General features: G+C 43.1%; 1 protein-coding gene and 1 long non-coding RNA gene across 2 annotated transcripts; one reads left to right on the top strand and one right to left on the bottom strand.

The window, feature by feature from the left end:
* Positions 1-16,235: 16,235 nt before the first annotated feature.
* Positions 16,236-18,249, bottom strand: LOC122458441. Its single transcript, XR_006278490.1, has 2 exons — positions 18,141-18,249; positions 16,236-16,941 (listed from the first exon to the last, which is right to left on the bottom strand). It is a non-coding gene; the product is annotated as an uncharacterized LOC122458441 (long non-coding RNA).
* A 74,603-nt stretch (positions 18,250-92,852) lies between these two features.
* ZBTB10 (zinc finger and BTB domain containing 10) lies at positions 92,853-129,452 on the top strand. The gene is made up of 5 exons (XM_038391346.2): positions 92,853-94,211; positions 106,747-107,644; positions 120,581-120,718; positions 123,896-124,071; positions 126,764-129,452. The coding sequence occupies exons 1-5, from the start codon at positions 93,225-93,227 to the stop codon at positions 127,067-127,069; spliced, it is 2,505 nt and encodes an 834-aa protein (XP_038247274.1). The 5' UTR covers positions 92,853-93,224; the 3' UTR covers positions 127,070-129,452.
* The last annotated feature ends 14,727 nt before the right edge of the window (positions 129,453-144,179 follow it).

Genomic DNA, 144,179 nt, shown 5'->3' with positions numbered 1-144,179 from the left:
AACTTTGGGTGCCTTACAATGCCTTGCTGAAGTAGCTTCTACCTGCGCTGCTCACAAACAGCCTTCCAATATGCAAACCACACCCTGAGTAGCTGTGTGTAACTGTTCCCTGCCAGCCACACTTGGGTTACACTCTGTAAGGGACTGGGGCATCGGTAGTTTGGCCTAGCAGTCACAGCTGGGCTGGGGTATTCACCTCAGGATCAGTGAGCAGGGGTCAGAAATACCTGTGGAAGCAGCTGCTCCAGGAAGGCAATCTGATGTTGGACAGATGTTTAGACACGAGGCATGCAGCAGAAGCCTCAAGAAAGCAGATGAAGTGCCACACACTATCCTGTCCTGAATCAGGGAGTCTGTCAAGGTCCTAAAATTGCATGTGGCAGCCATTGTGTGTAAGGCTGTAACATAGGGGTCTATCCCCTCTCCTGTGGTTTGGTCTCTAGTGACAAACTGGTGTTACCCCACAGTTTTGTTCTGCTTTGGGGAGCAATAGTTCCCCAGGACCTCTAGGGTTGTTGTAAGGCTTGTGGCAATGTCGAGCTTCAGAAGGGTGCAGATCTCTCTGCCTTCTTCCCCGGTAAAGTAAAATAACAGTTTTACTTTCCTTCTGTTGTTGTCCTCCTGCATGGCCAGGTCTGTGTATAGCTCTCAAACCTTCCACCTGGTCCTTTGCCGAGGTAAGTTTGTGTCTGTAAAATCCAGGGTGGTGCGGTGGGGGAGGGCCATCAAACCGAGTTCCGGGGCTCACTCAGCTAGCCGCTGCACTGCAGAGAACTCACAGCTCAGACGCTACCACCGTGCTTCATTTGCAAAGAGTGAAGCTGAGTGCAGGTTAAAGTGAACAAGTGGAATTTTATTAAACCCTGTGCACTGCTCTGTCCATGTGTCTGAGTTGCTTCCATCCCAGCTCCACAAATTTCCTGTTCCACTGACATCCCATCAATAACAGTCTCGTCAGGGAACATGGGCCTTCTACCTCCAGTTCCACTGACCAAGATAGACACATTTGGGCCAGTCACATGCTGGCCCTAGAGGATTTACCACTAAGTCCCTTAGTGTTTGACTGACACCTACAGGATAGGTAGAATACAGAGCATAAAAACACCTCTGTGATCTGATTAGTGGGCTAAATTCATTCCTGTTATAAACATAATATAATTAGAGGTGTTACACTTGGGATGAATTTCTGAGTTGGTTACTTTATCTTTCCAAAGTGCAAGGGCTATATCGGGGTATTTTTTGTAATGGGGGAAACTCTGAAGTCAGTGTGTTAAGGGGTCAGATAAAATAAAAACAAAAATTGGAAAACAGGTTGGAAGCCATAAGGGCATAGTGACTTGATGTCCCATTTGGTCCCCAGGGTCAACTGGGTTCCCGTGGCGTAGTCTGGGTGTTTGGCCTTGGCAGTTTGGAGTCCCATCAGCTTCTCAGCAGGAGCCTGCAGCACATGGCTGTTCTCCTCCTCAGCCAGCCCAGACTGAGCTAAGCTGTTTCCTTTTATATGCTCGCTTCACTAGGAGCATGCCCAGCAAGGGTGAGGGTTCGTGGCCTGTCGAACACAAAGCAGTTTGTTAACCCCTGTATTGCTAGTGTATTGTTGATGCATCCCATTACACAGTGAAACAAAGGCTGAATTATGTCACGAATTGAATCGAAGACTAAAATGTTCCGTTTCTTTGGATACTTATTAGTATGTAGGCAGGATTTGTCAAAATAGCTATTGTAAAGACAATTATTGGCATTGGGACCTCTGAACCCAAGATTGCTTATAAATAAATTGATTATCTAGAATGTATAGCAGTTGCGGCCATATTTTTTTAAAAGTTTAAATTTTGTCTAGGTTTTAAAAAAAAAAATTTTTTTTTTTTTAAATCATAGTACCGAATCCTGAGACCTTAACTTCACCTGGAAGTTTTGCAGAATAAAAATGTCAGGATTTCATCCACAAATAGTAAATTTTAGGCAATGTTATTTAGAAAATGTTGGGCCAGAAGTCCCTGAAGAACTCCAATACTGTACTTTTATAGAGCCTGATCCTGAAAGCATTACTCACGCTAGCAGCTCCAAGGCACCTTGCAGTCCCAAATGGAAGAGGGCTCTCAAGTGGAACCTGTGGCCTGATAACCAATAGCAAGCACTGTTGAATGCCACATGCCAGCATTGTACAAACAAGACCACTCTCACCTGTTCAGTAACTTACCTTTATTTTCTTGTGTGTCCCCAGTTGTCTACTGAATGTCACATTCAGATGAACTGCATCTCCAGCAAATCCACTGCCAACTTAGGCAAAGCATATTTCTATGCAAGGCATTCTCCAGAAGCTGCAGAGGTAGAAAGCCACCCTCCTGGCTACTCTCCAAGGCATCAAAAGCAAGTTGAGTCTTAAATCTTCACTCAGGTCAGTGACACACAAGACAAATATGCACTGGGATTATCTGAGTGCCTCATCCCATATCTGAAATATTAGACGTCTTGCAATTCAGCTGACATCATGAGAACCTGGGGGCAGAGTAATCACTGGTTGACAGAACTGCAGCACAGTGTGCTACAGATATCTCAGCTGTTGCTTCACAGTGGTGCTCGTTGACACCATAGCTGGACTTGCATGTCCATAAGCAGCTTGCCCTCTTGAGACAGTTCCAGCACTAACATGCTGATTATAGCTGGTGTGGTCACTCCCCATGTCTCTGCTGTGGTTCTCAGCTGTATCTGGATTTCTGGCCACTGAAGTGCCGGTTGTGAGATTTAATTTAGACACAGTATGAGTCTGGTACAATAGGAACCAGGTTTCCAGTGAGCTTTTACTCCAGTCATAGTCTTTTCCAAGTCTAATCACATGAATGGTAATTTAAATTTAACCAAGAATGTTTAATAAATATTTAAGTGCAACATGTCTCTTGTTGTTTTAAAAGGGTAAGAACCAGCTCTGCTCTCAGTCTGGATTTATGCAGGAGCAAAATCGGTCCCATAAATATTTAAAGAAACAAGATGCATACAGACACTTTTGTTTCCATTGCCATGTATTTTGCCATATTTGCTATATGAAAGTGCCATTATGGATTCAGCTATATTTTCCCCTAGAGGCCATAGCCACAGTAATATTATGTTTGATGTAAATAGGTTGTGATGACTGAACTTTTTACTCCAGGAAGCACATTGCTGGGAACATGTTGCTCACTCCTCCAGTCCTGTAAAGGGATGACTCATACCTGACGACTGTCACTGATCTCATCTGCCTTATCTCAAACCCCACAATTTATGTGCAGTTCTATTTTGAGTAAGATGTGCATGAATGTGGCTTCAGTCTCTCTCTGTGCAGCTTTATTGTTACAGAGGAATTTTTCCCCTTCTCTGATATTTTTAGTGAACTGATGCTTATTCCTTGTCTCACTGCTGTCAGGTCCATTTTCATGAACATAACAAACGGGTAAGTGCATCTTTGAGCAGTTGAATTTGGTATTTTCAGATCTACTCTTGGAACACTTCCAAGACACAAATGGCCAAATGTAGCTCTGGTGTAACTTCACTGACTTAGAGTCTGAGCTCTTGGGGGGGGGGGGGGGGGGGGGAGAGGTATGTTTTTTTTGTTCTAAGTTTGTACAGCACCTACTAGAATGAGGTCCTGATCCATCACTGGAGCTACTAGGCCCAACCAGAATACAAATAATAACAGAGTTTTTCTGTATCAGACAAATCCCATCTCTTTAACATTGCAGTGTTCTAAAGTGAAACAATATTGTGTTTGGGGTGAGGTTATTGTTCATCGCTTATAAACTTATTTTTATGATGGAGGGAAATACTTTGGATGCAAACTTGTGACCCAGTAGGGTTGCCAACCCTCCCAGATTGACCAAAAGTCTCCCAGAATTGGCCTCAATTTCCTGGTGATTATTAAAAGGAAATCTGGGAGATTTTAATGGGCCAAAGTCTGGTCAGTGGTACAGCAGGGCTAAGGTAAGCTGCCTACCTCCCACACCCCAACCCTCTGCCCCAGCTCTGAGCCCCCTTGCACACCCAAACTCCCTCCCGGAGCCAGCACCACACACTCCCTCCTGCACCCCAAACCCCTGTCCCATGCTCAGCCTGGAGCCCCCTCCCATACTCCAAACCCCCTCTGATACCCCAACCTCCTGCCCCAGCCTGGTGAAAGTGAGAAAGGGTGGGGGAGAGCGAGTAACAAAGGGAGGGGGGATGGAGTGAGTGGAGAGTAGGACCTCGGAGAAGGGGCGTGGCCTCAGGGGAAGAGGAGGGGCAAGGGCATTTGGGTTTGTGCAATTAGACAGTTGGCAACCGTATGACCCGGCCAGCCTTGAACTTCTGGTGCCTTTTCTCTGGTAGGATATTCAGACGGGTTTGAGGCTTAACACGGTATTGTCAACAGGGACTTGGGGATTCATAACTGAGTTTGAGATTTATTTTTTTACAATGTTTATAAAATGCCTAGCCTTAAACCTTCATAAGGATTCTAATTCAGACTATGATCTGATAACCACTGTAGAGCCCTGCAACCCAACTCCCTCTTGGGGTCAAATCACCTCTGATTCATAGATTCATAGATACTAAGGTCAGAAGGAACCATTCTGATCATCTAGTCCGACCTCCTGCACAGCGCAGGCCACAGAATTTCACCCACCCACTCCTATGAAAAACCTCACCTATGTCTGAGCTATTGAAGTCCTTAAATCATGGTTTAAAGACTTCAAGGAGCAGAGAAGCCTCCCTCAAGTCAACCATGCCCCATGCTACAGAGGAAGGCGAAAAACCTCCAGGGCCTCTCCAATCTGCCCTGGAGGAAAATTCCTTCCCGACCCCAAATATGGCAATCAGCTAATCCCTGAGCATATGGGCAAGATTCACCAGCCAAATACTACAGAAAATTCTTTCCTGGGTAACTCGGATCCCATCCATCTAATATCCCATCTCAGGGGATTAGTCCTATTTACCCTGAATATTTAAAGATCAATTACTTACCAAAATCCCATTATCCCATCATACCATCTCCTCCATAAATTTATCAAGTAGAATCTTAAAACCAGATAGATCTTTTGCCCCCACTGCTTCCCTTGGAAGGCTATTCCAAAACTTCACTCCTCTGATGGTTAGAAACCTTCGTCTGATTTCAAGTCTAAACTTCCTGGTGGCCAGTTTATACCCATTTGTTCTTGTCCAATTGGTGCTGAGCTTAAATAATTCCTCTCCCTTTCCTGTATTTATTCCTCTGATATATTTATAGAGAGCAATCATATCTCCCCTCAACCTTCTTTTAGTTAGGATAAACAAGCCAAGCTCCTTAAGTCTCCTTTCATAAGACAAGTTTTCCATTCCTCGGATCATCCTAGTAGCCCTTCTGTGTACCTGCTCCAGTTTGAATTCATCCTTTTTAAACATGGGACACCAGAACTGCACACAGTATTCTAGGTGAGGTCTCACCAGTGCCTTGTATAACGCTACTAAAACCTCCTTATCCCTACTGGAAATGCCTCTCCTGATGCATCCCAAAACCGCATTAGCTTTTTTCACGGCCATATCACATTGGCAGCTCATAGTCATCCTATGATCAACCAATACTCCAAGGTCCTTCTCCTCTTCCGTTACTTCTAATTGATGCGTCCACAACTTATAACTAAAATTCTTGTTATTAATCCCTAAATGCATAACCTTACACTTCTCACTATTAAATTTCATCCTATTACTATTACTCCAGTTTACAAGGTCATCCAGATCCTCTTGTATAATATCCCGATCCTTCTCTGAATTGGCAATACCTCCCAGCTTTGTATCATCGGCAAACTTTATTAGCGCACTCCCACTTTTTGTGCCAAGGTCAGTAATAAAAAGATTAAATAAGATTGGTCCCAAAACCGATCCCTGAGGAACTGCACTGGTAACCTCCCTCCAACCTGACAGTTCGCCTTTCAGTAGGACCCGTTGCAGTCTCCCCTTTAACCAATTCCTTATCCACCTTTTGATGTTCATATTGATCCCCATCTTCTCCAATATAACTAATAATTCCCCATGTGCCACGGTATCAAATGCCTTACTGAAATCTAGGTAAATTAGATCCACTGCATTTCCTTTATCTAAAAAAACTGTTACTTTTTCAAAAAAGGAGATTAGGTTGGTTTGGCACGATCTACCTTTTGTAAAACCATGTTGTATTTTGTCCCATTTACCATTGACTTCAATGTCCTTAACTAATTTCTCCTTCAAAATTTTTTCCAGGACCTTGCATACTACAGATGTCAAACTAACTGGCCTGTTGTTACCCGGATTACTTTTTTTTTCCTTTCTTAAAAATAGGAACTATATTAGCAATTCTCCAATCATTCGGTACTACTCCTGAGTTTACGGATTCATTAAAAATTCTTGCTAATGGGCTTGCAATTTCAGGTGCCAATTCCTTTAATATTCTTGGATGAAGATTATCTGGGCCCCCCGATTTAGTCCCATTAAGCTGTTTCAGTTTCTCTTCTACCTCAGATATGGTAATATCTACCTCCATATCCTCATTCCCATTTGTCATGCTACCATTATCCCTAAGATCCTCTTTAGCCTTATTAAAGACTGAGGCAAAGTATTTGTTTAGATATTGGGCCATGCCTGGATTATCTTTAACCTCCACTCCATCCTCAGTGTTTAGCGGCCCCACTTCTTCTTTTTTAGTTTTCTTCTTATTTATATAGCTATAGAACCTTTTACTATTGGTTTTAATTCCCTTTGCAAGGTCCAATTCTACTCGACTTTTAGCCTGTCTCACTTTATCCCTACGTGTTCTGACCTCAATTAGGTAGCTTTCCTTGCTGATCCTTCCCATCTTCCACTCCCTGTATGCTTTCTGCTTCTTCTTAATCACCTCTCTAAGATGCTTGCTCATCCAGCTTGGTCTACAACTCCTTCCTATGAATTTTTTCCCCTTTCTTGGGATACAGGCTTCCGATAGCTTCTGCAGCTTTGATTTAAAGTAATCCCAGGCCTCCTCTACCTTTAGATCCCTAAATTCTTCAGTCCAATCCACTTCTCTAACTAATTTCCTTACTTTTTGAAAGTCAGCCCTTTTGAAATCAAAAACCCTAGTTGCAGATTTATTTTTGTTAATCCTTCCATTTAGTTTGAACTGAATTAGCTCATGATCACTTGAGCCAAGATTGTCCCCTACAACCATTTCTTCTATGAGGTCCTCGCTACTCACCGAAATTAAATCTAAAATGGCATCCCCTCTAGTTGGTTCAGCAACTACTTGATGAAGGAATCCATCAGCTATCGCATCTAGGAAAATCTGAGCCCTATTATTACTAGCACTGGTCCTCCAGTCTATATCTGGCAAGTTAGTCTCCCATGATTACGCAGTTTCCATTAGTATTTACTTTATTAAAAACATTAAAAAGGGCTCTATCCATATCCAAATTAGATCCCGGAGGTCTATAGCACACTCCAAGCACTATCATAGGAGAGGCTTTACTAGTTTTCTTCCCCAATGTAATTTTTGCCCAGACGGACTCTGTCTTATCCATTGCATCGCTTCTTATTTCTTTACATTCTACCTCATCATTGATATACAATGCTACTCCACCACCTTTACCTTTGTTTCTGTCTTTCCTAAACAGCACATACCCTTCAATACCTGTAGTCCAGTCATGACTACTATTCCACCATGTTCTGTTATCCCTATAATATCTGGTTTCACTTCCTGCACCAGTAGCTCTAGTTCCTCCATTTTGTTACTTAGGCTCCTCACATTGGTGTACAAACATCTTAATTTTTGCTGTTTGGCCTCGCTCACATTTTGTACCCTATTAGGCACAGTCATTCTACAGCCAGTATAACCTATTAGACTAGTATCCACACCGCCCTCGCTCCTTATATACATTCTCCTACCCATGGCTGTATCCTTTCTTACTTCGTCTTCTTCCCTCTCAATGCTAAAATCTGGCGTGGAGATTACCTGGACATCTCCCAACCATCTCCCCCTAATTCCTAGTTTAAAACTCTCTTTATCAGTTGTGCCAGCCTTGATCTTAGAAGTCTATTTCCTTCCCTACTCAGATGAAGTCCATCCCAAGAGAACTGTCCTCTGTCTGTGAATGCCTCCCAGTGGCCATACATCCCAAAGCCCTCCTTATAGCACCACTGCCTAAGCCATCTGTTGACAGTCATAATCTTGTCACACCTTTGTTGCCCTTCTCTAGGAACAGGAAGGATCCCACTAAAGATCACCTGAGCCTCAATTTCCTTAAGCATCTTCCCCAGCCTAGCATAGTCTCCCTTAATACTTTCCAGCGAGAATCTAGCCGTATCATTTGTTCCCACATGAAGGATAATTAGGGGATTCTTTCCCGCTCCCTTTAGGATCCTTTTCAACCTCAGGTCTACATCCCGTATCTTAGCACCCGGAAGACAGCACACCCTTCTATTCTCTGGATCAGCTCTAGTTACAGGCCTGTCTATTCTTCTCAATAAAGAGTCCCCGATCACATAGACCTGCCTTTTCCTGGTGACAGTGCTATTCTCCAGTCTCTCCCCTGTTCCCTCTGGCTGCAAGTTCTTTCCATTCCTATTTTCCCTTATAATCCTCTTCATCCCATCCTGTATCTTCCTGGGGTTCATATTTGGTGTAGTCTCCCTTGACTCTTCCGCTTTTCCTATAGGACTAGCCTCTCTTCTCTTCTTCCTTACCCTTCCACCTTCAACAAGTACCTGCTGAGCCCCTTCTTCATTTTCCATTACCTTCTCCTGTCTATGAGATTGGCCTGGATGCAGCTATGTGCCCCACTCCTGCCATCCACTGCCACTTTGCTGCAGTATGTGTGCTGCAGAGTTAATGTGCAGAGAAGTTGCAGTACCTCTCACTCTGCAGCGCACACAGCATCACAGGGCATGGCAGGAGCAGGGCATGCAGCCACCACCATGCCAATCCCACAGGCAGGAGGCACTGGCTCAAATTCAGGGGAAGTCAGGTTGGAAAACTACTTGACCCTCCTGAGCTCGGGTCAGGTATTCTTGGGTCCAGTTCAGGGTTAAAAATTAGGCCAAAGCAAACCTCTAAGCTATTGTGTTAAATCTTCATAGTTAAATGCCACCCTGTGCAATACTTCAGTGGAAATCAATGAACATGTTCATGGTGGTAGCGAGTACATAATTATTGTGGCTCAGGAAGGGGTGTCACATCACCACTCTGGTACTGAGCATTTGTATTAGTTACCGGTTGTTTTCATTTGTGTCTCATCTGTCTCAGCACTTACAGACTGTTTGAATATTTAAAATATTTGTTCTAAAGACATCACGTTGCTGCATGTACATAAAGTTTCTAGGGAATGTTCAAGGCATCACAGCCTGCTATGATCCATGGCTGATTATTTTCCAAGGAGAGGAGTTGAAAGAAGATAGGAAAAGGGATGTATTAGGTTTGCTTGACATTGTTTTTAAATTTAAAGCATTATCTCTAAATTAAAACTCAAAGCCCTATGCCTCCAAGACCAAACTGAGGATGATTGCTAGAGTAGGATGAATGTCAAACAAACATATCTTAATAGCATCTGGTTTTCTTCTGCATTTTTATTGATCCAATCCCTGGCACCACAGAAGATACTCATGACTTTTGTCAATTAACAGACCAGATGGCATATTTTAGCACACGTATTTAAATCCTAGTCCAAGTACTTTGTCATGTATAAGGATGTTTTGCTCAATGTGACTATGTTAGATGGGAAATGGTAAGCCTAACAACTAAGGTTTGAGTAATAAAGGCCCAATTTTTCTTAAATTAAGGGTTTTTTAAAAATAAAAAGCACACTAACCTCTTTAAATATGAGAATTATAAAAAAATCGGATAAAAAGGAGCAATAAGTAATAGTGAATACACTTAACATAACTCTTGTACTCAGTACATACAATTAAAGAAAATAAATGGTCAATATAGCCACAATTTTGGGTCATAAGCAATATATATGTTGCTTCACTGAAGTTTTATTTTCTAGCTAGTGTAACTGAAAGTAACCTTTGAATTAAAAGAGGCAATTAAAAATTGATCAGCAATTTAGACTGGGAATAAACTAAATGGAAAACTCTATGGTCTAACTCCAAACTTCATCTAACATGTGAAAACAAGTATTTCAACACTGTACAAAGAACTTGCAACGTCACAAAAACAGCTTTATATTACAGAAAGTCAATCATATCTACCAGCACAACCTCGTAGCAGGCAAGATGGCTGAAACAATCATTAAGAAGAGAATCATGGAACACCTAGATAAACGATATGATAGAGACAAAGCAACACACTTCTAGAGGAGAATTTACAAACAACCTCCCCGCCCAAGCTATGAAATTTGAGAACGTCAACAAAACAGCGGATGCAGGAAAACCAATGCTTTGATTTTTATTTGGGCTTTCAAAAAAACCTTTTAAGAAGTCCCTCAAAAGACCATGAAGGAAGTTATGTTATCATGGAGTAAGCAGTAAAGTTCTATAACAGATTAGAACAGGAGTGGGCAAACTATGGCCCGGGGATGCATCTGGACCTTCAGACATTGTAATCCGGCCCTGGAGCTGCTGCCGGGGAGCAGGGTCCAGGGCTTGCCCCGCTCCGGCACTCCAGCCGGGGAATGGGATCGGGGACTTGCCCTGCTCTGTGTGGCTCCTGGAAGCAGTGGCATGTCCCACTTCTGACACCTACATGAAGGGGCAGCCAGAGGGCTCCGCAAGCTACCCCTGCCCCAAGCACCACCTCCGCAGCTTCCATTGGCCGGGAACTGCGGCCAATAGGAGCTGCAGGGGTAGCGCCTGCAGATGGGGTAATGTGCAGAGCTGCCTGGCCATGCCTCTGCATAGGAGCCAGACGGGGGACATGTCACTGCTTCAAGTAAGTGCCACCTGGAGCCTGCGCCCCAGCCCTGATCCCCCTCTGAATCCCTCGGTCCCAGCCCAGAGCACCCTCCTGCACCCCCAACCCCTCATCCCCAGCCCCACCCCAGAGCCCACACCGCCAAATAGAGCCCACACCCCTCTGCACCCCAACCTGAAGCTCCCTCCCATACCCTGAACTCCTCATTTCTAGCTCCACCCCAGAGCCCGCTCCCCCAGCCAGAGCCCTCCCACACCCTGAACCCCAATTTCATGAGCATTCATGGCCTGCCATATAATTTCCATACCCAGATGTGACCGTCAGACCAAAAAGTTTGCCCACCCCTGGATTAGAAACTAACAGACAGAAAGTAGTAGGAGTAAATGATCAGTTTGCAGCATGTCAAAAAGGTTAACAGTGAGGTGCTATGAGGTTCCTATGTTTAATATACTTATTAGTGATCTGTTAAATGTGGGGAGAACGATGAGATGGGAAAATTTTTCAAATGCCAAATTCGGTAGATTAGTCAACAGTAAAAAGAAAAGGAGTACTTGTGGCACCTTAGAGACTAACAAATTTATTTGAGCATAAGCTTTCGTGAGCTACAGCTCATCTCATCCGATGAAGTGAGCTGTAGCTCACGAAAACTTATGCTCAAATAAATTGGTTAGTCTCTAAGGTGCCACAAGTACTCCTTTTCTTTTTGCGAATACAGACTAACACGGCTGCTACTCTGAAACCTGTCAACAGTAAAAGACTATCTCAGAATGGCCTAACAAAGATAAGAGGATGGGATCATGGTGGTAGATTTAACGGAATAATTTGAGCTATTCCTTTAAAAAAAAAGTAAGTGAAATTGAAATTGATTTAACGTTTTTGAAACATGTTATATAAGCAGTCTTGGAAACTGAACAACTCTCTCCATAGCACAGATGCATTGTATTTGCACTGTAAATTCTTCAGGGTAGGACAGTCTTTTTGTTCTGTTTATTCAGCACCTACCACAATAAGACCCTGATCCATGACAGGACCCTCCCCCCCCCCCCCCCCCCACTACTGCAACAACACGCAATAACAACAAGGAGTCCTTGTGGCACCTTAGAGACTAACAAATTTAAGCTTATGCCCAAATAAATTTGTTAGTCTCTAAGGTGCCACAAGGACTCCTTCTTGTTTTTGCTGATACAGATAATGCGGCTACCACTCTGAAACCTGTCACTACTGCAATAGACTATGTACTATTTACCTAAATTACCTTACCACTGCCTCAGTTTTGATCTGGAGGGGCCATTTCTAGCAGTGATATTAGTTCAGTCTCAACACCCGTTGATCCTTGGCTTCTCTTCTGAAAAAGTGAGCATATTTAACTTTTCTTTCATCCACGTTGTCTGTTCCCCTCCCACACACTTTATTAAATGGGTCTGAGAAAATATTTCTAAGGTAATAAGTTCATCTGAAGAATTTAGCCTCCTTTCTTCTGGTGCAGAATAACCATGAGTACAACATGGCTGAAATCAGTTCTTATTAAAAACACAAACAGGTAGTTGTGGAGAATGTTTTGCACTATTCACCCCACTTAACAGTGAGTCGCCTGTTTCAGTACAATGCAGCTTAGAGCATATGGGGCAAGATCAAACAGATTATTGCAGTCAAAAGTACTTATGATTTGCATTTATTGCTTAAGACTGCTGGAGTATTTATCCAAGCAGCCAGAAGTGATATGGTGTCCTGTTTACCTGACGCTAGTCAGGAAAACCTGCTCTACAGGCTTCTACCTGAAATCTTCCCTAGAAATTTAAATTGCTGATTCAATCCATCAGGTTTCAGCCAAAAACAAGAGCTTACTCCCCTGTCACCAGCTCACTTATCTATGACTACAACTGCCTGGTCACCAGACAGGGAGCACAATCGGCCTAACTTCTATCCAGAAAGACATATTTTGAAAGCAAGGAGTAAACAGCAGTGTGTACCTTAAAATCCAATATGCATATGAAAATCAGGTATGCTGTTTACATGTAGAAGGTTAGACAGCATATGGGAGACTTATGCACATTTAAATACGCCTCGCTTTGAAAACTGGTTAGCATTTCAAACACTTGTATGAAATACACAGCTACAGTGTTACCAACTCATGATTTTAATCACAAGTGTTATTGTACTTGAAGTTTTAGCTTAAAGCTAAGCTAAGCAATTAGATGAAAAACCTCAGCTTTCAATAAAAATAATAAAAAATCCTCACCCTCCTGGTGCTAGAGAAGAGTTTGAAAATGTGGCCCAAATGCAGCCCAAGTCTCAAAAACACAGAGCAAATGAATCCCAAACCCAGTATCCTCTCCTTGTATTTTCTAAGCCAAATTAATGATTGGGGGGTGGAGGTGACTCATTATTTTTGAGCATTTGGGGTTGCCAATACTGTAACTAACAAGACTTTCAAATCAAACAAATACAACTGCCAAGTCTGTCATACTGTGAAACTTATGCAAGGGATCATCTTTGTATACACACCTGTTTTGAGACTATCCCAAACATATCCAATAAATTCTGTTCTTCTGTTATTACTGGAAGGCCATCTCAATTAAACAGTTCCTTACAAGTCCCCTGAGTGGTCATTTAAGACCCATTTCATAGTAATTCTGTATCAAGTATAGGTTGCATCAGATTACTTATATGTAAGGCTATGTTTTAGTCTCAGATATTTTTAGTAAAAGTGGTGGACAGATCACAGGCTGTAAACAAAAATTCACTGCCTGTGACCTGTCCATGACTTGTACTATATACCCCTAACTAAAACTTGGGCCGGGGGGGGAGGGCTGCGAGTGCTGGTGGGAGGAGGCATGGCCTAGGACCCCCGCTGGTGCTGGGGAGGAGGCAGGTGGTTGCGCACAGCCCAGGACCCCTGATGGAGCTGGGGGGGTTGGCGGGGCTGGCAGGCTCCCTACTGGGTTCCCTACTTGCAACTCCCCAGAAGTGGCTGGCATGTCCCTGCAGCTCCTAGGGGGAGGGAAGGCCAGTGGGGCTCCAAGCGCAGCCCCCGCCATGAGTGCCAGTTCCGCAGTTTCCATTGGCCAGGAGCCACAGTCAATAGGAGCTACAGGGATGGTGCCTGCAGGCAGGGGCAGCACGCAGAGCCCCCTGGCCCCTCTGCCTAGGAGCTGCAGGGACATGCTGGCTGCTTCCAGGAAGGCCCCCTGAGGTAAGCACCGCCCCACACCCTAACCCCCTGCCCTAGCTTTGAGCCTCCTCCCACACCCAAACTGCTGCTCCTGGCCTGGGGGCTGTCTGAGCTGCTTGGGCAGCCCCAGAGCCAGCCACGTGGGCCATTGCAGCAGTCACGGGGAGGTCACAGAAAGTCACAGAATCTGTGTCTTCCGTGACCTCCATGACAGAAACGCAGCCTTACTTATATGTATCTTACATAATGAAGGTGGAGCAAAATTCAGATTAATTCGATTGTTTGTGCACCAAATATGACAATTTGCAAAGCAATGAAACCCTTACTCAGCTCCAAACAAAACTACAAAGTCAGAGTCAAAAGACCTCAAGCACTAATTAGCAGAAAAGCAACTCCAAAAGCACACACCAGCCACTCATACTTTATCCTATATAAGGCTTCTCCTAAAGATTTGTTTGCTTTCTGCAGAACACATGCTCTGCCACAGGTCTCCTCCCATTTTCCTTATATTCACAATGAAGTCTAATGAGTCATACCTGCCTCAAAAAAGAAAAGGAGGACTTGTGGCACCTTAGAGACTAACAAATTTATTTGAGCATAAGCTTTCGTGAGCTACAGCTCACTTCATCTGTAAGTCAGCAGTAGTTAGAACCTTGCAGGAAGCTGCACCTTAACACCTGCTAACTGAAAGAGGGAAGAATCTTGCCACTCTAGCCCAGATCCTCAAAAGGTATTTCAGCTCCTAACTTCCATTATTTCAAATACCTCTAAATACTTTGAGGATCTAGGCCATTTTTACACCATGGATAAAAGATAATTACAGCAGATACATTGAACTGGTGCAACCTTACCCTTCCATCTCTTAAATGAGCATAGCTCAAGATAGTGCCCATATTGAAGAAATACAAGTTGTGGCATGTACTATCAGCTTGAGGACTCCTCCTTCTAAACCACAGTCAAAAAAGAATCAGATCCTATTGTACTATGGGCTGGAAGAGGATACAGTCCTGCCTTAAACAGTTTACACCATAAGGCCTTGTCTTCACGAGAAAGGGTTTGCTGCCAAAACCCTTCAGTGTAGATACATCCCCCACAATATAACTGCTTCTACACCAGGGCTTTTGCCAGTGAGTGTATATACATCAATAAAAATCACACCCCTAAACACAATTTCTAAACTGTCAAAAGTTTCTAGTGTAGATGAGATATAAACAAACAAGCATCGTACCACTTTGTATGAGTCAGAGACTGCACCGTGCAAACCCTGCTTTGTGCTACATCACTGTATTTACACCAGTGCAAATTTCCTTAATGTAGTCTAGCCCTTCGTGAATGGTATAAATCTAGGAGTAAATCCATTGCAGGCAATGCAGGTACTCCAAATTGAGTGTCTGCATAGGCTGCAATGGAGTTACCTTATTCATGCTGACATAAATGTAAAGTCAGAATATGGCCTTACATTAATAGAACAAACAGATTATACTTTATTAAACCTACTCTGGTAGTGTACTAGAAGTTCACTGTTTTGATTGGACAAAACTTAAGCCTTAATGAACTGGTAAGAACCTGCTCACTCAGATGGAAAGGAAAGCCAGCAGTTGTGTTTCTCTCCATTTGCCCTGGAGGCAAAAATCAAAGCTTCAACCAACTTTTTTCATTTAGATGACAAGAAGGCTGAACAAATGAAGCTGGAAGCAGCTACAGACTCCCACACTGACTTGTCTCAGCCACAAAGGGGAAAATATAGGAAGTGAATCAAGTCTTTGAACTTTCTGATTATGGCGAGTCCTGAATTTAAAAACCAATGACATTCAAACACAGAAGAATTTCTCTCTTTAGGTTGCTTATAATTAATTGAAAAAAAGAAAAAATAAGCAATACAGGAGCACTATCAACCATATGAGGCCCAGACTTTTACTTTCTTTAAGCAAATGGGAAGATGACAATTCCCTAAGTCTGCTTTTTTCACTTGATTTTGTTGTAGGCAGATATACCGAATTTTTTGGAAAGGCCTACCCTGTTCACACATAGAATTAAGTTTGACAGCCACATCTTAGTCTCCTGTAGATAAATTCCCAGTGCGATTGTAACCTCTGAGTGGGAAAGAGTTTACTTTACTGCCCCTCTCCTGGTTCTCTAACACACCTTCTATAGTAAAACACATGGAGACCCAGAATTCAGTCATTGAGGATATTCAGCAAGGATTGCACAGGATCAATCTGCCCATAAGCAAGTCCAAAAGGAATGAACTTAATTTGAAATATCAACTTTACAAAAGATAAACAAACTAATAGCTTAATTTCAGCTATAAAAGGCTACTTCACAATACACATAAATTGTCTTCACGTATACACAAACAAAAGAAACAAATTGAATCTAAACAAGTCAGTCCCCATAGAAACACAATGAAAAGCAACTCAGAGTTCCAAAAGCTTAGCTTGAGTTCACCTGAGTCTCACTTAGGCCATGTCTATACTTATGGCTAGATAGGTCTGCTGGGATTGATGCAGCGGTGTCGATTTAGCCAGTCTGGTGAAGACTCATTAAGTCAATGGCAGAGCACACTCCCCTTGACTTCTGAACTCCAGCTCCCCGAGAAGCATAAGATAGCGTCTCCCATCAACACAGCATGGTGTAGACACCACTGTAAGTCGACCTAAGTTACGTCAGCTTCTGTTATGTAACTGATGTAGCATAACATAGGTCAACTTACAGCTGTAGTGTAAACCAGAGTCTTTGTTCATCCACTCTATGCAGTCTGCTGAGTCAGAAGCACTACAGTAACATCTTCCCTCCTCTTGCCTGCAAAAGTCTCCAACCAGAATCCAGGCAGACTTTCTTCTCCTCAGCTGACCAGCTCAGTGAGTGATTCCCTAGTTGTGCAAACTACTTAACCAACCAATCATATTAGTTATATAAGTGAAAACCCCTGTTATAAGAAAAATACAAAACTGAGAATAGCACAATATAAATGACGCTTTCTCCACCATCACATTTAAACAAGAAAAGAGTTGGTGAACCAGACTGGTTAAGGCAATTTGGCTAAAATCAAATAACGTTCAAGATATACAATCAAAATGAAAAAACATTTTCCCTCCCAATTTCCCTTTTCTATTACTAACACTCACAGGTACCAACTTTACTATGTGCCAGGGGGTACTCGACCCCAGGTTCTGCCCCAGGCCCTGCCCCCACTCCACCCCCTCCCCCAAAGCCCTACCCCTGCCCCTGCCTCTTACTGCCCCCGCTCCAGCTCTTACTGCCCAGTTCCATCCCATCTCCCAAGCGCGCTGCATCTTCGCTCCTCTACCCTGCCCCCCAGAGCCTCCTGAACACTGCGAAACAACAGTTCGCAGCAAGGGGGAGGCACAGGAAGGGAGGGGGAGGCACAGATCTGCGGGGCCAGCCAGCGGGCCGGAGGCGCTGGGGGATGTGGGGGCAGCAGTGCAAGTATGGCGGCACGGTACAGTATGCCATGCCAGCAAGATATTTATAGCTGATACAGCATACCAGAAAGACACTGGAAGAGCTGGCCACCCCACGCCAGCAGCTCCTCTGGCGTGGCTGTAGCGCCTCCAGCCCTTTCAGGGAGCTGCGTCTCCTCCATCTGTACAGCAGCAGCCTCGCTGGAGGACAGGGCTGGGGGGGGAGGACGGGCACCGCTGGGGACGGTACGGCCACCAGAGGAGCTGCCGGTGTTCTTCTCCTTTCCTTGCTGCGGTTCCGAAGGCTCCGGGGCAGCAGGAGGAGGACAGAGCCCCCACCCCACACACCCCTGGTAACATAGGATGGATCATGGGGAGGAGACGGGGAGACTGTGAGGGCCGCATGCCCCCCTCTTAGCCGGTGCCTCCCCTCCCCCCATACCAGTAAGAAATGGATTTTACTTGCATCACTGGGTGGAAGGGCACTCATGGGGGGCTGCCAGCACCCACCATTTTTTCCCCTGTGGGTGCTTCAGTCCCGGAACACCAACGGAGTCGGCACCTATGCTAACACTGCCAGGGCTTCCCTGTTGGAAAGGTAACAGTATCACTACCCTGCTGCAAAATGCATCAGAGTTAGGAGAAAGCAACTTGCTTTCTGTTCCTGTAAATAACTATCTCCCAACTTATGCATCTCACTTACCCTTTTGTAAAGCAAGCACTTTCTTTCTTTTCCCCTCAGGCCTCCTTCCTCAGCAGTCAACCAATTCACTTGTGTAACCCTGCTCTATTGGCCAAACCGGACAGTCTCTACGTAAAAGAATAAATGGACACAAATCAGACATCAAGAATTATAACATTCAAAAACCAGTCGGAGAACACTTCAATCTCTCTGATCACTCAATTACAGACCTAAAAGTCACAATATTACAACAAAAAAACTTCAAAAACAGACTCCAATGAGAGACTGCTGAATTGGAATTAATTTGCAAACTGGACACCATTAAATTAGGCTTGAATAAAGACTGGGAGTGGATGTGTCATTACACAAAGTAAAACTATTTCCCCATGTTTATTCCCCCACCCCCCACTGTTACTCTCACCTTCTTGTCAACTGCTGGAAATGGTCCACCTTGATCATCACTACAAAAGGTTGGTTTTTTTTCTCTCCTGCTGGTAATAGCTCACCTTACCTGATCACTCTCCTTACAGTGTTTATGGTAACACCCATTGTTTTGTGTTCTTTGTGTATCTAAAATCTCCCTACTGTATTCTCCACTGCATGCATCTGATGAAGTGAGCTGTAGCTCACGAAAGCTTATGCTCAAATAAATTTGGTAGTCTCTAAGGTGCCACAAGTCCTCCTTTTCTTTTTGCAGATACAGACTGACATAGCTGCTACTCTGAAACTTGCTTTAATGAGCTCCCTAGTTCGCTGCTGCACTGCTTACTTTAGTTTGAATTATCACAAGCTGTTTTTATTATATATCTATGTAATATTCCTACTACCACACCCACCCCTCATTCACACAAATATTGAAAGGCATTTCTCAGTTAGACAAACAAGAGTTCTAGGCCAAGTCATTTTTCAGATTTTATGAGCCAGAAAAAAAAAAACTTTGAAAATTTTACCTGAAATTAACTTTTAAATTTTTTCTAAACACCATCAATTAATATTGTTTTCTGATTTTTAATCAAACTACCCAGAAAAAATTCTTCCTTTGGATCAGATGCAACATGCAAAGTTTCAGAAGATTGGTTTCTTTGGGGGGGAAGAGTTAAAAAAGAAAATCAGGTTTATAATGGGAAATAGGTAGTTAAGTAGTATTTCTCCCACTTTACCATGGGGAAACTGAGGCAGGGTATCTCCAGTGAACTGCCTAAGGGGGGCCAGAGGGAGTCAGTGTCAAATGGGACTAGAACTCACCAGTGCTTGACTGCCGTATCTACTAGATCAGACCTCCCTCCCAAGAGAAAGGAGGAGGAAAACAGACAATACAGTTGAGCAAGATTATTTGAAAGATCAAGCAACATATTAAGGAAAGGACCACATTATATCAATTACAGCATGTATACACAGATTCCTGTATGGCAGGCACACAAGCAGACATTCTCTTTATTAGTAGTATCTTGCTGCTCTGTCTCTCCATTGAAAACAAAATATGTCAATGGAATTTTTCGTCCTAATTAGGTTTCATAATAGTGTAAAGAACTGCCTGATGAGTATATGCACCACTACCCTCTACTGGATAGAATCAGAATGGCTGAGCTGTGTATTGGAGGCCATACATTGCTAACAGGTAGCCAAAAGTTCTTCAATTTAGGGGGTATGAGTATGAATTCTATTCCTGCTGCCACCAGGGCTTTCTTTGTACAGCACAGTGAAAACTGAAAAGCCTTAGGAGTCCTCAGATTTATTAACAAAAGCAATATTTAATGTTTCACCCCTGAATTATGAAAGAGTGACTGAATACAAGAGTTAAGGCCCTCATCCTTGCCTTAGGCTTTAACATTTGCAAGTAGTCATTATCTAACTGATCATGCCTTTTAAACAGATTTTATTGCTTTATAAATTGTTAGCTATAAAACACATTAAACATTGTTTAAAATAGATAGATAGATATATAGATACTAAGGTCAGAAGGGACCATTCTGATCATCTAGTCCGACCTCCTGCACAGTGCAGGCCACAGAATCTCACCCACCCACTCCTATGAAAAACCTCACCTAAGCTTTATAAATTGTTAGCTATAAAACACATTAAACATTGTTTAAAATAGATAGATAGATATATAGATACTAAGGTCAGAAGGGACCATTCTGATCATCTAGTCCAACCTCCTGCACAGCGCAGGCCACAGAATCTCACCCACCCACTCCTATGAAAAACCTCACCTAAGTCTGAGCTATTGAAGTCCTCAAATCATGGTTTAAAGACTTCAAGGAGCAGAGAAGCCTCCCTCAAGTCAACCATGCCCCATGCTACAGAGGAAGGCGAAAAACCTCCAGGGCCTCTCCAATCTGCCCTGGAGGAAAAAAAAATACAAAGCATACTGTTAATATTAATGATGCTGAAGTTTTATCAATTTAAAAGTATACAAAAATACAATTCTTTCAGACTTACCATAGCGTGATTAAAGCAGGCAGTCAGAACTAACACTAAATACACTCATTTGTTCTACATCCCATATTTTAAACTGATGAATTGTAGGTCATTGGCACTAAGGAGAGCCCATACCTCTGTTTGATTAAAGGGATTATCAGCTAAAATTAAATAAGTGGGAATGAAAAAAAAATCTCATCAGCCAATTCTTGAGAGGAAAATGGGAGCTTAGTAGGAAAATGGTAAATTACTATATATATGACATGATATGTAATGTATTCAACAGATGCTAAAGATTGACTCTTCACATGAATATTAGTTTTCTGCTGGAGTCCTGATATGATAAGACTGCAAAATCAGGATAGGTTCCTGATTTATCTTCATTCCCTCAATGAAGATAAAAGATCAAAACAAACAGGTTCATATCTGAGATATCTGTTAATCCTCTGCATAAATAACAGTTGGCTGCTTCACTTATAAAGGGCTTAGTGGGCCTTGATCATTTATAAACTTAATGCTACAGTTTATTCAAATATTCCATGAGAGCAACTGAAAAAAATCAGAAGCATATTTGTGTGTTGGTGTTACATAGTAAATTAAGAAATGAAAACAAAACTCAAAATATGTCATCCTGGAAGCCCGTTTCAGAGAGCTCAAGGTACCAACATCCTAATTCTAGCACATTGTAATTTCTGCTTCTTCTCAGATGGCGGAAGCCAGTTCCAGGAAGGTGACTGGTACAGGGTCAGAGAGAGGTAGGGAGTATTTATTAATCCCTCCTCACCCCAGCCTGAACATTGTTGAGAATTTCATTCTCCTGTCCTGTTCCAAGCAGGTATTTTTTCATACTTTATGTTGGAGCCTGGTGGAGTAGGTCCAGAGAGCCCTGAAGGGATGCCAAGCAGGAAGTAGTGAAATTGTCTGGCAGAGCCAAAAGCCCCACCCTTAGGGAGTCAAGATCTAGGACAAGGAGAGAATCCAGCTTGATGAAAGGTAAACAGGGCTGTTTCAAAAGTGCTGCCAAATCTGCAGTTTAGGAGACCTCACCAAGGTTAGCTGGATGTTTACCAGTCATGCTCTGGGTGCTGAGTATATGCTACTTTATGGCTGGCTGAAAACTCTGAGGAGGGGTTAATTAATAACCTGAACCCTCTGGGGAAAGGCATCTCCCCTTTACTGCTCTGGCTGGGGAGTGATGTAAATTATCCCGTCCTGTTTAAACAAGAGACTTTCATCCACTGTTCCCCTAGTTTCCTCCACAAACACGTGCATCCATTCTAGACACATTACTTATTCTCTCCCCCGCATAAGACTCAGACAACGGTTTGCATGTTGTAGGTGTTTGGAGCATGGGGAGAAAGGTCATTTGCTGAATTAATTGTGGCCTTGCAAATGCAGGCAGACTACAGCTGGTGGTAAGATTAATCTGAACTGGCCCTGTTTATAAATGTGAGTCATTATCATTCTCTGGCTGGGAGGGAGCTGACTTTTGTAAATTTGTATCTGAAAATTAGTGGAGAGAAGGGGAGCATGTGGGCAGTAGTGTAGGAGGAGCACTGAAAAGGACCCCCTGGATGTGCAAAGATTTTAGTTTTGAAAGCAGGTATCTTATGATTGCATGACAGCCTATAACTCCGGGGGAAATGAATAAATGACATACAGTCCAGTCTCCCAATATGCTACATTAATGGACAGTAGAGAAATTGCCTTGCCCCACAATAGTTCTCCCACTCCCTCAAAATTAGTTGTGATCTGCTAGTCACTTGTGGTGTACTGAATATGAGGTACAAAATATAGCTATTCTAAAATTACCACTACAGCACTGTGACTGTAAAGTAAAACAGTGCAGTATTCAGAGAAAAAGGAAGGGCTTATATGGTTGCTGGGGAAAATCTCGTAAGTCTGGTGGGAGGTGTGTGATGAGCATATGATGCCCATGAAAGGGATCAATCATCTCTCAGCAATTGCTAGCTAAATGTCCTGTATTCTCAGGGTACGCTCAGCTAATGAGAAGGAAACGTGTCATCAGAACCAATCTTATGTTTCACTGGTTGAGTATGTTATCAGTATCCTATTGGGGTTGGAATGCCCTGGGAAGCAAAGATGAGACCTGGCTTTAGTCACAGAGTTTGAATTAATCTTTCTCAGTAAAGCAGTTGTTGTTCCTCTGGAATCTGAAATGTTATTACCCTAAGCACAGCAGTGTACAATGCTCTGAGACATGTTTTTAAATGTCTCTATGTGGAGTGAAATGACTTTTTTTAAAAATAGGTATTATGAAACTAATTTGGGTGGGGTTTGGAAGCATTTCAAATCAAAAGCATTTCCAGTAATACTCATTTAGCACTTTTCAGCTATTGGTCTCAAGGCAGGTCACAATAATGGTATCTTTATCCCCATTTTACAGATAAGGCAACTGAGACAGGAAGAATTTAAGTGACTTGTCCAAAAGTAAATCAGTGCCAAATCTGGGAACAGAACCACAGTTTTCTGCCTCCTGGTCCCATACCCATTATCAGGTGGGTCACACAGTCTCTAAAGAATTACCTACCTCTGTCTGACAATAATTCAGCCCCCAGTGATAGAGTTCTCTAATTTTAAAAAACCACACACACTATCCACTGTTTACCAGAAGGGTCCTGTCACTATCTAAAGCTATGGAATTAAAACTAAATGCATTGCAAGTTTCCCCATTCAGCACCCTTGTAATCAGGGAATTTTGGAAATAGTGTATAAATTAATAGTGCTGGTTTTGTTTAGTTTCCAGGAAATTGCAGCACAAATGGACTTACATTACAGTACTTCTCCTTGAATGTTCTTCAGAAATGCTCTAGCTCTTTACAGAACATATGACTTCATAAAGTCCCAGGAGTGCTTTCGCAACACCATGAACGCATGGAGCAGTGGCCAAATCATAAATTATGATTCCATCTCAGCATATATGCTTGGATAATTTTCTAGTTTTTCTTCTGCTTATCCCCAGAATTCATAATAAGAGAAAATATGTTGCTGTAGTATAAAAAGCTGCATTGCAGTAAAAGCACTGAAGAAAAGATTTAACACTGCCTTGTAGCTATTACAATATGGCTTTTTAATTTTAAAGATTCTTTTTTGGCTCAGCTGCTTACAGGCTCAGACAGTGATCTTAATGTAATATATGTAGAATGTGGAATGGGGCCCAGATTCACCAACCTGTTCTGCTCCCTTTGCTCCACTCCAGAGTTACGAAGGGATCAAAGAGCCATGTATTTTCCATATTGGGGGGTTCCCCTGACATAGAGTCCCCAGCAGGCATCAAGCTAGCATAGCAGCCCCCCCACGTTATACTCTCTGTCCCATTTCAGGGTGCAATCCAGACCAGTGAGGGGCTCTGTCACCTCTGCCTTGCAACCTGGGTGCCTCACAATGCTTTGCTGCTGTAGCTCCCAACGTGGGCTCCTCACAGACAGCCTCACAGCATGCAGGTCACACCCTGAGTGCCTTTGTATAGCCACAACACTGGTCCAGCAATTCTGACCACAGCAGCCTGTCAGTAACACACCAGCCACACTCTGGCTTCCAGCAGTTTTGGTTACTACCTGCAGGGTGATCCCATCACACTCCCAGTTCTGGATTTTCCCCCAAAAAGTGTTTTCTGTACCATCCAGCCCTCTCCTGGACAGTTCAGATATTGAGGTCCGTTGCCCCTGTATACAACAGCTTGCTACTTTTACTGATGTTACCAAAGAGTTCAGTTTAAACACAACACTGGATTTGTTTTGATTAAAAAATAAAACAAGTTTATTTAACTACAAAGAGTTAGGTTTTAAGTGACTACAGGTATAAAGTAATAAAGTCAGAAATGGTTACAAGAGAAATAAAGATAAAATGCTATCTAGTAGTTAACATTTAACAAGCTAGACTTGGTTCAAGATAAAATCCTGACCACAGGTTCCCAGCAATATGGCTGACCAAATTTTCATGTCAGCATCCCTCCCAAAGTCAAAAGGCTGGTTCCTCTCTCTTCTTAGGTGAGAGAGAGAAGCTGGGGTGTGTTTGCCCCTCACTTTCACAGTCTAGTCACGGTTTGAAATGCATTTTCCTGAGGGTTACCCCTAGGAAAATTTCTTCCCACTCTGAGGACAGAGACATGGAGTCTCGTGGTGAAAGGGGTTCCATGTTGCTTCTTGGTAAATGCAGATTTCTGACTCCCTTCATTCCCAAAGAATGTCTACCTGACCTGTGATTGCCAGACAATTTTGATGACACTTAGCTAGAGGCATCAGACTCTCCTTTGTCTTTGAGAAACAGGTTTACCCCCTCTTGTTGTCCCAAGGATCCTGTTTACTACTTATATGTAAATTAAGGAAAACACACATTGTTTTGTTTAGGACAGACCTGTTTACCAATTTCTGCCTAGTCAGGGCTATGTGGGTTTGAACATGTGCTAACATCATCATACATGGAGTATTCATAACTTTACACAGAATGTTGCTACATACATTTCACCATGATATTATTGACCAGTGAGTTATTAGTTTTCAGATGATACCTCACAAGGTATATTTTGTAGGAATATTGTTATAATAGTATGAAGGGAGTGAATACAGGGTGCATTCAGTCACACCTTCTCCTAGTCCTAAGTGCAAGAGGTGTTTTAGAGGAAGAGAAGGTTGGTGAGGGAGTGTAGCCAGAGCATGTTGCTCCCCTGGTTAATGGATGGCCTCTTGGGAGCCCTAGCCAACTGGCATAGTTTAGAGCTGCTCCAAGGCTGCTCTAATCTACACTGGGGGCAGGGCCACAAAGAGTGACCCTATCATTTGGTTTCAGAGTAGCAGCTGTGTTAGTCGGTATTTGCAAAAAAGAAAAGGAGTATTTGTGGCACCTTAGAGACTAACAAATTTATTTGAACATAAGCTTTCGTGAGCTACAGCTCACTTCATTGGAATGCATCCGATGAAGTGAGCTGTAGCTCACGAAAGCTTATGCTCAAATAAATTTGTTAGTCTCTAAGGTGCCACAAGTACTTCTTTCCTATCATTTGGGAGTTGTTGCCAGTTCTGGCCTCTTCCCTCCTGTTCCCCCTTTCATCTATACCCAGCTGTAAATTTAGCTCTAGAACTCTAAAAATAAAGCATGTGGCCTATTTTAAATTAAGACTCTTATTACAGGAATAGTGAAACTATAGGTTGGATGGCAAGGCAATGCCAAGCTGAGTACCTTCAATATATTGGTGATGATACAACTTCAAATGTCTTTCATTTCCTCTATTGGCTTACTGTATACATCAACTAGGAGGGGTGACAACAAAGAACCACTGATGACTCTATAGGCCTCTCAGCAGATGAACAATTGTTCCACAGGATATTCCTGGACCTCTTTGAAAGGCAGGAAAGAACCACAAAAACTTACTCTCCATTGCTGCAAGATCAAACAGGTGAGTCACTATAGCAAATAAAACCAGCATGGCATACATTTGTAGGCTATTACTGCATTCCTTGAAGGTGTTCAGCCAGCCGTGAAATGAACCAGTAGCCTCATGCACACCCTGGCATGGCTTATTGCTATTAAACTAAGGCTTGCTACCTTTAACTTTCTTCAAAAAACAAAATGGGGATAGAGATATTTAAGGCCTCCTTCCACTCTGAAAAAGAGTCCCTAGCAGAAGGCTAAAAGAAAATGGTTAGAAACACATTTCTGCTATTATTCTAATGTATTCATTTCCCCCCTCTTTTTTAAACACCTTTCGCGATTCCTTTCTACCCTCCGCAGCCCTCAGAAGCTCAGCTGCTATTTCAGCAAGTTTGTGGCCAAAACCCCAATTTCAGTGTTTTCTGTTTTCAATTCCCTTTCTTTTAAAAATACTAAAGAGAGAATATCAATCATTTTAGTTTTTACAATATAGTTAAAAGTACCTGGAGGTCCTCCAAATGGTACAGAAAGGGCAAGTTGGCTCTCTGTGGTTAAACTATCACTTTCTCTCCTCCTAATCATTCACCCCTACCATTTACTTTCCTTCCCAACCAATCAACATAATTTGTACAAAGCTTATTTGTATATTATTTGATTATTTGTTTTTCAGTAATGAACTCCTTTAACAGCGCATATGAGATATGAAAAAGGACTAACAGACCAATCAGAATTTGGATTTGGAAAACTGGCATATAATAGTATAAACTATTTCTAATGGTCTAAACTGCTGCTAATATATTTAACAGAATTAGTATGGACTCTTTATTTTGTCCATTGCTAGAAATCATTCCTATCTATGCAGTCTCAATTCCACGTACAGCTCTGTAACACTCTGGCACCCCAATATTCACCACTGTCATGTAATTAGGATATGTTTTGCACAAAGTAGGCCTTGTGAGGTATCATTCTAAAAGTCTTGATCGGCTAGACATTGATATCTTGTTGGATTGTATGTGCTGTCATCGTATGTGAAATTATGAAGTTTGGCTATGTGTGTGTTACTGAAACATACTCACAAGCAGCCTTTCAGATACAACAGTAAAAAGGCCAAATTATGTTAATGACTTGTTGAGGAAATGCACCCAAGCACAGGGATTACCCCAGGAACTGTGTACAATAGAAACTTCTCAGAGATAGCTCTACACAGTAGGAACTGTTTGACCCAGGTCACAGCAAAAGAGCTTTCCAGCAAATGGGAAGAAGATATAAAAGGGTGGAAATGACATAATGTGGGACCTCGCTCTCCCAACAACGCACCTGGAAACACCTGAGGAACAGAGACTGAACTGTGGGAAGTGATGGTCCCAGGCTAGAGGGATTTCTAGTCTGTGTATGAAAACCTGGGAAACGTAAACGTAAACTTAAGCTTGTGCCTTAAGTATCTGCCAGCCTCTTTATCACTCAGGGTGGGAATTTGCTCATTCATATCCTACCTTTCTAGTGTGTTAAATGTGTTTTCAGTTTTTATTTACTAGGTAATCTGCTTTGATCTGTTTGCTATCACTTAAAATCTATCCTTTTGTAGATAATAAACTTATTTTATGTTTTAGTCTAAACCAGTGAGCTTTGACTGGAGTGCATGGGGAAAAACTCTGCTTGGTTACCACAGGTGTGCATTGATCTCTTCACATTGAGGGAGAGGTGGACTGGGTATTAAACCTGTATACTGGCCAGATTTGACCAAGGCAGGATGGTACTGCTCTGGGGTCCCAGGCTGGAAAGCTGGTGGTTAGAGAGCCTGCATGTAACTGTATGAATGCTGGTGAAAGTGCAGGCGCAGCTTGTCACATCAATACAGTGTGAGAGGGAGCCCAGGCTGGTGGGTCAGGGACTCAGTGGTACCTCAGTTCCAAGTGGTACCCCAGGGGGAACCCATCACAAGCTCTAAACCCAGGCTGAATGGGATCAAAGAAATATGTGGAATTGAAGTGTTGCTAAAGCATCTTTTGAATTGAAAGGGTGTTGTTTCTTGGTACATGATTGTACCCTTGAGAGGCTCCTATAGCAATAGGAAGTTAGATGCATGTATGTTCTGCGTTAGCAAATACACAATACTTACAGCTGCTATTTTCATTTCCCACTAGATAGAATCATATAGTGAATTTGAGTACTCTGCTTCATTCACTGGAGAGATAGACTCAGTAAGTGACTGGTGATGAATCTTTAAGCCACTTGCTGCCTCTTACTGGATAACTCCACATCCTGTTTCAACAAAGGGAAAACACATGAAACTTGCTTGCAGTAAAACTTGTAGTTAGACGTCCCCGTAAACCTTCTGTACATGTAAGAAAAACAACAAGGACAAAATGCATGTTAAAGTGTTTCACTCACTGGAATCAAGAACTTTCTTAATATGTTACTGTGAGGGGGTGTACTCCCGTGGCACTGGAAGGAAGGGGTTAACTCTTCCTTGGTGGCTGAGGAATCCATACCCCCATGGCCCTACTGGGCATGAGCCAGGTGCAGTGGCTGTATAAAGGCAGCCCAGTTCAGTTGGGGCTGACTACTGGAGGGGAACAACATAGCATTCAGGCTCTCACCAGGGAGCAGCTATCAACCCACCCCGCAGAAGCCCAAAGTGCTGAGGCCCTAGCTGACGCCCAGGCATCCGCTGATACCTAGAATGGGTTGTAGACTCCGGGAACAGCCCCAGCCGAGCAACACAAAGATGCCGCAACTACTGCCACCAGAACCATGGTAGGAAGTAGCCCAGGGGGGACTAGCCATAGTCCCAGATATAGGCAGCGTGTTGCGGTTGGATCCCTGCTGACTTCAGTGGTGGAGCCCTCTGCCATTACTAGGGCCTGGGCTGGGACCCAGTGGAGTAGGGAGGGACCGGGTCCCCCTACCATAGGGTGCTACCCTCCCCCAGGGGCAGCCCACTACCCTGTGAATCAGGGATGCCTCATTGACTCCGGCCACCAGACTGGGGTGGGTGTCCTGCTCAGTTTTATGATTATGAATCCTGCTTGTGGCATTTTCCCTAATTAATGGCAGGTGACTTCCCTCCTTTCATTAAAAGTTTCTTTTCTACACTCAGACTGTGTGCTTGTGAGAGGGGAAGTATTGCCTTTCAGAGACACCCAAGGGTGGTGTGTAATTTTCCCAGGAAACTAAAATTTCATACAGACAATGACTTGTCTGTACTGCTGTATATACTATACACTGAAATGTAAGTACAATATTTATATTCCAATTGATTTATTTTGTAAAGATATGGTAAAAATGAGAAAGTAAGCAATTTTTCAGTAATATTGTGGTGTGACACCTGTATTTTTATGTCTTATTTTGTAAGCAAGTAGGTTTTAAGTGAGGTGTAACTTGGGGATATGGAAGACAAATCAGATTTCTGAAAGGGTTACAGTGTCTGGAAAGGTGAGTCAGTTCCTGAACACTGGGAGTAGCCATAATCATTTTTAACACACTTGCTAGCAGGTTTACACTCATAGTTTGGACTAGGCCTAACAATATGACAAGCTGTGTGATTTGGTGTCTCCGAAGACAGTCACACCAGTGCACAATGGGTTAATATGTCCTGAGTTATGCTGACCTTGGTCATGTCTTATGACTAAGGGAGACTAAAAAAATCCCTCCTAAATGCTCTTCCTTTCACTTTGAAGTTTGTGTTTGTTCCTTGCTGCTTTTTTAGGTAAGTCTTCGAAATAAAACTAATGGCAGCAGCTCAGCTGACCTTTAATTTATATGTAAATGTTTATGTAACTTTAATTTATATGTATAACACAGGCCATAGAACATCCTCAAAATAATTCCTAGAGCAGAGCTTTTAGGAAAACATCCAATCTTGATTTAAAAATAGTCAGTGATGTAGAATCCACCACAACCTTTGGTAAATTGTTCCAGTAGTTAGTTACCTTCAATGCCAAAGACTAGATGGAAGAATGACTTGCAATAGGAACCAACAGCAGAGTCCAAAATGAACAATATGCCCAGACCTACTCTTGGTCTGTGATACTGATCAGTTAGGTGATCTGAGAATTAATGGTCAACTGTTTAACAGACTGCAGCAAGTTCTGCCAATAAATGCCAAGTTAGCTTGAATATACAATAATAATGCTCTGTAGAATGTCTATTCAGTTCAAATATTAGAATCAACACAGCAGAGAGGGAACACGTAAAAAAACCAGGTTAGCCAATAGGGGAAAAATCTAACAAACATTTAACTGACTGTTAAGAGTTTGTGTACATAATGCATTTGTTTGCACCAGAAGAGTGTAAATTCTAGCGTGCGTGCATTAGCGTGTTACATACTAACTGGTCCATATGGATCTTGTTGGCACACACTAAAAGTTTCTTAGTGAGAGTTAATGTAGTACTGGACTATATTAGTGCCCACTAGGGAACTTTTAGTGCATGCCAGAAGGATCCACTCAGACTAATTAGTGCACAACATGATAGTGTACACTAGAATTTGCACCCCTTTGGTATGGACTAATGCACTGGGTAGACAAGCCCTTTGGCTAGAAATTCTAATATTAGACCCAGAGCTAAAGATAAGCCCAAACATCTCCATTTGGATCCAGATAGGGTTCTGAATTTTCACTAAGTTCCAATACAAGCTTTGTGTTCAGCTTGCTATAATGTGGCAAATGTTGAATCATAGCTTCCCCAAAGTCAGGGGCAGTCAGACCTGAAGTATTAGTTCAGGCCCCATCTTTACCTGTGACAGAATTTAAAAAAGCATTTTCACATCAAAGGAAATTGCATTACAGCAAGAATTAATATTATGTTTTGTTAACCTTTTCAATGAAAGCTGTTTGTTTTTAATTTTCCACTTATGAGAACATCAAGCCATAGCAGCCCTTAAGCAGTTTCTTACCTTATTAATTTCATATAAATTGGTTTGGCTGGCAATAAGTAAAACACAAAAGTTATCATTTCTCAATGTCTTCTCTGTGCTCAATACTTTTCTCTTTTAACCACTCCCCCACATTGGTTTGTGAATATTCTTTTTCTCCCACACATACACAAGAGATGCATTAAACTGTTCGTTTGACCACAAAATTTACTGAAAAGGGCCCTTTAATGCCTGTCCATCTCACAGGGTTGTTAAAAAGCTAATTTAATGAATGTTTGTAAAGCAATTTTTATCATTCTTAGATGAAAGTTCCAAGGGCTAAGTATTATTATTCCTCTTTCAGGGGCTAATTTTTTTAAAAAGAAATAAACATTCAGTGTGTTGATCAGGGCTTCAAGTCTAACTTTGCTGTCCCTGCTCCAGCTTTTTTTTTTTTTCTTTTACACTTCTTGAAATTAAAATTACTGAAAAGTTCTGTTTTAAGGACTCTATTCTTTTTCCGAAGCCTTCTCCTATTTCTGTTTCACAGATATAGACATAAGTCTTGCCCAAGGCTAACCTCATCCCTGACTCTCTTACAGAAAAACAAATCCCTTTAGAGTTAGGCTAATAATTCTTAGTGAATATTTTACTTGATTTTTTTGTCATTTTTTCTGCTTGTGAATTGTCTGGAGAACATCTTACAATTATGCCAATTTGCTATCTGAAATAAATCATCACACACTATCTGCAAACAATTCTTGGTCTTTAGTTCATTCATGAGAAGTTTGTTGACAGTATTCAGAATCTGAATTGTGATGGTGTAATTGGCCAAAAAAGTCACATGGCGTGTCACTGTTCTCCAACTGGATGAGTGTAACTCTCAGAATCATGTCTCCAGTGCAAGTATTTTCAAGTACAAATTCAGAATTCACTTCCTTCAAATATTCTTCCAAGAATTCAATCTGTTCTCAAAGCCAGTCAGAATGTGGTTATTCAATAGTAAGCCACTGTCCTCTACTGCGTCAGCATCCACCAGAGAAAATGATTACAGCTACATGAGTTAACAGCAATAAAGTCATTGTATGATAAAGGAACATTGCTTCAGGATCAGTGCTCCTACTCTGAAAATAAATGTGAACAACGGCCACTGAGCTAATGCAGTTTTCGAACTGACTCCTGTCATGGGGGCTGGCCCTCTGAGGAGTCAGGCACCCAGTCTCCTTGTGACAGGCTCTACTAAGAAGAATGAGCCTGGTGGATGTTTAATTGGATAAGTAGCTGAGCAGTAGTTAATTAGTCAAAGAAACATCTGGACCTTCTAGGGTATGTCTGCACTGCAGCTGGGAGCAGGCTTCCCAACACAGACAGATTCATGTCAGTGGATTTGAACCAGAGTGCTTAAAAGACTAATATGAATGTTACAGCTCGGGCTCTCAAGAGTAGGGTGGGCTATTTTTAGAGCACTAGTTTGAGCCCCACTAGTGCAAGTCTGTCTACCTGGGCTGGGAGGCTCGCTCTCAGCTGCAGTGTAGACACACCCATAAAGAATTATGAAGGCTCAGGCAGGAGCCCAGCACAGAGAGAGGAAATTCCAAGAGAGAGCTCCTCAGGGGAGCTGGGTAGGAAGTTATTCCCAGTGGTGCTTCCATGGATGGCAGCAGAGGCTCCCAGGAAGACAAAGACAAAGGAAAGAGACTACGAAGCTCTCCAGGCAGGGAGGGTTCTAAACTGTAACTGTTCAGCCACTAGACAGCACTGTGTATAAAATACCATATTTAAACTAACCTCAGTCAGACCTCAGAACATTAACCTCAGAAGGGACTTACAATACCCTCCCAGAACTGAAGGCACCTGTCATGGATCTGACTAGCCTGGGAGGTGCTCTGAACTGCATAGGCCAGTTCATCACAGAAATAACTTACACTCTAAATGCAAAGCTTTTCTTTATATGTGATCAAAGAATCATAACCAGCAACCTTCTTAGCTGCAGCATGGCAGCTGTGATGGGCCTCGTGAGAAAGGTGGAAGAACTCAGTGGAATATTTGGTGATATTGGCCTTTTGAAAGGAGATCCAGGACAAATAACCTTCAGAGACAATGCTGAACCATATAGTCTACATACCCCTTTCAGGACTCCTAGCCCATTATTTCATAAAGAGGAAACAGAGTAAAAGAGAATGACCAGTTTGGCATAGTCAAGAAAATCTCTGAACCAACAGTATGGTGTGCCCCAGTTGTACTGGTTATAAAGAAAAATGAGGAAAAAAATATTATGGGGCTCAGGCTTTGGGCTTCAGCCCAGGGATGGTGGGGCAGCAGGCTCTGGCTGCAGGGCTTCAGGCTCTGGCTGCCTCCCTCAGCCCCCCATCCAGAACTTAATTTGTCCCCAGGCTTGGAAGGGCTAAGTAAGGTTAAAATCACTTTTCACAACAGACTTACTAGTTAGTAATAAATAAATTGCAATGATTTGGACATGTATGTGCATATTTATTTGTTTTTCCTAAAGCTAATTAAGTATTTTAGGGAAAAGTGTGAGAGCGGCCCCCAGAAGAGATGGTGACCACACTCTGAGGCCACCAAAACATTTGTCCTGAGAATCCCTGGTACAACACATGTTGACTATGGGGGCAAAAGTAAGATATTGCCATCAAAAAGGTAAAAGAAGTGATCTCAACTACTCCAGTTCTCAGGTACTATGATGTGAACAAACCCACAATGATTAGTGTGGATGCAAGCAGCTATGGCCTAAGTGGTGTATTGCTGCAACAACATGGCTCTGAGTAGAAGCCAGTTACATTTTGCTCTCTTACACTCACAGAAGCATAAAAATGATGTACACAGTTGGAAAAGGAGTGCCTGGCAAGTGTACTGGCATGTGAGAACTTTTACAGGTATCTGTGTGGACTGGATTTGTTTACGCTGATAACAGACCATAAACTGCTTGTAACTTTCATCTGCATAAAAGATGTGTTTCAAACACCACTGAGATTCCAGCATCTATCAATAAAGTAAATTCGATTTAACCCAATTGCTAAATATATTGCTGGGAAAAATCAGATAGTAGCAGACACTCTGTCATGGAGCCCAGCAGCACACTCAGCTATCCATCTGTGAGCTGGAAGATGACATACAAAAAGGAACTTCAACAGACATGAAACTTTGAGCAGTTTTAAGTATATTAGGGCTGGCTGGCCCAAGTATCTAACGGACACTAAGGAAGTGACAAGAGACTACTTTGTCTATGCGGACAATCGAGCGAGTCAAATGGACTCATGATTAAAGGCAATTGCATCATAATTTCAAATGAAATGAAAGGAGAAATCCTAAACTTCATCCATGAAAGACATCAAGGATTAACTAAGTGCCACAAATCAGCGAAACACTCAATGTGGTAGTCCAGGCATCAAGAACATAAACATTAAAGTACCTGCATGTGAACATTGCAGAACTAAGGACCAACACAACACAAAGAACTTTTAATAACACTACCTCTACCAGACAGACCTTGGAAGAGACTAGACAGAGAACTACTGGTTCTAGAACCTGATAACCCTGTTTATGTTGAACTGAAAAGAGAAAAAGTATGGACAACTCCAGCTGTCGTAAAGAAAAAGAATTAATTGCCCAGATCATATGCAATTGAGACTGACAGTGGAGAGTTCAACAGAAACTGTTGACAGTTTTGATCATATTGCTGGCAGCTCATGATCTACTATTCCAACTTTGGAAAAGACTCTATCTCCAAAGTGGCCAGACATGAAAAGAGTAGCCAAATGTCGACATCTACAGTTTGCACCTCAGGAAACAATCATCAGAGCTAATTCTACAAATGGCAGATGCAGAACAAGAAGACGACTCAAATATTCCAAACCAGCTATAGGTGGTTGCAACTAATAGACAGCCAGATGACCACGTTCTTATGTGTTCAGATCATGTAATTAGAAAACCAGTATGATTCAGAGTCACTTAAACTGATACATATTGAACTTCAAAGATAGCATGATAATGTAAATTTTGTAAGTGGTAGGAATATAGAACTTAAGGGGAGGGATGGAACAGACTGCTAAACAGTATTATACTGTTCAGCCACTAGGTGGTGATGTGTGTAACTTACCTTATATAAGCAAACCTCAGTCACACCTGGCAGAACATTAAAGGACATTACAGAGAATACGTCTGATATGTACCTCTCTGAGAAGTAAGCTCTGTGGTAAGTCCATATCTGGTACAGAAGCCTGCCCTCCTAATAACAGCCCTACAATCTACCATGTACCAGGTGTACATGATAGAGGGCTTGAGAGATACCCTGAGTCAGCAGCGAGACTCCAGAGGTCCAGACTCTGAAGAAGCCTGGGGACTCACAGCAGAAGAAGGCTTGTTTACATACCATTTTGGTGCTTGATTAACAAACTAGATTCCTGAAGAGATACTGTTCACTCTATACAGATGTCACTGAACTTATTGAAAGCCCACTAGGGGAAATTGAAGCAGACATACTTGCAGTTCCACACTGGGCCAAAAGGGAGTGTTGCAAGGATGAGTGCTTGCCATTACAGGTTGCCAGCAGTAATAGGCCACTATCATGTGACATTGATATCTCTTAATTATAGGCAACCTGACCTCACGAGGTCAGTGAGCTTGGCTAACAAACAGGTTTATTTTCTTAAGTGAACTTTGTGTGAGAAGGGTTTTCCTAAATTTGCACAGCAATGATCTACACATACTGTATTGTGTACTTATATTTTGTCTGAGATTCTTCCTGCAGATTCATTTGGATTCAGTATTCTTCTGTTCCTGCCCACTACTACCATGCAGTGCTTTTGCATGTTAAAAATGTGGAGGTGCTGCTGACACATTTAATCCCACGGCTGATCGCATACCAGTGCTGGGCAAAGAGTGTTAAATGTAGAGCTGCTCAAAAAATTGTCAATGGAACAGTTTTTCATTGAAAAATGTATTGTCTTTGAAATCCAAGTGAAACATTTTGATGCTATTGTAATGATAAGGGTTGTCTTTGAGGACCTGAGTCCAATGCTCCGTAAATATTTAAAATCCCTTTTAATTTAGGGTTGTTTTTACTTGTCACCAGTTGATTAGAGAAAACCAGTTTGGTGTATTACAATTTTTATTCACAAGCACTAAACACTATACAGTTATATAATTTCATATACTTTTTAAAGTATTAAACAATAGAATAATTAATATGGATATTACAATATAAATTGACTTACTCAAATCAAGAGTTAACAATAATACAACTTAGCACTGGATAACTACAAAAAGCACAATTTAAGAACAACAAATGGTCAAGTTATTACATGAGCCACAACCAGAAAGTTAAACAACACCAGTGATTAAATGACTTATTTAATCTTCTTACCCCTATGCAGTTTATATTTTCCCTTGTGGAAAGCCATAGGTTAAGTCTTAAATCTTTATGTATCCCAGATGACTCTTAGAGATCTATGATAAGATTTGCTTTGAACCTAGGTTCATCGATACCCAAAAGTAATTTTCATTATAGTTTTACATGTACGTGCTATTATTATCATCAATAAACACCTCCTCCCCCCCCCTCGCCAAAGTGGAAAAAAAGACTAGGGCAGGTCTTTCCTGATAGGTTTCCCTGCACAGGTATTCAAATGTCCTGTTAAGGAGACAAAAAGAATTACGTCACTTAGAAAAAGTGCCCACTCTTTAGTTTGCTTATAGACCTTCAAACTCAGTCAGGAACTACAGTTTGGGGAACCAGGCACATGAGTCAGCTTGGCTGGTGTTCAATGTCTTTGTCTCCACTTTCCTGCCAAGAGGAAGTGTGCATATCATTCATCAAGTTGTCGTCATGTGACCTTGAGAAAAGTACAATTCTTCCTTGTTTACCTGGCCTTTTATGGATGAAATTCAAGGTGTTATCATTTCGCAGGACCTCCCTTGTGATCTTCTGATGGAATCAGGGGATCAGTTTTCTCACCCCAACTGCATTGTCCAGTCCCAATTAGTAGATGTCATTCTGACTTTTGGTGATCTCCTTTATGGTACTGTTTCTTAGTTCACGAGTCACCACAGGAGGTGATGACTATTAAGATGATCTCAACTCTTTGTGTTTAGGTGAATAGCTGAGACTCTGCAATATAGGGCCTCTTGTCTTCCTGATCATAACTTGCAATCCATTGTCCCTTGACTTACAGAAGTACAAAACCACAAACTTAGTTCCTTACTGATTCTCACATCTCTTGCTTGCACTTCTTCAAGATAAACAAGATCCCATAAATAAAATAATATATTTTGGAATTGTCCCCCATCTGGGATACTGGGTGAAAGGTTACTTCACTCCAAGAAATATAAGCAATGAATACATGACTATATGTCCTATACTGTCAAAACAAAACATTTCAATAGTTCCAAATAGAATTTTGGGGAATTTTTGTTTCATAAAATTTTGTCCAGATTACACTTACACACAGACACACACAGAAATTGAAAATGTCAGCATTTCTTGCAGAACAGAAATTCTGGTTCATGACCAGCTCTAGTTAAATACTTTTGGATTTTTCAACACCAAAGGCGCTATCTGTAAATGGAAGATATTTATGATAATTAATAACACTATGTTCAGGGTTTCTGTCCCTTTGATATTTTTACTGAGGCTGGAAGGACAGGTAAAGCAATGCCAAATAGTTAAAAATCACACAGCTGCAAAATGTACAGTTTTTGCCAGCCCTGAGGGCTTTGAGTCCATTGTAAAACCAGTTCTACCTGGCATGGCTTCTCAGGCTCTTAGGTCATTCTAAGACCATGTCTGCACTGGACTTTTATCATTATAAGTACCACCTACACATAGACACTATGCAGATTATTGTAGCAGTGAGGAAGCATGAATTTACACATTCCACTAGCATCACCAACCTAATGGCTGTTCCTTTATCTTGCAGACAGCGGGTACTCAAACGTGCAGGGCCTGTATCCTTAAAATAATGATGGGGTGGAGGTGTTTTGGCTGGGGAACCTCATCCTACAGTGGGTGAAAGATATGGGTTCAGTTTGCACATCTTGCAGAGGTTGTGGAATGAACTAACCAGAGCCTGAGATCACAAAGTCAATGTTTCTTTAAAATTGTTTATACCTCTTGTCAAGGCTAAATCCTAACTTTGTCACTCCGAATGCAGAAGTGGAGCCCGCAAGGATTTTAAAAATTAATACTGGCCACGCCAGGCTTGTAATAAACTCCCAATGTCACAGCTTTTCTCTGACCTTGGCTTGGTAAACACTTCCACCACCCAAATGCAAAAAAACCCAAAACCCTTTGAACCCAGGAAGGAGCACTTGGGAATTCTTCCCTCTGGGGTACCCTCAAGCCCACTCACTCACTCACTCTCTCTCTCACACACACGGAAGAGCTGAGAAAGAAAAGGAAATTAGCTGTGGCTACCAGCTAATCAAACAACATGCACAAACCTCTTAGGACACCAAAAATCCAATCCTGTTCTTAAAAAAGGTAAATTTTATTAAAAACAAAAAGAAAGAAAATACTTAGATACTCTGGAACTTAGGCTTTTGTTAGATTTTAAAAGAGCAATTCCAAAAATCAAGCACTCAAAATAGTTTTCTTGGGAGTTCAGTTTAAAGGTTACAAGCAAACAGAAGCATCTGGGGTTAGCACAGAGGAGACGACAAGCCAATAAGAAATAAAAGAAATAACCCTAATCGGATCTAGCTAAACATTCTGATCTACTTACACATTTGGAGTTCAGATAAGTAGTTCTAGGCATGATCTGATGATTTATGATCATATCTGGGTTAAGTTGCTTATAGCATGGCTGCTCTGTCCCTCCAGCCCAGAGAAAAACAGACAAATGGAAAGTTTCTTTCCCAATTTTAAAAAGTTCTACCTTCCCATTGGTTCTTTTGGTAGGGGCCTTTTTTTTCTTTACCTGGGAGACTTTTTAACCCTTTACAGGTGAAGCAAATAAAGAACAGCTACCAAGAGGGATTTTACAGCTAACTGGCTGGCTGGGTGTCCATCAAAGGGAGCTATCTCCCCCCACACGGTACACTTTATTTATCACACCTCTCATGGAGGCAAAGAAAAGCTTGGAAAGGTGATGTGAGTATAACTCAGGCCTGACAAGTGTTGGCATCTAGCCTGACACTCACATCTGGCAGCCCTCTCACCTCCCTCCATCTCAGCATGGATATCTCCTATCTTGCTGAGCTGTGGACAGGAGCCAGGCCACACATCTGCCTCCCTCCTCCTGTCTGGCTGCTCCTCCTGTCCCCTAGAAGAGACAGACCAGACAGAAGCAAAAGAAGTGGTGGCAGCAGCAGGGGGGTGGTAAAGCTGCCCAGTACTAGCACCTGGATCCCACTGTCAGACCCTCTAACTGCCAGCCAAACCCCCAGAGAGATTCCAGGCCTCTGCCTCCTAGAGAGACCCCAGCCAGCTCCCAGATCACACCCTCAGCCCACCCAGAGAGTCCTCTTCCCCTGAATCAGATTCCATACCGACCCTTAGCCTCTAAAGAGATCCTCAGGAAGATCCCAGATCCTGCTCTCTAGAGAGACCCATATCATCAGTACCCCCAGTTATCAGGTCTCAGACAAACCTCAGTTCTCCTCCCAGAGAATACCCACCTACCCAGCACTCCCAGATATTGCAGCATCCACCACACTCTGACAGCACCCTGCAGTCCCATCCCAGTATCCTACATACTTTACACACCCTAGCACTCACATATATAACCCAGCTGTCCCTGATAGCACCAAACTACCCCCTAGCTGGTAACCCCAGACATCCTCCAGCACCCACCAGCCCAAGCACCCCCAGCACCTATCCAGTACTCACAGTCACCCAGCAGAACACTTCCTCACCTACCCCAATCCAAGTAGCTACCCACACACTCCCTCCTAACCCCAGCCTCATAGCTGCCAAGTTTTATACAGCTTCATATCCTATCCCTGCCACTGCTTTGAGGAAGGGTAGATTAACCATAAAATGAAGCTTATGGTCATATGCAAATTATTTGAAACTATACAAATTAGTTCATTTAATAATGTACATAAAATGTCACACATGGAGTTATGCAAAACTTACCAGCTATGGTAACAAATGTCATTCTGAGTTTGCAGAGAGCCTGAAACAATAGCTCCAAGAGAACTCCCTCATTCATTCAAGTCTGAAACCTGCTGCCTCCTCAAGGAGGGATAGGGCCATGGTGTAGGAGTGGGGCCATAGTATAGGAGTGGAGCCATGGAGGGTGTGCCGTGGGTCACCTGAATTGCCTTAATTCAGCCTGCTGAACTTGGTTTTCCACAAATTTTCTCTATAAGCTACCGCTCCTCAAGGCTGTCTTCACAACCACTTTCCAGACATTTTGGGTAAGTAAGAAAGCAACAAGGGGTGGAGGAAGGACCGTAAAGTGTACCTTGCAGATCAACGAGTTTTTTAAAGAAAGATGTTATGGGGAGCAGAACTGACTGAGCTTGGAAGTCATCGACAGGGAAATGAGGAACTTTACTTAGGACTTCAGCAGGGGAAACCATCAGACACACAAATATTAATTATGATTGACTGGACCTCTTTCAGCCATCCAGTCCAGTGCTTGTGAGGACTTGTTTATTCTGGCCTTGTTCTCATGGACTGAATTATTTTGTGTGTGGTTTGGAGTGTTGGATGCTAGCTCAGCAATTTTCTAGTGGCAACTAGCGATGAATAATTCTTGCACAATTTTTTGAATAAACAGCCAGAAACATAAGTCACGGCTGAGTAGACTTCATTGCCTTCCAATCCTGCTGCAGGAGACAATTCCTCCCATGGATTCTGAAAAGCTGACTACTGAAGGCTGATGCGGTGGGAGAGGGGGCTTGCCTGCAAGAGTGAGTTTACCCTTTTTCATACAGAATGGTTAATCTACAGTGTCCAGTCTGCTTTTGCCCCATCTGTTGTTGGGGAGGAGGAGTTTAGGACAAGCTTCCATCCCCAAGAATTAGCCTGCAAGGTTCACATGTCCATTGCCATAACTAGTTAGTTGTTCTTTTATTAATAAAGTTGCAACCAATTTAAGCAAATTTTCCTCAATCTGTGTGTGTCTTTTTTCACTATGCCCATGGCAGTTTGGACTGGCTCTCCAACCCTCAGACATATGTGTCTGAAAGGGATTTGCAGCACTGATGTCGTGGCTTTCCAGCCTCTTGATTAGTGGTTGCCTTATGAATGGCTGTCTCTCAACTGACCGGCCAATCTACATAACCATAAGGGCCAGGGGACAATGGGTGGGAACAAAGCTCTGCCTATTGGAAGTTATAGGCCGTGGTTTAGCCCCAGTTCTGCCCCCACAACATCTTTCTTTAAAAAACATTAAAAGTATTAGTTTTTCTAATGATCAAGCCAAATACGGCATGTTTTTACACACATCCTCCATATCCGCTTAACTGCAGCTAAATCACTCCTATATATCTATGCTACAGACTATTGAAACCTCTTTACCATGGTGGTGTCATGGGACCAAAAGGAAGAATACCTAAATTTAGAGATGAGTACCATACTCAGAATGTCCTCGTCAGACAACTCTTTCAACAATCTGAGACAGAGAGACAGGGCATGAAGGATAAAGTATTACTCAATTCTAATGCAAAAACTTTTTCATTTACTAAAGGTTCATCTTTAAATCATTTCATCATGTCTAATGTTCATACTTTATTCTTAGGATGTTTTTGCTTGGAAAAATAAAATGCTTTAAAACTGATTATTATTAATGATCTGTATTTCAGCAGAACCTAGAGGCCCCAATGAGACAGGAGCCTCATTGTACTAGGCACTGTACAAACACACAGTAGAGACAGTCCTTCCTCTAATGAGCTTACAGGCTTACAGGCTATGTCTACATTGAGCGGGGAGTTACCAGTTCATGTAGACATACTCCCTAGCTATGTGAGAGCTAGTGTGCTACAAATAGCCAAGTTGCCAGGGCAGGGACTTTTGCACATACTCAGGAGCTCCAGATGGGTATAAGCTTTTGTGAGCTACAGCTCACTTCATCGGATGCATTCGGTGGAAAATACAGTATTTTCCACCGAATGCATCCGATGAAGTGAGCTGTAGCTCACGAAAGCTTATGCTCAAATAAATTTGTTAGTCTCTAAGGTGCCACAAGTACTCCTTTTCTTTTTTGTGAATACAGACTAACACGGCTGCTACTCTGAAACCAGATGGGTATGTACTTGAGCCACCGCCCATGCTACCCTGGCTTAGGATGACAGACAGCAAGTGTGAAAAATCAAGAAAGGGTTTGGGGGGCAATAGAAGCCTATGTAAGAAAAAGACTCAAAAATCGGGACTGTCCCTATAAAATCGGGACATCTGGTCACTCTACCCTGGCTACACTGCAATTTTCAGCAGGCTAACTCGACCAGAACAAGAATATCTACACAAGCTGGAAATCACCTGCCTGCTCAAATGTAGATGTACCCAGTCTTAAGAGAAAAGACAGACAGGGATCTGAGGCAGAGAGAGAGATACAGTGATTTGTCCAAAGTCACAGAGGAAATCTGTGGTAGAAGGGGAAACTGAACTCAGATTTTCTGAATCCCAGTCCAATGTCTTCTTCCCTTAGCAATGCTACCCTGCCATAACAACTTTTCAGTGGAATTACTCCGAATGTGCACTGATATAAGTGAGAACACAATTAGGCCATTCCTGCAAAAATGTGAACCCATGTATGTTAACAATATAATAAAAATATGAGACTACAATCAGTGAATAGATCCTCCCCAAATTCTAAAGGTTTACAGCTGGAGTTGATTCTCCTTAAGATCAAACACTGATTATTTTGATAGGCTTTTTCTCAGTAATCTAATTTAACATTATACAATTGATTTCCGACAGTTGTGCTGGATTTACATCCAAGAGGAAGTGAAAGGTTGAGGCAAATTTGTTCAGAATAGAGACCCCAAGAGGTTTTACAGGAGGCTATTTGCTGCAAGGCTAGAATTTTTTTGTTGTAAATAAATAGGGTGTTCTGAATGTTCCTATCTGACTGTGTAGGGGCAGCAATCGGACCCCTTGCAACTTCAGGCCTTAAGTAATTAAACCCAACAAAATGTAGGACTTTACACATTAATCCTATGAATGCTTCTCATGCAAAAGTGGGTAAGAGTGCAGCAAAAACTGAACAATCGTAAACACAAGGAATGAAGCTAGTTGTGATGCTGTATGGAATCTGGGGAATACTTGAGGATATTATGAATATTAATATTATAAAATTGCAGCAAGTTGTGCCAAATATGCCATGTAAGATATCTGCAAAAATGTTATAATTTACGAAATATGATAATCTCATTTATGAGTTATAGATGTGTATGTATGTCTGTATTACAAAACTTGTGCTATGCTTCTGGGTGACACCCCAAGATAATTTGGCATCAGCACTGCTTAGCCTGCTTGATGGCCCATTAAGGACCATCAGCTATAAACTGACCCACTGAGAGAAGACAGATACACCTTATGACTCAGCAAAGCATGCAGGATCATGCCTATGGACAGAAAAGGCGTCCAAGCCGTGTGCTGAGCAGCTTGTGTTTGAAACAAAGCAAGCACAGGCCACATGGCAAAAGACTATAAAACACAGCTGCATCTTCTCCATTTCGTCTTCATTCCTGCTTCTTACCTCTGGAGGAACTTTTCTACAAACGAAGCTCTGAACAAAGAACTGAATGACCCATCCAACTTGTGGAAGTGTTCCAGAGCGACTTTCAAGCCAGCAAACTCACCAATTAGAGTGACCAGATAGCAACTGTGAAAAAACGGGATGGGGGTGGGGGTAATAGACACATATATAAGAAAAAGTCCCAAAAAAGGGACTGTCCCTTTAAAAATGGGACATCTTGTCACCCGATCACCAATGCTGCTAGGAACCTGATATATGGACTTTGAAGTCGTATGTAAATACATACATTTAACATCTCTCTTCTTGTTCTCTTTTTTTATTTACAATACATCTTTAGTTTTAGACAGGATTGGCAGGCAGCCTGGTATTTTGGGTAAGATCCAAACCTATACTGACCTGGTGATGTGACTGACCCTTTGGGGTCAGAAGAACATTTTGTATATATGGTGTCAGGAGGAGGGAAGCACGGAAATGAAATCAGAAAGATAGGGGTGAAACCCAGCTGAAGAACGACAAGGAGAAATAGATATTCAGCCTGCAAAGCTGAGACTGCACAGTGTGAAAACTGATCATCACACTGTAAATCTTGTATAGATTCTCTCTCTTTTGTACAGAAAAAATATTTAATTAAAAAATGACCTAGAGGGCTTCTTAAATGATGAAGTGTCTGTCTAATAAAACGTAGACACAGCTCAACTTTTATTCAGCTCTGGGCAGGAAGTTATTTGGCTAATCTACATATAAATCTTTAAACATGATACTCTGTAACTTAATGTATTTTTAAATTTCTGCTGTTAACAGCTATTTTCTTTGCTGAATGGGTGAGTATGGAACAGAGCTGTGTGTGCAAATATTGAAGCCCAGAACAGGGATAAAGTCATAGATTTAGTTCTGCAGAATTTCAGTTGTATCCTTGAATTCTATCATACCCTTTTCTTCTTCTTTTGACCAATAGAACAGGCCTATTTTCTTGTCATACTTATTTGTGTCCAAGTCTCATAGCATGCCATGGGGAAAGGTGGATGTTTTTGATCAGTGGGTTTTGATAAAAAAAAATTGATTAGGCCTCCATTTCTACAATATCTAATCTCATCTGAGCATTTGCATAGCACTTGTGAACATAGTGTCTGAGGTTTAGATCCCCAAAGGTATTTTAGATGCCTAACTTCCATTGAAATAAATGGGAGTAAGGCAGCTAAATACTTTTGTAGAGCATTGTCTGAGAGTCTGGTGTCTATGGTTTTTCATTTGTAACATTTTCAGACTTTTGTCAGAGATGGTGCATTCACTGTGGCTTTGTTTATGTTTAATAAACTATATTTCTATCTTTAGAACTTTCTACATTATAGAAACTTGTTCACTTGATGCAGTGAATTTTTACACCATGTTTATGTTCTTTTGTCTTTTGGGAACTTGGCTTTACCCTTTTGGAGCTCAGTGCTTTGGACCTGACTCCGGCAAAGCATGGAAATGGGTGCTTAACCTTAATGTTATGCATGAGTTTTAGTGCTTGGTATATCAGGGCAGAGTGCTCTGCACCTTGCAGGATCAAGTCGAAGGGAAAGAGGTGTTAAGAAAGAATATGCCATTTTGACTTTGTCCCTGGTTTCTAGTCAAACTGCCTTTTAATTACATGCCCTTTCCATGGCAAATCCTGTAGGAGGGGTTTTGTGGAAACAAGCAGCCTTTTCAGTCATTCTAAATGAGGAGCTGAAGTTTGCCAGACCTGTGCCCATCCCCTCCCCTACCATGGAATGAGTTGGATGTTGCCCTCTTCCCATTCCCTGAAATCTGCTGTTGACTAGAGACCTCTGTGCGTAGACCCAGCCCCCTTGTCACTCTAGCTGCGCAGCGTCATTGGTGTTGTGCTTCCAGAGCTTCCCGGCCTTCTGCTACTCCTGTGAATGCCATGATCTGCACTGGCTGCCTAGTAGTTACTGGGTGGAATTCAAAGAGTTGGTTCTAACCCATTTTACACATACACAGAAATGAAAAGCCATTATTTAGGTTGCAAAGTCAAGCACTCAAAAGTTAGAAAATGTCAGATTTATGGTAGCTCATGTAACCTTATTTCTGCCCACTTGTGTGCTGAATGAGGCAGGGATCCTGTGGAAAAATAGCATGTGATCACCTAATTAAAGATGGTCCCATAATGCATATGCTCAAGGAAGCTAAATTAAGGTGGAATAGGCAGCTGTGAGTGTGGTATTTCCTATCTTTTGAGGGCTTGACTGCAATATAAACAACACCATTTGAATGTAGATTTTTTTATAGGTAATTTCCTAGGTTGGTGTTTTTTTGTTTTTTGTTTTTTGTTTTTTTTTTAAAGAAAAAGGTAAAAATAAATGTTATGTGCCACTTTGACTTTCCTCTCCATTCTGAATTGTCTGCAGGGTCTGAGGGCTGAACCTTGAGCATGGCAGCACAGACTGCATTTACTTGAGCAACAGGACTAACAATGCTAGCTGGTAAAACCAAAGAAAGCGGGGGTTTCCCCAGAGCAGAAAATGGGTTGCCTCATCCAGGTGCTGGGTTGGAGAAGGGCTGGAGGGGAAACCCTGCCAACACCGGTGCTCTCTCCCCCTTGCCCTGGAGTGAGGGAGCTTATGCCAATGCAGTGAGCTGTAGGCCACGAAAGCTTATGCTCAAATCAATGTGTTAGTCTCTAAGGTGCCACAAGTCCTCTTCGTTCTTTTTGCGGATACAGACTAACACGGCTGCCACTCTGAAACTTGTGCCCCATGTGTTACTCCGGAGAAAGGGGAGGAACTTCACTGGTGCCATGTGCTGCGTCCAGGGGTAGCTGGGGAAACTTTTTTTCCTCTCCCTGTTTGGGAGAAGGGGGAACTCCAGCCCCACACGTTGCTCCCAAGGGGTGGAGTCAGGAGTAGTGCGCCATGTTGTGGATCTAGGGGTTCATGGTGGGGAGGAGGGGGAGGAGAGCCTGACCTGCCTCTACCCTCTGCTGCTCTGGCAGCTCCCTGGTATTCCCTGTGTAATATGTGCTGTCAAAATATGTCTGAGCAGCCCACGTGAGAGAAGGGAAATGGCAACTTGTAATAATTTATATCTCAGCCAAATCTACATGGAATTTCATGAGACAGAGAAAAGACACTTCTGTAGCCTGATGGGATTTTCCCTTTTGCAAACAAGGGAGATAAGAGAGCTTCCCAGAGTAAAGGTAAAAAGACTCCTTTATAAAGGAAAGGCTTAGGCAACCTAAATATAAGGGTCACGACCAGCACTCTCTATGGAGTTTGGGACCCAATTACCCAAGGGCTTGTCTATAAGGGGAGATTTACTAGTATAACTATACCAATATAAACATATTGCTGTAGTTCCCTGTGTAGACAAGCGCTGACAGACCACCTCTCCCTGTGAAATATTATCACAATTATGACCAATGGAGGTGTTCACGCTACAGTCCCCTCAGCTTAAGTGGGAAGGGGAAGCTGGCAGGAACATCTCCACAATGAAAAAGAGACTAGATAGGTGAGATAATATCTTTTATTAGACCAACTTCTTGTGGAAGGGAGAAGCTTTCAAGCTTCACAGAGCTCTTCAGGTCTAGACAAAGCTAACTAGCATGTCCAAGCTGACAAGATGAGATAGATTGTTAAGCATAAGTTCACACATGTATGTTGTGTCTCTCATACAACAAGCTCTGCAGAAAGTCAAAAAATGTGTATACAATGAGATTTAGTCTGTTGCAGTAGCTAGTTTTTAAATTCATTTAAAAGAAAAATATTGGCATTTTGTGCCACAATTGAAAACTTTTGCATGTTGGGTGTGTGTGTGTGTGTGTGTGTGTGTGTGTGTGTGTGTGTAACAACTGCTGCCTCTGTAGCATCCAGAATAATTTTTGAACACTTTAGGACAGCAATATAACACTGCCTTTTGTCATATGTTCCCTCTATCCAAAACTGAGACAACCATGGGTGAGAAGGACGAGTTTATCTAGTCCAGCAGCATTTGGAGAAGAATTTCAGCAAATCAACTTTCATGTAAAACTGCGTCTTTCTGAAAGTGCTTCTCTATCTGTAGTATCTGAACACCCCAACATATTTAATGTATTTAGCCTCACAACTGCCCTGTGAGGTAGGGAAATACTATTATCCCCGTTTTACAGACAGGAGAATGAGGCGCAGAAAGGCTAAGTGACTTGCCCAAGGTCACATAGGAAGTCAGTGGATGAGCAGAGAATTGAATTCAGGTCTTTTAAATCCTAGGCTAGTGCCCTACCCACTGGAACCAACCTGCCTCAGTCAGCTTGTTTATTCTCCAAAATTCAATCTCACCATGGTACAGCAGCAGGCTTTGTCCTTGTGGGGAGTTTGAGGAAGAGGTTACTGGAAGGCTGACACCCTTCTTGGATAAAGGCAGTGGTGAGCTGGAGCCTGTTCGCACCAGTTCGCTAGAACCGGTTGTTAAATGTAGAAGCCCTTTTAGAACGGTTGTCCCTCGTGGACATTTAAATTTAACAACCGACCAAAAGTGGCACCTTAGGCGCCAGCTCCGTGGACATTCCGGGGCTAGAGCACCCACGGGGAAAATTTGATGGGTGCAGAGCACCCACCGGCAGCTCCCCGCACCCAGCCCCAGCTCACCTCCGCTCCGCCTCCTCCCCTGAATGCACCGCCCCGCTCTCCACCCCTTTGCCCCCTGCTGGCTTTCCGCGAATCAGCTGTTTGCGCGGGAAACCAGGGGGCTGAGAAGCAGGCGGCGGCTTCGCGCTCAGGCCCAGGGAGGCAGAGGCAGAGCGGAGGTGAGCTGGGGCGGGGGAGTGCGAGGAGCGCTGCCGGTGCTGTAGCAGATAACCTGGGGCGCAGGGGGTGGGGTTCAGGGGAACCGCTCCTCGCCCCAGCTCACCTCCACCACCCTCGGCCTGAGTGCGAAGCCGCCGCCTGCTTCTCAGCCCTCCCCGGCTTCCCGCGCGGACAGCTGATTCACGGGAATCTGGGGAGAGGGGTGGAGAAGCAGAGCAGGGTGGCGCGTTCAGAGGAGGAGGCGGAGCAGAGGTGAGGTGAGCTGGGGCCACGCACAGAGTGGGAGCTGCTGGTGGGTGCTCTGCACCCAACAAATTTTCCCCGTGGGTGCTCCAGCTTTTGATGTGATCAGTGGGGGGAGCGGCCGCTCCCCTGCCCCTAGGAGCCAGAGAGACCTGCCAGATGCTTCCTGGGAGTTGTCCCAGGTAAGCACCACTGGGACTCCCCACCTGGCCCCCCGGCAGGTCCCTCTGGCTCTTAGGGGCAGGGTGGGCACCCACCATGGTGACCCACGAGACCCTCCTGCCCAGTTCTGGGGGCAGTCAGGGGACATGGGTGGATGGGGCAGCAGCCTGGGGGGAGGGTGTCAAGGAATGCGGGGGGTTGGATGGGGCAGGAGTCCCCAGGGGGAAGGGGTGGGCCATGACCCCCTCGTGGCGTGAGGATTGTTAAGATTTTGGCAGCTCATCACTGGATAAAAAGTGAGGATGTAATGCATTGTATGTGATGCAGAGTTTGGATTCTAGTGGGGAGGTATATCTCTCTGGCTGCAGGAGCAATGCGTAAGTAAAATTCTATGGCTTTGTTTTTCATTTCCTTGCTCTTTAAGTTTTGTGTTTGATATCACATGGGTGAGCAGCAGCCTTATCCAATATACAGCATAGCATTTTTGGGTGTTTAAAGAGAGCATCGGACGGGAAATCAGGAGAGGGGAGGCAGGATTCTATTCTGAGCTCTGTCATTGATTTGTTGTATTACCTCCGTCAAGTCATTTACTTGCTCTGTTCCCCAGTTTCTTTATCTGTAAGATGGTGTAGCAGGTCGAGCACTCACTGCCACACCACCTCCGGCTGGTCATCTGGGAATTAGCTCAATTCCAGCACTTAGAACACCTTTGCTGGCCAGTGTCCTTCCCAGACCCCAGTGCCCCTTTCACTTAGGGTCCTGCCCACAGCAATACCCCCACACTCTGGGTTTCCTCTCCCAGGGGAACCCCAAACCCTCTATACCCACCTTGCCTCAGTGGCTACTGCCAGTCTTTATCTAAACCCCTTTCTCTGAGGCAAACTGCAGTCTGTAGTGACCACTCTTCACTGGCAAGGGGGTTAGATCTGCTAACTTTCTTTGCCCAGCTGTCTCCCTGCAGCCCCAGTTTTTAACAAGGCCTCAGCTTGGGGAGCTGCCAAGCCTTCTTCAGGTACTCTGTACTTCCAGGCAGCTAAGCCCTTCCCACTCTAAGGCTGGAGTGAAACTGACCCAGCTACTCCCTTAGCCCTTATATCAGGGCCAGCTGTGGGCTGATTGGGTGTGGCCACAGCTGAGTCTGTGTCCCCAATCAGCCTCCTTTTTCCCCCAGGAGCAGAGTAACTTCCCTGCTACACATAGGAATAATCATTCTTATCTTCCTTTGTAAAACATTTAGAGTTACTGATGACAAATTCAAAGTGTGTATGTATAATAGCTTATTCCCTGAAACTAGATGCAGATTTATTAAACTGTTTAAAAGGGAGTTGTTCATTCCAAGATCTATAAACCCCAAAAGTGTCATGGGCACAAATGCAGAATCAGGCCATTGCGGCATTGCCTGATTGTGTTCCTGAGATGGGCAATGTTCCAGACACATTATAGTGGAAGCTGAACATTTTCTTTTAATCCCTAACACCACTGTAATCCACTGTGACCAAAGTGTCTCTATTTCAACTATCTTCACTCCTTCAGGAATCCCCCTCAGACCTGACATTTCTTAATCTGATCTTGTTTTCCAGGTCACCGGTTTGTTTTTTCAGCTCTTTATATCCTTGGCTAGAATAACAGTGAAGTCATCAATCATTACCTTCAGGTCTTCATTTTCTCTTCTCAGTCCCTTGCAGTCTGACAACATAAAGCTTTCAAGTTCTTATCCAGAGTAGGCTGAATTGTATCAAACCTCTTGTCCATACAGTATCTGCTCCTCAGAACCTTTATTGAATAGCATGGAATTTGTCAAAAGGGTTGTTGGTGATTGTGGTAGACTATTCACACCCTCTGTAGGGGTCTTTCCCATCCACATAGCCCTTCTGTGTTGATTCAAAATGCAGTTTTGCTGCACATTTATCCCTTCCACAACTGGGAGAGAGTATGACCTTTAGAGTCTGATCCTGTGCCCAGTGAAGTCAATTATCAGGCTCTCAGTCTCTAAACTTCCAGAGAACCACAGTGTGCTGTCGCTAAGCTACTTCGCTTCAGGAAATAGAAGCATATTAGTGAAAAATGGTTGAGTCTCATGTATAGTATATTTCATGCCAACCCACTGAAGACCATGAGCACAGCATTTAGATCCAGATTAGCTTAGTAACTGTACTAAAAATATATTACAAATATAGAAGAAATATTTGTATTGGAATTTTACCCCATTGTAAAAAGCCATTTTCATCCTCTGACACCTTCATTGGCTTCCAAGCAATCTTGGAGTCCAATTAATGTCCCTGTTTTGGAGGATGGTGTTGGAATTATTAATAATATGTTGAAATAATTAGTATTAATATGGGAAATCCCCAACACCAATTTAACCATAATTCCTTTCTTGAATCAAGAGGCTAAATGGTACTTCATGCAGTTGCTCTAAACATATTTAATAGCCTAAAAATAAGCAGTCACTGCACCCATTACAGTAACAAAGTATTCATAAATATGTGACCAGCATACTTACAAAGGCCAAATCTAAGGATGACCATCTCATTCTGGCGTACTCCACTCCAGCATGATCAGGCAGGGACTGACAAGAACTCTTCAAATGTATAACCCCTGATATCCTTTAAACAAACAAGTGCTGTCATTACTGACTTCAGCTAAAACCAATTTGAGACAGTTTACTCTTATTTCCAGGCCTCTTCTTTCTTCCCAAGGCCTTTTCTCCCTTCCTTCTTGCTGACCAACGGTTTTTGCAGCTGAGTTTTCATAAGCCCTAAATTTTGAGATAACATTGGTGTGTGGGTTGGGAAGGGCCTTGCTGGCTCGTTTTAAGATAGATTTCTTTTGTCCTATTTAAACCATCTGCAGTCACCCCTATTGGTCAGAGGCCTTCTTCTTAGAAACTTCCCCTTATCTCATTAGTTATTCTTTGTACCAGACATCATCCCTACTTTATTTCTTCTGGCCTTAAAACTTATTATTTTCAAGGCCTTCCTTCTACTTGCTAGTCAGGGCCTTTCTTTACAACACAAATATATTTCCCTAACCAAACTTAAGATAGCTCTAATTCTTTAATTTCATATTTATCCTATAGAAAGGGTGAAATGTGTAGGTTTTTAAACAAGCTTTATCTGTTTTGAATGCTCTGGATCAGCTTCTGTTCCCTGCTCTTATATGGCTTTTGGGAGGTGTAGACAGCCGATAAAAGGTCTCCAGCGGCCTTGGGGAGAGTATAAAAAAGTAACCATGGCTCTGCACTTCTCCCTTTGCAGGCCTCCATAGAGAGGTCGTGCTGGGGATGGGAAAAAGCGGATCATTGGCAAGTAGGAAGTCCATACTGAATGGGGATTCTGAGCCAAAGTGCAGCCTAGAGACAGCTATGTGGATACTGCCATAAATTGATCACCATTTTATTTGGCCCTTTCCTCCCTAAGCTCTGCCTTCTGTGTTACATCTCTCAGGACGTTAATTTGCAGAACCCTGAACTCCATCGTAACTCAAGGGCCAGACCTTGTTCCTATATGTAGGCCTGGGCTCCCATTGAAGTAAACAGAAGCCCTAACACCTCCTTACCCTCTCCGGGCTACTTAGTTACAGGAAGTAAATTAACTGCTAGCCTCTTCTAGTTTTACATATTAAATAGAAATTGTGACTAGATCTGCACAAGAAAATATCAATTAACACTGATTATTATTATTCTACTGCTCATTCTGATGTAGATCTATAAGGAATGTCAGATAGCATTGGCCATCAGATAGCATTGACTTTCCTGCAGCATTTTTTCAGAGGTTGGTGGGGCTGGCATTCTTCACTGGAGATCTCACAGGGTAGTGCTGTGGTGCTGGGCAATTGCCCATCTTTCTGTAAGACTCTCAAGCTGAGTCCTTGCTCTGTAAAGTCCATTTTGTCTCACACATCCACACATCATTCAATATATATGTAAAGCCACTAGAAGAGAACAGTGTTCCAGGTTCCACTGTCATCACATAAAGGTGCTGATAATGCTAACCTCTACATTATCTTTTCATCAAATGCAGAATCTAGAGTTTCACTTCTTTCCTGGTGCTTGGCTTAGACAGGTACCTGCATGGGGTTGAACTGCAATACCAATCCCAACAAAACAGAAGTGATATTTGTCTGAATGGGAAACTATGTAGAGAAATGGATGGGTTAGTTTCTGTGCCAGTGACAGAGGGTGAGGGCACTTACCTCTGCCAGAACAGTTGTAGGCCTGGTGTCATATTAAATCCATCCTTGCCCCTGAATTCTTGGGTAGCAGTAATAAGATATATTGCCTTTAATAATTTACCAATGACTAGAAGATTGTGACCATTCTCATTTCATACAGACATTGTAAGGGTCATCCACGCTATGGTCACCTACATACTGACAAGTGTAATGCACTGTGCTTAGGGGTGCTATGCTTGAAGATTGTCCAGAAGTTTCAGCTGGTGTGGGCTGCAGCTGCCTACTTCATGAACATGAGGCAGGATGCTGTGACCACCGAACGTGCGCTTGAATCTCTGTGCTGGCCCTTTGTTTGCTTCCAAGATGGGGCGAGAACAACTCAACATGATGGGGGTGTCAGCAACAAGGATGTGGTTGGCCAGTCAGGTGGTTAGAGCTGGAGTTGATCAGGCCGAAAGGCATCGAGCCAGAGTTGATGATAGTTGGGGTCCAGAGCCAAGAGTCCTGCCAAGGATCAATGCCTAAGGTTGAGTCAGAGTCAATAGTCAGGAACCAGAGGTAACGATGAGGTTGGAGTCAATAGCCAGGGAGCAGGGCAGGGCCAGTCTCAGCAGCAGCTCAGGGATCTGCCTTGTTGCATAGGCAACTTCCTAGTATTCTCTCCAGGCTTAACTAATAGGTCTGGGCCAATCAGAGGTCATGGGAGGGACTGCTGGTCATCTCTACCATGGGTGACACTTCCCAAAGTGATTGATCTCCCAAAGATATTTGATGCCTAGGCCATGGCTCTGCCAAGGCTGCCTGGTGGCAGTGTGGAAGCACCATGTGCCTCTAAATCTGGGTTCAAGTCCCACAAATTCTCACAGGGCAGGAGTGTGATGTGAGATACCATCTCTCAAATTACAATTCACTAAAGCAGCTAAGATGCTATTGCCATTAATGAACTTACTGCAGGAATGACTTTGGCCTACTATCTGTGGTAGGTAGCATCCTTCTCAGCCTTCCCTGAAATCGTAAGGTCTTTAGTGTTAAACCTGGAAATAGTGGGTCTGATTCTCCTCCCATCTAAACAGATGTAAATCGGGAGTAACTCCATTGAAGTCAACAGAGTACCCTGGTGTAAAACTGGTGTAAGAAGAATATCAATTGTAAGGGGCTTTTAAGATGATTTTTGCATAGAACCTTTCCAATCTTTGCTTATTGAAATGTCAGAAAAATCTATATTTCTGCCCTTATTATTTACAGCAACATTAGGAGACGTATCCTGTACCCAAAAAAAATTTGTTTGTTTTTGGCTATTTGTGATTAAAAATGTTCTCTCTTCTATTTATCCTCATTCATTCAGTAAGGAAAACCCTGTGAGCTTCCATAACCTTAGTTTTGCCCTTGTAAAAAGAGATTTAGTCTAAACAGGTATTATTTTCCTCTGACATATTGCTTTACCTATGCCAACAGACATCCTCTCCTTAGCTCTGATTGTACAGCCAGGGTCCCCCATTCTATTCACAGAAGGGGAAGTTGGCTAGGGCAGGTGTTTCTTTTGCTCTTGTGATCAAGTTATAAATCCCTTTCTGGCTCAAGTTATGCTAGAGCCTCTAGATTAGTTGATTTATGCTAAAAGCCTCAAATTAGTTTGATCAGTCTGTGTTAACTGGTTCCTATCAAGCCAGTCCCCCTCAGACTAGTGAAATGATATGGTATGTTCTGATAATCAACTATTCCAGTGAAATACTGCTGTAATGTAACCTTCAACCAACAAGAAGGAGATCAAGAGAACAGGTCCTTTCCATTGCTTTTGGTGACATGGCTGTTCTGAGTGATTATTAATCTTTAGGTTTCAGAGTAGCAGTTGTGTCAGTCTGTATCCACAAAAAGAACAGGAGTACTTGTGGCACCACAGAGACTAACACATTTATTTGAGCATAAGCTTTCGTGAGCTACAGCTCACTTCATCGGATGCAACTCATGAAAGCTTATGCTCAAATAAATGTGTTAGTCTCTGAGGTGCCACAAGTACTCCTGTTCTCTTATTAATCTTTAAATTAGACTGGGAGCATTAACTACATTTTAAAAAATAGAAATGAAGAAAAAGGTGCAACCGCCTCCCCATTTTCCCCACCCCATTGTTGCACACTTGTTTACCTGCTCATCTTACCACCACATTGTTGTTTTGCTGTTCCACTGGACGTAGCAATTTGTAATCTCCCATTCTACAGTGATTTCACCTGCTTTTGAGTGCTTTTGTTTTTGCAGAGAATGTAGACTGTAAAGTCTATGAGACAGGGAACATGCTATCTTAATTGTCTTTACAATGCCATGTATTCCTATGGGGCTTTGTAAATAATAATGCAGAGCTAAAATTTCTCAGGTAACAGACTCCGGGATTCCTAGTTGCTGTGTATCTCCAGGCTTCAATGAAGCTATGCCAATTTACCAATTGACTTCAACGGAGCTATGTCAGATTACATCAGCTGAGGGTCCAGGCCTGAATATTTTTGCTCTCTTTCTATACTGCCATTAGTTATTGGTTTCTCTTCATCCTGCTCCTCTCCTTCGTCATGATCCCTGCTTGGTAATGGAGAACAGAGATTTCAGGCCAGATTTGAAAGATAGTGCAGATGGTATATTTTATACCACTGAGCAACAGCTAATCTCCTAGTTCTGGAACAGACATGCACCCCAGTGTAGGGCAAGTAATGTTTCTGCTACACCATCTTCTGGGGCCTTGCTGTGTGGGAGAGAGACCATTTTAACTTCCATCAGAACTCCATATGCGCAGTAGCATAGCTAGGGAGGGAGCCAGGGGAGCAGCCTCTCCCGCACTGAGCACAAGTGGCGCCTATTAAATTTTTTGGCGCCTTTTTAAATTTTTACTCACCCAGCAGCGCTCCAGGTCTTTGCCGGCGGGTCCGGCACTTCGCCAGTGGGGGGCCTTCACTCGCTCTGGGTCCTCGGCAGCATTTCTGCGGCGGGGGCCTTCAGTGCTGCCGAGGACCTGGAGCGCTGCCCGGTGAGTACAACCAGGTGGCACCTTTATGTCCGCTCCCCCTGTTTGCTCCACCTAGCTACGCCACTGCATATGTGTAGGCCCGGTGCTACCAGGGAAAGGAAGGGGGAAGAATGATCTTCAAGTGGCCTTAAATTATTGTCAGAAAGGTCAAAATATGTACAATATGTATAGTCTTAATCCTTTATAGATCACATCAAAGTACTGACAATAACCACATTTTTTTTTTCTCTTAAAATCCAAGATTCTCCAGGATCAAACTAGCCACTGGACTCCTCAAAGGCTGTTTGTTTTTTAAATAGTGACATCCAGAGTCACCAAAATATCCATCTCCCACCCCAGTAACGGGACCCTTGAACTTGCTCTGCTTCTGAGCTTTGCCGCCAGGAGCTGATGAGAGGAAACAATTTATCAGCAAACTTCCCATTTACTCTAGCCCTTATAACACTCCCCTGAGTGACATAAGTTTCTCTGCATAAGTGGTAGTGTGCACAGCGCTATGTCAGCGGGAGAGCTTCTCCCGGCGACATAATTAAACCACCCCTAACAAGTGGTGGTAGCGATGTCAATGGGAGAGCTCTCTCCCGTCAGCATAGCGCAGCTATACAAGAGTCTCTAAGGTGCCACAAGTACTCCTTTTCTTTATACAAGAGATCGTACAGCAGCGCAGCTGCATCGGTACAGCTGTGCCACTGTAAGGTCTCTAGTGTAGACATTGCCTAAGCCACCAAGAAGGAGAGGTTAGAAAGATAAGACTGGAAGCATGAGAAAACAGAACGCTGTCTCACACAAAGACAAAAGAAGCCTGGGACAGCATGAAAGCAGCAGAAATGTTTAGAATACGGATAAATGAGAGAGAAGTAGGTTTAACAGAGAACAGTACACAGACAGAATAGCAATTTCAGTGGAATGTTTTGGGTAAAAGTTAGACTGAAGGGAATTTCGAGGGAATGATGTGAAAGGAAGATTGAGCATTGCAAATGAACAGCAAGCTCCAGAATTGGAGAGAAAAGGAAATAAGATTAGGCAACAGTTGTTCATATGCAGGGAGTCAATGGGTGGGTTTTTTTTGAGAATATGAGAGACCACAGCTTGACTAAATAAATGAGGAAGATAAAAGACAGCAGCAAAGAAATGAATGTATGTGTAATGAAAATAATTTTAGAAGGTGCAAGAGTATGAAAGGAGGAAGAGAATTAAGCATGTTTGTTATTGTGTGGTGAAGGAAAATGGCCAAAGGCCTGAGGGACAAATTCATCCCTCTAAACGAAATGAGCCTGACAGAGACCAGGAGTCAGAGTAGCAGCCGTGTTAGTCTGTATTCGCAAAAAGAAAAGAAATACTTGTGGCACCTTAGAGACTAACACATTTATTTGAGCATAAGCTTTCGTGAGCTACAGCTCACTTCATCAGATGCATTTGGTGGAAAATACAAAGGGGAGATTGATATACATACACAGAGAACATGAAACAATGGGTTTTATCATACACACTGTAAGGAGAAAAGGAGTACTTGTGGCACCTTAGAGACTAACAAATTTATTAGAGCATAAGCTTTCGTGAGCTACAGCTCAATGCATCCGATGAAGTGAGCTGTAGCTCACGAAAGCTTATGCTCTAATAAATTTGTTAGTCTCTAAGGTGCCACAAGTACTCCTTTTCTTCATGGGGAAATAGTTTTACTTTGTGTAATGACTCATCCATTCCCAGTCTTTACTCAAGCCTAAGTTAATGGCCCGAGGGGTTGTTGTGGCTGGAAATAGCTGGGGCACAAGAATCCAGATACAGTAGCAGTCTGTATTCGCAAAAAGAAAAGGAGTACTTGTGGCACCTTAGAGACTAACAAATTTATTAGAGCATAAGCTTTCGTGAGCTACAGCTCAATGCATCCGATGAAGTGAGCTGTAGCTCACGAAAGCTTATGCTCTAATAAATTTGTTAGTCTCTAAGGTGCCACAAATACTCCTTTTCTTCATGGGGAAATAGTTTTACTTTGTGTAATGACTCATCCATTCCCAGTCTTTACTCAAGCCTAAGTTAATGGCCCGAGGGGTTGCTGTGGCTGGAAATAGCTGGGGCACAAGAATCCCTTCCTGGTTTGTCCTTGTGCCAAGATCTCCTGCCAGGAAGAGAATGTGGCATAGAGGTGGTTATGCCAACTGCACCTGCTGGGACTTTCCTCCTGTCAGGGACATTTTTGTCAGGAGAATTCTTTGGGGAGCTGCAACTGTTTTATGGCTACTTTACTCAGAACGCTGCAGCCCTGATGAATCAGGGACTGAGAGAACAGAGTGAAAGCAAAGAACGAAGCAGCTGGAAGAGGCCATGGGAAGACAGGAGGTGAGAAAGTGAGGGATGAATAACATCTAAAGAATCCTGCACAGAAGGAGGGTGGAGATGAAGGGAAGAGTGGAAAGGAGTGACCTAGGAATAGATAAAATTTGCAAAGATTAGACGTGAATGAAGTTGGTATTACTATGCTGCTTAGCAGAAAACAAGATATAAGATAAAACATGTGAAAATGAATTTGAAGAGTTAGAAATTAGAGAGGAGTTTGGACTTTTTCCAGCACCATTCAGTAGGAAAAGGTGTAAGTGATATGAAAAGCAGAAACCAGACAGTGCTGAGGCGTGTTAAGGAAGGCAGAATGTGAAACAAGAGAGTGAAGACAAAGTGAATTAAAGAGGGAAAAGAAAGTAGAATCAGCACTCAGATGAGTGGAAGAGGACTATATTATAGATACATATTATTTACAGTAAATGTGGTGATATGACAGTAAGGCTGGTGATGTTATTTCATGTGGGATTCAAACCCTGGGTATGATAGCACCAAAAAGACCTAACTAGAATATGGTTTCAGACAATCAGTGCACAAAGCTGGCAGAATAATCAGGCACATTGGGCTCTCCTTAAGATCACAAACCTAACATAGATCTGTGACATTATTGACATAATCTGGGACCGTATAGATCATTGTTGCAACCAAGGTTCTGTAGTGGCACCATATCTTATATAAAGGGGGTCAAATGAGGTGTCCAATACAAGGTTATGGTTTGATGGTTATGATTATGCTGTCTATATGTGTGTATCATTTTTGTAGTTAAAGTTATGAATATTGGCTCTATACTGTCTGTATTTCAAACTTATGCTATGCTTCTGGGTGACACCCCAGACAAATTGGTGTCAGCTCTGCCTAGCCTGCTTGATAGCCCATTAAGGATTATCAGCTATACAATTGACCCATTGAGAGAAGGCAGACACGCCTTGTGACTCAGCAAGGTATACAGGGACATGCCTATGGACAGAACTCTGAGGTTTTTCCATGCAATGTGATGGACAGCTTGTCTTTGAAACAAAGAAAGGAAGACCACATGGCAAGACAATATAAAAAGCTGCTGCAGCTCCTCAATCTTGTCTTCAGTCCTGCTTCATACCTCTGGAGGAACTTTGCTACACTGAAGCTTTGAAGCACGGACTGAAAGACCCATCCCAGCTGTTGATTTGATTTGAACCTGCAGTTTATTCTATCACTGTTACAAGCCTGAACCAAGAGCTTTGCCATTACTGTATGTAATTGATTCCATTTAACCAATTCTAGCTCTCATCTATACCTTTTCCTTTTATGAATAAATCTTTGGATTTTAGATTCTAAAGGATTGGCAACAGCGTGATTTGTGGGTAAGATCTGATTTGTATATTGACCTGGGTCTGGGGCTTGGTCCTTTGGGATCGAGAGAACCTTTTTTCTTTTACTGGGGTATGGGTTTTCATAACCATCTGTCACATAACGAGTGGCACTGGTGGTGATACTGGGAAACTGGAGTGTCTAAGGGAATTGCTTGTGTGACTTGTGGTTAGCCAGTGGGGTAAAACATCTTCTCTGGCTGGCTGGTTTGGTTTGCCTTGGTGTGCACAGAAGCCCCAGCCTTGGGCTGTAACTGCCCTGCTTTAAGCAGTTTGTCCTGAATTGGCACTCTCAGTTGGGTCCCACCAGAACCAGCATCGTTACAGGATCATGAGATGGTTTCTCAAGGTCATGGCCAGAATTGACTAAAATAAAAAAAATATTTAGCCTGCTTCTTGGAAGGCGGTTGTGAGAGCCCACAAAGAGGAGGGTAGGGAAAGAGAAGATCACTTTTTCTCAAGCCTGTTCTCCAGCTCCTGATTCCCCATCTACACAGCAGTGTCTCGTTTTTCTCTCAGCTCTGAGGAAGGCACCACTCAGCGTATGTCTTCTCTGCAGTGTTTGCCCAGGTCTGGGTACCCAGTTAACCAATCCTGCTTGTGAGGGTGTGTCTACATTGCACTCTTGTTTTGGTGGGGTGTAGCATATGTACACGTGCAGTTCCTGAGCACGGTTAGAAATAGCAATGTAGACAGAGAGACCTGGCTTTGGCAAATACAGTATAGACGTCCCTGAAGGATGTGGATATGTACATAAGCACATACCCTACACAGCTCTCTACTTGCCATGCCTTCCCATCTACATTGCCTTTTTCAACAATATAGTGTCCTGCTGCCTCCCCACTGCTGGAACCCTTCTCTGCCACAGTGAAAGACACTGGCTACTCTCTGCTGCTGCCGTCCTTCCCCTACCACAGCCTTTCACTGACATGTGTCGCTATATATCACACTGTGGACAGTGTGCATTTCACTGTGATGTGTAGCTATGCGTACATTACACACCGCCACCACTGGTGTATAGTATAAATGTAGCCTGTGAGTGTCCTATTGCTGAGTCATACTTAAGTCATACCGGTGTAGCCGCATCCACATTGGAACTACAGTAGCCTGCATTAGGCACAAGGATTTCCTGAGAGCATAGCCCATGGTTCTTAGCACTTCACCAAGATAAGCTGCTCCTAGGAATTTTTTGTGGTGTGTTGTGGGAGAACTTGTCTGTCCTTCCCAAGACCCTGTGCAGAAGTGTATTTACCCACCAACACAAATAAATGAAAGCCCTTCTGACTCTGTACCCTCCTCCCTTCTGTCTGTCCAGCCCGTGCCAAGGCATGGATCCAGCACCGGATGATGACCTCTTCCTGCTAATGCAGCAGGATGCAGACAGAGCAGTAGTTCACAACCTATTTACCATCGTGGGCCACATATGCAGCTGTCTTTGTGTTATGTGGGTCGCATGCACACAATATACATACTACCTGTATGGCCCTAACGATGTCACATGGGCCGCAGCTGTGTGCTGACTGGGCCGCAAGAGACAGAGGATATGGTGCATGGTGGAGGGCATTACAGCATTAGCTTGTTGCCCTAAGAAGGCAGTGCTGGGTCTTGGTGAGGAGATCATTGTTACTGCTGTTTTCAGGGTATGTAGGGAGCACAACACACCAGGTCTGAACTCAATAACTGCTTCTTTATTAATTTGCAAAATGGCCCCCAGGGACCTAGTAAAACTCTCCATCCCTGAATACGTGTTTAGGAACTGTCCTGAATAAACTTTCCCAAACTCCCAGGATACAACAACTCTCTCCCTCAAAGTTCAACAAAAGTTCCTTGATAGGAAAATCAACTGCTCAGTATAGTAACTGGAACTCTAACTAGAGGTGCAGGGTAGATTACCTGATCTCATGAAGTCAAAAGGGAAAAAAGGAGATTATATTGCTGCAGTTTAACCATGGGCGGTGAATGTTGCTAATGTCTCTAAATAATACCTGGCTTTGAGAGAACGGAGTTCCCCAACTGTGTTGGGGCCATCAATGGCACATATGCCCATTGTCTATACGCCACAAGGAGCATATGAACGTCATCCAGAAAGGATACTATTTGATCATTATGCAGGCCTTGGCTGACTATAAAGGCAGGTTCATGAACACCAACATGGAATGCACTTGCAGGGTGCATGATGCCAGGGTGCTCACAAGTTCTGGCATCTATCTGTTTGGACAAGATGGAACTTTATTCCCTGCCAGTTATATGAGTGTACATGAGGTGTTCATGCCAACTGTTATTTTAGGGGACACAGCCTAACCTCTACAGCCCTGGCTCAGGAAGCAACAGACTGATTTCAAAGAACCTTTCTCCAAAGAAAGTAGGAGAAGGTTTAATTAAATACTGAACAGTTGCAGAATATGCATTTGGCCAGCTAAAGGCCAAACACTTTTGACGGCCAGTGCCTGGAACGTCATTCACAGATTTGCACAATTTACTGTGAATGATGTTTCATTTTGGTGCCAGGAGTGGGTGGTGTTGGGAAGACACCAACATTTATTTTTTCCCCAATCAAGACCAGATCTACACTAGAAACAGTGTGCTAGTATAGCTATATTAGCAAACTCTCCCAGTGAAAGCACGCACAGTTTGTACTGGCAAGAATTCTTTTCCTGATATAGCTTATACGAGTTCCCCAAATTATTCTTCCACTATGTAGATGGGGAAATTGAGGCAGAGCATCAGTGACTGACCTAAGGCCACACATTAAATCACTAACACAGTCATATTGGAATAGGACACCCTGATATTCAACCTTGTTTTTATTCCTCCAGATTGTGCCTTGGCTTCAATTTAATTCAAAAGATTATATATGTATCTGCATTCCGGTGGTTGCACTGACTAGCTATGGGCCCTCTGCAATAACAAGGGCACTGGGTCTGAAGTCACCGTTGTGGGGGGAAATCAAGCAAACCATGTTTGTAAAGCAGTGTATAATTCTGAGGTGTTATACGGTGTAGAAACCAATTCAGCTAATTTAAAAAATTCTTCTGAGTAGAATTGATTTGCAGTGGATATTTGAAGGAACATATAGCAATCAATCCTATACAGTTTTTGCAACATAAAGCAGAATTTCCACTGCAAAAGAAGCATATTTGCAGTTGAACATCATTTGCAGATGAATTATGCCAAATATCATTTTGATTAAACTTTCAGGAAAACTCACAAGTTGTAACTTAGCTTTTATACAGCACTTTTTGTCTTCAAGTACTGTACAAACATGAACTAATGAATTCATTCACTAATGTTTAAATGAATTTGTGAATTGTGAACTATAAACAGTGAACACTGGAAGTGATATTTTAGACAGGATTATTTGGTGAGAAAGAATAAATTGCATCTAAAAGTGACACACTTCCGCAGAATCAAAATTCTCAACAAGAGAAGACATCCATTATTTCATACCTGAGAAGCATATCTCATTTCTAGAGATGTCACTCATTTTAGTCCTAAAGTTATCTATCTACATTCCACACAAAATAGATGTCCCCTTATTTTTATCATTCAAAGTTAGTGACAACAAAAATATAGATTCATGAACTGAAGATTAAGACTAAGGCTACGATTTTGTTACAAAGGTCATGGAATCTGTGACTTCCAAAGACCGCCAAGACCTCCGCAGCAACAGGGAGTGGTGAGGTACCAGCACTGCCTGAGCTGCCAAACTCCGAGCCGTCATGTACAGCAGGGGTACCCCGTAGCTCCCAACTGCCACAGTCAGAGGGGGACCCCCGCAGCTCCCCAGCCCCTGCGACAGCAGGGAGATCCCCGCAGCTCCCCGTCAGACACAGCAGGGCAGGGGGATCTCTGCAGCTCCCTGGCCGCCGTGGCAGAGCAGGGGTACCCCGGTAGCTCCCCGACCATTGCAGCAGGCAGGGGGACCCCCACAGCACTCGGCCAGCAGCAGGGGGACCCCCAAAGCTCCCCCCCCACCAGGGCAGGGGGACCCTAGAGCTCTGAGCCCCCATGAGTTGTGCGGGCCCCAGAGCTCCTAACCACTCCACATTTGCCCAGCCCCTGCCCATTTTATCATGGATATTTTTAGTAAAAGTCAGGAACAGGTCACAGGCTTTCATGAATTTTTCTTTATTGACCATTACCTGTCCATGACTTTTACTAAAAATATCCATGACAAAATCTTAGCCTTAAGAATAGTTTACTCTAAAGGAGGGAATTTCATAGCATTTTAAGTATCCTGCATCAATATTTTTTTGTGTCCTTCATTCAGGGTCTTTGTCACACTTTATATTCCACATTTGGGACTTGGCAAATTGAGAGTTATACACTGCTTATGAAATATGAGACTGCCCATGACAAATTCTGGGCATATTTACTCTTAATAAACTATTACTTAAAATATTGTGAAAAAGCAGAACTCAAACATATTCCCAACTGTGTTATAATCACTCACACTAGACAAGTTTCCAAAAGGGCATGGAAAGATGAATTGGTTAGTTTGCACATATATGGCAGCTTTCGTCAAAAGGATCTCAAATCACTTTACAATTAAAGCTGAGCAAAATTTGGAATTTCTATCCCTCAAGAAATTCTGACTGTTCAATATTTGTTTTCATCTTAAACTGGGATGAAAAGTTGAAATTTTGAAATTTTTCACAGAATGAAAATTCTAAAAATATGTATTTGGAATTGTTGAAATGTTTTGTATCAGCAGTTTTAATCAAAATTAAATATTTTGACATTCCCAGAACTGAAATATTTCATTTCAGTTTGTCCAACCAAAAGGCTTAATTTTGCATCATTTCAACATTAAACTGCATTTTCCCATTATGGAGAGTGGTCTTATAGGAGTTGTAGTCTGGCCAGAGAGGCTGGCCCAGAGGGGAGAATGGGAGCATCAAGTGCTCAAACTAGATCACCCATAATGCACCTGAGTCATGTGACTCCCATGATGCACTATGTAGTTCAATCAAAGGGAAATCACTATATTGCTTTATGGAAGATGTAGTCCTCCAGGGAACTCAGCCCATTGGGAAAAAATGGGAACCAGAACTGCAAATCCCATAAGTAAAAGCAATTTTAATATTTTGTTGAATTGATTTTAAACAGAACATTTCAGGTCAGAAATTTTAAAAAATTTGGCAAAAATCTACATTTTCCTGAAGAAATTCAATTCTGCAGAACTGCATTTTCCACTGGAAGATTGTGATGGAAAATTCCCAACCAGCTTTATTTACACTCATTAAGGGATAGACTATACTCTTGTTTTACTTGACCAAGCCCAGGAGTAAGAAGGAGTATGTTCAAGCTTGGTGGGTGAGGTAATATATTTTATTGGATTAATTTCTGTGGGTTAGAGAGACAAGCTTTTGAGCTACACAGAGCTCTTCTTCAGGTCTAGGACAGGTACACAGAGTGTCACAGTTAAATACAAGGTCAAACAGATAGTTTAGCATAAGTATCCGATGCATAATGCATCCGATGAAGTGAGCTGTAGCTCACGAAAGCTTATGCTCTAATAAATTTGTTAGTCTCTAAGGTGCCACAAGTACTCCTTTTCTTTTAGTATAAGTAGTTAACACATATTGTAAGGGGCCATTCAAAGTAAAGTGACCTGTTAACACCTCTGCAGTCCTAGGACAAAAAGAGGGATTAGTGGGTTACAGATTGTTGTAATAAACCATAAATCCAGTGTCTACATGATATCTAGTGTCTAGAAAAGTTATGAATTTCAGCTCCGATCAGTGGCACCAACTTACTAATAAGCCAGAAGGTGCTCAACGCCGGGCTCTGCCCCAAGCCCCGCCCCCACTCCCCCACTCCCCCCAAGGCTTCACCCCTGCCTCTTTCTATCCCCTCCCCTGAGTGTGCCCTGTTCCCGTTCCTTCCCCTCCCTCCTAGCGCCTCCTGCACACCATGGAACAGCTGATTGCAGCTGGTAGGAGGCACTGGGAGGGAGGGGGAGGTGCTGATTGGAGGCACTGCCAGCATGCGGGAGGGACCGGGGGGGTGAGCTGGCTGCCAGTGGGTGCTCAGCACCCACCATTTTTTCCCCATGAGTCAGCACCTATGGGTCCTATAACTTTGCTAGTTAGTTGTGACACTCTGAGTACCTGTCCCATACCTGAGGAAGAGCTCTGTGTAGCTTGAAAGCTTGTCTCTCACCAATAGAAGTTGGTCCAATAAAAGATATTATCTCATCCTCCTTGTCTCCTAATATCCTGGGACCGACACAGCTACAATAATACTGCATATGTTTAGGCTTGGCAGAATTAGATTTTTATTTTTTTAATAACTGTAATGGATAATATCAATATTCACTTTTAAGCATTTTTTTAGAATTGTATCTATTTAAATTTTCACAGTTGCATGAAATTATGGGTTTTAAGCAATATTTTTTATTTTTATCTATTTAAATTTTCACAGTCCTTGGAAATTATGGTCCAGGGGTCAGACATTACTTATTTAATGACAGTAGATGTTGAGATTCAAAATGTTAAAGCTTTATAACCATTAAAATACAAATTGTCAACATCACATGTCAAAATATATAAAATAAATATCCTTAATGCAAACTCTAATAAGTTCTCAAGTAGCATTTTTCTTACTTTGCCTATTTGTAAATTTTGATTATTATCAATGGAAATACTTTTTCATTTGTTTGTGAATGTATAGTAAAATCGATTTTTATTGAAACCCACCAATAAAAATCTAATCTTCACAAGCCTAAATATATTCAGTTCAATTAGATCTACCCAGATATTGGGTCTGGGTCAAGATCTAGGTATGACGTGGAGTACAGTCCTTGCTCTCCCCACTATGAGCAAGTGGGAGCAGAGAGGGATGGGTACAGCCTTGACTCCAAGCCCATCCTGCCCACTCACTGACCAAAACAGCTACAGTAACTCCTCACTTAACGTCCTCCCGCTTAACATTGTTTTGATGTTACATCCCTGCTCCATTAGGGAACAGGCTTGTTTAAAGTTCTTCAATGCTCTCTTATAACGTCGTTTGGCTGCCTGCTCTGTCAACTACTTGTAGGATTCTCTGGAAGAGCAGCGACTTTACAAGGGAGCATTGCACAACTTCCTCTTCTCCGCCTCCTCCCCCTCCTTCCCAGAGCTTCCCCTGGTGCCAAACAGCTGTTTGGGTGGGAGGGGGAGAAGCGGAGAAGTGCTACATCACTGCTCCTCCCCCTCCTCCCGGGAAATCCTAAGCGCCGCCAAACAGCTGTTAGGACTTTCAGAGAGGGAGGGGGAGGAGTGGGTCCACTGCGCGCTCGGGAAAGGAGGCGATGGGGCAGGGGGGAGCTTTGCTGCCGGTGGGTGCAGAGCACCTGTTAATTTTTCATGGTCAACCAGGACTGAACTCTGCCAGCATTCAGGAGGCTGGAGGGGAGGAGTGAAGAACTTCACAAACATCATTGCTGAGTATAGTATTAAATTGTTTGTTTAAAACTGTTTAAAACTTATACCTGTATTAAATTGCTAGTTTAAAATTGTTTAAAACTTATACTGTTTATGTATATGATGCCTTTTGTCTGGCACCTAACGCCCCCATTTACATTAAATCTTATGGGAAAATTGGATTAGTTTAACATTGTTTCGCTTAAAGACTCATTTTTCAGGAACATAACTATGTTAAGTGAGGAATCTCTGTAGTCAGGCAAAAGGGAGGAAATAAACTATGTCCTGCAGCAACATATCTTCCCTGGGAGCAAGAAGGGACCCAGAGAGAAACTGTATCTCAGGGGAATGTCCCTGAGACAGAGCAGTCCCTCCTGGGGCTACGCTTGAGATGATGCAGCTTTCACACCACCCAGTGTTTAGGGCTGTGCCTAAAAAAACAACCTACCTCTAATTAAATATTCCTCATAAAACTCTTCTGGGGTGGGCACCGTAAGTAGTCCCATTTTATAGCCAGGTAAACTGAATTACAGGAAGATTTAATAACTTGCTTAGGATCACACAGTAAGTCAGTGACAGCAAAAATAACACAGGAATCCTGAATAAATAATGATAATGTACCATTTAACAAAAAACAAGAGTGAAGCTGACTATACACGGTTTCGTTCAGTCTGAAATATACTATTTGCAAAAGTGGTTTCCTCATAGGAAGGCAATTTACACTGTTTGTATGGAAATCTCACTTTGCTATAACTATCTTTGAAGCAAGGTTGGTGTAATGAATTACGTTTTGTTTAACTGCCACCTGGGGAAGACGAAGAGGATGGAATAAAGACCGATGACCAGCAAGATAGCTTTTTGCTGGTGTCATAAATATTATAGATTCCATTTCACATTTAGTTTTCATATTGTGCTCAGAGGTTGCATAATTCACTAATTAATGATCATATCTCTTTATCTCTTTATCTAGGTACTCCTGTTATGATCTTGATCGTCACAGATGCATGCCTTACAAAATCCAGATAAGAACAAACCAAATGTGCTATGAATCCCAGGCATAGTAGAGTGAACTATAGATAGAATTTCCATTGTGACCTCTGATTTCATTACTAATGTGAGTACTGTAGTCTACTGAAGTCAATAACCCAAATTCTCCTGACCAGGCAAGTGTACTATGTTGCTGTCACCAGCCCAGTCCTATGCCTAAAACAAAGAAGCGTGGAGGCTGCTCTATTTTATACCAATTACCAATACCCTCAGCTGCAGCTCTAGCAGCTGGTGATCAGCTCAGTACTGGGGTGTCCTGATCATACCCCTATTTTCCCTGGCTACTTTCCTATGACTGGGGGACCAGGTGAGGTGTGACACAGGAATTACTACAGTGGTCTTATGCATAGGGGAAGTTCCACTGGACAGTTACAAATAAGAAAAGGAGGATTTGTGGCACCTTAGAGACTAACAAATTTATTTGAGCATAAGCTTTCGTGAGCTACAGCTCACTTCATCGGATGCATTTGGTGGAAAATACAGTGGGGAGATTGATATACACACACAGAGAACATGAAACAATGGATTTTATTATACACACTGTAAGGAGAGTGATCACTTAAGATGAGACATCCCCAGCAGCAGGGGGGGAAAGGAGGAAAACCTTTCATGGTGACAAGCAAGGTAGGCTATTTCCAGCAGTTAACAAGAACGTCTGAGGAACAGTGGAGGGTGGGGTGGGGGGAGAAATAACATGGGGAAATAGTTTTACTTTATGTAATGACCCATCCACTCCCAGTCTCTATTCAAGCCTAAGTTAATTGTATCTAGTTTGCAAATTAATTCCAATTCAGCAGTCTCTCGTTGGAGTCTGTTTTTGAAGTTTTTTTGTTGAAGGATAGCCACTCTCAGGTCTGTAATCGTGTGACCGGAGAGATTGAAGTGTTCTCCAACTGGTTTTTGAATGTTTTAATTCTTGACGTCTGATTTATGTCCATTTATTCTTTTACATAGAGACTGTCCAGTTTGACCAATGTACATGGCAGAGGGGCATTGCTGGCATATGATAGTATATATCACATTGGTAGATGTGCAGGTGAACGAGCCTCTGATAGTGTGGCTGATGTGATTAGGCCCTATGATCGTGTCTCCTGAATAGATATGTGGACAGAGTTGGCAACGGGCTTTGTTGCAAGGATAGGTTCCTGAGTTAGTGGTTCTGGTGTGTGGTGTGTAGTTGCTGGTGAGTATTTGCTTCAGGTTGGGGGGCTGTCTGTAAGCAAGGACTGGCCTGTCTCCCAAGATCTGTGAGAGTGATGGGTCGTCCTTCAGGATAGGTTGTAGATCCTTGATGATGCGTTGGAGAGGTTTTAGTTGGGGGCTGAAGGTGATGGCTAGTGGCGTTCTGTTATTTTCTTTGTTGGGCCTGTCCTGTAGTAGGTGACTTCTGGGTACTCTTCTGGCTCTGTCAATCTGTTTCTTCACTTCAGCAGGTGGGTATTGTAGTTGTAAGAATGCATGATAGAGATCTTATAGGTGTTTGTCTCTGTCTGAGGGGTTGAAGCAAATGCGGTTATATTGTAGAGCTTGGCTGTAGACAATGGATCGTGTGGTGTGATCTGGATGACAGCTAGAGGCATGTAGGTAGGAATAGCGGTCAGTAGGTTTCCGATATAGGGTGGTGTTTATTGACTATCGCTTATTAGCACCGTAGTGTCCAGGAAGTGGATCTCTTGTGTGGACTGGTCCATGATTTCAACAATTTCCATCCCACCATCAACTTCAGCCTGGATTTAACTATTTAAGCCTTGTTCTGTGGAATTAAGCACTTATTTTAACTCTCTCCCTCTGTGTTTCAGTATATTTTGATTTGGCAGAGTGAAAACGTATTTTTTGAACAATATTCTGCCTTCTATGGGACAATCTTCAAGCCTGATCCTGAAAAGTACTGAGTGCTGTTCTTTCTCATAGAAGTCAATAGGTACTAAGGGCCCTTGACAGATTGGAGGATCAGACCTTTATTTACCACTCTGCATGCCAACATTTCATCTGAGAGAGGAATATAAACAAATCAACTTTTCCATTATATACTATTCTATTCCATTCACAAAAAGAAAAGGAGTACCCGTGGCACCTTAAAGACTAACAAATTTATTAGAGCATAAGCTTTCGTGAGCTACAGCTCACTTCATCGGATGCATCTAATAAATAAATTTCTCTAATAAATTTGTTAGTCTCTAAGGTGCCACGGGTACTTCTTTTCTTTTTGCGAATACAGACTAACACGGCTGCTACTCTGAAACCTATTCCATTCAGGTTCTTATACCGTGCTCATCACTTTAGTATCTGGGCACCTTCCAGTTATGCATTAAATAATGTAAGTAATATCTGTCGTGTTGTTTGTTCTCTCATCTTCTCCCCAGGTGGTGAAGTGCAGAGGAAAGTTTTGTTTTGGTAGGCTTTATATATATATATATATATAAAATAGGCTTTATATATATGGTAGGCTTTATATATATAATACACATGTTGTTGTGCATTTATGTTAGAGAAAGCTAAATCAGAGAAATATGCCTTGCACTTGGAGCTGAAGATGTGAGGTTTGTGATGGTCCTTAGTTCCCAGGGTTGTTCGTTCCATAGTCTCGGACTGCCGTGATGAAGGTTCTATCTCCCACACATTTCTCCTCTACCCTTATTTACTCCTGAGGGGATTCTGCGTGACTGCGTGCCCGGAGAAAATGCCCCGCACCCCTGCAGAATTCCTGGGCTTCCCTGCAAAAAAAAGCAGGGAAGCAAATGGCAGCTGTGTGGGGGAGGGGGAAGGGGCAACATTGGGCACAGTTTTGGGGTGGGGATTTCCCTCCTCCAAACATAGGCAAGGCATGGGGGGCACATGGGGTTACATGCCACTGTCCCCCCTCATTCTACAAGTGCAGACCTGCCCAGCCGAAGGAGGCTGTGTCTCAGCTCCACTGACTCTACATCTGAATGCCGTCTTCTGGGTCCTCGTGCCTAGTTCCCTTCTGTGTGCTAGGAGCCTTCCTGTTTTCTATTCTGTGAAACAGTGAGTGCCCATGGTGGGGCTGGGTAAGGGGGAATGAGGGAAGGGAAGTGAGGTGGTGGGGGAAGAGGCAGTGGTGAAGGAGGGGGTGGCATAGGGCAGGAGAAGGGGAATGTGGGAATGAGAGGAGGGGGATGGAGATGAAAAGGGGATAGGGGAATCACAGTGGGAAGTGGGAGCCCAGCATGCAGCATCCCCTCGGCAGCAGCTGGGGCTCCCCAGTTAAGCAGATCCATTGAACCCTCACCCTGACAAGTCCTACCCCCCTACACCTGGACCCCCCACCCCACTGATCCCCAACCAGCTGCACCTGGACCCCCACCCCATCAAGTCCCAACCCCCTGGCACCTGGAACTCCCCATTGAGCCCCTCACACCCAGATCCCACGCTGAGCCCACTATCCCCACATCCAGACCCCCTCTGTTGAGCCCCAACCACCTTCACCTGGATCCCCTGCAGAGTCCCATTGCCCCTGCATCTGGAACCCACCAAACAGCCCCTGTACATCCAGATCTCCCACTGAGCCACCCACACTTTGAGGTACAGAGTGTCACATGGAGGTACAGCTTCCCATCACTACTTGTTGGGTGCATCCCTCCAGGAAGCATTTTAGTGCATCACCTTCAGGTGAGATAGTAGTATTTCATGGCTGACAATGTTGAATGCTGCAGAGAGATCCAGAAGGATGAGAATGGATATTTCTCCCCATCCATTGACAGGAGGAGCTAATCAATCAATGCTATTAAAATGGTTTCAGTTCCATATCCTGGCCCAAAGCTAGAATGTGCAGAGTCTAGAATATTAGCTTTTCAGCCAGCCCACTTTTTTATAATTTTTTTCTTGGCATAGTTTTCCATTTTGTAGGAAATGGTACTTGTAAATTCAAAGGAAAGTAACGGAAAGAGCCCCAACATATGAGAACAGCTGAATAATCTACCATAACAGTCATGTTAAATTGCTTAATAGATCCTTCAGATGACAAAAATAGTTTCACTTTGATTGAAAATGGGAAATAACTTGTTAAAAACATCAGCAACTAATAAACATTATATTAATAAGAAATTATTTTCATAAGCTTTTTAAAAAAAAATTCTGCTGAGTATTTGTAGGTCTATAAACTTTTCTCCTAACTTCAAGTTTCTGGAGGCATATATTTGTCCACACTATTATATCAACATTCCCAAACCATTAATGTATATAGCTTTTTTCCTCAGGGTTCTATATATTTGTAATAAGGCTGAAAAGTGATAGAATGGAATTCAAGAACTTCCTTTACTGATAAATATATTGACTAAGACTGCATATACATTTCACATTACAAAGCCCATTTTTCAAACTTGGGTGCCTAACTAAGCACCAAAATTTGTATTGAGGCTCCAATTCAGAAAAGCACTTAAACACATAGTTAACTTAAAGCACCTGCTTTTAAATCTCATTCACTTCAAGTTAAAGTTAAATACATGCTTAAGTGCTTTGCTGAACAGAGACATATGCTTAAAGTTAAGCATGTGTTAAGTGCTTTGCTGAATCAGTTTTAGATACCTAAATCCTTGTTTAAGTGTCTAAATCAACACATAGGGTAGATTTACACTAGAAAAAAAACCATGGCGGTAAGGTCTTAGAGCTTGGGTCAACTGACTCGGGCTTGCAATGGGGCTAAAAATAGCAATGTAGACATTCCCACTCAGACTGGAGCTCGGGCTCTGAGACCCTCTTCTCTCGCTGGGTTTCAGAGCCTGAGCTCCAGCCCAAGTCAGAATGTCTATATTTTTAGCTTTGTAGCATGAGCCCGAGTCAGTTGACCTGGGCTCCACAATTCACTGCCATGGGATTTTTATTTTTGGAGTGCAGATGTACCCTGAGATGCCTAAAACTTGTAGTTAGATGGCTCACTACAGATTTAATTGCCTTTACACTTGGCACCTAATTTTGAAAAAATTCAGCTTCCACAGATTAACTAAAGAGGTTGCTGTGGCACGAGATGTCATTCTATAAAATAAAAGAATATATAAGAGGGGTTTTTGTTGATGTTTTTCTGTATTCTATTTTAGAGCTATCAATATTGTCTGTAAATGAGTTTGTTAAATTATTTATTTCAATTTATGTTGGGTCTCTACCATAATTTCTAGGCACACTCACAAAAAAGTCAAGTATCTACACGGATTTGATGTCAACAGTACTTAAAAGTATTGTCCCTGCTCATATAAACAAAGGAAAAGAACCCTCCCCATGTAACCCAGCTCCTCAGGGAAAGCCTGAATAAATAGATAAGATTTGAAATATGCCATGTGGGTCAACAAGTTTGGGCTCTGTTGGGCTGAGCTGGGAAACAAATTTTACTCAAGGGCCTTCCTCTGACAGGACCAGCCTAAGCATTTTTGGCCAGGTCTGTGAAACAAAATTTTTGCTGGCTCTTCCCAAAATATAACTGATTCATGTCTTTCATTATCACACCACTATAGGAGGCTTTGGAAAGGATTAGTCTCATTATTTTTTGGGATACACCCCAAACTCAAGTAACTCGTTTTACAGAAAAATTGTGCCTCTGTGTATGTTGGATGGGGCACCTATAGGTTCCACCAGGATCCTGTTACCAATGTGGTGTTATCAGATTTGCCCATTACTTTGGGGTACGCTCATTTATTAGGGTTACTCTTCTGTGGGGGGTGGGTTCTGTAATTCTTTCAATGTACTGCTTGTGTCACTTGTGTTCTCACATGGAGCTCTTCTTCTCCCTTCTGCAAGTCATAGAATCATAGAATCATAGAATATCAGGGTTGGAAGGGACCCCAGAAGGTCATCTAGTCCAACCCCCTGCTCAAAGCAGGACCAAGTCCCAGTTAAATCATCCCAGCCAGGGCTTTGTCAAGCCTGACCTTAAAAACCTCTAAGGAAGGAGATTCTACCACCTCCCTAGGTAACGCATTCCAGTGTTTCACCACCCTCTTAGTGAAAAAGTTTTTCCTAATATCCAATCTAAACCTCCCCCATTGCAACTTGAGACCATTACTCCTCGTTCTGTCATCTGCTACCATTGAGAACAGTCTAGAGCCATCCTCTTTGAAACCCCCTTTCAGGTAGTTGAAAGCAGCTATCAAATCCCCCCTCATTCTTCTCTTCTGCAGACTAAACAATCCCAGCTCCCTCAGCCTCTCCTCATAAGTCATGTGCTCTAGACCCCTAATCATTTTCGTTGCCCTTCGTTGTACTCTTTCCAAATTATCCACATCCTTCCTGTAGTGTGGGGCCCAAAACTGGACACAGTACTCCAGATGAGGCCTCACCAGTGTCGAATAGAGGGGAACGATCACGTCCCTCGATCTGCTCGCTATGCCCCTACTTATACATCCCAAAATGCCATTGGCCTTCTTGGCAACAAGGGCACACTGCTGACTCATATCCAGCTTCTCGTCCACTGTCACCCCTAGGTCCTTTTCCGCAGAACTGCTGCCGAGCCATTCGGTCCCTAGTCTGTAGCGGTGCATTGGATTCTTCCATCCTAAGTGCAGGACCCTGCACTTATCCTTATTGAACCTCATTAGATTTCTTTTGGCCCAATCCTCCAATTTGTCTAGGTCCTTCTGTATCCTATCCCTCCCCTCCAGCGTATCTACCACTCCTCCCAGTTTAGTATCATCCGCAAATTTGCTGAGAGTGCAATCCACACCATCCTCCAGATCATTTATGAAGATATTGAACAAAACGGGCCCCAGGACCGACCCCTGGGGCACTCCACTTGACACCGGCTGCCAACTAGACATGGAGCCATTGATCACTACCCGTTGAGCCCGACAATCTAGCCAGCTTTCTACCCACCTTATAGTGCATTCATCCAGCCCATACTTCCTTAACTTGCTGACAAGAATGCTGTGGGAGACCGTGTCAAAAGCTTTGCTAAAGTCAAGAAACAATACATCCACTGCTTTCCCTTCATCCACAGAACCAGTAATCTCATCATAAAAGGCGATTAGATTAGTCAGGCATGACCTTCCCTTGGTGAATCCATGCTGACTGTTCCTGATCACTTTCCTCTCCTCTAAGTGCTTCAGGATTGATTCTTTGAGGACCTGCTCCATGATTTTTCCAGGGACTGAGGTGAGGCTGACCGGCCTGTAGTTCCCAGGATCCTCCTTCTTCCCTTTTTTAAAGATGGGCACTACATTAGCCTTTTTCCAGTCATCCGGGACTTCCCCCGTTCGCCACGAGTTTTCAAAGATAATGGCCAAGGGCTCTGCAATCACAGCCGCCAATTCCTTCAGCACTCTCGGATGCAATTCGTCCGGCCCCATGGACTTGTGCACGTCCAGCTTTTCTAAATAGTCCCTCACCACCTCTATCTCTACAGAGGGCTGGCCATCTCTTCCCCATTTTGTGTTGCCCAGCACAGCAGTCTGGGAGCTGACCTTGTTAGTGAAAACAGAGGCAAAAAAAGCATTGAGTACATTAGCTTTTTCCACATCCTCTGTCACTAGCTTGCCTCCCTCATTCAGTAAGGGGCCCACACTTTCCTTGGCTTTCTTCTTGTTGCCAACATACCTGAAGAAACCCTTCTTGTTACTCTTGACATCTCTTGCTAGCTGCAGCTCCAGGTGCGATTTGGCCCTCCTGATATCTTTCCTACATGCCCGAGCAATATTTTTATACTCTTCCCTGGTCATATGTCCAACCTTCCACTTCTTGTAAGCTTCTTTTTTATGTTTAAGATCCGCTAGGATTTCACCATTAAGCCAAGCTGGTCGCCTGCCATATTTACTATTCTTTCGACTCATCGGGATGGTTTGTCCCTGTAACCTCAACAGGGATTCCTTGAAATACAGCCAGCTCTCCTGGACTCCCTTCCCTTTCATGTTAGTCCCCCAGGGGATCCTGGCCATCTGTTCCCTGAGGGAGTCAAAGTCTGCTTTCCTGAAGTCCAGGGTCCGTATCCTGCTGCTTACCTTTCTTCCCTGCGTCAGGATCCTGAACTCAACCAACTCATGGTCACTGCCTCCCAGATTCCCATCCACTTTTGCTTCCCCCACTAATTCTACCCGGTTTGTGAGCAGCAGGTCAAGAAAAGCGCTCCCCCTAGTTGGATCCCCTAGCACTTGCACCAGGAAATTGTCCCCTACGCTTTCCAAAAACTTCCTGGATTGTCTATGCACCGCTGTATTGCTCTCCCAGCAGATATCAGGAAAGTTAAAGTCACCCATGAGAATCAGGGCATGCGATCTAGTAGCTTCCGTGAGTTGCCGGAAGAAAGCCTCATCCACCTCATCCCCCTGGTCCGGTGGTCTATAGCAGACTCCCACCATGACATCACTTTTGTTGCACACACTTCTAAACTTAATCCAGAGACACTCAGGTTTTTCCACAGTTTCATACCGGAGCTCTGAGCAGTCATACTGCTCCCTTACATACAGTGCTACTCCCCCACCTTTTCTGCCCTGCCTGTCCTTCCTGAACAGTTTATAACCATCCATGACTGTACTCCAGTCATGTGAGTTATCCCACCAAGTCTCTGTTATTCCAATCACGTCATAATTCCTTGACATCACCAGGACCTCCAGTTCTCCCTGCTTGTTTCCAAGGCTTTGTGCATTTGTATATAAGCACTTGAGATAACCTGTTGATCGCCCCTCATTCCCAGTATGAGGCAGGAGCCCTCCCCTCACAGACATTCCTGCCTGTGCTTCCTCCCGGTATCCCGCTTTCCCACTTACCTCAGGGCTTTGGTCTCCTTCCCCCGGTGAACCTAGTTTAAAGCCCTCCTCACTAGGTTAGCCAGCCTGCTGGCAAAGATGTTCTTCCCTCTCTTCGTAAGATGGAGCCCGTCTCTGCCCAGCACTCCTCCTTCATGGAACACCATCCCATGGTCAAAGAATCCAAAGCCTTCTCTCCGACACCACCTGCGTAGCCATTCGTTGACCTCCACGATTCGACGGTCCCTACCCAGGCCTTTTCCTTCCACGGGGAGGATGGACGAGAACACCACTTGCGCCTCCAACTCCTTTATCCTTCTTCCCAGAGCCACGTAGTCCGCAGTGATCCGCTCAAGGTCATTCTTGGCAGTGTCATTGGTGCCCACGTGGAGAAGCAGGAAGGGGTAGCGATCCGAGGGCTTGATGAGTCTCGGCAGTCTCTCCGTCACATCACGAATCTTAGCCCCTGGCAAGCAGCAGACTTCTCGGTTTTCCCGGTCAGGGCGGCAGATAGATGACTCAGTCCCCCGGAGGAGAGAGTCCCCGACCACCACCACCCGCCTTCTCCTCTTGGGAGTGGTGGTCCCCTCCTAATGGAGCTATCCTGCAGGACCTAGGTTCCCCAGGGCTGGGTTCCTCCAGCCCCAGAACCGGATGAACACACACACACACACACACACACACATATACAGAGCAAGTCTGAGTAGACCGGGTCAAGCAGCACTTTCAAGCTGCCACCCTTATGTGCCATCCCACATGTGCCAAAGGTACTGCACCAGAACAGAGTAAGCCTGAGCAGGCTGGGTCAAACAGCACTTCCAGGCTGCCACCCTTATGTGCCCCTGGACTTAGCGGACTGGGTCAAGCAGCACTTTCAAGCTGTTACCCTTATATGCCCCTGGCCTCAGTAGTCTGGGTTGAGCAGCATTCTCAAGCTGCCACCCTCATAAGTCACAGGTTTAGTATGTCCCTATCCCCACTTTCACGTCACAATTGTAGGTAGTAACCCACCTGATGAGCAAACTGCACAGTATTTTTGGGTGCTACAGGGACTGTAGCTTAGATTAAAAAAGCGTTGCTGCAGAGTAAATGGGGGAGCTAAAAACATGAAAGAGTAAAGTTCAGAGAGAGAAGCAACCAGCGTAACCATAAAAGTTATTTATTGAATAGTGATAACTACATGAGGAGAGCCGAAACCAGCATAACAGTTACATTATTAAAGGTTAATACCTGAGGTGGGAAAATAAAACAGAGAGAGAGAGGGAAGGATCTCACCACTCCATGAAGCTTGAACTGGTCGGGGTTTCCAGGTGATGGTTGTAGCTCAGGGTCCTGAGTGCTGGAGACAGGCAGAACCCCCCAGCAAGATCAGTCAGGAGAAGATGAAATCCCAGTGAAACTGATGCAGAGTTTGGATCCATGCATGAAAACACTTACTGGAGTGTGAGTAGGGTTTTTTGTAGGGAAAATACAATGGTTCAAGGGAGAACACTAGATTTGTTTATGGGTAAACTGATAACTCAAGGGATTTCTTTAGGCTAGACAATAGGAGCTGATCACTCTTGGCTATGGATGATGTTCCTTGCAGGGAGCTCACAATACAATTAGGCTGCTTCTGTACTTCGGATATCAATCAGGGATTTATTACTAGAATTGGTCTGATAACTGCTGAGCTGGGTGTAAAATACAGGAGCTAAGATTCTCATTTACATTTCCACTTTCCTCAAACTGAAGTGGAGAAGCTTTGCAGTGTCCAAAAGCCAGTTTCTTCCTTTGTGAATGTCCTGCTATTGCCCCCAAAGTACAACTTTACAGCTATACAGCCCCCCAACCTGAAGCAACCTCTATGCATAGCCTTAGAGTTGTACTTTGGAGGCAATAGCAGGACATTCACAATGGAAGGAACTGGCTTTTGGACACTGCAAAGCTTCTCCACTTCAGTTTGAGGAAAGTGGAAATGTAAATGAGAATCTCAGCTCCTGTATTTTACAGCCAGCTCAGCAGTTATCAGACCAATTCTAGTAATAAATCCCTGATTGATATCCAAAATACTGAAGCAGCCTAATTGTACTGTGAGCTCCCTAGAAGGAACATCATCCATAGTCAAGAGTGATCAGCTCCTATTGTCTAGCCTAAAGAAAACCCTTGAGTCATCAGTTTACCCATAAACAAATCTAGTGTTCTCCCTTGAACCATTGTATTTTCCCGACAAAAACCCCTACTTACACTAGGACATATAAGTGTGTTTTTCTAATGATATAGCTAACACGTAAAATCCTAGTGTTCACCTGGACCAGCTATGTCCAAGTTAAACTACAACTGCCCTGTCTAGGATTTTACAAAGTGTTAGCTATCTTGTAAAAATACACCCGTTTGCCTAGAGTAAATATGACCTAAGAACTGTTACTCAGAACACTCTCAGCTGACCTCAACTATCAAATTAACATATTAGAAGAGAAGTGGTTTCTGTGTTCAAGCAAGAAAGGACTTATTAGGTCAAGGTCAACAAGCTGAATTGCGTCGAGGAACAAATTGTAAGACTGTTAAATTCTCATTGCTGTTAATTGAGAACCAATTCAAATGGAACTCTTAAAGTCTTATTGATACTTTTTCTGCAATTTCTTGAACTCTCAGGGCTAAAATCACTGGTGACATCAATGGTAGTGCAAGTGGAATAGCATTGGTCTAGATTCACTACTCTGTAATTCCAGTTTTATGCTGAAAGAAAAGGAGTACTTGTGGCACCATAGAGACTAACAAATTTATTTGAGCATAAGCTTTCGTGAGCAACAGCTCACTTCATTGGATGCATTCTCTGGAAAATACAGTTTTATGCTGGTAAACGTCAACTGATTTCAATTTAGTTGCACCAGCAAAAAAAAAGAAGCAACGTAGTGGTGAAACAGGACAACCAAATCTACATAAGTCAATGTACGTTGCTGTAACCTACATTCTGAGGGAGAGGAAGTTCAAGGTTGTAGCAAGAAAAGCAAACAACAGAAGATTTTACACACCCTGAAGATGGTGTTGCCTTGCCTGACAGCTCTGTATGAGCTCAGCTATAGAGAGGAAAGAAATCTATTGGGTGGAAGAATTTGCCACTCTCTCTCCAAGTAAAATGGTCATTTTTATTTATCTATTTATTTATTTCAATTTTTATGTCATCGCCCCCCCCCCAATATATTATTCAAAATGACTAAACCAAGGTCTAGGTTCTTCTTTGAAGAAATATTAAATATAATCATGCTAAGACATACAAACATACTTCACTGATTGAGAAGTTAGTCAGTAGTAATATGAGGGCGCTCCACAACCTCCAGAGAACGGACACAGAAGTCTTTCCCAACTGCCCTTCTCCAGAGATGCTGCTGCAACTGAAGGCTGGTATTTTATTTTTAATTAATGAAATGGAAGCTAAGCCTGGGACCTGTTCATCTGTCCCACTAGGGGTATATGCAGTCAGAGATATTGTAGACATGATATCCCCTGTGGAAAATGTGGCCTCAGTTGCGGCACATTCACAGATTCAGCAAAGGTAGTTATTGTTCATGGGATACATGAACTTTCCTCGCACCCAAGTTGGAATTTATGAGCCAGATTCGCTGGTATGTTCTGGTTGCTTTGTGCCACTCCAAAGATGCAAAGCAGCCATAAACCTGGTCCGAGTGAATCTAGTCCTATTTATTTAGCCGTTTCACACAGCTGGTCAGCCTTTTCCCAGAGCAGGTCAGCCCACTTCACAGCCAGCAATTCCTAAGGCCACAAATATTTTCTTCTAAATAGGATCATGGATTGTTACAAAATTAGAGGATTGGGCCAAAAGAAATCTTATGACGTTCAACAAGGACAAGTGCAGAGTCCTGCACTTAGTACAGAAGAATCCCATGTACTGCTACAGACTAGGGACCAAATGGCTAGGCAGCAGTTCTGCAGAAAAGGACCTAGGATTTACAGTGGATGAGAAGCTGAATATGAGTCAACAGTGTGCCCTTGTTGCCAAGAAGGCCAATGGCATTTTGGGATGTATTGTTCCTCTCTATTCGACGTGATTGTTCCTCTCTATTCGACATTGGTGAGGCCTCATCTGGAGTACTGTGTCCAGTTTTGAGCCCCACACAACAAGAAGGATGTGAAAAAATTGGAAAACATCCAGCGGAGGGCAACAAAAATGATTAGGGGACTGGAACACATGACTTATGAGGAGAGGCTGAGGGAACTGGGATTGTTTATCTGCAGAAGAGAAGAATGAGGGAGGATTTGATAGGTGCTTTCAACTACCTGAAAAGGGATTCCAAAGAGGATGGATCTAGACTGTTCTCCGTGGTAGCAGATGACAGAACAAGGAGTAATGGTCTCAAGTTGCAGTGGGGGACGTTTATGTTGGATATTAGGAAAAAAATTTTCACTAGGAGGGTGGTGAAGCACTGGAATGGGTTACCTAGGGAGGTGGTGGAATCTCCTTCCTTTGAAGTTTTTAAGGTCAGGCTTGACAAAGCCCTGACTGGGATGATTTAGTTGGGGTTGGTCCTGCTTTGAGCAGGGGGTTGGACTAGATGACCTCCTGAGGCCCCTCCAAACCCTGATATTCTATGATTGTTTATTAATTAATTATGATGATAGAATTACTCTAATGCAGCAAGTATAGAGCCCTTTAACTTGTGCCTCTGGGCTGGGAATCCCTGTTGGCATTCCATGTTAGGGAAGGACACAGTGACTGGCTTGGAGAGTTCCATGACAGTTGGGAAATGGCGGTTGGGGAGAGGGACTGTATCAGGGTATGTCTGCACTACAAGTGCTCCAGTGACAAAGCTGCAGATATGCCACTATAGCGTAGACACTTACTACAGTGATGGAAGTAGCCAAGAGGCAGTAGCTAGGTCAATGGAAAAATTCTTCCATCTGTAGTGGGTCGATCTAACTACTGTCGCACAGGGTGTGAAACTTTTCACAGCCCTGAGTGATTTAGCTAAGTTTCCCTACGATTTAGGTGTAGACCAGGCCAATGTCCAAGGAACCAGGCTTTGTTGTGGCTCCTCTTCCAGGGTGTATAAGCCTTGTTTGATAATTAGGAGGGGAGGAAGAGAAAGTGAAATGGGTAGAGAGATTAGGGTAGGGCAAGCTTGAGCAGAGAGAAACAAAGCTATACAACAAAGTTAATGTAACATGGAAACAGAATTTGGTTCCCTGCTTCAGGGTAGTGGAAAGGGAAATGAGAGGAGCCTTTGGAATAAGACAGCTTCAGACACAGGAGAGTAGTAAAGAGTAATATCATTAGCTTTGGCTACATGAGATATGGAGTGAGTGGGATGTGGGGAGAGAGGATGTGTTTCCAAACACCACAGATGGATTTCAACAACTGTTCTGAACACAGTTTGGCCTTATGTATGTCAACAACCAAACCAGCTTCCAAACTGGGGCAGGAGGGACCCAGGTTTGAAATGTGCTATCCAACAACATAGGTCTTTTCTACAGTGTGGATATGGCCAATTATCCCTGGGAAGGGGAGATTTGGTAAAAGGCATCACCTGCAGAGGATTTTGAGAATGAAAGAAAAAAAGAACTACAGCTGCCATGGTTGAGCCATACATGAGGTGGCAGCAGCAGCAGCAGAAGCTATGAGAAGGATATCATTGTGCTATCTATCATATACATGGGTGAGTACTGACATAGCTCCTTATTGGCCAGGCATCTGTCTCTCTGGTAACAAACTTCACCCAGCAAACAAGGGATTTGTTAAACCTGTTTTGATTATCTGACAGTAAAATATATTGTTAAAATACAGTTATTTTAAGAAATGTTAATGCTTCTGCAGAAGAGATATAGTTATAGTTAAAGTTGTGTTATTGGATTCAATAATGAACACAATGGCCCAGATCCACAGAGGTATTTAGGGTCCTAATTTCCATTGAAATCAGCGGAAATTAGGAGCCCAAATACCTTTGTGGATTTGGGCCAATGTGCTTCTGCCTAATAACCCACATACTGTACATTTAGAGTGAAATCCTGGCCCCACTGAAGTCAATAGCAAAACTCCCAAAACTAGCATCATCAAAGATTTACAACCTATCCTGAAAAATGATCCCTCACTCTCACAGATCTTGGGAGACAGACCAGTCCTCGCTTACAGACAGCCCCACAACCTGAAGCAAATACTCTCCAGCAACCACACACCACACAACAAAAACACTAACCCAGGAACCTATCCTTGCAACAAAGCCCAATGCCAACTCTGTCCACATATTTATTGAAGTGACATCATCATAGGACCTAATCACATTAGCCATGCCATCAGGGATGTTCACCTGCACATCTACCAATGTGATATACGCCATCATGTGCCAGCAATGCCCCTCTGCCATGTACATTGGCCAAACTGGACAGTCTCTATACAAAAGAATAAATGGACACAAATCTGACATCAGGAATCATAACATTCAAAAACCGGTAGGAGAACACTTCAATCTGGCCACTCAGTAAAAGATTTAAGGGTGGCAATTTTGCAACTGAAAAGCTTCAAAAACAGACTCCAATGAGAAACTGCTGAGCTTGAATTAATATGCAAACTAGATAGCATTAACTTGGGTTTCTATAGATATTATTTCAATAGATAATAGCTCATCTTAATTAAATAGCCTCTTACAGTTTGCATGGCAACTTCCACCTTCTCTGTATATATATATATATCTTACTATATGTTCCATTCTATGCATCCGATGAAGTGGGCTGTAGCCCAAGAAAGTTTATGCTCTAATAAATTTGTTAGTCTCTAAGGTGCTACAAGTACTCCTGTTCTATTTAAATAAACAGATTAGCTCATGGACTAGTCTCTCTCCTGTTCACTGTTGTGTGGACTTTTGTGAGCTGCTCAGTGATTCTTTCCCAGTGAATTGTAGGTGTAGACCAGCACTGAGACAATGGTTCTGGGAGCTGTGAACTGCCCAGGCCATCTCACTTAGGACCCTATGGACTCCATGATTCTATGGCCTTAGAATCTGTCGTTTTTCCAAGATACCACAGAATTGAGCATTTTTGTTGCAGAATTCATTATTTTGCAGCAGACAGCCATCCAGCATTTTTTTCTGTCTCCCTGCTCTGCTGAGAACAGCCTGCAATTTTCCCACAAGTGGAAATTAATTGAATTAAAGTGCATGCTCTCTTTAGTGTTCTGTTGTATAGAACCAGACCAAAGATGAATTAGGAAGCTAGAGTCCAGTTGCAGGGAGCAAGGGGAGCTGGATGTTAACTCTAATAACAGCTAGGTTTCCTAGAGAGTAGAAGTAGCATCTGAGGCCTGAGGTGCTGAGAAGATGAACCACTGAAACTTACATCCTTTTCCCTTCTCTGGTATGTATGGGATGAAGGAAGGAGATTTTAGCTGTATCACCAAGACAATGGTTTAACTACTGAAGCCCAACCAGCTTGGCTGTCCAGAGAACACACAGAAGAAAATACATAATCAGAAATAATCTTTGCTGAAAATAATCATTGACCAATTTTACATCAATGAGTATTTTCAACTATGAATCATAGTTGTGTGTATGTCTCGCATGGGAAGGATGAAAATGAAGGGTATTTCATGGAGACATTTCATGGAGAAATAATAATTTAACATTATCACAGAATTTAGGAGTCCTGCAGAATTATAGAATGCTTGAAGCGGAATTTGGTCCCATTATGCCATGAAGCACACAGTGTCCTTTTGATAGCTCTTCAATCTTGGCCTAGTTCCTTGGGGGTACTGAGAATTGTTTCCACATTGTAACTTATGTTTGAACCATTTGTTGAATTGTATTGGGACTTGACCTATATGGTATAATTAGAGCTATGTAAGAACCAGAATTTCCATTTCATGGGAAATTCCACAATTTCAAAAATTGTTTTTGTTTTGAAGCAGAATGAAACGTTGAATTTTGAAATTTCCTGCAAAGTTAAATTTTTGAATTATTTTTGTTTTGGGTCAAACAAAATGTTTCATTTCAGTGTTGACTTTTTATTATATATTATGATTTATAAAATAATATAAAATAAATTTGGAATTTGTTTCAAAATTAAAAACTGAACATTCTAGTCTGAAAATGTCAAAATGGGATGCTTCCTCGTTATCAAAATGCTTCATTTTGATTTTTTTTTTCAAAACAAAATTTTGTCAAAATTTTGACATATTCCCATGGAAAGTTTTGAATTCAATTAAACATTATTTTCTGACAGAAAAACATTCTACTTAGTATACGTAGAGGTTATTGTCGTCTATACTTTGCAATACAAACCTTATGTTTCTTCATCCTGGGGTCCATATGGCCCTGCCTTGCCTCTCTCTGATTGTTTGTCACCTGTTCAATATTTTCCACCACTTTCCTATCTCCTCTTATAGATTCAAGTAGTTTCCACAATTCTTGTAGATGTATGACAATGCATTGTACGATTTCTTTGTTTCTCCAGAGAATCTATGGAATTATAGTAAGACCCCCTTAAGCTTTTAACCTCCAATACTAGGAATCTAGTCAATACAGTGTCTTTCTGAACTCAATTGTACTACTATTTCTGAGGACAGTGTTAACCTAGTTTTCTACTTATCTGTCTGAATCCTCTCAGAGTTGTGAAGGGGAGTTAGTATTTTCAACTACCAATTTTTCTCATGATCTCACCTTAGTATATGAATATTATTTAGACAACTATTATATTTAGAATTTGGGCAGTGCTCTGCTTCCCATTCATAGACTAATTAAAATACAATTCCTATTGATTTTGATTCGCCTTTGCCGGGACCTCCCCCTTAGTTTTCATACTGAATGCTACCCTTTTTCAACCCTATTATTTATATCATTTGTGAAATGATCCATTTTGTTGGTTGGGAGATCTGACTTGAGAGCCACTGAATTGTCTTTTACACCAGATACCTTGCTGCTGTTTGAGTTTGCATAATTTAGCCAAATTGATTCTTTTGGACTGAATTTTAATTATTTTGCCTCTTTGATTTTAATTAATTGCCTATTTAAAAGTATTTTACCTTTTAGTATAAAATGTTTAATACTAAAATGTCTTATGATAGTGCCCTATAAGCAAAAACTTAAAGCAAAAGCTCTGTTCTCTAACACTGTGCCATGTGTTGCAGAATTTTGTGCTAAAAACATAACTGCATTATAGAAAGTGGTGGTCGGGGAAATGGGAGGTTTTGGCAGCTGGAGAGGATACAACTGGGTTTCTGGCATCTGGGAAGGTCTGGAAGTCAGTTTGGAACAAGCACATTAGTTGGATGTTTTGTGTGACATTTGGATTGTCATAGGTCTTGTCTACACTATAGACCTATATCAGTATAACTATGTTGCTCAGGGATGTGAAAAATCCATACCCCTGAATGATGTAGTTATACTGACCTAACACCATCATGTAGATGCTATGTCAGCGGGAGAGCTCCTCCTGCCAACATAGCTACCACCTCTTGGGGAGGTAGATTAACTACACTGACAGGAAAGCACTCTCCCATCAGCTTAGAGCATCTTCTTTAAAGCACTGCAGCTGCACGGATACAGCATTTTAAGGGCACGTCTATACTTAAAACACTGCAGTGGCACAGCTGCACCAATGCAGCTGTGCCACTCTAGCGCTTTAATAAAGACGCTCTAAGCTGAGGGGAGAGAGCTTTCCCGTCAGCGTAATTAATCCTCCTCCCCAAGAGGAAATAGTTATGTCCATATGGGGATGTTAGGTTGGTATAACTACATCACCCTGAGTGATGTAGTTATACTGATATAGGTCTGTAGTGCAGACCAGACCTAAGGGCATGGCTACACTTGCAGATGTAGAGCGCTGTGAGTTAAACCCGCCTTCGTACAGTGCAGTAGGGAAAGTGCTGCAGTCTGTCCACACTCTCAGCTGCAAGCGCACTGGTGTAGCCACATTTGTGGCACTTGCAGTGGCATTGGGAGCAGTGCATTGTGGACAGCTATCCCACAGAGCACTTCTTCCCATTCTGGCACTGTGGCTTGTGTGAAGGGGGCTGGGAGTGCGGGATCATTCTGGGTCCTGTCTCAAAGCCCTGTGATGCATCGGTTCGCATCCCAGCATTCCCTTTGCTTCCGTCCACATTTGGTGCCATCTTTCAACGGTTTTTGTACTGCGCGCTCTGTCTTCCCTTTCGGTCTGCGGGAATGGAGCCTGAACTGCTGAGGAATATGCTGACAAGTCTCGCCAGTGTGTCACGTTTGGCAGTCGAGTTATGCCTTAAGATCCACAGTGATAGTGAGGACTCCGATGATGATATCGATTCGAGTAACGTAAATGACACGAGTTTGCTTGTGGCATTCACGGACATGCTCACCACCATGGAACACCACTTTTGGGCTTGGGAAACAAGCACTGAGTGGTGGGATCACATCGTCATGCAAGTCTGGGATGACAAGCAGTGGCTGCAGAATTTTTGGATGAGAAAAGCCACTTCCCTGGGACTGTGAGGAGCTTGCCCCCACCCTGCGGCGCAAGGACATGAGATTGAGAGCTGCCCTGATGGTGGAGAAGCAGGTGGCTATTGCAATCTGGAAGCTGGCAATTCCAGACTGCTGCTGATCAGTCGCTAACCAGTTTGGAGTGGGGAAGTCGACCGTTGGAATCGTGTTGATGTAAATTTGAAGGGCCATTAGTCGCATCCTACTCAGAAGAACCGTGACTCTGGGTAACGTGCATGACATTGTGGCTGGCTTTGCACAAATGGGTTTCCCTAACTGCAGAGGGGTGATAGATGGGACACATATTCCAATTCTGGCACCAGCCCACCTAGCCTCTGAGTACGTTAATCGGAAGGGCTATTTCTCTACGGTTCTCCAGGCGCTTATGGATCACCTTGGGCATTTCACTGACATTAACGCAGGCTGGCCCGGAAAGGTGCATGACGCACACATCTTTCGTACACTGGCCTGTTCAGGAAACTGCAAGCTTGGACTTTTTTCCCATACCAGAAGATCACTGTAGGGGAAGTCGAAATGCCCATTGTGATCCTTGGAGATCCTGCTTACCCTTTTTGATGCCGAGGCTCATGAAACCCTATACAGGGAGCCTTGACAGCAGCAAGGAGCGGTTCAACAACAGGCTGAGCCAATGCAGAATGACTGTGGGGTGTGCTTATGGCTGTTTAAAGGGTCGCTGGTGCTCTCTATACGGGAAGCTGGACCTGGCCGATAACAGCATCCCCACAGTTATATCAGCGTGCTGTACCCTCCATAACATTTGTGAAGGGAAGGATGAAAGATTCACTCAGGCATGGAACTCGGAGGTTCAACACCTGGAGGCTGAATTTGAACAGCCAGAAAGCAGGGCTATTAAAGGGGCACAGCTTGCAGCTTCAAGGATTAGGGATGCCTTGAGGGAGCAATTTGAGGCTGAAAGCCAACAGTAATGTCTGGTGCGGTGCCCTGCATGGGAGTGAAGTGTGGTAGGAATCTATGTTTGCTACATATGATACACTGACTTGCAGTACCTGTTGCTTTCCTGGGCTAAGGTTTCTTTTACGTTATGCAATAATAAAGAATGTTTTCAAAGCCAAAAAATCAATTTATTGAAAAGAAACACAACACAACTGCTTGGGAAACACAAAGGGCAAGGGGGTGGGGTGGGGAACGGTACAATCACAGATTTGCGTATGTCCTGTCTGGAGTTCTGTGCAATGTGTGCTGCACTTCAGGATGGCTGTTTACCATGGCATGGTGATGGGGGTTGAGTGCAGTGGGTAAAGGTCGTATTTTTCCGGGCTAGTTGGTGAAGCAACAGGTGTTGGAAGCAGCAGGTGGTGGTAAGAACCTGGATGTTGGGACAAGTGGTTTGGAGATGACATGGTGGCACAAGGGAAAGAGTTTTGGGACAAGTGCTGCGGGGGGGGGGCGGGCGCGGTTGTGCTCTGCCTGCATGGCTACGAGCACCTGGATCAAGTCTCCTTGGCGCTCCATGATGCTTATCAGCCACTCTGTGCTTTGGTGCCGGTGATCCGCATTCTGCTGGCGGATCCTCCTTTCACTCTCCCGCCACTCCTGCACTTTTTTATTTTCATTAGTTGAATGCGGCATGATTTCATGCAGCATGTCTTCTTTGCTTCTATGTGGCCTCTTCCTGATTCTTTGCAGCCTCACGGCCATTGATAACACGGACGGCTGAGATCTCAAGGTTGCATCTGTAAAGGCAAAATGCAATACTTAACAGAGGCAGCATTGTTCACACCAGACAGAGCAATGATTCCCCTGTACTCAAGGGCAAGCACAGTCTACACAATAGCATAATTCGCCTGTCCCACAGCGAGCGCACATAACCCACGGGAGCCCCAAAATGGTGAGTAAGCACCGGATCAAGTGTGACTGATTGTTTCATGGCTGTATTGGCCTCTGGGTTTCTATGCCTTGGGGAAAGCCAACAGCGGCAGGGGGCCCCTATACTGAACACTGTCCCCACATTTTCCACAGGAGTTCGTCCTGGAAGATATCTCGCTGCTGAGGGTGACTAGGGAAGCAAGGGAGGGTCTTCTACTGCAATACAGCTTCCATCCTGGCCCATATGCAGCTTGTCTGTGTGCAGCAATGGTTCCCTCGTCCCTTACGACACAGTGGCACGGACAAGTTAGCCTTACTGGGACAAGGACTACAGTGGCTCTCCTGAAAAACCTGCGCAAGTGCATTGCCCAAGTTCTGGCTGAGACCTCTGAAGAGATCACTGAGGCCAATTACTGCGATGTGAGGGAGCACATCGATGCCCTATTCCACATCTAGGCATGCAAGCAGCCCTAACCCTCCTCACCCCAAGAGCCCGCACCGAATAACTTCCTTCCCAAAATAAAAACCGCTTACCAGGAACCTCCTCTGGTGTTTGTCCTTCCCCAAGCATGAGCCACCGTGACTGGCTACCTTCCTCCTGGCTTGAGAACAGCTCCTGGCTGCATGCATCTAGGGATTCCGGGGTGTCTTCCTCCACCGGAGCACCCTCGTTCCTGCTTTGCTGCTCCTCCTGCCTTGCTGCACTGGCCTCTGAGGTGTTCATGGTGGTACTTGGCATGGAGGTGGGGTCGCCCCCAAGTATTGCGTCCAGCTCTTTGTAAAAACGGCAGGTCGCAGGGCAGCACCAGAGTGGTTGTTTGCATTCCGCAGCTCCTTCACTCTAACCCTGCACTGCAGTGTGTCCTGGTCATGGCCCCTTTCCAGCATGGAAATGACCGGAGAGATTGAAGTGTTCTCTAACTGGTTTCTGAATGTTATAATTCTTGACGTCTGATTTGTGTCCATTTATTCTTTTACATAGAGACTGTCCAGTTTGACCAATGTACATGGCAGAGGAGCATTGCTGGCACATGATGGCATATATCACATTGGTAGATGCGCAGGTGAACGAGCCTCTGATAGTATGGCTGATGTGATTAGGCCCTATGATGGTGTCCCCTGAATAGATATGTGGACAGAGTTGGCAACGGGCTTTGTTGCAAGGATAGGTTCCTGGGTTAGTGGTTCTGGTGTGTGGTGTGTGGTTGCTGGTGAGTATTTGCTTCAGTTTGGGGGGCTGTCTGTAAGCAAGGACTGGCCTGTCTCCCAAGATCTGTGAGAGTGATGGGTCGTCCTTCAGGATAGGTTGTAGATCCTTGATGATGCGTTGGAAAGGTTTTAGTTGGCGGCTGAAGGTGATGGCTAATGGCGTTCTGTTATTTTCTTTGTTGGGCCTGTCCTGTAGTAGGTGACTTCTGGGTACTCTTCTGTCTCTTTCAATCTGTTTCTTCACTTCAGCAGGTGGGTATTGTAGTTGTAAGAATGCATGATAGAGATCTTGTAAGTGTTTGTCTCTGTCTGAGGGGTTGGAGCAAATGTGGTTATATCGTAGAGCTTGGCTGTAGACAATGGATCGTGTGGTGTGATCTGGATGAAAGCTAGAGGCATGTAGGTAGGAATAGCAGTCAGTAGGTATGCGATATAGGGTGGTGTTTATGTGACCATCGCGTATTAGCACCGCAGTGTCCAGGAAGTGGATCTCTTGTGTGGACTGGTCCAGGCTGAGGTTGATGGTGGGATGGAAATTGTTGAAATCCTGGTGGAATTCCTCAAGGGCTTCTTTTCCATGGGTCCAGATGATGAAGATGTCATCAATGTAGCGCATTAGTGTAGAGTAGGGGCATTAGGAGACGAGAGCTGAGGAAGCATTGTTCTAAGTCACCCATAAAAATGTTGGCATACTGTGGGGCCATGCGGTTACCCATCGCAGTGCCGCTGATTTGAAGGTATACATTGTCCCCAACTGTGAAATAGTTATGGGTGAGGACAAAGTCACAAAGTTCAGCCATCAGGTTAGCCGTGACATTATCGGGGATACTGTTCCTGACGGCTTGTAGTCCATCTTGACTGGAGAACACTTCAATCTCTCCGGTCACTCGATTACAGACCTGAGGGTGGCTATCCTTCAACAAAAAAGCTTCAAAAACAGACTCCAACGAGAGACCGCTGAATTGGAATTAATTTGCAAACTGGATACAATTAACTTAGGCTTGAATAGAGACTGGGAATGGATGAGTCATTACACAAAGTAAAACTATTTCCCCATGTTTTTTCTCCCCCCCCCCACTGTTCCTCAGATGTTCTTGTTAACTGCTGGAAATAGCCTACCTTGCTTGTCACCATGAAAGGTTTTCCTCCTTTCCCCCCCTGCTGCTGGTGATGGCTCATCTTAAGTGATCACTCTCCTTACAGTGTGTATGATAAAACCCATTGTTTCATGTTCTCTGTGTGTCTATATAAATCTCCCCTCTGTATTTTCCACCAAATGTATCCGATGAAGTGAGCTGTAGCTCACGAAAGCTTATGCTCAAATAAATTTGTTAGTCTCTAAGGTGCCACCAGTACTCCTTTTCTTTTTGCGAATACAGACTAACCCGGCTGCTACTCTGAAAACAGTGCAATAACAGACCAGGGTATCCACACTGGCTCCACGGTGCTCCAGTGGTGGTGCAGAAAACGTTATTCCACGCACCGAGGTGCAGTACCAGCAGCGATTTAGCCACGGAGACAGAGTGCTCTACGTGCCTTGCCAGTGTGGATAGGTAGTGAGCTAGGGCACCCGGGGCTCCTTTATTGCGCTGTAACTCGCAAGTGTAGCCAAGCCCTAAGGGTAGACTTGCCCACAATTAAGCAAAGTTAACACCCCACTGCAATGAATGGAGCTATTCAGAACTATTGTTTCAGGTAGGGCTGCCAATTTTGGTTGGGCCCTATTCCTGGAGATTTCATCACTTAACATAATCTTTAATTAAAGATTCATCTTTAATTCCTGGAGACTCCAGGACAATCCTGGAGGGTTGGTAACACTTCCAGGCCATGTGCAGTATCAAGCAAATTTGACAATATCAGCTTATTTTGGTACATTTTCAAGGTTTTTTTTTTTTTTCACAATTATGAAGTCTAGAAATGATTTTTCCCTGCAAAAGTGTTTAAATTCTGTGCAAGAAATAGAATCTGCTACAAATTGCCAGTGACTGTGGTATTGCAGAGTAGATAGGGCCCTGACTATTTTACAGGGTGAACTTTAGGTCTGTGTCCATAAACACAGCACTCAAGTGGAAAGGAATTAAGACATGCTAGCTTGATTTTGGGTGAGGTTAGAAAACACATGCAGCAGGGACTGCTATGAAAGCTACCAGTCCATTATTATAACCCATATAACCTGTGTTTTCAGATTTGTTAATGATTACTGCCTGCAGTGCAGACTGAGATCATTGACCGGCTCACCCCTCCCTTCCCCTGTACTGGATTCTGGAACCCAGGTAATGTATGTCATTAGAGCGTATGGCTGCGCAGGTATAAACACGCAGAGCGCTCTATAATTGGCGGTGCATGATGTAACAGCCACGGCAATCATCCCCACTCAGTGCAGCACGTGTGTGACCTTTTCTTTGCATTCCCATTTCACAACAAGCGCAAGTAGCTTAGGCACTCGGGGCAGTACATTTCGGAGCAATTACCCGCGCCCGCTACCATCGCCCACAATAAGAAGTCAGGGCCCTGCAGGCACCCTTTCTGAGACACAACAGGGGGCTCGGGACGCTTAGGCCACCCTAGGTGGGCTACGGCTCGATGGGCACCTCATGGCTAGAGATGGCAGCATAAGGGAAAAGAAGAGAGTGGGAGGCGGGGGGAAGGCAGGGAGCTGCGCTGCGCTCTGGGGGTGGGGAGTGCGGGGCGGGGGAGAAGGAGGTGCAGGGTGCGCTGACTAGAACCTGACACTCACCAGCTGTTCGGCCTCCCGCTCTCTTTCCCTCTTCCTCCCCCGCCCGCTCTACCCCCCCCCGCCCCCTCGGTGGCTGCCCCGGTGCATTGTGGGAGTAGTCCGTTGTTCATTTGCCATTCGACCTGGGCCGGGGCCTGTCGGGACGGAAGCGCTGCCGAGCCGGATCCATTGTGGGGAGCCTGCGGCGGTAGAGCCCAGAGCCGGGGCCGGACTTGCCCCTTTGTCTCTCTTTGTTTCCTGGGCGGGCCGGGTCCCAGTTTCCCCGTCAGCGGGCAGAACAGTCGGTCGGTCGGGGAGCGGCGGTCGCGAGGCAGAGCGCGAGGCGGGGGGCGCGAGGCGGACGGGGGGCGCGCGCGCGCGCGCGCCATGTTCGCGGAGATGAACCGCAGGACGCTGGCGTTCCGGGCTGGCGGCCTGGTCACCGCGGCGGCCGCAGCGGCGGCCGGCGGAGCCGCCGGGGTCGGCTCCTCGAACAATAACAACGGGGGTAACCCGGCCGAGGCCTGGGCCCGGCAAGACCCCGAGCAGCTGAATGGGCGGGGGGCGGACGAGGAAGTGGAGCTGGAGGGGCTAGAGGCCGAGGAGCTGGAGGCCGCCGCCGAGGGGAAGGAGCTGCTGTTGTTGCCCCCGCCCCAGGACGCAGTCTCCCCTGCGGCCGCCAGCGGCCCTATGTTCGCCGAGAGGAACCGCAGGACTCTGGCCTTTCGGGGGGGCGGCGGAGGGCTCCTGTCCGGCCCCTCCGCCGCTAACAATGGCTGCGAGGCCCCTGCCTGGCCGCGGAGGCACTTCAATGGGCGGGGGGCGGACGAGGAGCTGGAGTTGGAGGGTGCCGAAGGCCTGGAGCCCGAGGGCCTGCTGGAGGGCAAGGACCTGGTCCAGGACGGGGGCTCCCTGAGCGACAGCAGTGACGACGAAGAGGACGGCGAGGGGGGCAGCCTGGGCGACGGCAGCGGCGCCGAGGGCGGCAGCTGTAGCAGCAGCAGGCGGTCTGGAGGCGATGGGGGGGACGAGGCGGAGGGCAGCAGCGTGGGCGCGGGGGAGGGGGAGAGCATCAAGCATTTCCCGCTAGCGGCCAGGCCCAAGTCCCTGCTGCAGAAGCTGCACGTCTCCTTCCAGGGCTCCTGGCTCAAGGAGTTCCCATGGCTGCACTACTGCCAGGAGACCGGCCTCATGTCCTGCGCCTGGTGCACCGCCGCCGCCTCTGCCCCCACCGACATCAGCATAGCCGGCGGAGGCGGTGCGGGGGGGCACGACGAGCTCTGCAAGGGCACCCGCAACTACAAACGAGCCTTGCTTCTCAGGCACCACCTCTCCGCCGAGCACCGCCTCAACGAACCGGTCACTGCAGAGCAGGTACGTCGCCACGGGAGGTGGCACCCTCCCGGCCAGGGTAGTGTTGGGTGGGGGTATCGCAGTTCCCTGTTTGAGACTAACTTTCTCACATGTCTGCATGCCCACGTGTGTCGTTTAAATGGTTTCCTCTGCCCCTCTCTGTCTGGGAGGGGTGCGGGGCACATTCTGCTCCAGTTCCCACACTTTCTGTCTCCGGTATGCTGATTACCCTGCGTTCTGTTTCAGGCTGAAGCATCTAATAGGCCTCTCCAGGCCAGGTGTGCTGGAACAATTTTTGGGGTGGGGGTGGGGGTGGAGAGCCATTGAATCAAACTGTAAACCTTGTATATAATGGAATCCACTTCAAGCCAAGGTCCCTAGTTCCAGCACCTATGGCCCAGACACATTACCTGAGGGTATATATAATAGTTTCAGTAGTCATATAGTTAGTTGTAGTTATACCTGGTTAATGTAACTTAAGTGTTCAGGGGTGGGTGATTTCTATCTTCATTTGTTAATTTTGTGATGATAACTTGGTGTTCTTAGGAGAAGAAAATTGTATGCACTTAAATGTGTTAATGCACTGATAGCTGCAAGTAGTTTTTTATTCCTTCTCCAGGGAAAAACTATAGCAGTGTCCCAAAAACAACTACATGCAAAATCCTCCAGAACGAAATCCAAAGGAATACTCGTTTTAGTATCATGGGGTACTGGTATACATTTTCGGACTTCATTCTTTTTTTCCCCAACATAGGTGACTTTAGATTTCATCTACCACTTTGCCTAAAGAGTCTGCAGTTGCATCAAGATAAACATGTGGTTTCCTGAAACCCTACTTAATATGCCACCTAACCCCTTTAATGCTTTGACACTAGTGAGCTGTGTGCATCCCCAGCCACTATGAAAGCAAAAGCTGTTATCCTCTTATTGGCAAGACCACTGACAACATTACTCTTTTACTATAGCTACCAAGTGTCTAAAGGGTGTTTGAAATGTCAACAAATACATGTGCTTGACATAAAAGCTGTACTTTTTTTAATTGGATATCGTGCTTAATTAACTGTCTGCAATGAAAAAAGAAAAGGAGTACTTGTGGCACCTTGGAGACTAACAAATTTTAGTCTCTAAGGTGCCACAAGTACTCCTTTTTGCGGATACAGACTAACACGGCTGCTACTCTGAAACCTGTCTACAATGAGTACTTAATTTCCTTTGTCACTGTTGTTTTCTGACAGTATCCTACACTGTGGCTAAATTAACAATATAGTGAAGTAAATTGATCACAAAACGTAAGTCAAGCATAAGGAAAATAGTTTCTATTATATAGACTTGTCTAAAGGCGTATCTGGAAAAATGGAAAGCCTTCAGCTTTATTGTTTCTGTCTTTGATCTTGATTAGATCTCTCAAAGCTAGGCAGGGTTAACTGTGGTCCATAGGTGGATGAGACACTCAAGGAATGCCTAATCCTGCTGAATCACTAACTTCTCTGCAGTACTACTTTTGTACCTGAGTTAGAGCTGAACTGGTTTGATAATTAAAATTGAGCTGACTAGTTAGGGCTCTTTAAAGAGCCTGTGGCACTTCTGGCAAGACCAGGTGTTTTAAATTTGAGCAGGATGTCAGGGTTTAAAGACGGGTATGGTAAGCAAATCTAGATGCCCCTGCAGTTTCAATTGGATAGGATATGTAAATTTCACTTCATGTGAAACTTCCTATGCCCTGCTCCTATGTTACAGTCCACTTCAGAAGTGAGTAAAGTGACTTCAGTTATCTGAGCATTTTTGAATCACATACTTCAACAAAGGTGAAGTTTATAGTATCTTCCTAGTGAAAGCATTCTCAGATACTTGATGCTTTGAGACTGCTAATGTGATCTGTCATGTAATTCTCACATATTTTGTTTCTTGTATTGTAATTTGAGGCTTGTTCCTCTGTCTCCATTGTCTTGTCCTGATGTGTGTTAAATGACTAAAATTTCTATTTCCTTTGCTTTATTTCCTTACTCCTTGTGTTAACCTCTTTAGCAATTCTACAACTATTCCTATCCCTTCTTGTTTGTATTCTAAAATTGTTTTTGGATGATCATCTTGTAAAGGTAAGTCCGGTGTAATTTATAGAAGTGGTATCTCTGTTCGTTCAACTGGATTTTGCTGCTTTGATATGTTAGGCTTTTAAAATCTTTCGTGTAAAGGAAAATGTTTCTGCTATTGTCGCTTATCCAGGTGCACATGAAATGTATTTTAAGTAGTCATCTATCTTACAGATTTCTTACTGCTTTCCTTCAGATTTGAACTTTTTTTTTTGTATTCTATAGGAAGACCTTTAAACACTAAGGACAGATCCTCAACTGGTGTAAACTGTCAGCTTCTGTTGAAGTTCTTTCAAGCTGTTTACACCAGCCAGAGATCTGCACTTTGGTGTGCTGGGGATTTTCATAACATGAATCAGCCTTATCTGTTCTGTAAACTGTCAGTCAGTGCTTGTCCACAAACTCTAAACACCGAGTAGATGGGGATACAGTAACACTTCAATACTCTAAAGAGAGGGAGCAAACTGATCTTTCAAACACTTCTAAATATAACAAGACCTAAAATAAAAGTAGATTGCTTAATACACTTGAAATCTTCCAGGTTCCATACATGCTCACGCAAATGAAAACATTTGCATTATGGTGTAATATCAGATTTTTCCTCTTTTGTACTATTTCTGAGTAAGTGGGAATCCCTGCAGGGTAGCTTTAGAGCAGAGGTGGGCAAACTATGGCCCACAGACCACATCCGGCCCCCGGGACTCTCCTGCCCAGCTCCTGAGCTCCTGGCCTGGGAGGCTCACCCCCAGCCCCTCCCCCGCTGTTCCCTCCTCCCCGGTAGCCTCAGCTCACTGCACCGCCAATGTAACGTTCTGGGTGGCGGGGCTGTGAGCTCTTGGGGCAGTGCAGCTGCAGAGCCCGGCCTGACCCAGTGCTCTGTGCTGCGCAGCGGCTTCGGCTGTGGCTCCAGCCGGGCAGCATAGCTGTAGCGCCGCCAGACACTGGTGCTCCAGGCAGTGTGGTAAGGGGACAGGGAGCGAGGGGTTGGATAGAGGCCAGGGGAGTTGGGGGGGGGGGGGGGACTGTCAGGGGATGGCGATGTGGATAGGGATCAGGGTGCAGAATGGGGGGTTGAATGGGAGCAGGAGTTCTGGGGGGGCAGTCAGGAAGGAGCAGGGGTTGGATGGGGCGGCGGGGAGCAGTCAGGGGACAGGGAGAAGGGGTGGTTGGATTGGGCAGGGGTTCCGGGGGCAGTCAGGGGAGAGGGAGGGGTTGGATGGGGTGGCAAGGGGTGGTCAGTGGGCGGGGGAGCGTGTGTGGATGGGGCAGGGGTTCCGGGGATGGGGGAGGGCTCTCGGGGGGTGAGAAGCAGGGATAGAGGGTGGGAGCCAGGCCATGCTTGGCTGTTCGGGGAGGCACAGACTCCCATAAGCAGCTGTCCATACAATTTCCAAAACCTGATGCTGCCCTCAGGTCAAAGTTTGCCCGCCCCTGCTTTAGAGGGTTGAACTTTCAAATGGAAGGTACTGATCTCTGTATCCTTGAATCCTTGTTATGAGATTCATACAAGTCAAAAACTTGCAGGGAAAAAAAAAAGAATGTTCAAAAGAATAAATATGGTTTTACTGGGTTATCAAATATCTTAAATCACATTCACCATTAATCCCAAATTTAATCAACAAACAATGGGGTTTTTTCTGTTACATTTCTATTCCCATGTGTTATCGCATCCCTATCGTGTTTACATTTTTCTCCACCTCTAAATTTAATCTGGTAACACCAAAACAATATGCCTTTAAAAAAAATTCCCTGATATCAAATATTTAGAACGTTGGAATATTAAATAGGTAATTTGTGTTCCTTAGCATGTTTTTCCTAAATTTTTGAGGAAACATCATGGGGGGAGGAAGCCTTTTAAGAGTTAGTAAAAAGCTAGGAGAGATCTTAGACACATGTATTCTTGACTTGACAAGCTTCAACTGCAGGGCATGTTTAACAGCTGCTAATAACAAACATATGGCATAATGCCATTGTTCAAGTGAGAAAAGGAAATTGTGGGTATTAGACACTAAAGCAGTGGAAACTTCTATAGATCTGTTGGGCAATAGACTCACAAAAATGAGAGCAGTGATTTCAGGTTTTTTTTAGAGGGGCACAGATCACTTGGAATACCAAAATACATCACAAGTGGTTGCTGCTGCTATAAATTCAAGGGTATTGTGATTCCGTGCCTTTTACTGAGGCACCAATCTTAAGTCTTTTTTTCCCCCTTTGTAAACTAGTTTTAAATACAGTTACTATAAGCCAAAAATATTGCCTGCCTTTAAATTACTTACAGTATGTGGTAGACTTGGGTGGATTGATCTAACTCAAAGCGATTTAAATCACTAAGTGGAAAGCCTCGAATTAAATTGATTTTGATCAGCTTTTCCTTTTGTACTTCAGTTTTCTACAGAAGAGTGCATTCTTATATAAGCATTAAAACATGTTGATTTACAACTAAATATACCAAATCTAGTGTAAAGGCTCTATCTTTTTGCTACTTAGGAGGGTAGGCTGTAACTGTACATTTATTTAAGCAATTATTTAGCTTAATATTTTTAGATTCTTATTAATTGTACCTTTTAGTATGTTAGAAAATAGTGAATGATATATTGCTTGTTTACTAGATAATTACCTTTTCACTCATGATCTGTGTCAAGCTACCTTAGGAAGGAAACTGAAATTTAATTAAATACACAAACAGCATATAAAATTTATATTAATTAAAACAAGCCCTTAATAAAGTACATGACCTATTGTGCCATGCTTATAAAGAAAAAAAGTTAGAATTGGAGGGAAATTATCTTTATATAGAAAAGCAGTCTTTAACTCAGATTTTAATAGAGGCTCCTGGAGTCAGCATTATGTTTGACTTAAATGTTTTAAAAAATTATAAGTTTAGACCTTCACATATTTTGTATTTAATTCTGATTTAATTTTAAAATTTTTTAATAAAAATGTACTATAATTTAAATAATGAGAAGTCTGATTTCAGTAAAAAAAAAAAAAAGTCACTGATTTTTATCCACTTTGCGGTAGACTGATTCTACAGGTTTTTAAAATGTGGACTCTTGCACTAAGACAGATTTATTTAGTTAATAAGTTTTGCAAAAATGCTTTACTCTGGTCTGTGTTCCTTTTGTTGCTGTACGTAAATGCATGTGGTGGGGTACCAGTTTACTTTCCCCTCTACCTAACATTTTTTTAAAGTTATGGCTTTGCAGGTAATACCACAAAAGCTCCCTTTCAGTCTGAAATACGTTTTTGGTTAAAGGCAGAAGTTCTCTGAAAGCAGAAGAATAGTTGATGTATCACTTTTCAACAGGAACCATAATTGCCTCAATATCATGCAGTCATGAATAGGAGGTGCTGTTTCATTCATAAATGTTCGAGTATCCCCGTTTGAAGGATTACTTCCCCACCTTTACTTGCTGATTTAAAAGTAAGCTCTTTGAAGTAGGGATTGTCTTATATCTTCTGTGGCGTTTGCCACCATGGAGCCCAATCTGATTGTGTCTGTCCAGTGCTACTGCAACATAAATGTTAAATAATAAGGCAAGGTCTGTGTGAGTGATGTTTAGGTGATGCTCCACCTCATGGCAGCTGACAGAAAACATTTCAGAAGGTTTTGGCTAGAAAACTGTGGCCAGGAAATTACTACTTCTCTCTCTCTCTCTCTCTCTCTCTCTCTCTCTCTCTCTCCTGAAAGGGCTTGTTTGCTGGCAGTGTTTACTTGATGGGGAAAGAACTAACTAATTGGATAAAGGAGGAAGGATGCTGCAAGGCAAACAAAGCAACATATGGAGGACTCTGAAAGGATAACTACTTCTCTATTACTCTTCATACACCTATACCTTTGGTCCTTTCCTGCTCCCAGGAGACAGCAGAGACTGATGCCAAACAAGTATCTCTTTGTTAGTTCAAGATCTCTCACTAATTTACTGCATTTTAAGAACATGTTTGTTTGGCGTCGCAATCATCTGTGCTTTGAGGAATTGCTACTTGTTAGATCGTCACATCTTATTCTGAATTAATCAGAAATGTCTTTGCATCTTTTCTTTTCTTTTTTTTAATAAACTAATAGATGAATCAAGTTCCTTTAGGAGAGACCATATTAAGCACAAGTGTGCTGTGGGTATACATTGTGACAAATGGTTTCTTGTCCAATGTTTCTTTTCTGTTACTCTAGTCTCAAAATCCTTTGAGGACTTAGTTGCTGCAAGAAGTTGGGTACTCTGAGTGGGGAGCATGGCATGGTTCTGTGATAGAAGTTTTTGGGATATTATTGAATGGATGTACCAAGGGTGTTCTAAGGTGTGGCTAAGAAAACCACAACCATTTCCAGTCATCACATACATATTTCACCATTCTGGTTTTCTTTACACACCTTGCATGTGGTCAGCTGTGAGGAGGGTGGTGATTTAGGAAAGTATAGAGTTGATTGAGTGCTACACCCAACAGGGAGACAGAGTCCTGATCACTGCTGCAGCACAATCTTACTTCCATTTCTGCCCCATTGGGGTAATAGCTGCTACCTAAAGAGAAGCAGCTAAAACTTGATTTATGAGAAGTCTTGGTCAGTCTTGCAGCCATCCTCTTCATGATCCACATTGGATTGAGTTTGAGAGCTACTAACAAAATATCCAAGTTATTTGAGTGTTGTGGGGAAATGATTTTAGTTTTGGTGCAAACCAACTATATCGCTTGATGTCTTCCAGAAAGGCGTCAGTTTTGATTTGAAGATCTGGTTTACTTAAACACAAGTTATTGGGCTCAATACAGGAGTAACTGGGTGAAATTTGGTATGTTACATAGGTCAGACTAGATGATAGGCATTAAAAATATGAATTATAGTTGGCAATGATAGCATGCTTTTCTCTTCACACTTTGATTACTGAAATTCTAGCCTGTGGCCTCCTAAATCACTTGTCTAGAGTCCAGCCTGTGCTGAAACATCTGTGGCCCTCTCCTAACAGTTAATACAACTCTATTTCTATTTATCAATGTCCTGAAACCATGTCATCTCTTACTGATCTGCTACAAAATTTCTGCTGCCTTCTTAGTATTCCTCATGGCAATACTCCATCTCAGTTAGGGCCACCCTGAATATCCCAGTCTGCCAACTCTACCCTTTCCAATTTTCTCTCCAGTTCCTCCTTGTTCAGAGGATACTTCTTTGCTGTTGCCACATCATTTGACTTCACCATCCCTTTTTGAAAATTCAGCTCAAAAATCTCCTGTCTGCTACTTACTGCTATAGGTCAATGCAGATAGTGGAAACCAGTAATACTTCACTGCCTGGTGCCTCTTTGCCTGTCCTTATTCTTTCTCTTCAGTAATTGTTACAAGCCATTTTGAGAGACCCTGATGAAAAATGGTGTATAAATGCAAAGCATGTAATTCCCTTGTTAACACTTGTTACACATTTAAGTACTACTATAATGGCAAATCCTTTTGGAACATTTTTAAGATGCTTCCTGGTTTAGTAATTCAGGCTTTTGTGGTATTTTAACACTTGCAGTAATCACCTTCAGTACTCTCTCCACTTGTTTTTTCTGAACTAATGGTGAAGGCTGCCTCTGTAGAATCATAGAATAGTAGGACTTTCTGAAAGAACCTGGCTGGAGAGGTCTTCTAGTCTAGTGGTTCCCAAACTTGTTCCGCCGCTTGTACAGGGAAAGCCCCTGACGGGCCGCACCAGTTTGTTTACCTGCCGTGTCCGCAGGTTCAGCTGATCGCAGCTCCCAGTGGCCGCGGTTCGCTGCTCCAGGCCAATGGGAGCCGCTGAAAGCAGTGGCCAGCATGTCCCTTGGCCCATGCCACTTCCAGCGGCTCCCATTGGCCTGGAGCACCGAACCGCGGCCACTGGGAGCTGCGATCAGCCGAACCTGCAGACGCAGCAGGTAAACAAACTGGTGTGGCCCTCCAGGGGCTTTTCCCGCACAAGCGGCGGAATAAGTTTGGAAACCACTGTTCTAGTCCAGTCCTGTGCACTCATGGTGGGGCTAAGTATTCTCTAGACCAGGGATCTCAAACTCAAATCACCATGAGGGCCACATGAGGACTAGTATATTGGCCTGATGTCTGCATCACTGAAACCTTTCCATACAATGATACAAAAGTATAGTCAAAAATGAAAAAAGAGTAATATAGTATGCTATTAAAAGTCGGTGTATAAATTTTTTTTTAAAAACTGTACTGCAAAAAGTCAGTGCTTATTTTGACAGTCATTTTGTTTTTGGCCACTTAGCTGGCAATGTTTTGCATCAACTAGTCTTAAGGGCTGTGAAGGAAGGTTAGAAACCCTGGTAAAATCCCTGCGTCATTTGCGTTCCTTCCAGATCTTTCCCTCACTGCTGTGGCTGGGATTTCAGCTAGAGTGACACTGTATATGAGATCCTGCTAGGATTGTGCTGTAAGTGAATGTTCAGCCACTCCAGCTTTTCTCTTCCCCCTGTTGCATCCCCAGGATTAGAGAATAGATTTGGGGTTGTACCAGCAAACGTCTGCAGAATGGCAAAGATAGATAGGTGGGGGAGCAGCTCGAATCTCTTTCAGGGAAACCTGCAGATCTCCAGGCTGGGATTTACCTTTGACTGTCCTGCAGGAAGCAAGTTGGTTAAGTCTTGCATTAGTGTTAAGAGAGGTAGAGGACTCTTGCAGCCTGCTGCTTCATGTGGATTGAGGTAGGGAAAATCCTGCCTTGGATTTCTGGGACAATCTGAAATGGCCTCTAGGGACTGTTCTAGGATGGAGAATAACGGGATTTTTAGAGGCTATTTGGAACTTTGTCTCTGTTTACAGCCTAGAGAGGAAAGTAACGTGGAGTATTGGCCCATCTGGAATGGACTGTGTGCTCAACCCTGGTTAAAGTTGCTACGCAGGAAGTTGTATAGATGCCCTATTCCAACCCCTTCCCCAAATCCCTGTCCCGCCTCCTCCCTTGAGCATGCTGCATTCCTGGTACTCACCCCCCCCCCCCCCTCCTGGAGTGTGCAAATAGCTGTTTGGCAGCAGCTGGGTTGGGAAGCGCTGGGAGGTAGGCGGAGGAGCAGGGATGCGGCACATGGGGGGGAGGAAGAGGAAGGGTGCTTGGCTGCCAGTGGGTGCAGAGCACTCACTAATCTTTCCCCAAGGGTGCTCTATCCCTGGAGCACCCACAGAGTCAGCGCCTATGGCAGGTCGGAGGAAATAACTTGGTGGGCCACATGCGGGCTGTGTGTTTGAGACCCCTAATCTAGACTCTCCCTGACAGGTATTTTGTCTAACCTCTTAATCTCCAATGATGAAGATTCCACCACCTCCCTAAGCAGTTTATTCCAGTGCTTAACCGCCCTGACAGGAAGTTTGTCATAATGTCCAAACTAAACCATCCTTGCTGCAATTCAAGCCCATTGCTGCTTGTCCTAGCTTCAGAGATTAAAGCAAGGGTGGGCAAACTGCGGCCTGTGAATCGCACCATATGGCTCGGGCATGCTCCGGCCGGGGTGCAGCATCGGGGGCTGCCCGATGCAGCTGGGTCCCACTCCAGCCGGGGCACAGGGTCTGGAGCCGTATCATGCAGCTCCCGCAAGCCACAGCATGATTCCACTTCAGCTCCTATGCGCTCCAATGGCCCCCTCCAGTGCCCCAGTGGGAGCTGTAGGGTCAGTGCCTGCGGATGGGGCAGCGTGCAGAACTGCCTGGCCATGCCCCTGCATAGGAGCTGGAGAACGGATATGCCACTGCTTCTGGGCTGTTTGAAGTAAGCACCTCTCAGAGCCTGCACCCCCAAGCCTCTCCCCACGCCCCAGCCCTGATCCCTCTCCCACCCTCCAAACCCCTCAGTCCCACCCAGAGCACCCTCTACACCCCAAACTCCTCATCCCCACCCCAGAGCCTGCAGCCCAACCCCAATTTTGTGAGTATTCATGGCCTCCCATACAATTTCTATTCCCCGATGTGGCCTTTGGGCCGAAAAGTTTGCCCACCCCTGGGTTAGAGAATAATTTACCTTCCTCCTCCTTGTAACAACCATTTATGTACTTGAACCCTGTTACCATATACTCTCTGTGCCATTATCTAAAATCATTGATGAAGATTTTGAACAGAACCAGACCGAGAACTGATCCCTGTGGAACCCCACTTGAATATACCCTTCCAGCTTGACTGTGAATCACTGATCATTACTCTTTGGGAACAGTTTTTTCCAACCAGTTATGCATCCATGTTATAGTAGCTCCATCTAGGTTGTATTTCCATAGTTTGTTTAGGAGAAGGTCATGTGAGACACTATCAAATACCTAACTAAAGTCAAGATATGTCTCATCTAGTACTTTTTCCCATCCACAAAGCTAGTTACCCTATCAAAGAAAGGCATTAGACTGGTTTGCCATGATTTGTTGTTAACAAATCCATCCTGACTGTTACTTATCACCTTATTACTTTCTAGGTGTCTGCAAATTGATTGCTCCGTTATCTTTCCAGGTACTGAAGTTAAGCTGACTGGTCTGTAATTTAAGTCCTGGGTTGTCCTTATTCCCCTTTTTGTAGATTGGCATTGTATTTGCCATTTTCCAGTCCTCTGGAGTCTCACCCGTCCATGATTTTTTTTTTGAAGATAATCACTAATGACTCGTATCTCTTCAGTCAGCTCCTTGAATATTCTAGGATATGTTTCACCGTGCCCTGGTAACTTGTTCTAATTTGTAACTTGTTCTTTCCCTATTTTAGCATCCTATCCTACCTCATTTTCACTGATATTCGCTCTGTTAGACGTCCAATCACTACTAACCTTTTTGGTGAAAACTGAAACAGAAAAGCCATTTAGCACTTCTGCCATTTCTACATTTTTTGTTGTTCTCTCCCCCCCCCCCCTTGAGTAACAGACTACCCTGTCCTCTTATTTCTAATTTGTAGAATGTTTTCTTGTTACCTTTTATGTCTCTAGCCGGTTTAATCTAATTTTGTCCCTGCATACTTGTTACTTGTTTATAGTCCTCCTTTGCAGTTTAACCTAGTTTCTGCTTTTTTTTATTCTTTTTTGAGTTTCAAATAATTGAACTCCTTGTTAAGACAGGGAGGTCTCTTGCCATACGTCCTATCTTTCCTACACAGTTGGATAGTTTGCTCTTGTGCCCTTAATAATGTCACTTGGAAAATCTGCCAGCTCTCGAACTGATTTTCCCCTTTGACTTGTTTCCCATGGGATCTTACCTACCACTTCCCTGAGTTTGCTGAAGTCTGCCTTCTTGAAATCCTTTCTTTATTCTGCTGTTTTCCTTCTTACTATTCTGTAGAATCATGAACTCATCATATCATGATCACTTTCACCCAAGCTGCCTTCCACTTTCAAATTCTCAATCAGTTCCTCTATTTGTCAAAATAGTCTAGAACAGCTTCTCCCCTGATGGCTTTCTCCACATTCTGAAATACAAAGTTGTCTCCAGTACATTCCAAGAACTTGCTGGATAATCTGTGCCCTGCTGTGTTGTTTTTTCTCAAAAGATGTCATCTGAGTAGTTGAAGTCCCCCATTACCACTAAGTCCTGTGCTTTGGATAATTTTGTTAGCTCTTTATAAACAAGCCTCATCCACCTCCTCTTCCTGGTTAGGTGGTCTATAGTAGACCCCTAGCATGCCATTACCCTTGCTTTTTACCCTTTATTCTTACCTAGAGACTTTCAACTAGTCTGTGTCCTATTTCTATCTCAACCTCATTTTTGAGATCTAAGGCAACACCTCCTTCCTTTCTTCCTTGCCTGTCCTTCCAGAGCAAGCTGAAACCTTCTGTACCAATATTCCAGTCGTGTATTGTCCCACCAAGTCTCTGATGCCAACTGTTATAGTTGAAAATTAAGTACTTGTTGAAAATTATGTCCAGTAGCACACCAACTTTTATAAATGTTCATTAGAATATAGTTTATTACTAAATGTGATCTGCAAAGGAGGCAGGGTGGCATTTGTATTCATTTTGCTTCCATTTGTTTGTGGAAGGCTGATAAGGACGGTGGAAGGATATATTGGGAATTTCTTAGTCCTGTCTCCCCATTTTTACTTGAGGCCTCTATGTAAGACCAGAGAATTGGTGTGAGGGAGTTTTCCTAGCTCTTACCTGAACAGGTTGGTGGTTGAATCTTTAATGTAAATGTCTTCTAACTTCTAGTTCACGCATTTGTGTTAACAAAAATGAACACTTTAAATACCCGAGCTAAATATCTTTCCATCAGTGGCTTACATTTCTTCTGTGGTACTTAAAGCTCATCTACCCCTTTTTCCTGAAACTGAAAAAATAGTAGAACTGCCCTGAGTTTCTAATACACAAGGAAACTTTCTGGAAACTTGTATTTCATGTTGCCTTTATTCCATAAAGAAATGAAGGATATAAACCCCATTTTCCTCTGTATTACATATTTAACTTAAGTTTATTTTCATATCCTGTTGGCAGCATTGGGAAAACTAAGAAGGAAATTAACTGAGTTAACTTTTTTCCCCTCTAATTGCAGGAGTCAGAAATACCATCTGAGTTGACAAATGAGGGGTACTGCGACTACAACAGTAGGCCCAATGAGAACTCTTATTGCTATCAGCTGCTGCAAGAACTAAATGAACAGAGGAAGAAAGGCATTCTTTGTGATGTCAACATTGTGGTGAGTGGGAGGGTCTTCCGAGCTCACAAGAACATCCTGGTTGCTGGCAGCCGTTTCTTTAAGACTCTGTACTGCTTTACAAACAAAGAAAGCCGTAACCAAACCACTGTTACCTATTTAGATGTTGTTGCTGTTCAAGGTTTTTCTGTCATATTGGACTTCTTATATTCTGGTAACCTTGTCCTCACAAGCCAAAATGCCATTGAAGTGATGTCAGTGGCCAGCTATCTTCAGATGACTGAGGTTGTCCAGTCCTGTCGCAATTTCATTAAAGATGCCTTAAATATAAGCATTAAATCAGAAGCTCCAGAGGCTGTAGTAGTGGATTATAACAGAAGATCTGTTAGTCGGGATGGTCTGCCTTCATCAAGAGATCAGAAAGTTGCCAGTTTCTGGGCAACACGGAATCTTACTAACTTGGCAAGTAGTATAAAAACTGAAAATGATGGTTACTGTATTGATGAGGGCCAAATTGAAAACTATCAAATGAATGACTGTAGTTGGGTCCAGGATAGCTCACCTGAAATGGCTGAAAATGAATCTCAAGGTGAAGGAAAAGTGTTTGTGTGGAATGACATGGCCTCACAGGGACAATCGGTTCAAGAACCAGGAAAAGCAAGAAGGAAAAACCAAACTACAAAGAGATTTATTTACAATATACCACCTAATAATGAAGAGAATTTAGAAGATTGCTCAGTGATGCAGCCGTCAGTCCCATATCCAGAAGATTTGCAGTTTATTAAGGAAGAACCAGGTAAATTATTTCATTAATATATTGGATTATCCAAGTGTTAAACTGTTGTATCCATTCTAGGATAACCTCACTTCTATAAACATGTATTAGCTAAGATCCTGCAACAAGTCTTAAATCAGTAGACAAAATGAATTGCAAATATCGTACAATGTTGCAGGGAGTCTTATCTAATGTAAACATGCTTACTCTGTTTCCATTAGTGTAAAAAAAAAAAAAAAAAAAGGCTGTCTGTTTCATGTGCAGATGTACACTATTGCCAAAATACTTGTAGAGAGTATTAAAACTTTCAGTTCACATTGGTGAATACCTACTTCCTATAATCCTCAAGAGCAAGTTAACAAACCAAACAATGTAACATCAACTGGTGAAAACTTTCACACTTTTTTATTTTGCTTATATAAATATTTAATTGTATATTCTCTTGGCTAGCACATTTAAACTGTCCACACCATGTGTAACTTAATCCGTACTATGCTTTTAAAATCAGCAGTTGCCTTTTAATTTGAAAATAACTGAGTTTAATTGCCTGACCAAAAGCTCTCTGTGGTGGAAAGGTTGATGTCTGTAAATTTGCATCTGCTAGTGATTTATCTTTTTAATGATCATCCCTTTGTTCCGTATAAAGAGAAGTTACATTTTGACTTCACACCAGTGGTGTTCAACCTATGGCCCTTGAAGAGATGTTTCACTTTTATTATGAATTGAAAGTGTGTTCCTTGAGCCACACTTGCAGTGTGGTTGGTGTGGTGTGCCAGTCCTATTGGTATGGGCTGGTGTTGGATGGGATCCCCTCCAGCTGCATGCCGTTTCCCAGAAGTAGTTGTAATGGGAGTCGGGAGTGCTCTGAACAGCTCCTTAGTAGTTCCCTAGCTGTCTGTCTGCTGTATTACATGAGAGGGAGGAGAGTTGCTTTGGATGCTGTATTGTCTGCTTCCTTGTTGAGCTGCAGGTGCTTCATAGTGAACAGGATAGGTACTTGACTGACCCTGCCTAAATTTAAGGGATTGACTTGCAAAAGAGGGCTTCTCCTTCCCCATGCAGCCAGATCGGGCAGCCTAAGAAAAGGGTAAAGAAGCTAAGAATCAGTGAGTTATAGGTCTCCAATTGTCTGTCCAGGCCATGGCAGCTCCAGTTTCAGCTATAATGGTCCCTGAACAACCATATGCCAGCTGGGGTTAGCTGGAGCACAGCATGCTCAAACTATTCCTCTCCTTGCTCCAACTTATTCTCTGTTCAGGACACTGCACTAGGGTGTGTAGGAGCCAGTTATGCTGGATCTGTGCTGTTATGGATTCTCCACATGTTGGGGTACCCGCAAATGCCCTACTGTGGACAACTTCCGTTCCCCTTATATTGCCTGAATGAGGGAGAACAGCAACATTGCTTGATAAATATTAGGGAACTCGAGCAAATTTTTATTCTTGATTCTCAGATCCTGCTGCAGTTTGGTTTTGTATTTTTTGTTTGTTTTTTTTGTAGTGTCATCATCAGGTAGACCATGCTTACTGACTTCGCTCAAAATGAGAATGGATTCTTGTGTCAAATTTTCCAGCTAGTAACCAATAAAGAGTTTGCTGGAAATTCTTTTTCTAGAAAGAGCAATGGAACCTATGCTACTGAAGGAAGTAATAAGTGATTTTATTAAAAGTATTTTCTGGCATAAATTTTTTCAGTATCTTTCATCCCATTTTTGTGTATATACTAATATTTTGTTTGCTTTATCAACTGCTGTTGCACAATGAGCAGCCTTTTTTTATTTCAGCTGCCCAAAAGGATGTCAGTCCTTTTTCCTCTCTCTACCCCACCCTACCCCGAATAGTTAGATTTCAAATTATTCCACAAACGTGAGGTAATGTGCATTGAAAAAACATTGAATTTGATCTGTCTTACTACTTACTCATTCAGCCCTTCTGAATCCCTCTAAAGCATTTACTAGTCTTAACTGCACTAATCAAAATAACTTAAAAAGAAAAGGAGTACTTGTGGCACCTTAGACTAACAAATTTATTAGAGCATAAGCTTTCGTGAGCTACAACTCACTTCATCAGATGCATTTGGTGGAAAAAACAGAGGGGAGATTGATATACACACACAGAGAACATGAAACAATGGGTTTATCATACACACTGTAAGGAGAGTGATCACTTAAGATAAGCCATCACCAGCAGCGGGGGGGGAAAGGAGGAAAACCTTTCATGGTGACAAGCAAGGTAGGCTATTTCCAGCAGTTAACAAGAATATCTGAGGAACAGTGGGGGGTGGGGTGGGGGGGGAGAAATAACATGGGGAAATAGTTTTACTTTGTGTAATGACTCAGCCATTCCCAGTCTCTATTCAAGCCTAAATTAATTGTATCCAGTTTGCAAATTAATTCCAATTCAGCAGTCTCTCGTTGGAGTCTGTTTTTGAAGCTTTTTTGTTGAAGGATAGCCACTCTTAGATCTGTGATCGAGTGAGCAGAGAGATTGAAGTGTTCTCCAACTGGTTTTTGAATGTTATAATTCTTGACGTCTGATTTGTGTCCATTTATTCTTTTACGTAGAGACTGTCCAGTTTGGCCAATGTACATGGCAGAGGGGCATTGCTGGCACATGATGGCATATATCACATTGGTAGATGCGCAGGTGAACGAGCCTCTGATAGCGTGGCTGATGTGATTAGGCGCTATGATGGTGTCCCCTGAATAGATATGTGGACAGAGTTGGCAACGGGCTTTGTTGCAAGGATAGGTTCCTGGGTTAGTGGTTCTGGTGTGTGGTTGCTGGTGAGTATTTGCTTCAGGTTGGGGGGCTGTCTGTAAGCAAGGACTGGCCTGTCTCCCAAGATCTGTGAGAGTGATGGGTCGTCCTTCAGGATAGGTTGTAGATCCTTGATGATGCTTTGGAGAGGTTTTAGTTGGGGGCTGAAGGTGATGGCTAGTGGCGTTCTGTTATTTTCTTTGTTGGGCCTGTCCTGTAGTAGGTGACTTCTAAGATAACTTAGTCATCTTTAAATTTTTCTGCCTCATTGTTGACCTCCTTTAGATAATCCATAAATATTTTAAACAATACCAGTCTTAAGATGCCCCAAGAGTTGAATATTGCAATTAACCTCTTACCATGTCGAAAATAAACCATCTACTTATCCTATTTGTTTTTCTCCCAGTTAGTTTTCAGTTCATTTTAGGACTTTGCTCCTTACTCCAATGAGTACTTAACTTCCTGTAATAGCCTTTTGTGAGAAATTTTATCAATTATTAGTTTTTAGGAAAGTCCACATAAACTTCTGCTTTCTCCTTTATCCACTATTTCTTTGACCAGTTCAAAGGATTAATAAATCAGTGTTGGTCAAGCCTGTAGGACAGGCATAGTCACTTGTGGCCCTTAAGGGCAGTTGTTAACAATATTTGTACTTGGTTGTGAGTTGAAAATGTTCCCTGAGCTTCACCCCCAACCTTTAAAACGGAAGTTTGAATTAGCTTTGGTACAAGGAGGAAGAAAGGAGCAGAACTTACCCCAGCAGCCGCTGCGTGACATGAGCCAAGAGTGTTCTAAGCAGCTGCTGTCCTGTCCCTTCTGGACAGTTTCCCTGGTGGCCGTGTGCTCTGTTGCAGTGGAGGGACCAGAGTACCTGTGGTTTTCCTTTACTTGCTTCCCTGCTCAGGCCTGTGGGAGCATAAAAAATCAAGTGTGTAAGCCTAGGAGAGTGCCCACAGGGACAACCTAGGATAGCTCAGAAGAGGAAAGGTAGTTGAGCAGAGAATCATCAACCAGTTCCTTCATCCACTGCCCCAGCTCCGCTTAAAACAGCCAAGGGGCTGCTCTAACTTGTACTAGCTGCAGTGGTTCCATGGATGTCATGTTTCAGCTGAAAATAACTGCAGTGCAAATGCACTTAAAATACTTTTTCCTTGCCCTTAACATGCCCTTACTTTCCATGTGCTGGCACTACTGTCACATCTCCTCTGGGGATGTACCCAGAACTTTAGGGATGACTTTTGTTCCCTTTGTGCTGCTTGAGTGGCATAGGAAAGTCTGGTCTGAAGCATTATGGGAGGCAGCTCATGGCCAAGCTCCCATATTAAGAGCTGATATTTCAAAGTGCTCTAAATTCCATATGCATACTCGGTTGTCTTGAAAATTGGTATGTCTCATTGGGGCACAAAGTCAGATTCAGTGGTGCAAATTTGGGATCATTTGATCCCAGCCCAGAGATCGTTTTCAGGAAAAAAAGATGAATAGACTTGTACTGTTCTAACTCGTGTGCACTCTTCTGTTTTAAACTGACACTGTTCTGCACCAAATAGAGCTTACCTGCTCCAATTCAACCTGAGCTAGTGTCCAGCAACTGAGTTCTAGGTTGGGAAAGCAATATTTAAAAAGTCGAATTTGATCTCGCTCAGTAAACAGGTACATATAGGGAATGTGCACCAGAGAAAATGACTTTTGCATGTGAACAAAATGCTTCACTGCTCAGACTTCTCTCTGGGGAGAATTAGCGAACAAACATGATGATAATAATAGTCATGTTTCTTAGTGCACTACTGAAAGGTACTTAGATACTGTGCTGATGAGCCTGGTATAAAAACTTATATAAAATAGTGTGCTCTGGCAGCCTTTATGCTTGCTGGCCCTAGAGCTGATACAGTATATCATGGTTTTGGGATGAAAGGTAGCACAGATGACCCATGCACAATCCATTGATCTGATTGTATCAAAGGAGTAGATGAAAGTATCTTCTGCTTAGGAAATCCATCAGCTATACCTTGTGTATGAGAGCCTGGTGGTGAATATTGCAGTGACCAGAGGCAACATTGGCCAGCCACACTTCTGACTTCATATACTAGTAATATTGTCAGCCAAAAGCAGTGGTGGATTTAGTTAGTGGGGCCTGTGCGCAGCTTCATTTTTGGGGCTCCTCCTTGGGACCCAGCCAAGAAAAGAACATTCTCTTTTCCCTGACCGCCCCCCTCACCCCCTTCTGTTTTTTCTTTTTTTCTTCATCCTCCTCCTGTATTATAAGTAAGGGGCAGTAAATGAAAATAAAGTGAGGTACCTTAATTGAGGTGCAGGGGGTGGGCTCTGGGAGGAAGTTTAGATGCAGGCGGGGTGACGTTTACCTTGGGTGGCATGGCTCCCAAAGCGATCAGCGCTCACACCCCTCTGGCAGCAGCTCCTAAGCAGGAGTGGGGCAGGGTGTCTCCATGTGCTGCTACCCGCAGGCGCTGCCCCCACACCTCCCATTGGCTGCAGTTCCCGGCCGATGGAAGCTGCGGAGTCGGTGCTGGGGCTAGAGGCAGCACCCAGAGACACAGCCCCCCCAACCCCCAGGGGCCACAGGGACATGTCAGCTGCTTCTGGGAGTGGCACAGAGGGAGGGAGGTAGAGCTGGCAGGGAGCTTCCTTAGCCCTGCTCCTTGCACATCTCTGCATGCCCCTTGTGGGGGAGGGGGGCAGCACAAAGATGCCTCCCCCGCCCCTCCAGGGGCATGCAGAGACATGCCAGCAGCTGGCCACTTCTGGGAGTAGCGTGGGGCAACCAGCCACAGCATGCGGGCAGCCTGCCTGCCTGAGCCCTACTGCACCACCAGCTGGGACTTGGGCCGGTTGTCGGATATTGGCCCTGAATTTTGGGGGGCCCTTGTCCATTAGGGGCCCTGTGCCATCCCAATGTTTGTTTCGTAGTAAATCTGCTCCTGGCCAAAAGGTTATACCAGTGTTTCTGTCTCACATGCCTATTCATGGGCAAATACCAATTCAACTGTAGAAGGATAGAAAGTTTTTACAGGGAGACAAGGTTAATTCAACAAGGTAACATGTGAAGGTACTGAGGCTGCCAGACATTGGGCGTAGGTATTAGTTTGTTAGTAAATGGTAGCAACAGCAGCTCCTCTCTGGCCATGACGCTGGAAAGTACTCATGACTGCACTGTTCAGACCTTTGTAGGGGCTCAATAAAAGCATGGTGATCTGCTATGTTGTGGAAGATATCATTTTTCTCCCAAAAGAAAAAGGGTGGCTTCCCTCAAAGACTAAGAATGGAATCCAACCTTAGTTTCCTTGAGTTTGTTGTCCAGTTTATCTTTGACCAAAGAAGTTAAATAGTAATTAATACATCCAGAATCTGGGTGTTCGGCCTTTCTCTTCACACAGGGGTGAAGGGACGCAAGCCTCCTAAATACAAACAGCAAAAGCTTCTTGGTCTTCAAAAGGTTTCAGAAAGACTAGCAAGTCTGTGGTATCTGCCTTAGAGGACCTATCTGTTAAAGAGATATTAAGAGTCTCGTACATCAAAAGGCTCTGCACTGTTGGGGTATGGAATCTTTGCTTCATAGAAATTCTTCTCTTGAATTGCCTCCAAAATGGCTCCTCTTCACTTCCCAGGTTTACATGCTTTAAAAGAAATCCTTTCTATCAAAAGCTTCAGTTACCCATAACTCTGGGCTGGGGCAACTTTATGGTCTAAAAGATGGCTAAGGCATTTGATTGTTGCCAGGAACATCTGCATGTTCTGGGTGGTTCTGAATGCACTGAGGAGCTTCAGGTAATCTCAAGGAGGTCCTGATTCAGGTGGACGGTAAGGAGTTTTCTAAATAAACAGACTGATTGAGCCAAGAAGCCTTTAGACTAGGCAGTATTCTATAGATTTTCCTAGTTTGCTTGACAGCAAAACTTGATCACTGACTGAAGCCAATTTGTGACAGAGTTACATGAATGATCCCTTATTTGGGGTAGTGAATCAGTTTGTTTTTGTGGTTTTTTTAATGAATGGGGGCACAGTAAAGATTGTTTATAACAACCTAAATTGCTGTACACCTGCCACCAGAAAGATTTGGGCTGGCAAGACTCCTTCTGCCAACTAGAGATGGGTTATGTACATTCCTTTGATAAACTATCTCTGGTACAAAAAGTCCTGACCAACCTCTGAGACGCAGGCTTCATGATCAGAACTAATGTTCCTGCCAAACACCAGTGTGACCTCCATTCTTTCCTCTCTTCCCGCCCCCTCCAGATCTCTGTCCCTGACAATGCCATTTTATCTGCCACTACAGGCAAGTCTCATCTTGCATGCATTTAACATGCGTGAATTCAGCTGTGTGTGGTTGGTAAAACCAAAATACCAAAATAAGATGATGATGTACCTGTAGTGCGGGCGATTTTGCCTGCCATTACACTCAATGTAATTTTGACTATACGCGATTTTCGCTTTACATGCTGACTGCAGAACGTGACCCCAGCATAAGATGACTCGCCTGTATAGCACGTAGCTGGGATGTTTTCAACTCTATGCTTGACACCAGCCTGCATCAGTAGCTTGCCCCTTGTTCCTTCGCAACACTCCAAGTTCTGACCGTTTCTGGCATTCATCTAAGAATTTCTCTTATTTTAACTACAGCAAACTCCTTCTCTCTGGCTTTCCTGACATCCATCTCTCCTCCTTAAGCCTATTCAAAAAGCTGTTGATTAAAAATAGATTTCCTGACCTTTTTGCTTTTGACCATGTCACCCCTCTTTTTTCCAGTATCTCTACTGACTCTCCCCTTCTCCACTGTATCAAACTTCTGGTCTTTATGCTGTTTAGGCCCTCCAGTTTAGCTGCTACCTATCCTTTCTTTCAGAGGGGTAGCCATGTTGGTCTGTATCAGCAAAAACAACTAGTCCTTGTGGCACCTTAGAGACTAATAAATTTATTTGGGCATAAGCTTTCGTGGGCTATAACACACTTCATCAGATGCATGGAGTGGAAAATACATTAAGCAGGTATAAATATACAGCCCATGAAAAGATGGGAGTATTGAATTGGCCTCCTTAGCACTACAAAATAACTTCCCCTCTCCTGATATTCACCTCTTCTTGTCAGCTGTTGGGAAGGGGCCACAGCCACCCTAATTGAATTGGCTTAGTTAGCACTGATCCCCCCCCCCCCCCCCCAATTTGGTAAGGAAACTCTCATCTTTTCATGTTCTGTATATTTATACCTGCTTACTGTATTTTTCACTCCATTCATCTGATGAAGTGTGTTATAGCCCACGAAAGCTTAGGTCCAAATAAATTTTAGTCTCTACAGTGCCACAAGGACTCCTCGTTGTTCTGTCCTTCCTTGTATCTTTATTGTGATGTTCCATCAACAAAGCTAGCCTCTGTCTCCCCTCTCCAAGTGACTTTAATGCACATAATATTCTTACTGACCTTCTCATTAAACTACTTCTAAGTCACTTTCAAAAAGCCACCTCCATGATACCTACAGTAAAATGTAACTGATAGCTGCTAGGTAAGTTGCCTATTCATTTAACTCACTTGCTGTTTTCAAGTTAAAATGAACTATGCATAATGGCTGCTCTGGGTGCATGTTGTCGTCTGTCTTGCCTTTCTTGTCTGCTACCCACTTATTTCCTCTTGTGTTAAATACGATTGTAAAATCTTTGGGCAGTTATTCTCCTGCAAAATACTTTCTGGCACACCCTGTACCAACTGAACCCTGTTCCTTATTGTGTAGGGGCCTGGGCACTAGTGTGTTAATAGCAGTGAGAAACCTAATTGCTGCTTATTGGCTGAGGCAAATATAGTTCTCGAACCTTTCAGTGTTCTGGTTGCTCACTATATCTTGCAAAACTCTCTCTCCATATTTGGTGACGGAGAACCATTAAACTTTCTGTAACACACCTGAGGATGTCTCCATCTATACAGAAGATGAAAACTGATAAGTCTGATTTCAAGTTACCCTATCTGCTGCATTTTTTGGAGATAGAATCATGTCCATCATCAAACATTTAATCTGCTGTCACACAACTTTAGTTTGTTCTCATCTCTTTGCAAGGCAGTTTTTGTTTTCCCTACACACACTTATTGTTTACGCTACATCAAGAGACAGGATTTGATTATCAGTGTTGCAGATGTGGCGTTTTTTTGCTTGGGGTTGCTAAAAATTTTGATCACAACTTTTTTGGTGCTTAAATTTTCTTTTTGGATGGTACTATTTTCTTTACAGCTTTTCTTTAAGACCAAGAGCATTATAATAATTTCCGTTCTCTTTAAAGTGCTTACCTGGCCTCACTATCGGTTCCAGTTCCTTGATTTTTTTTTTTGAGAGAGATCTGGAGATTTTTAATTCCCGAGAGTGGGGTATAACGGATCACCATTCAACCATACTCTTCACCACAAAGGGAGGATTTTGTGTATTTATGGGAATTTGACCTATTCAAAAGGAATAGGAAGTTAGATACCCTGTGTGTCATGTTTAATTACATGAGATACTGTGAAATGTCTGTACTGGAATCGACAGTATACTCTATAAGCAGAGGGAGTTCTCGCTACATTTTGTGTGCGGGAACCTGGACATAAATATGATCTAAAATTTCAAAGAACAGCTTTCTTACAGGTTTCAGAGTGGTAACCGTGTTGGTCTGCAAAAACAACGAGGAGACCTTGTGGCACCTTAAAGACTAACAAATTTATTTGGGCATAAGCTTTTGTGGTCTTAAAACCCATTTTATCAGATGCAGGGAGTGGAAAATACAGTAGGCAGGTATAAATACACAGCAAGTGAAAAGATGGGAGTTGCCTTACCAAGTGGGGGGTCAGTGCTAACGAGCCAATTCAGTTAAGGTGGGAGTGGGCTAGTCTCAACAGTTGACAAGAAGGGGTGAATACCAAGGGAGGGAAAATCACTTTTGTAGTGCTAATGAAGCCAATGTAATCAAAGAGTCCCATTTCAAACAGTTGATATGATGTGAGTATCAGCAGGGGGAAATCAGTTTTTGTAGTGACCCATCCATTCCTAGTCTTTATTCAGGCCTACTTTGATGGTGTCCGGTTTGCAAATTAATTCCAGTTCTGTAGTTTCTCATTGGAGACTTTTTTTTTAAAGAATTGCCACTTTTAAGTCTGTTGCTGAGTGTCCAGAGAGATTGAAGTGTTCTCCTACTGGTTTTTGAATGTTATAATTCTTGATGTCTGATTTGTGTCCATTTATCCTTTTGCATAGAGACTGTCTGGTTTGGCCAATGTACATGGCAGAGGGGCACTGCTGGCACAAAGGAACTTTTTTTTTTTTTTCCTCCCATTCTTTCTCCACCCAGCTCCCAGGAATCAAAGGAAAGTTACGTTGTCACTTCCTCCCCTCCAACAACCAGGCATGAGAGCTAAAATATTGGAATTCTCCTTCTCTCTCCTCTTCCCCCCCCCCCCCCCCCCCCCCAAGACTTGAGGCTTTATGATCACTGAGACTGAGCTGCTGAGGTCAGTTGCATGAATGATCCCACGTGGACTATAACTGGCAGCTGGCTACCCAGCTGCATGACAGTTTTTTCAGACACCCTGTTAGCTTCATTTGGGCTCCCTTTGAGCTGTCTTCCCATGCAGTTACCACTGCCAATCATAATCCATAATGCTGTTTAAGCAGCAGAGTAAAACTGATGCATGCAATCTGAAGTTGAGGAGATTTTCACTCTAGAATAGTAGTGAAAAATTAATGTACGTTGGATACTTCTGCACATATGTTGCCCAGCAGAAAGGAAGTATGCTGTCACTCCTGCTGCTGCTGTAGCACGGTCAAGCATGGCATAACTTCTTACATCATGTGCACTCCTTATGTGCAAATGGATTTGTTAGCTGGAATTTACAAAAGTGCAGACATAGCTACTCCCATCCTGCTCAGGACTCAACCCCCAACAAGAGAGGGTAGGACAGGATTACAAACCTCCAGATTTAAAACACCCATCACCAATGAAGAACAGGCACAGGAGAAGGGTGGGATGATGTGAATGCCCATCAGAATTCAGTCTAAAACGCATGTTTTTGTGGTATCAGAATGGTGTGTAATGCTGCCAATGCCAATGTGATATGCCCTTGATAAAAGATTGTTCTCTTTATGCCTGACTAAAGAAACACAATAGATAAGGGACCTGTACCCAGTTAATTGCTGGGGGAACACCACAATATATGGCTCTGGGCATGGTGGTTTCTAAGTGTAGTAGTTTTTTCATCATTGGTAGCTAGAAGAATAAAAAAACTAAAATCAAGCGAGGAGAGGGAGACAACATGAATTGAATGGAGGATGAGAAGAATGATACAAAGTGCATAAAATCTTTTATTTTGTGGTGGAGACTGTATTTCAAGGCTTTCTCCTACACATTCTGTAGATACTAGGTGTATGGTGTTTTTGTGTTTGTATGTATGGGGAGGGTTTAGATTTAGACACCAAAGATAGAATTGCAGTCCTCATTGAGGTTCAACAGAATTGTTCCTTATTTATTATAATTTTAAAGGGAGATACAACTTTTAAAGTTTTAACCATTCTTAATGACTACAATCTTCAGCTTCTACACTTACTTCTGGATCTCTTATTTGGTGGGTGCATTTAATCAGCTTTTTTTAAAAGAAGTCTCCTGTGTGTATATATAATAGACATAAGAAAAAGTGGAAACTCATTGGCTAGGGAAGCTATGGCACTAATTGCACACAGAATACTGACAAACCAACAAAAATGGGACAGTTGAGAGGACTGTTTGTTTACTTACTAAGTAAGTAGTATGACAATAGGATGAAATTCAAATAAGTGTGTTTTAAGTAGACTGTTCCTTTAAATTTGACTTTTATTTAAAAAAAAAAATTCCTTGTGCAACTTTTCACAAACATACAACGTACAAATTTAGAGACTGAATGGGACAAAGGGCTGATCAGTTTTTTGTACTGCTTTAAATGTTTGAAACTGGGTATAATTAAGGCCGTACAATCCCTGGTATGCATGTAGTTTTAGTGCAAATACATGCACTTATCACAGTAGACTTACAGAAATGAGTTACACTTGTTTAAATCACCTTTCTACTGGTTGATATAAGGCATGGTCTGCATTCACAGTTTTGCCAGCATAGCTATATTGGCTGGGAATGAGGAAAAAATTATGCTTTCTGCTCGCCATTGGTGTGTTGGCAAAACTGCTCATGTAGATGCAACTGTGCTGTCAGAGTATTTGTCATGCTAGCTAATCTACTTGAGAGAGAGTGTGTAGCTATGTCAGCAGAACAACTTCTGGGAGTTTACACTAAGGGTTTGCTGGCATACAAAAACAGGAAAAAATGAGAGGGCAAAAGGTGGGGGAATGAGGACCTGCATACATAAAGCCAGCCCCATGCGGATACAAATTTATATCCACAGATATAAATCAGTATCCGTGGAACCGCAGGGCTCTCCCAGGAACTGCGGCGGTGAAAAGAACAAAACGTGGTCCTCTAGCGTGGCTGTACCACCCCCAGCCCTGCCCCCTGTGTGGGGGCAGTGCAGCTGCACTGGAGGAGCTGCCGGTGCAGGGAGCTGGCTCCTGGGAGCGACAGACACACGTTCTGCTCCTTTTGCCCCTGCAGTTCTGCAGATACCGATTTATATCCATGGATATAAATTCGTATCTGCGTAGGGTTCTGTACATACAGTAAAACTTAATCCCTCAGGGTTTTTGTGGCATGAAAAATGTTTTTGCAGAATCTCCCAGCATGGAGAAGATAAAATTACCCAGGGCTGTAGTCTAAAAATCTTACATTTTGGTGAAATTAGTTGATGTTTACTTATAAGAGACTATCAGAGTAATCAATTCATAAATAAGGCCTTATTTGAATTCTGAAATTGTGTTTTAAAAAAAAAATTGGCTTGTCTGCAACTCAGCCACATGGAAAACTGTGGAAAAGTAATAAAGGACCTTTATTATTTGCAGTAATAAAGTCATTATTACTTTTAAGCAATTTTCTGCTGTCAGCCACTTGGGGCTGAGAGTGGGGGTGCCCACTGTCAAAATTGCGGTGGAAGCCTAATATTGCAGAATCTGCAATTTGCCCAATATCGCAAGTTAAATAGGGCCTTAGTCATAAAGCTTTTTGAAAAGTTTTTTTTAAAAATCTAACTGTTTAGAGAATTCTCTTCTGTAGAATTTTGTATAAATCAAGTGAAAAGAACATTACTTGTAACAGGTACTTCAAATGACTTCAAGTATGGACTGTTGCCGGGTACTTCAAATGACTTCAAGTATGGACTGTTGCCGGGTACTTCAAATGACTTCAAGTATGGACTGTTGCCGGAATCTTGGCCAAAAGAAGCATGGGAAAATGGCAAGTATATTTTTTTTTTTCCCCCTTCATAGCCCTTTTTTTGGTGGGGGAGGGGTCTGGTTTTGTCCCACTTAATGATCCTATAGATTATAATGCCAAAAGGGACCACTGTGGTCCTTTAGTCTGACCTCTGCATAGCACAAGCCATCGGACGTCCTTGAATTTATTCTTGTTGTATGACATTTTTTTTAAAAATCCTGGGTTACAGCAAACTTCCTCTTTGACAATGTCACAGTAGCTTTTTCCAAAGCAAAGTATATCCAGTTTGGCTTGCTTTTTTTTTATTAGGCTCTTACTATCAATTTAGGATAGATGGATTAGCATACAGATGAAATAGATTTGATCTTCAAATATATAATGCTTAACTCTCTGAAAATTGTCATTCAACATATTAAGTTTTGGTTAGTGCAATTTATATTTCCTTTCAGCATGGCTAAAAGCATCTTCTCTTGAGACCCATGTTGGGTGGTCTTGCCTTTCTGGGAGTAACATTCCCCCCCATTCACCCCCACTACATAGATCTAGCTAGGGGTTAGTTGTAGCCAAATTCTCTGAAGTTTTTGAGAAGCACTGTCATGTAACAGTCATCTTAATAAGATGCCCCTTCTCAATAAAGTAGCTATTTTAAGAACGTACAGGAGTGGGTAGTAATATCTAGCCCTTGTATTCCTTATCAGAACTCAAAGTGCTTTATGAAGGAAGGAAGGATGATGATATTCTGACACTTTTTTATAGATAAAGAAACTGAGGCAAAAGGAGGTGAAATGGCATGCCTACAGTCACTTGCCAGCATGCCAGTGGCCAAGATGTGAATAGAACCCAGGTCTCAAGTCCCAGTCCAGTATTCTGTCTATTGAGGAGAAACTTCCTCAACATACTTCAAGCAGGGAATTAATGTTACGCTTAAGTTTTATATCTGTCTCTCCCCCTCCCATCTTGCGGGCATACATAAGTAAGCCTAAGATTGTCACTTTTTTTTTGTAAAAGTCATGGGCAATAAACAATAATTCATGGAGCCTGTGACCTATCCGTGACTTTACTAAAAATAACTGGGGACAGAGCTAAATAGGGAGGAGGAATGGAGTCCAGGGAGGGGGGCGGGAAGAATGACATGCCAGAAGCTGCAGCGCAGGGCACAGCCTGCGGGGTGTACAGCTCCCTGCTCGGGAGATGGCTGCCGCTGTGGGACAGGTGCACGATCCCAGCTGCAACCTCCCCAAGCTGCAGCCGCAGCCAGGAGGGGGTGCCTGGCCCCAGGACGCCATGGGGCATGGGCGCACAGCCCCTGCTGCAGCTCCTGCCGCGGGGATGGGGTATGCAACCCCGGCTGTGGCTCCTGGTGGAAGCCGCAGGGCTGGAGGGCAGGGGGGGATGCGCAGCCCCAGTTCTGGAGATGGTCACAGCTGGGGGTGGCGCATGGTCCTGGGACACAGCGGGGTAAGGGCACGCAGCTCCTGGCTGCAGCCCCCAGCAGAAGCACAGCTCCAACTCTGGAGCTGGCCACAGGGAAGGCAGGCAGGGATCTGGGAAGCTGCGGGGCAGGGGTCCACAGCCCCTGCTTCAGCTCCTGCCACGGGGCTGTGGCATGTGCAGCCCCCACTCCAGAACTGGCCACGGCTGCAGGACAGGGGTGCACAGCCCGACTGCAATCCCTCCACTCCCCGCAAACCACAGGGCAGGGGCTGCAGGATCCTGATTCTAGCTATCCAGCTTTCAGTTATGAGCTGCTGCAGCTGGGCAGGGGTGCACAGTCCTGCCTCCAGCCCCCGCCTCAGCTGCTGATTGCTGAAGCAGAAGTCACAGACGTCCAGTAAAGTCACAGAATCAGTGACCTCTGACTAAATCATAGCCTTGTACATTAGTATTAGATTTGTAAATTGATCATTTTTGTTGGGGATTTTTATGGCACTCTGAGTGGCTGTCTTTTTGCCTTAAAGATGCAATACCTGGATGCAGGAATAGTCACTTACTTTTTGTCAATGTCCTGACTCCAGATAAACATTTTTCATACTACAAAAACAATAATGGTAATAAATAAATAAGATTTTTGTGGTCCATTTAAAAGCATCTGACGGTCTGAATTTGGTCTGCAGTCCACCTATTGACTATTTCTGCCTGAAGCATAAGAGTACAGGTTCAGTCAGTTCTGGGATAAGATTTCTTAAAGGTGACTAGAATTCAAATAAGTTAGTTAATATTACGGATCTGTTAGATGCAGCAAATGTGAGTGCTCAGCTATTGAAAGCCAAATTTTTGAAGACTACAAATACTTAAAATTCATGGTACAAATGAATTAAGTCTTTGCCAGAGTGAGCAGTAGTACCTTCTGTTTAGACACACACAAGTCTTTGCTTTCTCCTTCCTGACATCAGCTCCCCAGAATCCATCCTATGCATAGCCATATGCACTTAGAAAACCTCTTTTAAAAGTTTTGGTGGCAGTTAGGTCCATGTGCATGTATCTTGTGTTCCTGTCTTCCCTGGGTGAACATATGAATAGCCATCCCCCATAACGGTTCCTGAATTCTACTCTGTCCAACTGCACTATAGTCATAGGACCCATTTCTTTCCTTTTGTCATATAGTAGTGTAGTATCTTAACATTTTTTGTAATTTGGGTTTGTGCATGGCCATTGAGCTCTACCATCTCTGGCCCATGGGTATAATAACTAGCTCTTACCTCCTGATGATACCTCAGTTCTTCACTACCTCTAAAAACTGTATCTGAGCTCTGAATTAAAGGGGAAGAAGGGAGGGTAAATGAGGTTCTATGGAGGCAATACGTAAGTAAATTAATGAAGTTTAGGTAACTTTGATTATTCTAAAATTATAATACAACTTGCTATCAATATAATGAACCAAAATACCTTCCATATTTTTAACAAATTTTTATATAAACCAGTAAAAACAGGGTTTTTCCCTTCAGTTTCAAAGAATTGGTCTGTCCTTGGGTTCTGGAATCTTTGTATGAGAATAAGACTTCATGAGGGGTCCATATTTACTAGATAGGCACCTTCAGGCAAATTCTGCTTCCTGGGCCTACTGTATCAGTGGACCCTGGGGAAGTGCTGTTCTGACCTGGGTAATTTTGACATCTGTATGGTGCAAAAGCCGAACTAGAATGTATCAGATGATAGTCTTGTTTTGTTTCGTTACTGAACACTGGGACTTTTTTTTAGGTGATTCATCTGCTCTAATCATGAACAAACTGAAGTGTCCACACTGTAATTATGTAGCCAAATACAGAAGAACACTAAAGAGACACTTGCTCATTCATACAGGGGTGAGATCTTTTAGTTGTGACATCTGTGGGAAGCTGTTTACTCGAAGAGAGCATGTAAAAAGACATTCCTTGGTGAGTAACATTTTCTCTTTAAAGCTTTCAAATGTTTCTTAAACTTTGATAGAAACAGTTTCATAAGAGATTTGACATGTGAATAGTCTGTTTTACTGTGAAGTAACCAAGTTTGAGTCTACTTGGTGCCAGGACAACTATCTCTCTTTAAATTCCCATCTGAAAATCACACTATTGTCAGTGAAATTTGTTCCAAGATCTTCCGTGGAGATGGCATGAGTATTTTGGGGCAGATGTTTTAGGAGGATTGAGGAAGTGATAGAAAAATAAGAGCAGAAGTGCATCATTTTATAGGCTTAGTAGACCAGAAGAAACTTTCCCTTGTTAGGGCAGCTGTTGAATATAACATTTTCATTCTGTATTACTACTTCACCATTTTCTGCCCAAACTGACAACCTACTAGTCAATTTCTCCCAAGTGCCTTGGTGAAGTTGAAGGTATGTTCATTCCAAGGCCATCTGATGGGATGATGCATTATACGCTTTAAAAATCCAATTTGGGGCAACCAGTGTTTCCAACCTGATGCTGAAAAGGAAAACTTGCCTTTGACAATGATTCAATGTAAAATGCCATTGAACAGTTACTCACTAACATGCTATATGGGTGAATGTATCTAAACGGCCATAAGAACTCATCTTGAAGTGCTGTGATTGTGAGACGCCAGAGATGTGTTTATATTCTAGGCATTTCGATAGGTATTTTCTATGTAGTTTAGAAGGGATGAGACAGATGAAGTTTCATTTTAATTCTTGGGTTGTATAAATCCTAGGTGCACTAACATTTCATCTTTAGGGAAGCAATAAAGGCAGGGGTCAAATTGGTAGCAAAAAAGATGGTTGTATTTTTCTTTAGTACCCTCATAAGACACCACTGCAGAAGATTGTGATTGCGTTTTGAACATCTGCAACTTCTGTGGGTGACTTGGGCTTGGCCCCCTCTGTTATCCAAATACATCCACAAGCTCCACTGGGTTGTTTGGGCCTCCATTGAGGGGAAGCTCAAGCCCATAAACCCTATTGGGCTTCTTGAATTTGGCTCCCCTTTGAAAGGGCAGGAAAGACTCATTCTGCTAGGCTTCTTGGACTTGGCTGCTTCTTGACTCGGAAGGGAAAATGGCAGTACACTATAGTTTGTTCATTCATGGTTTCTAAATGAGGTGTCACAGTGAGTGCCCTGTGTAAACCTTCCTAATATTATTCTCCCTCTCCTTTCTCAGATATGCTTCTTTGAGCAATGAAGCTGTTAACAATATCAATTAAAGTATTGTCATTGAGCATCTGAGTTAGCTGCCCCATTCATTTCAGTGGGTGCTGGTATCTCTGAGAAGTTGTTCCAGGTTTTGCCAACATCACTGCATCTGTTAACATGTTAAAAGCCAACTAAGTTTATTTCAACAACCGTTTCACGTAGAGCCTTTGCTTTTTTAAAAATTAAAGCAAAGCAAAAATTCTGGGGAACAAGAAAGCAAAAGGAGAGGTGCTGGTATACAGTACTGCTGCCTACTGGCTCAGTCTGAGCTCAGAATAAAAGAGAACACACCGTATTAGTAATATATACCAAGTTATAACTGTTCCATGGTGGTGTAGTTTTGGTACCACTCGAGACTTTAACTGCAGTGAGCAACTGTTTCTGTTAGTCAGTAAGTAAATTTCATTTGATGAATGGGTTTTGTTGCCCTAGGTGTGGGACAATATCCTAGTGAGTCTGAACTATGAAGACAACAAAATCTAGTGCTTCTGAGAACTATACTAAATCATCTGCATAATTTTTATTTTTTCATCGTCCTCGATTGCCTTAAACTGAGTACCAATTTCATTCTTGTCTACAGAGGAAACTCAGTATAATCTGAGAATTTAAACAGTTATACCAGTATAATCTCCTGTGAGCACACTTGTATTCCAATATAAGACTGACTTTTTACTGTTTACATTGTGTTGCATAGGAAGGCATTTAAGCTAAACAAACATTCTTCTTATAAATATTGTAGAGTGGTTATGCTGGTATAGTTATAGCACTGTAACTGTTAACATATTCCCCTATAATCAAGGCCTAAATGTTATATGGTGAAATACCTCCCATCCGACTGGTTTTTTAAATTGTGCATTTCAGTGACTTGTTGAAAAACTCTTTTTTCATATCGTATCCTTAAACAATAATGGAATGGTTACAAAACATATATTTATTCAATTGTATGCTTAAGGAGTTCAGTCCCATATAAAGGTCTTGAAAATAATCTCTCCATAGAGAGGTGGGAAGCTTTTCCTAGGGAACGAAGGGGCCTATGCCATTAATTTACGCAGGGTTTAAGCTAATTTATTTTTAGTTTCTAGCCCTTAGAATAGCAAAGACAGTCTTCTAAAAGATGACTACATGGAACTTTATAGTGTCTTTTTCAAGTGTCTATACAAAACTCTATACAGCAGTGAAACTGACAAGAATCATGCCAGTTTTATCCCAACCAGCTGCTTAATCTGTAGGCAGGCAACAGTTAAGGCAGTGAAAATATTGTCTTTCAACTTCAGAGGCCCTTTTGTCTAACGTCTCAGCCTTTGGCTAGCAAAGTTTGCATCAAAAACTCTTTTGACGACCTCAAAACATGAACTGACCTCAAACAATTCATGCAGATTCAGCAGGTTTTTTGAAATATTGCAAATGTGATTTTCTTCTAAATAACATTTCTCTTCCTTTTCAGGTGCATAAAAAGGATAAAAAGTACAAGTGTATGGTGTGTAAGAAGATCTTCATGCTAGCAGCCAGTGTTGGAATAAGACATGGATCTCGACGCTACGGAGTTTGTGTAGACTGTGCAGATAAATCTCAACCAGGAGGGCAAGAGGGAGTAGACCAGGTGCAGGACACAGACTTCCCTAGGGATGAAGAGTATGAGGAAAATGAAGTTGGAGAAGCCGATGAAGAGTTAGTTGATGATGTAGAAGAACAGAATGACCAGTCTCGATGGGATGAATCTGGGGAAGTCTGTATGCCTTTAGATGACTGAGGGTGTACTGCTTAAGGATGCTGCAGTTGGACGCTGTGGATTGACAATTTGAGTTCTTGGACTGAAGGCTTGCAAAATATGGTACAGGCTGGATGGTAGTTATGTTGCTGTGAAAACTGTAGGGTCAAAGCCTTATAGCAAAAAAGGATTATTAAATTTTTTATGATATTTGCACAGGACTGTACAGCATACAACCATTTGGTTGAATTATACAGAGTCCTCACATCTAGTCAGTTATCAAAAGAAAATGTATTTTTTATTATTTATAGGATATAGCTACTTGGGTCCTATTCAAACATGGTAACTGTACTTATTATGTTACACATTCATGTATCCTTCAACATGAATGAAGAAAATTACAATCTTGTTATGGAAATACATGACATCTTCCCCAAATCCAATCATAGTTTCAGTGAACCAGTGAGGCTAATTTGGGCTAGTGGCTCTTATTTCCAAGAATAGGGCTTTGCCACACCACTCTTGCCTCCCCCTTACCCTTAATGGTCTAAACTCCTCAGTAACTTAAATATGCAGTATAGGTAATACCAACATGCTAATGAAATTGATTTATATCGGTTGGCTTTAAGCCAGCCTGTGGTGTAGGTGACGAGCACTGGAGAAGATAATATTGGCATTAATTTACTGACTTGATTTCTTGACAATTTTGAATTTGCAAGAAAGCTATTTCTCTTTCAACAAATGCAGAATAATCACATGAGGAAAAAATGATTAATAATACAGGGAAGATTGTGATTAAAGTTTGAGTAACTTTTTCCTTGCCACTTAGAAAATTTTACTATATCAAATACTTGCTGCCTGTTTTAGGTATCTTTTTGTGGCAGCATTCCCTGTTGACCACCTTTTTTCCTCCAGTGTATACCTCAGTCCAACTCAAAGCTTAAAGAATCCCCGAAATGGAGAAAGAGTGTCATAGAAATATTATATGACATCTGACTTTGTTAATTTACGATAAATGTCTGCTTTTGGCTAGTTTTGTTATTCGGTATGAATTTAGACACTAGGCTGTTGTGCCCATTGTTATTCATTAAAATGAACACAAATGATCTAATTTTTTAATTCTTTTGTATTTTTCTGGGGTGTTTCTAGTGTTTAATGTTAAATTATGTTTAACTTGGTGGCTTAATTTGATCGTTTTTAAAAAAACAAAACCAAACCAAAAGCAAAGTGATATTCATTTGAGTTCACCATTTAGAATGCTCCACTCCCCACACTCTTTACTTCAGTTTTTGAGGAGGCATTGAAACTTGAATTTTTGTAGCCATGGACTTTTTTTCTAAACTTGTGATACTGTACCAATGATTTCAGGCCTCTTTCTGAGGGAGGGGAGGGTATTGCACCTTTAGGTTAAACTCCTTCGCTTCATCTAGCCTAATGAATTAGCTGATCATTGGACACTGCATTTGATGTAATAGTATGTCAGAATGAATAAATATGCACAGCATTTATCATAACACATAGCTAGGCCAGTGTGACTGTACTGTATTAAAAAATTGAGGGTCCCCATATTTTCAGCTTTTGTTTTAATTTTAAAATAAGTATATTTTCCTATTTTATATCAGGTAACTAAATTATGCTAGTTGTGTGGAAAACTTTGAACTATGCTTTGACGGACAGAATCTTAATGGTGCTCCATCTGATCAAAGTTGGTATGTATTTAAAGAGACAAGCTTTACTGTTGTCCTTTTTATTTCAGTAGAACAGTGATTTAATGTTAAACATTGTTTCTGCTGGAGGAAACTGAGATAAGTTGAACTACAGTTATATGGGTATTAAAATGCATCTTTTTTTAATCATCCAGTTGTTTCATGGGTAGTTTCCACAGCACTATAAACCTGACAGATGACTAGTTTTGTTTTTTTTTTTTTTGCTTTTTTTAAACTGAAGAATACATCTTATTCTCATTGTTCTAGACTGAAATGTGTAATTCTGGTGGGGTCCAAAGTAGAAATTAGTTGGGCAAAGATCCTATGAAAAAGTATTTTAAACGTTAAAAGTAATGTTCTGCTTTGTGAATATGTAAGTATAGCATAAAGATTTTGTCCATCCCATTTATCCCCTTTAAAACTATAGTTTACAATTGGTAGATCTGACACATACACACACACACATACATACATACATACATACATATATGAAATTCACCTAAATCTGCTTTATTAGAATACAGCTCACTTAATGCTTAGAAACTGGACCTGGCTTTACGTTCTTAATGTATTTTTACTTTTTTCTCAAGGTATGAACTTATTCTCTTGAAACTGAATCTTCTTTTACTACTTAAATCATTTATGTATATCTGGTAAATTATGACCAAATTTGTTGTTAGATTGCATACAGTAAATTGAAATATACACTTGGTACACTACAGAATTGTTGTGCTTTTGTTCTGGTTATATTTTGAAAAACAGGGTTTAATATAGATTGAGTGTAACTTATAAATATTCAAACATTCTTATAATTGATTTGGCCTTAGACTCTTCTGTTGTATTGTGACAATCTCTATGTGGTTAGTAACATTTACTATTTGGTGTCAGAATTTGTTTTCTTACTGTAACACGAGAAGCTCTTTAGTCATCTGGTGTGAAATAGGTAAGTACAGGAGATGCTCTGGTTCAGAACATGGTTTAAAACCTGAGTACTCTGAATTGGTTGTCGCTCAATATTTTTCATTTTAAATAAATGATAAAGTAATTGGGGGCTGTGATTTAGTAGAACAGTGAATGGAAAAGTGACAGTGGATTTGTTTAGCTACCTTTATATATCTTAAAGAAGCAAAAAGACACAAACCCTTCCTTTTGCAGGCTGTCTGTAGTACAGAATGGGTTTTTTATTTTGCAAAGCTGTGATGCCTGCTCTTTAGAAACTCATGTAAGGCATTTCTTTTTAGCCACTTGTTCATGAGGCAGGGTGATAACATTCATAGGATGCAGAAACATGATTTTGATTAAAAATTTCATTCTCCTTATCAGATTTTTAGCTACAGCTAAAATAGATTAAAACTTGTCATAAATTGCACACATACATTAATAGCATACAGTACCCAAGGAGCATCTTCCCATTGTAATGTTAAAGGTCTGAAACACAAAGATGGGACTTTTTTCCATCACACAAGAAATTCACAGCTAAGAATCTGTTGTAGGAGTTAATCTTTTTTTTTTTTTTTTTTTTTTTTTCCCCCCCCCCCTAAGTGAAATTAATTTGTGTCTGAGTTCTGGAGACTGATACCTTTAATTCCTGCTGCCTGTACTATATCTATTGAGGATCATGTGAATCAGTCACAATAGTAAAAAAAAAAAAAAAAAAAAAAAAAAAAAAAAAACTTCTTTGCATCTCTAAATGGATACCATACATCGCCGCTCTGTTTTTACAGCTTGATATTACCAGAACCTTTCATTTCCATTTTGAGGGGAATAGTTACGAGCTGATAACTTTCTTTAAGTTCTGGACGCCAGCCTCCAATAAACTTGTCTCCCAACAGCTGACGTAGCTCTATCCATCTGAGAAAAGCTTGGTTAATTATTTGACATTAGCTTTAAATTGGTAAGATTTTAGTAGAGCTCTCCTTAATAAAGTAGAGATGGCTTTTTTTTCTCACTTGTCTTTCAGATTCTTAATTCTATTCAGCCAGAGTTGGGGAAGGCGCTTTTACTACTTTATATGCATCCAGAGAACTGGTGTTGAGTCACTTCTTGCTTCTCTAAGATTCCTTCCTCAGCAACTCGGCTTGGGGGACATTTTGATGGAAGAACTGCCTCCAAAAGAATGAGAGAACAGAATACTTGGCACTTCTAAAATGCCTGTCAAAGAAAAGCTTCTGCACCTGTGCTTAGACTCTGCATAAATCTAGATAACAGAATGTGTGACCAACCTGCTTAACCTGTAATCAGAAGTCTTCTATTTACAGATGGATGAAGATTGTTGTCTATATGACAGCTAGGCAATTTCCCTCCCTTCCGCACAACACAAGTGTATTCTACTAGAGACCTGACTGCATCCTGGGAAGAGCCCATACATCTAGCAGGCCTCACAGATCTGCAATGTAGACATCCCTTCATACATTCTTGCTACTACAACAAAACATTTGTCTGTACATTTAGCTTATCTTTAGTAGCTGGCATTTGTGTGCGGTGATTTGATTAGTAATAAGATCTATCATCGGTGTTTTGGGAGTTCTATTCAGACTGACTAGGAGTGATAAGAGGAAAATATACTTGCTAATTGCCAGTTTTTCATCAAGTCTCTAATTGGGCCAGTCTAGGGCCTGGTCTACACTACAGAGTTAGGTTGACATAAATCACCTTACGTCAACCTATTTGTGCATGATCTGCCCTCAGATTACGCTTAGACTTGTCTTGGACTGATGTAAGTACCCTCTTACGAGGCAAACCCCCCTCCGCCCCCCCCAACACCCCTCCCTGAACAGTGTAGAGCCATGGTCAACCTACTGAAGTAAATGAAGTGAGAGTGTAGATACTGCATGACCTGTCAGCCCAAACAGTCCTCTGGCAGCTATCCCATTCCTTGTGATTGAGACTGCTTTGGTCACAATTGTAAAGTCCACAGCGCAGAGGTCACAAACCAGAAACCACCTCCCTTTTGTGTGTTTGAAATGCCTTTTCCTCATTGTCCACCTTGGCTAGCACACCTAGCAGCTTACCCTTGTTGTGGGCAAGTGCTCAACAACTATGCCAGCTCCATGTACACCTGCCTGGAGAACATGGGAGGTATTGGATCTCCTGCGGTTGTGAGGCAAAGAGGCTGTACAAGCACAGCTATGGATTAACTGTAGAAACATGGACATCCACAAGGAGATTGCACAGGGGAAGAAGGAAAAGGGATATGGTGGGATCAGCAGCAGTGCTGCCTGAAAGCAAAGGAACTTAGCCAGGGATACCACAAGGTCAGGAAGACCACCAATAGATCTAGTGCTGCCCTGCAGATCTCTTGCAACTAACTTTATGCCATATGTGATGGAGACCCCATCAGTGCCCCCACTGACAAAGGATGAGCCCAAGACACCCCTGCTGTGAATGGGGGCAGGAGGGGGATGTAGCGGGGGATTCTATGCTGCCAGTCAAGATCTATTTGAGACTTTGCCACAGTCTAGCCAGTCCCCCCAGACAAGCACAAATGAGCCCAATGAAGGGGAAGGGAACTTGGGTAAGTATGTGCATGCAGTTTTTTCTTTAAAGATGATGCCCATCCCATCCCCAAGATTAACAAGACATGGGTGTAAACTTTTTTCATGATTTTACACATATGAGAAGAGAGAGAGGTATAGAAGAGGTAGATTTGGCATCTGCTTTTCATTCCCCTGTTGGGTTGTGGGGAGGGAGGCATATGGAGCACTTTAACGTACATTGGGACGGCCTCTCTTATCCTACTGAAAGATACTCTGCAATCCTTACTCCGGGGGGAATTTTGCATCAATTTAAAATTCTGTGCACATTTTAAAATTCTGCATATTTTATTTGTCAATATAATCATGTCAGTTTCAATTATTTTGGTAACTTTTTTCAAAATACCTGCTAGTATGTCTGTAACAATACAGACAACAAAAAAGATTCAAGAAATGGTTTTTGACAGATTTCTTACTAAGCATATTAGTACAGAACTTTGAGTAATTCATTCAAACTACAGTGCAGAACCATATTTCCCACACCCCTCAGAAGCAGTGCAAAGGCTTGCGGGAGTCAGGGGTAATGGAGGAGCTGAGCGAGAGTGAAATAATTGCTGGGAAGGAGCCTGGCAGTGAACTTGGAGGGTTGGGTGTGGGTGGGGATAGTATGGAACAGGAGCTTGGTGGAGACGGGACAGGTAGAGGGGAGGGATTGTTAGGGAGCCTCCACCTTGCAGACCCTGGCTGACTCCTAGACTCTCCCAATTATTCAGGCGCATCTGCTCCAATCCCCATGTGTTTCTACATCCCCACTCAGCTGCAACCCAGCCCCCATCTACATCTGCAAGACGCATGAATTCAACAAGCGCTCAGTGGTGCACAATTCCCCCAAGCATAAATCCTCTCTCAAGAGTTTCTAGGGATGACTGCCTTCTTTCTTCCTCCACAATAGGACACTTTCCCATGCCATTCTGTGGTGAGTTCGGCTGTAAACAAATTAGTGATATACAGGCCCAGGCAGCTTTAGGTTGCTGGTAGCAGCTGTATTCTCTGTGCCTTTATGATCCTCAGGGAAGAGAGAGATCAGCTACAGTCCCCACTGCCTGTGAAAATAATGCCTGTATTCAGGGCCGTTGCCATATATTCTTTCCCATGGAACAGGAACTGAAATTGTATAGCTTTGTGCAACCAAAAATCCTTCTGCCCTTGCCACTGGTGGGCCACACTCACCTTGGTTGGAGCTGGAGGGCAATGCTGAGCCAAGGCGCACCAAAGCTGAAGTGTCAATAAGCTTTTTTTATTAAAAGTGCCTATGGGAGTAAGGGAAGGGTGTCTTGAAACGTATCTTACCTTTTCCACTGGGATTGTAAATCCAATGGCGCATCTGTCTGTTTTTATCAGCAGCCCCTGGGATGCCTGTCTTGTGCCCCCTCGACATCCACAGAACATCTGACCCTGATGAGGATGAGAAAGAGGACTAGGCAGGACATGTTCTGTGAGATTCTGCGTGCCAGTGTTGCACTGGACCATGAACAAAAGGCTTGAAGGGCTAATATGGGCCAACACATGGATAAGGAAAAAGGCCAAGAGTCCCAGGAGAGGGAAATGCACCACCTTCTCAGACAGCAAACCCAAATGCTGCAAACCTTGGTTGGGTCCAAAACCCCCAAACTCTTGACCCCTTGCAGTCCTTGGAGAACTCCATAGTTGCTGCTTACTACACGCCCTGTAACATTCCTAGTGGCATCGTGGGCTGCATTCTTATCTTGAGCACTCCATGCTGGAAGACGGGAAGGAAAACCAGTTTCACATACACTGACCTGTGTGTACCACAGTTGGTGCATGTGTAGCCACTACAGACTACTTTGGGGCACTCAAATCAACATAAATGTTTGTTCCCCTTCCAGTTTTAAAATTCCACCCTGTTAATTTATTAAACTAGAATAATATTGCCTATGGTTATTTTGCATATTGTTTTTCTGCACTGTTTTTGCCAGTCAAAGTTCTATTTTTGGAGAATCAAATTATCATTATTGGTTCAGAACAAATATTGCAGAATGCATGCATAAGGAAAGAGGACAGGAAAAAGGTCGCATGATTTAGTGCTTTGCATGAACATGGAAAAGTATCCCTTTCTGTTGATGTACTCTGTGGCAAGATGAATTGGTTCCAAAAGAGGGATATGCATGCTTATCCATTGCCCCACTGCAGTTCAGGAACCCCATTTTTTGCAAATCCATCTGCTATTCTTGCACGTTGCTGAGAGTCACAGTCCTGCGCAGCCCTATGCGCTTGCATGACAACTGCCCCCACTGTAGCTTTTTCAGCTACAAAATTATTTCCTGCTGGCCAGTAGCAATTTGGTGTCGCAAGCTTCCACAGTGCGATTGCCCACTCACTTCTCCACTGTCAACACAGCTCTCATTCTGCTGTCCTTGTGCTGGAGGGCTAGGGCAACCTGGGCATACAGATGGAGGAATGTGGCTTTTTGCATCCAAAAGGTGTGCAGCTGCTTCTTGTTCTAAATCTGCATTACAATGCACGCCCACCAATCCGTGCTACTTTCTTGGGCCCAGAAGCAGCGATGCACCATCTGCAGCTGCTCTGGGAATGCCCCAAAAAGTCTTTAAATTTGTTTTTTTTTTTTGCTATATTCCTCGGCAGACTGTCCTTGAAGAAATTGTCATGTCCCCCATGTTTGCAGTATTTCCTTGCAGGTCTGCAAATGCAGGAAGATCATGTGTCCTGTATTTGCAACATTCATAAGAATGCAGAGCTCTGCAGGCTCCATGCTTCTGTCCGAGATAGTGGAGATAGAAAAGTGCTGTATGGGTTTGTGGAATTTTTTTCAAAAATGCATGAAAATTATGGGATATGGATGGCTTTATGGGATGGAGAAAGTTGCATGCTGGGAACTTGATGCCTAGGTTCCAGAGATCTCTGGGCAACTCATTTTTATCCAACACATTCCAAGAATTTCCCAAAAAGAATTGCACCAGATAATGGTATGTGGCACAGTGGGTATCTACCCCAGGTGCACAGCACTTCTGCATAGACACAAGTGCTCCTGTTGAGTGTGCCCAGCACCAATGCAAGCAGCTAGGTCTGTACGTGCCCAAGTGATCTACAAACTTTGACAGCTGTATGCTAATGTTGTTTGCATTGACCATGATTTGTAGAGTAGATATGGCTTCTATTACCCCTGACAGTGGCTTAGTAGTAAAGATGTCCTATAGTTGAGGTTTTAAGAAATCTTTTAACCAAAATCTTAAAACTTCTAAAGTAGTTAAGCTTATGGGTCTGTCCTACCTTGTTAGGGTAAGGGGCAACTATTCCATGTTGGTCAGCAAAACAGGTTTCCCATCTTACCTAAAAATTTTCTAGTGTGGTGCCTAGGACCTCAAACAGGGAGTTAAGGCCTTATAGTATTGAACACTGTGCAAATAAATTGCATTTCTCATTTTGCAAGAATAGTCAGTTTTTGGTTAATCATTTTACTTTATTTTTAAAAGGCTTGGGAAGTTTGACTTTGGAAATCTGACAAATAAATATGGGATAAACTGGTTATCTTCTCTGAGAGCTTTCTGGTGCCAAGAGGAAATGAAGAAAAGAGAACCTGATATAGATCAACCATTGGAGGCAGTAATGGTATGGTGAAAAAGCAGTTGGATTTGTGGAATATTTGAATACCTCTTGTGATGAAGACCTCTTTTTGTTAGATGCTCTCCTCTTGAATATATTGGCCAGTACACTGGGTTAAGACTAACAACTGGTGCTACCACTCTGATGGAAAACCCAAGAAATCTACTACATTTATTGAATCCCTGGGAGGTGGGCTCAAATTTTGTTGAAGTGCAGTGCCAATTATGTTGTCAGTTACTATGTATCTTAGTCTCTCATGGCATCCTATTAGCTAGTTTAAAAAATCCAACACTTTTTTTTCCTTTACTACATGCTAATTTATTTTTATTGCCTCCTTTTTAAACAAGATTATATGCTATTTGGGACTGAGACAATCTTCTGTACGTTTGGTGCTACAGAAAACTTCATCAAGATTAGATATCAATGTACTGAATAATAGTTTGAGTTTGGCTGTACCATACAGAATTTTATTTACAAACCTGTGTTTTTGTAATAAAGGCAATAGGAGTTCGACAGAAATCTAGGGTCCTGATAACTCCAAGGTAGAAAAAAAAACTTGGAACCCACATGAAGAGAGGAGTACTTCTAAAGACCTCAGTAGAACTCTTAGGACCAAGCAGAGAATATTAAAAACTTAGTTTTATATGTGGGAAAGTAGTAGCAGAACAAACCCTTCCAATATACTTTTTACTGACATCAAGCAAGGAGTTTCACGCAGGTTGGAGAATAAAATGTACAGTAGTTAGTAACCAAATTTACTTCATTTTAGGTACATTGTGTTTTTAATTTATAGCAATTTGAACCCAATATTTGCTTGGCATTTGCTTTCATTAAGGTTTTCATGTGAAACATTTTTCCTGTTAAGAATTTGATTTTGTATCTGTCAAAATTCAAGTAGCAAACAATCACGAGTACACTTGTAGTATAAAAATATAAAATTTCAAGGTTCATAACATTAGTATATGCCTTCATTTCTTTTTCACTGTTAGAATGTGGATGCTCTCAAGTTAGGCAAGACAGACTCTCCTCCCCTTCCCCCCCCCCCCCCCCCCGATGTGTGAGAGATCAGCTAGGATATACACCAACTAGTATACAATCCTCACTCCCAAATAATTTTAAAAAATAAAATTAACTGATTATCTGACTTTTTATGATGCTACTTAATAGGAATTTACTATGTTATAAATGAAGTTGGAAGTACACTTTTTTAAAAGTAAAAATTCTAAATGCAGACATTCTATGTTAATGCAGCACTGAGTTAGGAATTTAGATGCACAGGCCATCTAACAGTTGATTTTTTTTTTTTTAAAAGGTTTGCGCTGTGCTTTAAACATGAGTTAAGTGCCACATAGCATTCATGCTGTTAAATGTTGTCGCTGCTAATTATTTGTATCACTCTAGCACCAGTCATGGACGAGGACCCCATTGTGCTAGGTGCTGTACAAACACAGAACAGACTTATCCTGCCCCAAAGAGCTTATAGTCTTAAGCTTGCCAACTAATGCCAAGCAAATATTGGCTGAAAATAAAAGATAAGAGCCAACAGATAGATGCAGAAGGGGAGTACAAGGAAACAATGAGACGACAGAGGTTGGCATGATTCATAAATACTAAGGTCAGAAGGGACCATTCTGATCATCTAGTCTGACCTCCTGCACAACGCAGGCCAAGAATCTCACCCACCCACCCACTCCTGCGAAAAACCTCACCTATGTCTGAGCTACTGAAGTCCTCAAATCGTGGTTTAAAGACATCAAGGAGCAGAGAATCCTCCAGCAAGTGACCCGTGCCCTATGCTACAGAGGAAGGCGAAAAACCTCCAGGGCCTCTTCCAATCTGCCCTGGAGGAAAATTCCTTCCCAACCCCAAATATGGCGATCAGCTAAACCCTGAGCATATGGGCAAGATTCGCCAGCCAGATAGTACAGAAAATTCTTTCCTGGGTAACTCAGATCCCACCCATCTAATATCCCATCACAGGGGATTAGGCCTATTTACCATGAATATTTAAAGATCAGTTAATTACCAAAATCACGTTATCCCATCATACCATCTCCTCCATAAACTTATTGAGTTTAATCTTAAAGCCAGATAAATCTTTTGCCCCCACTGCTTCCCTTGGAAGGCTATTCCAAAACTTCACTCCTCTGAGGGTTAGAAACCTTCATCTAATTTCAAGTCTAAACTTCCTGGTGGCCAGTTTATATCCATTTGTTCTTGTGTCCTCATTGGTACTGAGCTGAAATAATTCCTTTCCCTCTCCATGATTTATCCCTGTGATATATTTATAGAGAGCAATCATATCTCCCCTCAACCTTCTTTTAGTTAGGCTAAACAAGCCAAGCTCCTTGAGTCTCCTTTCATAAGACAAGTTTTCCATTCCTCGGATCATCCTAGTAGCCCTTCTCTGTACCTGTTCCAGTTTGAATTCATCCTTCTTAAACATGGGAGACCAGAACTGAACACAGTATTCTAGGTGAGGTCTCACCAGTGCTTTGTATAACGGTACTAAAACCTCCTTATCCCTACTGGAAATACCTCTCCTGATGCATCCCAAAACCGCATTAGCTTTTTGCACAGCCATATCACTTATAGTTATCCTATGATCAACCAATACTCCAAGGTCCTTCTCCTCCTCCGTTACTTCTAATTGATGCGTCCCCAGTTTATAACTAAAATTCTTGTTATTAATCCCTAAATGCATAACCTTACACTTCTCGCTATTAAATTTCATCCTATTACTATTATTTCAGTTCACAAGGTCATCCAGATCCTCCTGTATGATATCCTGGTCCTTCTCTAAATTGGCAATACCTCCCAGCTTTGTATCATCCGCAAACTTTATTAGCACACTTTTTGTGCTGAGGTCAGTAATAAAAAGATTGGTCCCAAAACTGATCCTTGAGGAACTCCACTGGTAACCTCCCTCCAGCCTGACAGTTCGCCTTTCAGTAGGACCCATTGTAGTCTCCCCTTTAACCAATTCCTTATCCACCTTTCAATGTTCATATTGATTACCCATTTTTTCCAATGTAACTAATAATTCCCCATGTGGCACAGTATCAAACACCTTACTGAAATCTAGGTAAATTAGATCCACTGCATTTCCTTTGTCTAAAAAATCTGTTACTTTCTCAAAGAAGGAGGTCAGGTTGGTTTGGCACGATCTATCTTTTGTAAAACCATGTTGTATTTTGTCCCATTTACCATTGACTTCAATGTCCTTAACTACTTTCTCCTTCAAAATTTTTTCCAAGACCTTGCATACTACAGATGTCAAACTAACAGGCCTGTAGTTACCCGGATCACCTTTTTTCCCTTTCTTAAAAATAGGAACTATGTTGGCAATTCTCCAATCATACAGTACAACTCCTGAGTTTACAGACTCATTACAAATCATTCTTGCTAATGGTCTTGCAATTTCGGGTGCCAATTAATTTATTCTTGGATGAAGATTATCTGGGCCCCCTGATTTAATCCCATTAAGCTGTTTGAGTTTTGCTTCTACTTCAGATATGGTAATATCTACCTCCATATCCTCATTCCCATTTGTCATGCTACCATTATCCCTAAGATCCTCTTTAGCCTTATTAAAGACTGAGGCAAAGTATTTGTTTAGATATTAGGCCATGTTTAGATTATCCTTAATCTCCACTCCATCCTCAGTGTTAAGCAGCCCCCCTTCTTCCTTCTTAGTTTTCTTCTTATTTATATGGCTATAGAACCTTTTACTATTGGTTTTAATTCCCTTTGCAAGGTCCAACTCTACTCAACTTTTAGCCTGTCTCACTTTATCCCTACATGTTCTGACCTCAATAAGGTAGCTTTCCTTGCTGATCCCTCCCATCTTCCTCTCCCTGTATGCTTTCTGTTTCTTCTTAATCACCTCTCTAAGATGCTTGCTCATCCAGCTTGGTCTACAACTCCTGCCTATGAATTTTTTCCCCTTTCTTGGGATGCAGGCTTCCGATAGCTTCTGCAGCTTTAATTTAAAGTAATCCCAGGCCACCTCTACCTTTTAGATCCATAAGTTCTTCAGTCCAATCCACTTTCCTAACTAATTTCCTTAATTTTTGAAAGTCATCCCTTTTGAAATCAAAAACCCTAGTTGCAGATTTATTTTTGTTAATCCTTCCGTTCAGTTTGAACTGAATTAGCTCATGATCATTTGAGCCAAGATTGTCCCCTACAACCATTTCTTCTATGAGGTCCTCGCTACTCACCAAAATTAAATCTAAAATGGCATCCCCTCTAGTCGGTTCAGCAACTACTTGATGAAGGAATCCATCAGCTATCACATCTAGGAAAATCTGAGCCCTATTATTGTTACTAGCACTGGTCCTCCAGTCTATATCTGGGAAGTTAGTCTCCCATGATCGCACAGTTTCCATTAGTATTTATTAAAAACATTAAAAAGGGCTCTATCCGTATCCAAATTAGATTCCAGTGGTCTATAGCACACCCCAAGCACTATCCCAGGGGAGGCTCTACTATTTGTCTTCCCCAATGTACTTTTGCCCAGATGGACTCTGTCTTATCCATTGCATCGCTTCTTATTTCTTTATATTCTAGCTCATCATTGATGTACAATGCTACTCCACCACCTTTCCCTTTATTTCAGTCTTTCCTAAACAGCACATACCCTTCAATACCTGTAGTCCAGTTATGACTACTGTTCCACCATGTTTCTGTTATCCCTATAATAGCTGGTTTCATTTCCTGCACCAGTAGCTCTAGTGCCTCCATTTTGTTACTTAGGCTCCTCGCATGGTGTACAAACATCTTAATTTTTGCTGTTTGGTCTCGCTCACATTCTGTACCCTATTAGGCACAGTCATTCTACAGCCAGTATAACCTATTAGACTGGTATCCACACTGCCCTTCCTCCTTGTATACATTCTCCTACCCCCAGCTGTATCCTTTCTTACTTTGTTTTCTTCTCTCTAAATGCTAAAATCCAGCATGGAGATTACCTGGACATCTCCCAACCATCTCCCCCAAATTCCTAGTTTAAAGTTCTCTTTATCAGTTGTGCCAGCCTCGATCCTAGAAGTCTATTTCCTTCCCTACTCAGATGAAGTCCATCCTGAGAGAACTGTCCTCTGTCCATGAATGCCTCCCAGTGGCCATACATCCCAAAGCCCTCTTTATAGCACCACTGCCTAAGCCATCTGATGATAGTCATAATCTTGTCACACCTTTGTTGCCCTTCTCTAGGAACGGGCAGAATCCCACTAAAGATTACCTGAGCCTCAGTTTCCTTAAGCGTCTTCCCCAGCCTAGCATAGTCTCCCTTAATACTTTCCAACGAGAATCTAGCCTTATCATTTGTTCCCACATGAAGGGTAATTAGGGGATTCTTTCCTGCTCCCTTTAGGATCCTTTTCATGCAGGGTGGTCTCAGCACACCAGTTGCCTAATTGCTGTCAGGTTTTTTGTAAGTATGGAAAAGGAGTTGTTTAGTGAGGGATTTGAAAGATAGTGAGTTTTGCAGACATTTACTTGGAGCTCCTCCCAAATGTGTGGGAGAGAACACCGAATTTGAGTCTGAGAATTTAACAAGTGGGTAATGGAGGCTGGTAGCATGGACTCATCAGGAGCAGGAGCTGACATCTTGATAGTGAATGAGAGATGATGGGTAGAGTGGGGGATAGGTTCTGAAGGGCCTTGAAAGTGAAGACAAATAGTTTCTTTGATGTGTTGGAGAAGGGAGGCAGAGGGGCAATGCAGAGAGGTGATGGGTGGGGGCCCAAGTGAAAGGCTAAGAAAATATTTGCAGCAGCATTCTGAATGGATATATACAGAGCAAGGTTGTATCTATTGAGGCCAGAGATGTACATTCTTAACTGCAGTTTTGCTGAACTAATACTGCTGTAGAAACCTTACACTTTTTTGAATGTCTTTGCCTTTTCAAAAGGACAGCTCTATAACTGTGCAGATTGCTTTAAACTGAAGCAGTTTTCAAATTGAAGTTCGAACATGTTTTGTTTTTCTTATGGAAACTTTTCTACTAATCTGAAAAGGGCTAAATGGATTTTGTTCAAAACTTCCAAAACGGTCTCCTTTGTTTTGAGACATAATTTAATTTTACTTTGGGCCAAAAAGAAATTATTTTGAGAAAGCTGAGAATGAACTTGACATTTCTTCCTTAATTTGAGTTGATATAGGTGATTCAGATACTAGATTAGTTCAACAAAGAATTGTTCCTGTTGATCTTGAATGCCAAAAGCTCACTAACTTTTAATTCTTCTTTGAGTGATTGCTCATGTGTATTCCACAATAGGTGTGCATGCTCGCCATGTGCACCGGTGCCGGAAGTTTTTCCCCTAGAAGTACCCATGGGGGGGAGCTCCCCCCGCAACCCATGGTGTGGCGCCTGGCTGCCGCGGTATATGGGGAGCTGCGCGCTCCCCCCCACCCTCAGTTCCTTCTTGCTGCCAGTGAAGGTCCGTCAGAACTGCTCTGCTCCAGCTTTGCTGTAGCTCATCCCCAGAACTGTTCATTCATTCAGTGTTAGTTAGCTGTTTTAGTTAGTTTAGTCAGTTAGTGAGCCCGAGCCGGGGCGTACCCCGTGGTTTAAGTCGTGCGGCTCTTGTAGGCGTTCTATGCCAAGAAGTGACCCACACGCAGACTATTTGCGCTACTTGGGAGAAACCCATATCAGCGAAAGGTGCAAGATTTGCAAGTTGTTTAAGCCTCGGACCGAAAGAGAAAGGGACATTAGGCTCCGGGCCATCCTGATGGAGTCGGCGCTGACCCTGACCCCGGCATGCTGCTCCGAACCGGTACCCGGCACCACGGCGTTGGTATGTGGTGACCGTCTGGTGCCATCTACCAGTCAGCACCACTCCCCATCCATGGGGCATGTCATGAGGGCCAGGAAGACTCCCTCTTTGCAGTGGCACCGAGGGAAGTCTGGGACAGAGGCGAGGCCCATGTTGGGCAGTCCTCTTTCCCCACCGGGCCTTAGGCCACTGACCCACATTGAGCTGAGTAGTCCAGCCCCTTCAGAACAGACCTCTCTGAATGTCCGGATGCCGTCTACGCCTGAAGCCCTCCAGGCAGCCTGGGATGTTATGTCCATGCCGATGCCCGGAGCGCCGCCAATGTTGGCCCCGTGCTCCAGAGGCAAGCCATTGCTGGGATCTCAGCAGTCGCCTCCGACCCGGTACTGGTCTCGATCGAGGGAACATTCCCAACACTGATCACTGCCTAGCAATCACTCAGGGCAGAGTCCAGGTGGATTGCTCTCGACGCCGACTATCTGGCTGGGTTCTGTTCGGCTGGGACTCTCTGCACCGCTCGTGCTCAAGGAACAAATATCGGCGGGACCATGGCAGGCATTGCCATCGGTCCTTGTCTCGGAGAGAGTACTGTAGTCGGTCACGGCACGATTGTCAACGCTGTTCCCGCTCCAAGTCTCCGCCAAGACATTGCAGACCCAGGTGTCAATCGTTGGTGTGGGTCCACCCATTGAGGCCATTCGTGGAGTAGCTGTTACCGTTGGTAGCAGTCCTCTATGTCAAGATTGCGGTTCCGTGGCCATCGTAGATCCTGGCACCGCTGCTCCTCCCGATCCAGAGATCGCAGCAGATATTACTCTAGCCCAGTCTCCATTCGTAGCCGTCCTTCAATGGGCCGGGCCAGGCCAGGCCAGCCAACCCGAACAGCTGGCCTTGCCGGTGCCACAGCAGGTGGTGGCACAGAGTGTTGTGGCCAGACCAATGATACCAGTGGGCACCGTGGCCTCTGGCACAGACCCCGGTGGGAGCTTGCTCGGTGACCAGAGCTTCAGAAGCACTGTTGGCCTCCTTCTCCAGACCCACGAGAAAGGAGTTGGTGTAACGTACATCCTCTGCACTATGCCCAGAGTCCAACCAGGTGGTGGACCCTCTAGTGCCGGCCTCTTCGCCCCACCTGGAGGAGGCGATTTGCGGCCCTGCCCCCCTCCATCCCACAGGAGGACTTCAGGGCCCACCAAGAACTCTTAAAGAGGGTGGCAGCAAGCCTCCACCTCCAGGCAGAGGAGATGGAGGAGCCCTCAGACTCTCTGTTTAACATGTTGTCCCCATCAGCACCGGGTAGGGTGGCCTTGCTTCTCCATGTAGGGGTGGCTAAGTTTTCAAATGCCCTGTGGCAGACACCCGGCCTCATTGGGCCCCCATCTCTTAAAAGGTGGAACGCAAGTACTTTGTACCCACTAAAGGGCATGAGTACTTGTATACCCACCCGGCACCCAACTCGCTGGTCTAGTTGGTCAACCACAGGGAATGGCAGGGTCAGCCAGCCCCGACCCCAAAAAACAAAGACTCTCGGAGACTGGACTCTTTC

The sequence above is a fragment of the Dermochelys coriacea genome, chromosome 2 (assembly GCF_009764565.3).
Source record: "Dermochelys coriacea isolate rDerCor1 chromosome 2, rDerCor1.pri.v4, whole genome shotgun sequence".
In the NCBI taxonomy this organism is placed as follows: domain Eukaryota; kingdom Metazoa; phylum Chordata; order Testudines; family Dermochelyidae; genus Dermochelys; species Dermochelys coriacea.
Note: the sequence above shows the minus strand (reverse complement) of the source record. Positions and strands in the feature narration are given on the sequence as shown.

Coding starts and splice junctions, on each gene's coding strand:
- ZBTB10 (XM_038391346.2), top strand. CDS start 93,225: ATGTTCGCGGAGATGAACCGCAGGACGCTGGCGTTCCGGGCTGGCGGC. Junction 94,212..106,746: donor AACCGGTCACTGCAGAGCAG/GTACGTCGCCAC, acceptor CTCTAATTGCAG/GAGTCAGAAATACCATCTGA. Junction 120,719..123,895: donor AAAAGAAGCATGGGAAAATG/GCAAGTATATTT, acceptor ACTTTTTTTTAG/GTGATTCATCTGCTCTAATC.